The 144,179-nt window shown below is 38.7% G+C and overlaps 1 protein-coding gene and 1 pseudogene across 1 annotated transcript; both read left to right on the forward strand.

Annotated features, from left to right (window-relative positions):
- Nucleotides 1-29,185: 29,185 nt before the first annotated feature.
- LOC149138359 (peroxidase P7-like) lies at nt 29,186-31,755 on the forward strand. The gene is made up of 4 exons (XM_089448487.1): nt 29,186-29,486; nt 29,601-29,792; nt 29,883-30,048; nt 30,938-31,755. The coding sequence occupies exons 1-4, from the start codon at nt 29,280-29,282 to the stop codon at nt 31,321-31,323; spliced, it is 951 nt and encodes a 316-aa protein (XP_089304613.1). The 5' UTR covers nt 29,186-29,279; the 3' UTR covers nt 31,324-31,755.
- Nucleotides 31,756-56,651: 24,896 nt separating this feature from the next.
- LOC149138360 (uncharacterized) lies at nt 56,652-111,806 on the forward strand (annotated as a pseudogene).
- The last annotated feature ends 32,373 nt before the right edge of the window (nt 111,807-144,179 follow it).

Raw genomic sequence — 144,179 nt, forward strand, 5'->3', positions numbered from 1 at the left:
AAATACTTGGTCAACAAGCCTATGTTGGGGGGAATATTTACAGATGGTTTTTTCTCTTCTAGGAATAAGATTTTGAGGTAATTGTGAAGCCAAGATGTCTAAAAGTTGGTCCTGATCACCTCTCGTGGATTGAGATTGGTGATGAGCCTACAAGTTTGGAGGAAGGATTGCTTGATGCTTAGATCTTCGTTGTTCGCATCGGAGATGATCACTTCACAAATATAATTTAATTTTTGTCTACAGGAATGGACCCAGAAGGATATTTGACGCAACAAAATAAAGAATTGGTGGTCTGAGTGGCTAACTTCTCTGTGATCACTGGAAACTTGTACAAAATGGGCTCTAATGAAATATTGCATAGATATGTCCTAGAGTATGAATAACCAAGCGTTCTTGCAGAAGCATATGGAGGAGTAGCAGGAGGTCATTATGCAGGCAGAGCAACTACGTAGAAGATCTTGCGCGCAGGACTTTGGTGGCTGATGGTACATAAAGACTCGAAGACATATTGTAGGGTGTACTATGTTTTTCATTAGACGAGGAGACCATCACGAAGGGATGAGTTGCCATTAAATCTGCAAGTAATGTTGCAGGTGTTCGATAAGTGGGCGATAGACTTTGTGGGCCCAATTCAGCCACCAAGGAAAAAGATGGGGGCTAGATACATTATCACCGCAACTAAATACTTGACCAGGTGGATAGAGGCACAGCCTGTGAAAGACTATAGCGCAGCTACAACCATGAAGTTTATCTTTGAATACATCTTGTCTCGGTTCATCTACCCAAACATTTTAATGAGTGATAGGGGTACACACTTCTTAAATGAAAACATTGTTGCGATGCTTGAGGAATTCTAGTTATATCATCAGAAGAGTACACCCTATCACACTCAAGCTAATGGCATGTTGGAAGCCTTTAACAAAATTCTGGAGAACCCCTTGACAAAGTTTTGCAACGCGAAGTGGAATGACTAGGATGTGCGCATACTAGCGGTGCTTTGGGTGTACAGGATCACTTGTAAGAAGTTGACAGGCCAAACCTCATTCAGATTAGTATATGGGAAGCAGACTTTAATGCCCATGGAATACATTTGGTCAAGTTTGCGGATTATAGCATTGAAAGATATGGCTAATCGCGATACTATGGAGGAACATCTCACGTAGCTGTTAGAACTAGAGGAATATTATTTCCTGGCAGGATTTCATCAACATTTGCAGAAGGATCATGAAAAGGAATGGCATGATCGCCACATAGAACAAAAAACCTTCCAAAATGATGATTTTTTATTGTTATATGAAAGTAAATTTACAAAATCCCCCGGGAAATTTTCAAATGCATTTGCTGGGGCCCTATGTTGTGAAATAAATTATAGATGGTGGTGTAGTTCAGATCATGAAGCTGAATGGGGAATTATTCCAAGGAAAAGTCAATGGCAGTCGATTGAATTTGTACAGGGGTGATTCCACCCCTACGTAATGACTATATGATTGCGGGATACTCTTAGTACTCCAGGTAGTTGCAAGGAAGTGTAGGACTATAAACTACACTACCCGAAAGTTGTAAAACCAAAGTAAGTGGGCTACGCGACTGGTTAAAGTAAGGCACCGAGGAGAGTTGCACCGAAGAAGGTGGTGTTTGAAGGCATGTTGTTGGCTTGCATACCAACACTCAATATGGAGGATTGGGACTTAGGGGACCATGAGAAGTTTCCTCAGTTTGCGTCCCCCCAAATACCCGTCCAAGGTATATTATGAAGAACCCAAGGTTACAAGGTTGGAACTAACGAAGTGAGTAGATAGTTTTTGTGCCGTGGGGCTCTTGAACATGCTTTGGGTGCTGCATTTCAGTGGCACCAACATGAACACCATCTTTGTGTGCCAATTGATCACACTAGTGCACGATGGGTGTCTCTGGCTGGGAGAACCCATCCCAATTATGGAAATGTTGATCCACTAGATCACCTTACTACCATACCAAGGAATGGATCCTGTAGAACTGTTGGAGGAAAAAAGTAGGAAAATAAGCTCACAAACCAGATGAAGAGTGAGGTTGGCCTGATCAAGAAGCTACGCAAATACTCTATCCACTCTATCTTGGATCTTGCAGTGCAGTTTTCCGTGCAAATATTAGGAGGGAAAGTAATGCGTAAGTGTCGCACAGATGAAGTATTGGCACTGTTCATCTCTCTGGTTGCGCAGTGTGCCAAAGGAGTCAAGTATAACTAGGCTCAGCACTTATGCAAGGAGTTTCTGGAGGATTTCAGGAAGGCCCTGTAGGTTTTAACCCCGTACAAAAATTACCTGCATACGAATTCTAAAACACAAAAAATAAACAATGCGAGAGCATAACACATAAAACACATACACATAGAAATTTTCCCGTAGATCCCAAAACTAGGACTACCAGCTTGATTTTTCATTATGTTCCTTTCAATGTTATAATACACATTTATACATGCCGAAGCATCCAGTACCATGGACTGAAAACCATCACGTCCAATACCATGGAGCTAAGACCATTGCGTCCAAAAAAAATGTGTGAAAATAATGCACAAAACCGTAGGTGGGTCCGCCCAACCTAACATAGGGTCCAAAACCAAAAATTTTGGAGGCGCTGCCCTAGACCCCATAAAGTGGGGTTACGCGTTCACCTCAAACCCCCTGTGACCTCTCCCCCTCCCCGGTTAACCATGTGGGCTAGTCATGGAAAGAACATAACACAACCTAACAGGCCTACGATGAGGGCAAGACATTCCATTACGCCTGGTTGTTGCTATTGATAGCACTGTTGGCATGGAGGACTCCCGAGGACAGTCAATTTCCTCCCCATGATTCGGACCTTCCAGAGGCGGTGAAGTTCGCTTCGCTCTAGGTTACAAAGGACCCCACGCACATCACAGAGGCAAAGATATTCTAGGTCCTTTTTGAGATGGATCTGAGGATGGTGATTAGACAGAGACTGATGTTGTCACCCACACTGTACGAGCAGTATGAGACCATAGCCGATTTCAAGGCAGATTTCCACAATCTGCATATTCGTGCGAGGAGGGATCTGATGAAGACATGTCACAAATTACCTTACTTGGTGGCCAAGGAGGATATAGCAAGGGTTGTCAGCAAGAGACCAACTAACTGTCTCACGCCATCAGATGTCGACACAGGTACCAGTAAGGTCATGGAAGGTTCAATTGCACAAACAATGGAAATAGAGAAAAATAAGGAAGAACAAAAGGCTGTCACCTGGGAGAAAACTGGATAGAAAAAAGAAGTTGTTGCCAGAGAAAAAGAAGTAGCAGCCAAAGAAACAGCAGCATAGGAGAAAACGATGTCACAGGCCACAATTGACGTTGAGGAGTCGTAAAATGAGAAAAAACCAAAGGAGGAAGAAACAGATGATCATGATGCAGGGGGTGTGGAGTTAGAATCCCCCTTCTTAGTCTAGATAAGGAAGAGGAAAACCTCCACTAGGACGTACAAGAAACAAAAGTTCGACCGATCAACAGACATGACCCCTTTAGTCCTTACGTAAGGGGATTTATATGAGATACGTGACATGGTCCATGATACAACAACTGATCTTTGGGGCCACTTTGAGGAATAGTACCAGCGGGTGCTGGGAAAGTTTCAATAGGATCTGCGTGAGCTACATCTCCAAATAGGCAGGTTACATGTGAACGTGGGCTAGGCGAGTGATAGCAAGCGAGCCTGAATCAAGCGAGCGAGTCAGTTTCTAGAAGGACCCCTGTGCACCGAGATAGAAGAAGAAAGGGCCCAACTAATTCAGATGAGGAATCTGGGCTTAAACCTCACGACATTCCCTATACAAACCTTGAATGAGCTAGACCAAGGGGTATCCGGTGAAAGGTGGATTAGGGAGAAGTGCACACTACTAGTAATCAGTGAAGTTAAAACCAAAAACCAGAAAATTTTTGAGGAGAAGGCGTAGATGTTTAAGGGGAACGAGGAAATCACAACGTGGAGCCAATAGTTGGAAGCAATCATTGCATAGGTTTTCAGTGACCTGCTAGAGATAAATATTCCAGCCGAAGCAAACTTCGTGGAGAAGATCCAAAAGCGGCCACTGCAGTGAAGCAGTTTAAATATGAAATAAGTGGAGTCTTGTTCGAGCTGCAGTTGTAGATATCATAGCTACAATTGAATTTGTAGCCCATGACTCCTTTAGAAGTTAGAGAGTAGCATGGAGCTGTTATAAAAGAAGGCATGGAAACTTTAGAAGAAGCAGTAAAGGGTTGCACCGATATATTTGAGTAAGCCATGGAATTGTGGACCTCACTATAGGAGGATCCAACTCTACAGAAGATTGGAGTGGATATCCAAGAAAAGAAGAGGCAACTCAATGAAATATGATCGACTGCATGAACAATGGCACCAGTACAACTGTTCATGTGGTTGCAGGAAAGGAAGCTTATACAAAATGAAATTGATGAGCTATGCCGCAAGGAAGCAATTTTTTCTACACAGACACAACCATGGGTAGATGAGGCCTGCAAGCTGACTTTGTTAGTACAGAGTAAGCTCAAGGGGATGAAACAGACTCAAAGGACCATGGGCCTTGCAATTGAAGGCGCCACTACTGAAAAGTTGGTCAAAGAGGTGCAACAGGTTGCTAGACAAGGAACCGTCAACCTACAAGTTTTGAAGCTAGAGTTTCGGAAATTGCAAGCAAAGATCGAAGCATCAACAGAGTGACTCAAGGACAAGTCACGAAATTGGGTTTGAGGCCTGTTGAGACAGGGTCCTCTAGGGTAAAGTTTTGCAATAAATTTTGGTATACTTGTAAAGTATCCGTGTTTTAAGGGACCAGAGTGCGAAGGTCATAAGAGTCAAAAGGGGCTTTAGTCCCTTAATTTTCTAGAAGATAGGGAGTTTTGTGACCTGCCCATGGTCCACAGACCCTGGTATCGTAAATCAAAGGCTCTATATAGAAGATTCATAGCGAGTCTAGGAAGTAAGTCAAAAATAGAAGATCATTGTATGAGCAAGTAAGCTAAGGAAGGAAAGTATGTTTCCTGTACTTAGGTGAAGGGGAAGGCTCTTGTTGTTGAGCACATAGAGACCTTGGTAAGTTTGCATGTTGAGTGCGTGGGCCCCTCCAACTGAGTCCGAAGGGGAGAAGACTCTATAACCAAACGATTATATCAATAAAAGATTGTTTTGAAGTTGTACTTATGTATCTATGCAACTGAATTTACTTATGCAAAGTTTCAATATTTTCACTATGTATCTAAATTTATCTGAATGAATTGATGCGTGAAAGTAGTAGATATTCTTATTTACTTACTGTTATGAATGTTTAAAGCATTTCGTGAAGGTTTAGATTATGTTTCTGCAAATTATTGAAATTGTTTATATGTAAGGGGTTAGGGTTCGCGAAGACTAAAAGAAGCCCTAGAAACCACAGGAACCCATCACACTAACCTTTGGATGCAGAAACCTGGTTCTGTCATCCCCCAATACTGCTTCAGGTGAGATTGTAGTCTGCGCTACACGCGTTATTTCCAAAAGGGCTAGTAGTTAGGGTTTTTCTAGTTGGCACAACTAACTTTTAACCTGGGCTAGGACCCCTCAAGCCAAAAAAATCCAAGGCCTATATACTCCTCTACGTACTCCTAGTCGAACTTGGGAATCCATCTCCATGGATTACATGTCGGGCCTTCCTTCTATTAAGAATGGAAATGACTAAGTCTTTGTGGTCATCAATAGATTCTCTAAGGTGACCATTATGGTGGCCTGCAAGAAGAGTATCACAGCAAAGGCCATTGCTAATCTCTTCTTTGAGCGAGTGTGGGTACACTTTGGAATCCCACAGTCCATTGTCTTTGATCAGGATAGTAGAATCCTAAGTGAATTTTGGTCAAGTACCCGGTAGATTCTTGATACCAAACTCACTAAGTCCACAACTTTACATCTCCAAACTGATGGTCAAATAGAAGTTGTCAACATGATGATCATACACATTCTATGCATGAACAACTCGAAGCATCCATGCACATGGGATGAAAGCCTCCCCTATGTCTAGTATAGCTACAACAGAGCTCTGAACATCTCAACATGCCACAACCCCTTTCAGGTAGGGTTGGCATTTCAGCCATTATGTCCCATTGATGTGGTCATACCATTGGTAGATACTTAGTTGGAAGATTCAACTCATGTCCAGTCCCAAGTCGATAGGGCTAACAACTTCATTGAGAGCATTCAACACGTATGCCAATAGGTCCATGATATATTGGATAGACCCAACGCTAAGTACAAGTAACGACATGATTAGCATAGGGTGCCACACAAGTTCTAGGTGGGCAACAAAGTTTGGCTACATTTGCAGAAGGAGCGTCTTGTTGCACTGAACCGCAAGATTCACCTGCTCCGATATGGGCCATACACCATCACCAAGGCTGTAGAGGAAAATTCCTTCGCACTTAAAACTCCACCATTCCTAGGTCTGCACCAAGTGTTCAATATAGATCATCGTCGGTCATACTTTCCACCATTACTGGACACATTCGACGTTGCGGAACAACACACATAAACAGAGCTAAATCGAGACTGCATGGAACAAGCCACAACTAATCAGAACATGGACACATAGATAAAGAACACTTGCTAGCAAAAGATCCAACTATATCAGGTTGTTAAAGCTGGCCAACTCCTTCACCAAGACAAGTGGCTGACTAGGGACCAAGTTCAGTAAAAGTTTCATCATCTCATGGAGGCACTCAACGTAATGGGGACCATTGCTTTCTAAGGGGGGAGGAATGATCCAGGTGGATATTGGTGGCCACCCGCCTATTCCACTTGGACCCCCAACATTGCCTCTTTTAGTTTTTTGATTTCCTTAATTATAGCACAATTTAATATTTTTGGCAGTTTTTCAGGTCCTGAACTTCCAGAGGCGTTTTGAGGCTCTAAACAACGTTTTTAGGGAAAACGAAGAGACTAAAATCTACCCAAACAAGCTTGCCAATTTGTTTTTGGCCTCCTCTTTTAGATACTTGTAACGAGGTATTATGATAGCCAAATGAAGATCATATGAAAAAGTTATGACCCGAGGAAGTGGATGTACCAATTTACCCAAACGAGGCCCATAGTTTTGGCGATTCATCTCTTGGGGTTAGGTTTTTGGATATCTAGGGTTTTCTATTGTTTCTCAATAATAAATAGGCCTTTTAGACTCATTGTAACACAGTTCAGAGGCATGTAGCTACCACATCTCTTCTCAGAGATAAGCTACCATCGCATGAGCTAGCTTATTTCCATTTTGTTTGTAAGCATATTTTAGTATTATGATATTAATGAAATGAAGTATTATTTCTGTTGCTTTTTTGTATTTATGGTTATATGTGTAATTTGTTGCATTCCTATTTAAGTTAAGATCACTGGTATCAGAGTAGTGTTATGTTTCTCTTTTTTTCTTTGCATGTCTCCATCGAGGTCAAGGTATAAGGAGTTAGGGCTCGATCTGGTTGAACCTTTGCAAGACCAACCTCGCAAACCCCGATGACCTCCCATGGAAAAAGAAAGGAAAGAGGAGGGGGCAGGAGATCATTTCAAAATATTGCTCGAGGAATCCCTTGAGCAATAGAGGAATGTGATTATGGATAACTTTTCCCAGATCCTTCGACAACTACCCATAGGCGACGCATCTTCATCTAGGAGCAACTCTGGAGGTGCCACTCCTTTTAAGGTACAAGTTAACTTCGATATTCCCATATTTGAGGGCTAGATAGATGTAGATGTTATAGATAAATGGTTGAATCTGTTGGAAGGATATTTTTCAGTTCATGACTTTTTTGATCGGGAAAAGATTACTTTTCCACTTCTCAAAGCTGCCCCACATGTCAAGGACTGGTGGGAAACCTATTGTGAACAAAAGGACGAGAGGGAATCCTCACTGTTTGCAACTACACTCACTTGGGATTCTTTTTCGATATGCCATCAAGGAACAATATTACCCTGTCGAGAGCTATGAATATAAATACATAAAGTGGACTAGGCTATGACAGGGAAGGGACCAAGATGTGTCGAAGTTCACAAATGTTTTCCATACCCTCCGCACGAAATTGGGTATCAAGGATTTTAAGCGACATTTGGTACTTAAGTACCGTGGTTGTCTACCAAGTACATCCAAGATGAGATGGAGTTCCTAGACATATTCTCACTCGGCACGACATACTGATACACTGTCAAGATTGATCAGACGTTTAACTAGAAGAAGTAATACTTTGGATCTGTGAATGTGAAGAAAATAAAAGGTGCCCCCAAACCATAGAGAAAAGGCCAAAGTCAAGGCAAGGCGACCTAGGACAACCCACCGAAGCCATAAGAAATAAAAACATCACGAAGAAAAAGAAAGACATGGAAAATTGTGTGAGTTCCATAAGAGCTCCACTCACAACACAAGTGAGTGTCAAGCCAAGTAGTCACTAGTGGCTGAGTTGAAGGCTTCCGAATTAGACACATGTTCCAACTCTAAGTCAAAACCCGACAAGGGGAATGACAAAGGGAAGTAGATCATTGATGTTGAGCCTAGTACCACTGTGGCCACCACCAAGATCTAAAAGAATGAGCCTAAACATCCATAGGAGGGGGGAACTCTTCTTCCGCTCACAAATGTGGGTGAAAGGTTCTCTGCTACAGTTCATTGTTGACAGTGGGAGCTAGAAGAACCTCATTTCAGTAGAGATTGGTCCTATCGATGACAACACATCCTCAGTCGTACACCATCTGGTAGCTTCACCAAGGACGAGATCTCCACGTCAGTTAGTAGTGTCACCTTCCATACAACATCAATCCCTTCACAGATGAGGTATCATGTGATGTTTCTCCTCTTGAAGTTTGTCATGTATTATTAGGAAAGCCATACTTGTGGAAGCAAAGTGTTGTATATGAGTCCATACCTCACTTTGTGATTATTACTTTGGGCAATAAGTTATACAGGATACTAGAGGTAGACCCACCTATTGTCATCTCTTTGATCACTCAAAGAAATGCAGTAAGATCATTTCCTAAACTAGGAAAATTTATTTCCTTATGATTCTCCCTCAGGGAAAGAAGAAGGTTGTGGCTATGACTTTTAGATAGGGCTCCTCCTCACATCAGAAGTAGGTGGACAAGGTCGTGGAGGTGTACAGGGACATTTTTGCCTCACCTACAAGGGTATTTCATCATTGACAGGTCAAGCACTCTATCAATCTAACCCCGGGTGTGTCGCTTCCCAATGGACCTATCTATTGACTCTTTGTTCTGGAGAACGATGATATCAAGAGGCAGATTCAGGATTTGCTGCAGAAAGGGCACATCAGGTCAATCTCATCACCCTATGGGAGCCCAATTGTATTGGTACACTAGAAGGACGGGACCTAGAAAATTTGTATTGACTATCGGGCGCTGAATAATATCATTGTCTGAATAGGTACCTAATCCCACAGATTGATGACCTTCTCGACCAGCTCAGGGGGCCCAAATATTTCAAAAATATTGACTTGAAGTCCGAATATCACCAAGTTCCTATCGAAGCCTCCGATGTGTGCAAGACTTCCTTCAAATCCAAGGAGGGCCTTTTCAAATGGTTGGTCATGCCTTTCGGGTTGACGAATGCCCCCAAAACCTTCATGAGATTAATGGTAGACATCTTGTGACCCTTCACCAATGCATTCGTGGTGGTGTATTTAGATCACATCTTGATCTTTAGCCAGAGTTTGGAAGAGAACCTCCACCATATTCAACGGGTCCTTCAAACCTTGCGACAACACAAGTTGTGTGCCAATTTGGAGAAATGCACTTTTGGCGTGACCTAGGTTCAATATCTGGGGTACATCATTGATGAGGAGGGTGTGCATGTGGACCTAGCCAAGATACAATTCATTCGAGATTAGCCAGCCCCAATCACTCTAACAGAGCTCTGCAGCTTTATGGGTCTTTCCAATTTATATTGCATGTTTGTGTTGGGGTTCTCTCTTATCACTTGGCCTTTAAGTCCAGTCACAAAGGGCGGAGTGAAAGTAAAAATTTTTTTGGTCCAAAACCCAAAAGAAGGCATTTTTCAAGATGAAGCATCGCCTCTTCTCTGCACCAGTGCTCACATTACCAGACCTGTAGCAACCATTTGAGATTGAGACAGACACCTCTGACTATGCTATTGGTGCAGTTCTTACTCAGCAGGGGCATCAAATGGCTTACCACAATGAGACACTTTCAGACACAGTATGAAAGTAGCCACTTTTGACAAAGAAATATATTTCATTGTGCAGGCCTGTTGTTAATGGAAGAATTACATTATGGGGAAGGAAACAATCATCCAAACATACCACCGACCCATGCAATTCATACAAACATAGAGGAAGTTCCAAAATGATTGCCATCTGAAATGGTCCATATCCCTGCAAAAATTCCATTTGAACATTAAGTACAAGAAGGGCAGCACTGATAATTTTGTAGCCTGCCTCAGCTGACCAATAGTCATGGCATTGATCATTGTGCTCGACTCCTATGGGCACGAGACTTCAGGGTGGCAACATCTTTACGAGAGCGATCTAGAATCTGGCAGCACATACCGGACACTCCTGGAAGGTAAGAAAGTTAACAAATTTCACCTCTAAGATGCACTGTTATGCCACTTGGGACACATATGTGTTCCTTCAAGCGAGAGTGCAAATATGATTTGGGAGGCGCACTACAGTCAGGTCGCTGGACATTTTGGAGTAGAGAAAATAGTGGCAGTACTGCAGAAGTATTTTTATTAGCTGAACCTTCAAGAGGATGTTGGGAGGTACCTTATATCCTACACTGCCCGTGACATTGCCAAACAAACCATCAAGAAGAAAAGCCTATATACTCCTCTACCTACTTCTATTCGACCTTGGAAATCCATCTTCGTGGATTACATGTTGGGCCTTCCTTCTACTAAGAAAAACAATGACTACGTTTTCGTGGTCGTCGACAGATTCTCTGAGATGGCCATTATGGCGACCTACAAGAAGAGTAACACAATAGAGGCCGTTGCTAAGATATTCTTTGAGCGAGTGTGGGTACACTTTGGGATCCCACTGTCCATTGTCTCTGATCGGGACAGTAGATTATTAAGTGCATTTTTTTTAAGTCTCTAGTCGATGCTGGATACGAAACTCACTAAGTGCACGAATTTCCATCCCCAAACTGACGACCAAACATAAGTCATCAACAGGATGATCGTATACATTCTGCTCATCTACAAATTGAAGAATTCACACACATTGGATGAAAGCCTCCCCTATGTCCATCACAGCTACAACATAGCTTTCCACAACTCAACAGGGCACAACCCCTTTCAGGTAGGGCTGGGATTTCACCCATTATGTCCCATTAGTGTGGCCAAACCATTTGTAGCTACTCAAGCAGATTCGGTTCATGTCCAGTTCAAAGATGATAGGGCTAATAGCTTCATTAAGCGAATTCAACACATCTGCCAACAGGTCCATGATATATTGAACAAAGCCAATGCTAAGTACAAGCAATGCCATGATCAACATCGGGTGTCACACAAGTTCCTGTTGGGTGACAAAGTTTGGCTACATTTGGAGGAGCACCTTGTTGCACCCCACCGCGAGCTTCACCCGCTCCGATACAGGCTATACACCATCACCAAGGATGTAGGGGATAATTTCTTTGAGCTTAGCATTCCACCGTTCCTTGGTTTGCACCCAATGTTCAATGTAGACCACCTTCGACCATACTTTCCACTGTTGTTGGACACATTCGACGTTGCAGAACAACTCACACCAACAGAGCTAAATAAAGACTACATGGAACATGCCACAACTGATCAGATCATGGAAACACAGATCAAGAACACTAGCAAGTAGAATATCCAAATATTTCAGGTTGTCAAATCTGGCCAACTCTTTCACCAAGGGAAGTGTCTCACTAAGGACCAAGTTCAACAGAAGTTTCCCCATCTCATGGAGGAACTCAATGCAATGCGGACCATTGCTTCCTAATGGGGGAGGAATGATCAAGGTGGATATTGGAGGCCACCTGCCTATTCCACTTGGACCCCCAACACTATCTCTTTCAATTTTTTGGTTTCCTTAATTGTAGCACAATTTACTATTTTTGGCGGTTTTTTGGGTCTTGAACTTCTGAGCTATTTTGAGGCCCTAAACGACATTTTTAGGGAATACAAAGAGACCAAATAAATCCAAAATTGGGATGTCAAATTTCTTTCAATGTCCTCTTTGATATCTTTGAAATGAGGTATTATGATAGTCAAATGGAGATCGCATGCCAAAGTTACGACCACGGGAAGTTGATGCACCAATTTACCCAAACGGGGCCCACAGTTTTAGCGCTTCATCTCTTAAGGTTAGGTTTTTGGATATTTAGGGATTTTCATTGTTTCTCAATAATAAATAGGCCTTTTATACTCATTGTAACACAGTTCAGAGGAATGTAGCTGCCACATCTCTTCTCAAAGATAAGCTATCATCACCCGAGCTAGTTTATTTCCATGCTAATTGTAAGCATATTTCAGTATTCTGATATTAATGAAATGAAGTATTATTTCTACTGCATTTTTGTATTTATGGTTATATGTGTAATTTGTTGCGTTCATGTTTAAGTTCGGATCACTGTTGGGACTGCACAGTGTGCAGTTCCCACAGTCAGCCAGTGACCCCTGTTAGTCAAAATTGTGCATTTCCTCTCTTCAAATGCCCTAGTTGCTACTTGATCATGCTGGTAAGTTATATTTGTAAGAACTAATGTTTTCTTGCCATGAGTGTCACTTATGTCCCACAGGTACCACACTCATGAGGCACTTCTCTCCAGTAGTCATTCTACCATGGCACGAAAGAGCAATGCTTCAATAGAGACAACTAAAAGTAGTACCAGGGAAGCAATTGAGAAATTTTTAGTGAACTTGCCCATATATGAAGATGCAAAACTGTTTACAGAAAATGAATCAACACTAACATGGCAACAATACTAGTAGTAGTGGAAGAAGGCATCAATCTAGTACAAGATCAGGGAAAGAGGAAATTGTTGACATAATATAGGGAGAATAAAGCTGCAGAGAGAAAGCACGTTCAATCTTCATGTAAGTAGCTTTGACAACAGAAGCAAAAGGAAGTAGAGGACATAGATAATAGAGTGAAGGAAGAAAGAAAAGCAGATCTTGCAGGTAGCAAAACTGAGACTGCAGCAAGTAGAACAAGAGTCGAAAGAAGAACAAGATCTGAGAAGAAGAAACATGCGGAAGAACAAAGGCAAGGTGCAATGACAGAGAAAACATCACTAATACGGGTTAATGTGCTGGAACAACCAGCAACTGAGGAAGAGAGTGAATAGATGCAGGTTCCCTCACCAAAGCTAAGCTCAAGAACCAAGTCTAGCTAGAGTTCGATAGGTACACGGAGCAGTTGATGCGTGAGGCCACCAATGATGACTTGCAGTTGAGCGCAGAAAACACGCAGAAGTACATTGGTGGTCTAGCCACACTCAGGACAATGTTGCACATGCTTCAGGATGAGATGGACATAGGTTCCAACACCACATGTTGGGAAGCCATGGAGGCAAGAGTCTGCTTTCAACAAGACAACATCAAACAATTTGGGGACATCACATCACAGTACCAAGCTTGGCATTAGTACATGACCGAGAAGCATCAAGTGGATGTTTCCGAGTTGGTATTTACCCAAACCTTAGAGTCATAGTGTTTTGTCTTGTTAGGCTGTCTCTAGCATATTTTGTCTCACATGGGTACATGTGAAAAATGTGTATTATTTGTAAATATGTTGTAAGTTAAATTCCAAGTGTCACTAGTGCAATGTGAATAGTCACTATGTAATGTAATGAGTTTTGTAAAGAAGTGGAAGAGTCATGAGGGTAGGTGAAGAGTCTCAAAGGGGAATGTCAAGGGTCACCCCACCCTTTTTTATAAATAAAACCTCATAACTCATAGAATAAACTTTTGGGAGCTATGATTTTGGTGAGGCATTACTTAGAGAAGGCTTGGAGAGTATTGTGATGAGCCTTGGCTTCTCCACAACATAGAGCGAGTACATCTCTTTGGAGGAGTAGGTGGCGTTGACTGCAATATTCCACTATTAGGGCTAGTGGCTGCCAATGGTGTTTGTATGGATGGAACTTTCACTTAATAATATAATTGAGCCAGCATGTTTTCATGCATATGTTGTTCTTGTAGTTCGACTATTCTATTTACTTTAGCAATGTATGTTATTTAACTTATGCATTTGTGTATAAACTATTTTGTATGCTATTGTATGAATCTTGTTGAAGACGTGTTGTTATATTAACCCATCACTTTGGATTGTGGACTATTACACTTCCAGATTGTGATGTCATTCTTCTCGTGTGTTCCTTTCAGACTACGTACTATTACATGATTCTAAGGGACACACTTTACTTTCCCCTCTATGTGTTAGAACCCCCATGCATCTCACTTGACTCACTACAAGGTCACACACTTGTTTCTGACAAAATTATCATACTTACCTCTGCGCGCTACCATAGTTAAGGCACTACTGTACTACCCACTGGTGGGACTCCTACTCCAAATAGTCTCAGGTCTAGTAGGAAATTACTACTAGGGAGATCCTCTAACATGTTTGTGGATCCAACACTATTAACAGTTTGGGTGATTAGTTTGATATTATGTCTATTTTTCAATAAAACAACAGAAATTTCCAGCCATTTGAAGTAGATTTTAAAGTGGATATTCAGTACAATGGATTAGGCACATGGTCGGTGAGTTCTTTACTACTTTTTGGGGAGACAATATCCCCATTAGATCCATCTTTTAGCACTAAGTTTGTACCTTCACAAAGGGTCCAGATGTTTTAAGAATAGTTGACAATTTCATTTAAAAGAGTGAAGGGTTAAGTATTGGGCTATGTAAAAATATTTGTATGAAAGGGTAACATAAAGCTTAGATAAATTTCAAAAGGGTTTATTTATGTTATACCTCAATTTATCCTACGTTTTAAAACAAAATAGAGCCAATAAAATGAATATAGGTGGCGATATGAAATATTTTTGCAGCGCCTACTAATGGCAATACGAAATTATTTCACAATGCCTACAAGCCGCGCTATGAAATATTTTCATAGCGCCTAAAAGAATTTGAAAAAATAAAAGTTTTCTAACTATGAAGTTGTTGATTTCAAGTTATTAAACATTCTTTGAAGTAATTTAAATCATGTTACGACTTGATGTGACATCTAGAGTAGCTTTCAAGCATTAGAGGATGGTTTGGAAGCTAAAACCTAAAAACTATAGTTATTTGTAAAAGGGTCATTTCCAAAAAACCCAGGAAACCTGTTTGCAGTAGATAAAGGGGTTTTTAATAGTTTTCACAACATGTTGGCAAGGTATTGAGATTTTTTTCAGTTGACGAATGGGAAATTCTGGGCATATTAAGTGATATGAACTTGATATCATTGAGTGGTTTCAAGCCTATGAGGAGCTAATCCCTATTTTCACAAATGCAAGATGGGAACCTATTTTTCACTGTTTGAATGGTTATAATCTAAGTAAGTGCCATGATTTCATCATCTATTTTCATGGAAGCACAACCAGAGTCACATACATGCAAATTTCAAGTGACAAAAGTTGCAGAGGCAACAAGTTTACCAAATAAAGGAGAGAAGTGGTTAAATAATGAATGGAAGCACTTTTCTTTTTCCTGTTTTAGCCACTGTGTTCAAACAAAGATTCCAAGAAGGTGGTGATGAATTTAAAAAAAATAAAGAGGTTTATTTTGGGAATAGGCTGATAAAAAAAAAAACTATTTTAGTTTTTACCCATGTATCATGGTTTGGAAAATAAAAAGGAATCTTTGATGCCTATTTTTCTATATTTTGCAATTTTGTTTTTTCCTGTTTTAGTCATTGTTTTCAAACAATGTTTCTGAACAACTAGAAATGAGTTGTTAAAAATAAAAGGAGGTTTTTATTGGTAACATAATAATTTACAAAAACCTCTCTCATTTTTCTGTAATCTATCATTTTTTGAGACATTAGAATGGAGCTTTGAGGCTTATTTTTCCATATTTTTCAAAATTATGTTTCGTATAAAAATTCCAAGTCAACAGCTGAAGGCCACCTCATCAATTCAACTTGGGGATTAGATATTATCTCCTCCTTGATTATTTCAAACGAAGAACTAAATATGGGTAAAGATGCTTTAAGATCCATTTCTTTCAGATCTTGATGATTATTGTAATTAGGGCTTTCCATAGATTGTGGATCTGAAACCTATGTAGCGTTTCTATAAATTAAATGTAAAAGGAGGACCAAGGGTTGGATTCTAAAACAAAGGAGTTATTTTTGTTGTATGCTTATCAAATAACCTAATTTTTACAAGTGCCAATATGACTAGAATATTATGATCAATGAAATATAGATTCTTATGATGGTGTACTCAGTCTGTGTTTCTTTAGTGACAATTTTCCTTTCTCTGTGATGCCCATTTATGGTTTGTATTTTGATGTTTAAATAAGGTGATGTGATAGAATTAATTATGTCAATGCTCTAATTCATATATTTTAAACATATGTACTCTTTCTTCTAAAGCTTGCAGGATTCATGTTTCATGCTCTATTGTAGTGGATTGTTATCTCTTTATTCTACTGCCATCTCAAATGATATTCTGATAGGTATACAATCTGTTATCTACCCTGCCTCTGTCCATGTTGATCATACAATCAATGTATTGGTAATTTCATCTAAAAACCTAGTTTGTTGACCGCATTTCCCAATGGACTAATTGCTTCATACCCAACCAAATCCTATTTTTAACACAACTCAGCTGAAGATCTAGCCATTGTTTAAAGATACAACCCGTTGGTAGGCTTAGTGATTAGATTGTCATAGAGATCCGTCTGTAGATTGAAGGGCCTAGCCTTAAATCTACAAGCTTGGCTTGAAAAGGTCACCTTAAGAGTTTCTCTTTCACAACCAATAAGAACTTTTTAGTGATAACATTTAATGACCATACTGGGGAAACAAAAGGTTTATCCTCCCCGTAACTATTTTTACTGATGAGATCTAATTTCTGAGGGAAAACAAAAAGTTAGATAACAATATTGGTTTTTCAATTTGTCCTGGCGACTCCATTGTCAAAAAATCCAGAGCTTGGAGCATGAATGGTGACTCCACTGTCTGATGAATCTAAAGCATAATTGAAAATTAGGTTTCCTGATTAATCAAGATGACAAGGTATGCTATTATGAACTGAGTACATTTGACAGGTTTTCCAAATCACATTCAATGCATAGATTGACAAATCATATTTTCCAAAATTTAGAGATCAAAATGGGGATGATGTTTCTCTTCATTTGATTACATTTCACATGCATGTACTTAGAATTGGGGTTAAATTGCATGAGGATTCTTTGATGAAAATGTTCATGGTCACTTTGGAAGAAAATGCAAAGTCATGGTATGAAAAGTTGGCAGATGGTAGCTTATATTCCCTTAGAGATTTTCACACAGTTTTCTATGACGATTATAAAAAATCGTATTCATCCATATTGCTAGTAAAAAATGGTTGTGCATATTTTGAAAACTTCATTGAACATTTGGAAAGTGTCTATGATGACGAGTAGTTTATGGATGATGAAATTTTAGAGGTATTGTATGAGAATCCTTTTCAACATCTGGGAGAAAAAATAGAGGCGAGTTGTCAAGATATTCAAGTGGATTTCCAGCACACAATAGTTACTTCCTAGGCTAAAAATGAATAGATCAGGATCTTACATTTGAAATCCATGTTCCTTCCCTTGAAAATGATGAATATGTTCAGATTTTAAGTGACCAAGAGAGGGATTATGATAGTCAATCAATAGTTTCTGTACTTTATTTATCTTTTGTTTTAGTCATGGAAGAAAAGCAAATTCTTTAGACTCCTTGGAAAATGGAGAAACCATTCAAGATTTTACATCTCTTGAAAGCAGAAAGTGAGAAACTTCAGAAAGTCAAGATGATGTTTTTGTTGAATCACATGAAGGATCATATTTAGTCACTCTTGTTTTATGAGACATGGTTGTTCCATTTGTAATTTTTCAGAAATGTACAAAATATTTCTATGATGTAAATGAAGATGACAAAGAATTTGTGTTATAGTGATCATTGTTTTCTTGTCCATAAATTTTTTGTTTGCAACATTATGACAGCCATTAGATGGAGATGTATAAAAAGGATAATGTAGTTGGATGAGTTTCATATTAGAGAGACAAGATCGTGAAAAAAATGTAATACCAATTCTAATTATTTTGAGGATCCTTTTGCAACATTTATGGAAGTAATAAGCAGGCCTAAGTTTTTAAATTTTGTCAATATTGAATCTGTTTCTAAGTTTTTATTTGAGTTTCCATTAAATAAGTCTTTCATTTTTCCCCTGAAAAAATATATGCAAGGACTTCAACCAATGGAAAAGATGCTTGCATGGTTGCACTGGGTTTTTTATTTTACCTCATTAAGAAGCTCATAGTTTAGCTTAGTAGGTAGGAGTGCTTGCAAATAAGCTTACAGTGAGAGCTTCCTTTCAATAGTTTGGTTTTTAGTTTTAGGGTGTTTTCAATTGAAGATTGGACTCAGTCACAGAGTAGGTCAATTAAATCACAGGTCAGAGATCTAGAAATGAGGTGGTTGTCAAAGTTTGAAAAGATTTCAATTTAGTTTTTCTTGAGTTTGGTTGATTAGTTTTAGAATATGTATATTTTTCAATAAAACAACAAAAAAAATTCATCCCTTTGAAGCAGATTTTAAAGAAGATATTCAGTCTAATAGATCAGGCACATGGTTAGCGAGTTTTTTATTGCCTCCTTGGGAGACAGTATCCCCATTGGAGCTAGTTGTTAGCACTAGGTTTGTAACTTCACAAATGGTCCAGATGTTTTGAGAATGAGTTGACAACTTCATTTAGAAAGAGTGAAGGGTTAAGGATTTGCCTATGTAAAAAATTTTATATGAAAGGGTATCATAAAGCTTAGAAACATTTCAAAAGGGTTTATTTATGCTATACCTCAGTTTATCCTATGTTTTGCAGCAAAATGGAGCCAATCAAATTAAGACAGGTGGTGCTACAAAATATTTTTGTAGCACCTACAGCGAGTGCTACGAAATTATTTCGCATTGCCTACAGGTTGTGCTACAAAATATTTTCATAACGCTTACAGGAATTTCAAAAATTAAAAGTTTTTCAACTGCCACGTTGCTAATTTCATCTTCTTAAACGTTATTTGAAGTGATTTAACTCATGTTACCACTTGAAGTGACATATGGAGCGATTTCCAAGCATTAGAGGAGGGTTTGAAAGCTAAAACCTAAAAACTACAGTTATTTGTAAAAAGGCCATTTCCAGCAAACCCAGGAAACCTATTTGCAGCAGACAAAGAGGTTTTTAGTAGTTTTCACAGCGTGTTGGCAAGGCGTTGAGCTTGCTTTTAGTTGAGGAATGGGAAAGTCCAGGCATATTAAGTGATATTAACTTGATCACATCGAGTGGTCTCCAACTTATGAGGAGCTAATCCATGTTTTTAGAAATGCAAGATGGGAACCTATTTTTCACCATTTCAATGGTCATAATCTAACTTAGTGCCATGATTTAATCAATCCTTTTGATGGCAACACAACTAGGTTCAGGGACATACAAATTACAAGTGAAAAAAAATGCAAAGGCAACAAGTTTACCAACTAAAGGAGAGAAGTGGTTTAAAAAGGAATGACAACACTTTTCGTGTTCAAACAAATATTCTAAGCAAGTGGTGATGAATTTAAAAAAGAAAAAAAGAAGAAGAGGTTTTTGTTGGGAAACAAAAAAACAACTTCTTTCAATTTTTACCCAACTATCATGGTTTGAAAAATACAAAGGAATCCTTGAGGTCTATTTTTCTAGATTTTGCAATTTTGTTTTTTTCATGTTTTAGTCATTGTTCTCAAACGAAGTTTCTGAACAACTGGAGATGATTTTTTAAAAACCAAAAGAGTTTTTTGTTGGCAACATAATCATTTACAAAAACCTTTCTCATTTTTCTAGAAAATATCATTTTTTGAGACATTCGAATGGATATTTGAGGCCTATTTTTCCATATTTTTCAAAATTCTGTTTCCTATAAAAATGTCAAGTCAACAACTAAAGGCCACCTCATCAATTTGTCTTGGGGATAAGATATTGTCTCCTATGTGATTATTTCAAATACAAAACTAAATATGGGTGAAGAGGTTTTAAGATCCATTTCTTTTGGATCTGGATGATTATTATAATTAAGACTTTCCACATATTATGGATCTAAAACCTATATAGTGTTTTTATGTATTAAATGTAAAAGGAGGACAAAGAGTTGGATTATGAAATAAAGGAGTTCTTTTTTACAAGGGCCAAGATGACTAGAATATTATAATCAATGAAATAGAGATTCTTGTGATGGTGTACTTAGTCTATTCTTTACTAACAATTTTCCTTTCTATGTGATGCCTATTTATGGTTTGTCTTTTGATTTTTAAATAAGGTAATGTAACAAATTTCATTATTTCAATACTCTGGTTGATATATTTTAAACATTTGCATTGTTTCTTCTAAAGCTTGCAAGATTCATGTTTCATGCCTTGTTGTAGTGGATTATTATCTCTTTATTCTACTGCCATCTCAAATGATATTTTGATGGGTCTATAATCTGCTATCTACCGTGACTCTGTCCATGTTGATCATATAGTCAATGTCTTCGTAATTGCATCTAAAAACTTAATTTGTTAACGCCATTGCCTAATGGAATAATTGTTTCATACACAACCAAACGCTATTTCCAACACAACTCAACTAAAGATCTAGCCATTGCTTAAGAATACAACCATTTGCTAAACTTAATGATTAGATTATTAGAGAAAGTCCTCTATGGATTGAAAAAACTAGCCTTTAATTTACATGCTAGGTTGAAATGAGTTAAAAAGGAAAAGATTTTGTCGTGATCTCAAACCTAATCTTTGGAAGGGCCTCGTATCCCGAAATTGAATATCAAACTATGATTATGGGGCCTTAGTCTCGTCTCTACGATGGGCTCCTTAAGTTCGGAAATTTCATTTTTGGGCGTGGTCGTTGGACGTTAATCCTAGTTAAAGGTCTAGAAACATATTTGGGTTATGTTTAGGTAGATCGTTGGATCAATGAAAGTTACTTATTGTTTTTATTTGTTTTGCTACATATGTTTAATAGCATTTGCTGTTATTATAATATTAAGTGTATATCTAATAATGTGTAATAAAAGTTATTGTTGTTATTTGTTTTGCTATATATGTTTAATAGTTTCTGCTGTTATTATACTACCAAGAGTACATTAGACAACTTCCAAATCAAATATATTAATTTCTTATGATTTTAGCAAGAGCAAGTCTACTCTTTAAAGATTACACTATAACAAAACAATATACTCCATATTTTTGAATCTTAACCTCGTAAGTTTCACCAACAAACTTATCACTCTATATGGTGATGCATAATTTTATTAACACTTATAAATTTGATATAACGACCATCATGATTCCAACCTATTGAAAGGTGACTATGATACCAAAAGTATCGGTGACTATGATACCAAAAGTATCGGGTTCAAATGGTATGAGGAAGCGAGTTTGCATGGCGTAGACTCATCGGTAAACTGCATGCCCCCAAATACATAAGTACGTATGCAACTACCTATGTTAAACCAACTTCCTGCGTATATATGTATGTATGGCCCCAATAGAGACCCATGTTATTATCCGATTCGGCAACATACGTGCTTTGGACTCAATGAGAGCTGGTTGTGGTTTCCGTTTGATGCGTGCAGATATATATAACCGCACATACAACCGTACTCACGTCCAATTCCTCAGTTGACGACTTGTTTGTGCGAGTGCAGAGACCAAACCAGTCCCTCAATCTAGTTGGTTGCGGAATCTGTAAAGGGGGTCGACATTTACGGAGGTCAATAGTTTTCTTACCTCATTTCAGAATACTTTTGGGATGTGTAACGTATTTATTACACAGAATATTAAGAAATATGAATCAAATTTCAAATATTTTGAAAATTTATTATTAAAAGAAATAAAAATTGATAACACTGGGTATCTCAAATTTTCAAAGAAACCGGCCATCTGGCTTGGAGTTTGATGGGACGCGGCAATGGTACGCACCCGTCCACGTGAATGCCACATGGGCCGCTGTGTAGGTTTGGTATGGAGACTTTGGCCGGCGCATAGCTCGTTTCGATGCGTTAGATCACGTCACGACCACGTGAATGCACATGGGCGCCACATAGGAATGGTACGGGGACTTTCACCGGTCCATATCTCGTTTCGATGTGTTAGATTGCGTCACGTGCCAAGGTCATTTAATATGCATCGGCTTTGTGTGGAGGGCATGTTACTAAGTGTAAGTATACGTAATTTTACACGTCATATAAGATTTAAATGATTAATATGATATGTGTTTTCTTTTTTTTGGAAATTTAAATGTTTTGTTGGGAGGTTGAACTGTAATTAACAATTTTCTCATCAAATTCTATTCATAATTGGTTATATTAAAATTTGATTGGGTTAAAATAAACATAAAGCAATGCCAATGGATCACATTACATTTTAGGTGACTTGGCATAAAGCAATGCCAATGGATCACATTACACTTGGTGACTTGGCATAAAGCAATGTCAATGGATCACATTACACTTTAGGTGACTTGGCATAACCTCTAGAGGGGTGGTTATATGTGAGAGATATGGTATCAAAAGTTTGGAAGGGCTATTATTTTGTGTTCAAGTTTATATTAGATTTAAATTTATATAGTCAAATTTAAATGATGAGTTTGAAATAATTAACAATTCAAATTCTATTCATAATTGGTTATATTAAAATTTTATTTTGTTAAAATAAACCTAAAGCAATGCCAATGGATCACATTGCATTCTAGGTGACTTGGCACAACCTCTAAAGTGGTGGCTATATGTGAGAAATATGATATCGAAAGTTTTGAAGGGTTATCATTTTGTGTTCAAGTTCGTATTAGATTTAAATTTATAGTGTCTCAAATTTAAATGATGAGTTTGAAATTGTGTAAAGAAAGCAAAAATTTTATAATCTACTTTGATAAGGGTGTATTACAATTTTCAAAACTTAAAATTTGTATAAGGAAAACTTTTTGGGCTTCTTAAGTTGTACACAATGAAAGTAAAAAACTATAGTGATAAATTGATGTAAAAATTTAATTTAATATAGTTAACATTTTTTATATTATCAAAGATAATTATCATTATTGGTTTTCGTTTTTAAGACGAACATAACAATGAGAACTAAGAACTAATTGACGTTAAATTTATGGGAATAATATATATCTATGTTTTCAATTTACTTTCATAATAACATCCAAATTTTTCTATAATTATTTTTATGTGGACATTTAAAACCAATTTTGATATAACAATGAAAATAATCCTAGTTGAGAATGAACCATTTTATTTCTTAACATAGCCAAAAGACTTCCAAGTAAAAATGGTTTTTTTAAAGATTAGAAATCATTATAACTAAAATGTAAAATATATACTTCTAAAAATTAAACAAAAATAATACCCAAAAAATTAAAATTTAAAATTTAAAATATATTATAAACTTAACACCACACATATCAATAATGCATATTATTATCCAATATATTCTAGCAACCCAAATAAAAATATTATATTTTTTTATTTCTCATAACTTTTTAATATACAAATCAACTTATCTCTCTTTATGCAATTGCAAGGCATGTTTCACAATTATTTACCATAATGTTTATGTACTCTTCTTCTCCCACAATTATCTTCATCTCTTATCCTTCCCATTCTTATTTGAGCTGAGAGGCTCATTCTACAACCCAGTGTGATGTGTAACAAAACAAAAAAAAATAACTATACAAAATATTTAAATAATGTTGGTTCATAAAAAAAATTGCACTAGAAGAAATTAAATCCCTCATAAATAAAATTGCACTTGAAGAAATTGGATCCCTCTCCGCTCATACTATGATGTTTATTAAAAAAAATTAATATTCTAGCAGAAAATGGCCTAGTGTAAAAGTGATGTAATACCTAAAACATCATAAAAATAATAAAATAATCTTGATAACTCATACATTAATACATCCATTCTCTACCACGAATATATTTAACTAAATTTAATCCAAAAGCCTACATCTTTCACTTGTTAAATAAATCATTAACCAAGTAAAATTCACACTTAATAATCTATTAAATTTCTTAAAGAGAAATCTACCTAGGACAATCTATTGAATTTTGCTTAAGAAAGAAAGATTTAAAACCTCAACTTCATCATATCGTTCATTAAGATCAGCCATGTATTCCACAAATTAGATTTAAAACAAGCTTATCACATCGTTGTTAAAGCCAACCATGTCTTCCACACATTTGATCTACAACCACTACTTCTCTAGACTATGACAATGGTCAAGTGCCTATCTTCTAACAGAATGGCTCAACCGATAAGAACTTGCTAAGAAGCTCTTCCTTTTTCGAACTCTGATAATTTAAAGAAATGCAAGAATTCAAATTGTTTTGAGAGTTGAATCCTTGCAACTACACCATGCAACTCCTAAGCTTAAATGTTCTATTTCCTCATAAATGAATTGGGTTGCGCAATAGATAGCTTCGCATCTTCTCTTGTGTATAGATGACTCGAACAATCATATGGCTTATAGAAATGCACTGAGATGGACTTCAAATATCTATAACTTTTCATTTACGGGAGGTTTCGTTGCAATGTTTCAATTTAAAGTTAATTTGAGTTGAGTTTATAGCAATGTTGTTAAAAGCGCGAGCGGGATTAAATCGGTGCTGGAAATGAAGCGGAAAAAATCGGAAAAAAAGTGGAAAAAAAGCGGGAAAAAAGCGTTTGGTACAAAAATATTCATTTTTTTCATTTTTTTTTTTCAATTTTTTTAATATCTAAACCATCTACAACATAAAATAAATCCATTGACACATAAATATGATAAGAAAACTAATATATAAGATGTTTAATATCATTTCTAGCGCTAAAATCACACATAACATTGAATCATGTCCTGAATAGTAAGTCCTGACTCCTGAGTCCCAACTCAGCCTCAAAATATCAACAAAAAATATGATAATGTATCTCATCATGTCATAATGTCATAGACTCATATACAATAAAATGAAAGTCTAATCCTATTGATTTCCTCTGCCCCTCTTGCGAGAAAATGTCACAGCTTTCTCTTTCCCTCTAGATGTAGATGCTGGTGCCTGTGCTGGTGGAAATGGCAATGGAGTCTGATGTGCTCTAGAAGCTGAAGAACTAGAAGTATGAGCTACAGGAGGTAGACCACGTCCTCTACTGGTCCTAGTGGTAGCCCGGGTAGGCGGTGTCACCTCCTCCTCCTGCTCCTCCTCCTCCTCCACCTGCTCCTCCTCCTCCTCCTCCTCCTCCCCCTCATCCTGCACTAACCAATCATCAGTAGAATCCATGAGAGGCCTCTCGGCCTCAACCCTCCATGCAGCAGTGGTGTCAATCCCATCCAATGAGATGGCATCCACATCAGGTGTCCTCTCAAGTTGCCTCACCCACAATCGAAGATTGTAGTAGACGTAGACCATGTCATTAAGTCGCTGGGACTCCAACCTGTACAAAGATCATGAAATAATAATTAATAAATCCAAATTTTCATTATAAATCGTGCTGCCACGGACCCCCGAGCTTTTTTACGAAAAAAGCATGCTTTTTTCGAAAAAAGCTGCAAAAAAAATTTTAGGCGCTTTTTTCCCATAAAAAGCGTGATTAAATCGGCTTAGGAAAAAAAGCGCGATTTAATCGCACTTTTAACAACACTGGTTTATAGTGATTATAGATTTGATATATCTAATAAATATTTGTTTAATGGTTTGGGACATGTTTTAGGCAAATATTATATCTAAATTTAAATTTATTTGTCTATGAGTTTGGAACCCGTAAATGTGGTTGATTTTGAAACTAATTAATATGATTCATAATCAAAACAAAAATGGAAAAATGGTTTAATGGTTTATAATTTAATATTTTAATTCAATTCACTTAAGTTTGTACTGATTATACATTTCAATATTAATTTTTTTTTTACTTTGTAACTAGTAATCCATAATAATTAACCCATGATACTTGAATTCCTACATTTGCTCTATAACTCCTGATCGCTGAATTCTTAAAATCATCCATCCATATCTTTGAATTCTTAATTGATTTAAGGATGTTTGTCAATTTTGAAATGAAACCAAAAACGTTTGTCAATTTTGGAATGAAACCATAATGCACTAGGCATGGTATTTCGTTCAAGTCCTCGACTGCAACACTACAGCCTGTACTTCGAGCTACAATCACTGTCTGGGAAACTAAAACGCTCTCGGCAACTAAACATTTAAATAAGACCATCGAAATTCTAACAGAAAATGGTTTTGATTGATGCCGCTAACTTTGACTCCACAGATGGTAATATTTGCTTTGCAACTTGCAGCAATTAACCACAGAAAAATCATGTGAAATTACAATATTGTAATGTAATAATTTAAACCATTTTAAGATTTGGATTTACCATACAACTTCCATCGAATGCAGTCCCGAAATATTTGGTCCATTATGGTTGAAAGTTTAAACTACGCAAATGTCTCCTCTTTTTCCAAAATATCAAGTCGCACCGATGGAAATCTCTTTAGGGTTGTGAACAGGCACCAACAGAAATAAGACTTCTTACCTATCTAATACGTACAATTTCCTCCTCAACTATGCCAGTGGTGTAAAGCATACCCTCGGACCTCGGTACTTGAAAAAAACGGCAATCCAGCAATTATTTAACTGATAAGACTGGTTACCTGATTTATGTACGGTTTCCCTCAATATTTGCTTTCAAGTGTTAGTATTACTGTGCTAATAGTACAAGCATCTTTAGTACTCATTTAGAAACGGCGATCCAAAAATCACGCTCTTTAGAAATGTCAGCAGCGATCGTTACGACTGCAAAAGTTCTGCATCTCCTCAGATTTCGCCCGAAATGATAGGGTTTTATTATTAGAGTTTTGGAAGCGTACAATTTTTTTTTATAATTTTAAGGGATTGTTTTTGTTGTTTTTGGTTTGAATTTAGTTATGTATATGTGTGGGGGTAAAATAGTGTTTGTTGTTTTCTGTTTGAATTTAGTTTTTAATGGTTTAAAACAAGTTTTTGAATGTAACCTCTTTACAAATATTTTGAAATACCAAAATATTTGAAATTGGAAGTTTTATTTAGATTTTGATAAAATTAATTGAAAAAGTGATTAGAAAAATATTTTTAGCTGTATTATCTTAGTGTCGAGATGAATCTTTTAAAATGAAAATAAAATATTTTCTAAATAAAAACAATATTACTATAATAAAAAATAAAAATGAATATGCATATCTAAATAGTTTTATTTAAAAATGCTATAAAATATCAATAATATCAAGCTCACTTTATTTAAAAATTATAAACTATCAATAATCTCAATTTTTCTGAATTTGTTATTAATATTACAACATATTATAAACTATCAATAATCTCAACTTTTCTAAATTTGTAATTAATATTACAACATAATGTGGTGAAAATGTGACAAGTTTTTATAGTTAAAATATTTAAATTAATCTAACAATTTTTCATTTTAATTTTATATTTATATATATATATGTATATATATATTTTGATATTGTCAATTTTCTTCATAATGTGATGAAATTGTGGTAAGTTTTTATAGTTAAAATATTTAAATTAATCTAACCATTTTACATTTAAATTTTTTTGTGTATATATATATATAGTCAATATTCTTTGAAATCTTATAGATATTTTTTTGATTTTACAAATTTATATTATATATTCTATATGTTATATATTTTATATATTATTAAAAAATACAATTTAAATAATAAAAAATTATACATATAAATTATATATTATATATTATTAAAAAATACAATTTAAATAATAAAAAATTACACATATATAATTTATATAGGTCTATAATCTGCACATCCTAAATCCATGATTAAGATGTATACTATTCATGTCTTTTTCTTTCAAAAGGTTTGAGCATATCCCACATTAACAAAAAAATTCGAGTTTTATATGATTAATCCTCACAATCACTAAATATGATAAAAAGACATCTCTCCGCTAACGATGATGAGTTGCACAATGAACGAATAAATAAAGTATAGCGAAGAATCAAATAACTTTACAGCGATTAGTTCATACTTTACATCATTTTCAACGTACCAAAGTGCGGGAAATGCAAATGCAGAAATGTTGTGCATACATGTGAGGCGAAAGCGATGAAAGTAAAGTGAATTTCATAATGGAAATGGTCAATCGATTGAGACTCACATCAAATTTAGTGTTTTTTTGTCAAAGGTTCGCATGTGAATGTTGTCAGCTAATAAAAAATTTCCCTGCTTAGCAAGTACACCGCACTAGACATTGCCCTATATACCAAATCAGCAACGTAAGTCACGGTCACTCAAATCATGTCGGAGGGCGGGAATTTCTTCTCAGCTGTATGGATGGTCGAGAAATCGCCATTAAACAATCACAGTTCGATTTACTAACGAAATCGGTAGAGAGAACATCAAATTGTTGTTAGAGGATCGCATTCGGATGTATAGTGACTGAGAGGAATGACAAGAAACTGAACCCAGTACCGTCACTAGAATTTAAAAATACAGAGACAGTCACCTCTTGTCCTCTCAAGACATTTCATAATATTTATGATGGAAGATTCTACAGATTTATGGAAGTAAATATGAAACGCCATGCAATAAGCCAATGATCATAAATTCCAGAAGATTCTACAGATTTATGGAAGTAAATATGAAACGCCATGCAATAAGCCAATGATCATAAATTCCAATCCATCCATTATAGGCGTAAAAACTGTGTTACCGCAAACCCTAGAACTCAACAATCCATTGTAGGCGCAAAGCTGTGTTACCCCCAATATATTGAACCCTAGAACCCTAGAAGTCAGCCGCGTCCCATGTTAGTGGGGTATAATACTTGCAATAAGATATAGTTTATGTCGCCATCTGCATTGTTAATTGCTTGTTAACCACGAATTCATCTCTAGCCTTCCCTATAAAACTGGCCAATCAACCTCTGGAAGGTGAAACCGAGAACAAGAGTACTGACATTTTTCTGGAAGGCTTGTATGTTGTGAACAGTCATTGCATTCTTTTCCACAATGGGTATCAGAATCGTCGTATGTATTGTTTTCTTTGTGAATGTTTGTTCGACCGATGTTTATGGACAACTTTGCCCGGAATTTTATGTCAGATCATGCCCTAGTGTGTTGTCCATTGTGAATTCCGTAGTAAGGCAGGCTGTGGCAAAGGAGCAACGAATGGGGGCGTCGTTGCTCCGCCTTCACTTTCACGACTGTTTCGTTAATGTAATGTTGTATTTATGTTATGTTAGGGTTTGAGATGATTTCTGCAATTTTTTAGGGTTCGATTTCTGTTCAATAAATGTAGCACTTCAGCTGACTGTGAACTTAATTGGTCAGGGTTGCGATGGCTCCATACTGTTGGACGACACCTCAACATTTACAGGAGAAAAGACTGCAAACCCAAATAACAATTCCGTGAGAGGATTCGACGTAATAGACACCATCAAATCTCAAGTGGAGGCAGCCTGCAGTGGCGTCGTGTCGTGTGCCGACATTGTTGCCATCGCTGCTCGTGATTCAGTCGTCCAAGTATTAACTTCTTTCTTCTCTTGTTGATTTATGTAACCAAACATATCTTATAGGAATTGGGATCAAATAATGTTATTTGCAATTTGTCAGCTGGGAGGCCCAACATGGACAGTAATGTTAGGAAGGCGAGACTCGACCACGGCAAGTAAAAGTGCTGCCAACAACAACATTCCGCCTCCAACGTCCAACCTCGGTACCCTGATCTCATTTTTTCAAGCACAAGGACTCACTGCTGAAGATATGGTAGCACTTTCAGGTAAGTTCTTCGTTGATTTTAGAGCTGGCAGGGAAGAATAAGAATTTATAATAGTAAGCTAGTGTGGTAGGAAATGTACTCTTTTTTCCCACATAAATTTAATACGTATTTCTCAGGATTTCATTTACAGTTTTATTAAGAATAATTTAAAGAAGCGACATTTTTGTTGAAAAAGAACTAGATCTGTTTCTTCAACTTGTCTTGACGATGAATCACATTGGTTGGTTCCAAACTTGTCGAAAAAGGTTTTTCTATATGTGATTTACGCCCAAATTCTACTTATAACTCTTATGGATCATAGAAGCCTCAATTCTACAAAAAAAAAAATATTCAAACAATTTCGTTTTATAATTTTTTTAAAAATATTTGTCATTTCCACGAAAAAAATCTCTAATCCGTCTATAAATTGGTGATCCTAGAGAAATCAAAGTCTCATTAGACAACACCCATTTTATTACAGCTTAAAATACTTCAAATACTTGTATGATTGAAAAAGTCTCATTAGACAACACCCATTTTATTACAGCTTAAAATACTTCAAATACTTGTATGATTGAAAAAAATATGTTATTATTAGTGTTATTCTATACTAATTTTCTCCAAATCAATAAATTTATTAAAAATAAATAATAACCCACACAACCACACTAATAAAGTAATTAAATTGACATAACCACACCAATAAATTTGTTAGACCGACATAAATTAGTGTAAATAAATAGAAAATAATACCAATCCATCAACTTAGGTCAAACACTTTATTAATATGATTTTGCTAAGTAACATAGAGTTTAACATTCTAAATTAGCGAAAAGGAAATTTGTTAGCTCCAATATTATCCATTACATCACCTATCATACCACTTATATTTCAATCCGTGCTGTTGCAGGTTCTCATACGATTGGTCAAGCGCGCTGCACCAGCTTCAGGAATCGCATATATAACGAATCCAACGTAGCCTTATTATTCTCCAGCTTACGCAAGGCAAACTGCCCAATAACGGGAGGGGACAACAACCTCGCACCCTTGGACCTTCTCACTCCCACGGCCTTCGACAACAGCTACTACAACATTCTGCGATTCCAGAATGGACTGCTCCACTCGGATCAGCAATTATTCAATGGCGGCTCTACTGATAATCGGGTTTCTTTCTACTCCCTCGATCCAGTTGCCTTCTTCAATGATTTTGCCGCTGCCATGGTGAAGATGGGGAACATCAAACCTCTCACCGGGAACAACGGGGAGATCCGAAAAAACTGCAGGAAAATCAACTAATACTTCAAGGCTCTTTAATAGAATCATATGCACAGTTTGTAATACGTATGCATATCGCTCTTTAATAGAATCATATGCAAAGTTTGTAATACGTATGCGTATCACGATAAAGTGGTTTTCTTTTGCGGGCAGGTGCTTAGATCGTCGCAGTAGTTCATTGTTAAAGTGTGGCCGTTTAGTTTCCAATTGTTGTATGTTCTACTCATGCCGGTTTTACAGATGCAATGTCAACCCTCATTAAATTTCAGGAACCCTGTGTACGTTGCTATGATAGAAAAATGATATCAATCTTTTAATAAATTAGGATAGAGAAATGAATATCAATCTTTTCAAAAGTTATTAAGAGAAATATCTTTCAGATGATATTTGTAACGCCTGTCCCAACGAGAGGAATTGCCATTCTTAAATATAGCTTCAAGCCATTCTTATTTCGATGATTATCATCCCAAATTTTGGTGCAAGGATTATGTTTGGTAATGACTTCATTTTGAGGTTTGGTAATGACTTCATTTCTTGAGGTTAGATTTTAAAATGTTTGGAAATCTACGATTCAATTACACTTAGTACAAAGTTCCGATGAAATGAATCTCGATTACATTTATTGTTTTATTATTACATATTTATGAAAATGGCTTAACCTAGATTTACATCTTGTTTCATTGATAAATATCATCGTAGTAGTAATTAACCGGAAAGGATGAACCTAGGTTGAATATTCATGAAAATTGATCCTAAGGGTTTAGCAAATTTCAATGTTTGATGATTTATTTTTTGAAATTGTGGATTATTTACACATGAAAAATGGCTATTTCGGCCTTTTTGCAACAAGCTAGACTCGTAACTCCCTAGTTTCCTAGCCTAGTGGCACCAAGTTCTCTCTCTCCTTGGTGGTCCCAATTCACCAAATGTATGGACTGTAAATCTAGTGAGCTTCCTTAGTGTTATGACTGCTGCCACCCTCCAGATTCTCAATGCTCCTTTGAGGTCATGGTAAACAATAAATAAGATAGAGTTTATACATCATCTACAAATAGCTTAAAAAATGTAGGATACTTTGTTAGGTCCCTATAATACTAGTGATTCCCACATTACTATTGTCATTGTAGCCCTTATTGTTATTGTTGTGCCCCTATTGTATCCATATTGTTATTATTGTGCTCCATAGAAGCCCACTATTGTTATTGTTGTGCTCTTATATTATTATTGTTATGTTGGCTTTGATTATATTGTGACCCTTTAGACTTCTATATATAGAAAGGAGTTTTTGTCATTTATATCATCCAAGAATTGTTCATTTGTGTAATGTAAAAGAGGTTTTCCCCTCGAAGAGGCTGAATTCTAAGGCATTGATCTTTCTTTTCTATCTTTTCGTGAGGTGGTTTCATAACATTTGGTATCAGAGCTTTAGATTTTAGGGTTTCATTGCTCCAAGCAGGTCATTGTGACATTTTCGCTATAACTTTTTTTTGTGATATTTTAGAAGCTAAAAAAAAGATTTGAGTCGAAATCGTTTTGAATCTCAAGTCCAAATTTCAGATCTTGTCTCGCTATATTTTCAGAGATATGACCTGAGGAAGTTAGGGTTTTTGCAGACTCCTGAATTACACTCCAAATAGGTGACTTTGGAAAAATCGTCATAACTTTCTCTCTAAGCATCAGATTGACATTTCGTAAGAAGTTACAGAAAAAGGACGGACTATAGTTTTCTGTGTATCTTTTTCAGATTCGAAAGCTGAAACAGTGACATGTGAAACATGGTACAAGTTCGCTCTACTGAAAAATTATATAATCAGGTCATCTTGGGATATTGGGCATAACTCTTTCTTGGAGAATCCACTTTTGATCAAACTGGGGGCATTGGAAAGAAGACTTAGAAATTTTAGACCTTGTTGATCAGCAATTACAAAGATACAATAGATTCAATACCAAGCTTCTACAAAGCAAAAAAAGGTGTGTAGTCTTTTTAAAATTTTGCATAAGTTTGGGTTGAGAAATTAGTTTGAAGTTCAAAGGGCATAGTGAAGCATAATTATCATTAATTGATGCTTCGAAGAAAGGAAATAGAAACACCTAGTAAGCAACTTGAAAGCTCTAGCATGACTCATGAAGAAGAGGAAGAAATGCAACATGATATATCAAAATCATGAGACCAAGTGCAACAAATTTCACTTTCACAAAAGGTAACAGAAGCTAAGATTGATGGTTTAAAGAAAGGCGTGGAAGCTAAGATGAATGTCGTGGAAGCTAATATGAATGGCGTGCAAGTTAAGATGGATGGCATAGAAGCTAAGATGGATGGCATGGAAGCTATGATGAATGGCATGGACGCTAAGATGAATGGTATAGAAGAAAAAATAAAAGGCGACATGGAAGATTTGAAGATAGATTTGACTAAGTTGCTACAAGAAATGCTTACCAATGGTGAAAGGGTAGTAAAGGAAACTCATGATGAGAACAAAAGAAATGTTAATCATGATTTCATAGACTTTGACATTGGATTGAAGACTCACCATGTTCCAAAGATCGATATGAGGAAGTTTGATGACAAGGATCCCATAACATGAATACTACAGATGGAGCAATATTTCGATCTCCATAATGTGCAAAACACACAAAAGGTACGCATTGTAACTTTATATTTGGAACCAAATCAGTTTGTACGGTATCGATGGCTTTGCTCTCATAAACAAATTGTCACTTGGGCAATTTTTACAGAAGAAATGATAGCACATTATGAGGATACAAAAAGAAACATTTTTTTTAGCCAATTGATAAACCTCAAACAAAGGGGTTTAATGTTGGAGCACATTAAGGACTTACAAAAATTGAATATAAGGGTAAGAGATATTCCAGAGGAGCATAGGATTGATGTGTTCATAGGGACTTTAAAGGATAACATCCAACATGAGGTTCGCCTTTGGGAACCTGACTCATTGGAGAAGGCATTTAGGTTGGCAAGAAAAATGGAAAGAAAAATTATGGAAACAAGGAAGCCTACCACTCACAACTATAAGGATCGAAGTGTTGTTTCCCTTAGCCTTCCAAAACCTACAAGGTTGAAATCCCAACAATTGGAGGAAAAAAGAGGAAAAGGCCTTTGTTATAGTTGTGATAGAAAATACACTGAAGGTCATAAGTGTGCTGAGAATAAATTATTTTACATAGATTGTGAAGAGGAGGAAGAAAAGGAACAAGAAACATCAAAAGAAGAAGATATACACCAGGAACAAACCCTAGAGAAAGAAGAAATGAATCCAACCATATCTTGTAGTGCATTGGCCAGAATTGTCACTCCTCAAACTATCAAGATATAAGGACATATCAAGAAGAAAAAGGTAATAGTGTTGATTGATTCAGGAAGTACCCATAATTTTATTCATTGTAAGATAACCAAGGAATTGAATTGCTTCCTATATTCAGCACCAAAGTGTCAAGTGATGGTTGCAAGTGGAGGAACCATAAATTGCTATGGAAAGTGTCATAATATCAAGCTATCCATGGGAAAATATGTATTGAATAGCCCAATGCTTTCCATTCCAATGGGTGGTGCTGATGTTGTACTAGGAATACAATGGCTACAATTCTTGGGTACAATAGCTTTTAATTTTCAAGAACTTTTTATGAAATTTTTTTTAGAAGGACGTTAAATTAAGAGGTATCGTAGGGAAACCAGGAAAGATAATCAACTCTAATGGAATGACAAAGCTTCTAATGAAAGAACAATGAGGCGTAAGTGCACAATTATGTTTGCTAGAGGTTCCCACATCGAAATAATATATTTCTCCATATATCCAAAAAGTATTGGACAATCATTCCAAGGTATTTGAGACTCCCAAAGGTCTCCCACCTATTTGTGATCATGATCATGCTATTCATTTGATTCCAGGAAGTGTTCCTCCAAACATCAGGCGTTACAAATATGCTTATTGCCCAAAAGAGTGAAATTGAACATATGGTTGCAGAAATGCTAGAGGCTGGTATAATTCAACCTAGTCAAAGTTATTTCTCTGCTCCAGTAGTATTGGTGCACAAGAAGGATGGATCATGGTGCATGTGTTCAGATTATAGGGAGCTCAACAAGCTCATTATTAAAGATAAATTTCCCATTCCTATCATTAATGAACTATTGGATGAATTGCATGGATTAATTTACTTCACCAAGTTGGATCTTCGTTCACGATATCATCAAATTCGAGTGAAGAATGAAGACATTCTAAAAACAAAATTTAGAACTCATGAGGGTCATTATGAATTTTGGTCATGCCTTTTGGCCTTACCAATGCACCTTCTACATTTCAAGGTTTGATGAATTTCATTTTCAAAACTTTCCTTAGAAAATTTTTGTTAGTATTTTTTGATGATATACTAATCTATAGAAAGTCTTGGAAGGATCATGTTCAACATGTTGATAGGGTGCTCAAACTATTAGAGGAGAAACAATTATATGAAAAAAGCTCCAAATGTTTCTTTGGACACAAGAGGTGGAATATCTGGGTCATATTGTATCTCATGAAGGTGTTAAGGTAGACCCTAGAAAAATTAAAGCCATTAAGGAATGTAAAATCCCCACATCCATAAAGCATTTGTAAGGATTTCTCAGGTTGACAGGGTATTATCACAAGTTTTTTAAGAATTATGGGAGAATAGCAGCACCTCTAACAACATTATTGAAGAAAGTTGCATTTTTATGGACTCCAGAAGCAATGAAGTTCTTCGAACATCTTAAAGAGGCAATGTGCCAAGCACCAGTTTTATCTACGTCAGACTTCACAAAAACCTTTATTATGGAATGTGATGCTTCAGGAAATGTAATTGGTGTTGTTTTAATGTAAGAAGAAAGGCCCATTTCTTTTGAAAGTTGTCCAATCAAAGGAAAGTATTTACACAAAGTTATTTATGAGAAGGAAATGTTAGCAATACTACATGCACTTAAGAAATGGAGACCCTACCTAATGGGAAGACAATTCAAGGTAAAAAGGGATCGTGATAGTCGTAAATACCTTTTAGAACAAAGTTTATCTTCAGAAGAGCAGCAAAAATGGGTCACAAAGATGTTGGGTTATGACTTTGAGATCACATACAAAAAAGGGAAGCAAAATGTTGTGGAAGATGCACTTTCAAGAAAGGATGAGGATGTGGAAGCATTGCTTTGTGCCATTTCTATTATCAAACCAGATTGGATAAACGAAGAAAGGGATGAATGGAAGAATGATGAAGAAGTGTGGGCACTCATTCAAAAGATACAACAAGATCCCAGTACATCTGATACATTTAGCTGGAAAAATGATTCGTTATGGTACAAAAATCGCTTATACCTATGACAGAATTCCCAACTCAAACAAAATATTCTTATGGAATTGCATTCCTCTCCCTTAGGAGGGCACTCGGGATTTTTAAAAACTTACCACAGGGTTAAGAAGGAATTTTTTTGGGATGGCCTTAAATCTGATATTCAAAATTTTGTGGCGGAATGTTTGGTTTGTCAACAAAATAAAGTAGAAACAATTAAGACCCCAGGTCTATTACAACCTTTATCCATTCCAAGTCAACGTTAGGAGGAGGTTTCAATGGATTTTATCACAAGTTTATCCAAGTCCGAAGGAAAGAGTGTCATTACGGTGGTAGTTGATCGACTTACCAAGTATGCACACTTTTGTGCATTATCTCATCCATTTAAAGCCAGTACAGTTTCTACAACATTTATGGAAACAATTCAATAGCTACATGGAAACCCAAAGATTAGTGTAAGCGACAAAGATCCCATTTTCACTAGAAATTTTTGGACAAAATTATTTTCTTGTCTTGGTACTCAGTTAGCTCATAGCTCATCTTATCATCCTCAATCTGATGGGAAAGTGAGATAGTAAACAAATGTTTGGAAGGATATCTTCGTTTCTTTGTATATAATAAACAGACAAAATGGGTCAAATGGTTGCCTTTGGCTGAATGGTGGTATAACTCTTCCTTCCATACTATAGCAAAAATGGCCCATTTATGGAACTTTATGGATATCACCCACCATCCATCACATCATATTTAAGAGAAAATTCTAAGGTTCAAGTAGTGGAATATCACATCAAGCATCAACAACAAGTTCTCCAACACTTAAAGGATAACCTAAATGAAACAACAGGTATATCAACATCGCAGTGAAAGAAGTTTTGATTTAGGTGACTGGGTGTTGGGCACGAGATCTCCCAAGGGAATTTTTGGGGCTTAGAGCCCATATTTTGGTCCAATTTTGTAATTCCAATGTAAAGACTCCACATTTTGTGGACATGGAGGGCATAATTGTTAAAGAGTCATAGGGTTGTCTACCCTTTTTTTGATAATGTAATGTCGGCCGTAGAAGGTCTACCCATGGTCCGCGGACCATAGGATTGTATAAATAGAGCTAAGCTCTAAGTAGTTATAGGCATCAATAATGGATTAAGATCGAACATGTATGCGAGATAGCTCTAAAGTAGAAATCTATGTTTTGAGTTGTATTGTAGGTAGAGGCTTTGCAGCTGAGTGTGCAGAGGCCTAAAAGTCCACATTTGAGCGCGCGGACCCCTGTAGCTGAGTGCGCAGGGCGAGTCGAGTCTGTAATTATATGGAAGTATTAATAAAGAGAGGTATTATATCATTTTTACATCTTTATTTCCTATTTATGCATGTGTTATATTGGGTATGAATTTCACTTCTAATGCTTATATGAGGCACGAATGTGTATAATTATATTGGTTAAGTGAATGCAAGTAAGAACATCTGTTTACGTGAAGCAAACTAAGATCTGATAATAAGATAAGTAAGATACTTAGCCTAGTTTGGGAAATAACGTAGTTCGCTGCCCTAGCAACGCAAAAGGACTTTAGCCCCTCGTTAGAGCTGCACGAAAGCCGATTGTTGTTGGGCCGTTAATATGTCATTATTATTATCACTTGTGAACGCTTATTCCACCCATTTCTACTATTCTTCATCATGTCATTTATTATAATTTAATATATAAATCCATTTTATGATGATTTATGCTCTTATGAACAAATGTTATTTATTCTCCTTTATTTCTAATAAATTGATGATTATGAATGATTTTATCAATGATAGTTTCAATAAATTGGTTGTAACATCATTCACCATTTTTAAACCTCCAAGATAATTTCTAGATTGAAGATTTGATCATTAAATGTGCCAACTCGGCAATTCGATGGAGTAAGAAGTGACAGTTTTGCGGTTGAGATTCTAAGCAAATGAAGAAGAATTTGGAAAATCTGGAACATGGGTTTTGTCCAGAACGGACCAAATTAACTTTATTTGAGAACAGTTTGCCCAAATTCGGCTTGTACTAAGAGAAACGTAGGGTTCTTTGAGCACAATTTTCTCAGATTTATTGTTGCGGTCGTCCTCCAAATCTCACCTGCAAAGCCAAATTTGCCTTGCTCTTGTTGATCAATTGGTTAGAGGCAAACCAATTTTGTAATAGGAATCATGTTGTACTTATCCTTATTGTAACTTCTCTCTGATCTCTCTCTATTTAAATTAAAATAGATATCAGAGATGGGGACGGGAAAATAATGGAAAAATGATTTCAGAGGGAAAAATGGTGCAGAATTGAGGATGAATTAGGGATTCAGAATTGAGGATGGCAGAGAGAATGGTTAATGGCTAAGAGAATGGAGAATTGAGGATTTAGAATTAGAGATTTAGAATTAAGAATTCATTATAGGATAGGAGGAAGAAAGGATTGTTTCATGCTGTAAGTATCAAAGCTTCAGCTGTTGTAATGATTTCACCATTTAATGATTAATACCTAATTTGGGAGTTGCTGTTCATTCTTTTCATCTGAAGTAACCCAGCAGCGTCCGCTGGCGGCTAAGGGCCCAGCCTCTGGTGGAGTACGCTGCTGCTGCTAATGTATATTATATTTTTGGTTTATGCATGGTTTTGCTTATCAACTTTATTTGGTAATCTGGTATGTTCTATTATTTTACATCACAACTCTGTTACGTAATCTCATTTTCTGAGATAGAAATATCATATCAATTTTGCAACGCATTGCTATTTCTTTAAGTGCTAATATAAATGGTTTTTACAGGATACTGTTGTTGATCAACTATAGAATATCTGTGTTGTAATATTTGACCATTGGTATTACTGAATTCATCTTGGAAATTATATTTCCTTAAGATTGTTGAACTTATAAACGTTGTTGTTCCATTCTAAAAAGACAATCGTATTATTTATAAGACTGATAATTGGATTACCAGATCAGATTACCATTAAGGTGTGTTGTGTGTATTTTGGTTAACTGTACATTTATATTTGATCTTAATTGTTGTTTTATATTTCATCTCTAGTTAGTTTCCATTCTATTTCCGTTTGTTGTCTGATTTATTTTTAGAGTAAAGATTGCTATCTAATTTCTGTATAACACGATTGTTGCAATTATTCTTGTAGACTAAGGTGTTGCTGCCTATTGAATTCAGTTGCTGTTACATTTCCTAGCTGTTGTTCCATTTCCTGTTATTCGCATTATCTTTGATTTGATGTGAAGAACGATCCAAAACTGTAGTGGGCATTGGCATTTGTTGTCTAGTCCCTAGATTGATGATCTGTTCCTTGATTACTTTTGGTTACATCAGTTTCCAAAGGGATGAGTTATTGTCACTAGACCCTTGACTGATACATTGCTTATTTTTCCGAATGAATGATTTAGGCTTCAAGGTATTTTTTCGTAAGTAGATTTTCTTTCAAGCATTCATTTACTTTTGGATTTTAAGCACTATCCTACAAAACATTACTCTTGAGTAAATAGCTGCCTTAGATTGAGTACACTCTTGAAATAAAAATTCATCCCTGGGTTGACAATCAATGTGAAGGTAATTAGGAGTTAAAAAGACACCTTTTTATCGCTCGACATTTTTGCGTCATTGCCGGGGAGAGTGTAGCCATTTTTAAATAGTAGTGTGCATCTGATGAGTGCCTGTTAGAAAAGAATTGGGTATTAAAAACGGAAGGTAAGAACTTGCGTACAGGAGCATGTAAAAGCCATGCTCCCCCACCCGCTTTCCAATAGAATTGTTAACGAACATAGGGTAAAAGTTTGAATTTTTGTGTGAATGACTAAAAAAGAAAATAAAAAAATAGAAATTTTGAAAAACAAATCTCATGATTTTTCTCAAGTGGTGATGTAAGCACCACCCATTTCACTAACCAATTGACAGGAACATTTGAAGAAGGAGCCTCAAAGAAACACATGAAGAACATCTTCTATTATGGTAAGAAATGACTCACATTTCTACTTTTGAATTTCCTATCAAAGATCTAGGAGGAGTGACACAAATGCACATAATTCCCCCATCTTCTCTACCAAATTTTCATGGTTTAGCAAATGAAGATCTAGATACATTCTTATTTGAGTTCGAAATACTTTGTAGAGGATATGATTATTACACTAACGATCAAAGGTTGAAAGTGTTTCCTCTTACTCTAAAAGGGGCAGCTCTCCGATGGTTCATGAACCTAGGTGGGAACTGTATCCAAACATGGGAGGACATGAAGAACATATTCTTGGAGAAGTACCAAGACTATTGCAAGGCCAATGAAGATATTTTCGATATGATACAAGGGGAAGATGAAAGCTTGGAGGACTATGTAGTTTGATTTCAATATAACCTTCAAAAATCAAAACATAAGCATTTCGAAAAAGAGATCTTAAAAACACTCTTTCTTAAAGGAATCAAAGATGAATTTATAGAACTCTTAAATCTGATAGGAAAAGGTGATGTTTTTCAGTTATCATATGATGATGTTTGTGAGTTGTGCATAAGGTATTCAAGAGGAATCTCCAAGGCTGGTAAGAATTCTAGAGATGTTCTGTTTTTCAAATCTGCTACAAGAATAGGAGACATAAGAGCTGAAATCAATGCTTTATTTGAAAATTTTAAAGTTGATTTTATTAGCTCTCTAAATGCAAAATTGGATGCTTTGCAGGTTCATAAAAATCAAGAATTTGATGAAGTTTTTTTCCCTCATGACCGAAAGGAGCATCCCATAGATAGTTGTTCTCCCTTACCTAGGATGGAAGTAGCATATCAAAGAGATGAGGAAGCTACAACAAGGTCAAAAGCATGGAAATCATGGCCTACATGTATGGTTCAAAACACTTCCTCTCCATTTTCTTATTGCATAATTCATTATGGAATACTAATGTGTTAGGGTAGCCATGGCAATCTCAATATAACCACCATCAATCTTGTTTACAAGCTTGGCATGGTTCACCTTATGATTGCATGACTACTCTCCCTCATCTTGTAGCACAAACATATTCTCCATATTCTTCACTAGCTCTTCCACAACATCTTGCTTGCCCATCAAAACTATTTACACAACCCAATCAACCACATCATCAAAATGCTCCATTCCATACACAATTTCCTACTCAACTAATTCCACACCCTCACCACAATAAACCAGTACAACATGCTTACAATGTTGAACTGCAAAATTTACCCACCCTTCCCACCCATTCTATCTCATATGCACCAATGGAGAAAACATACAGTGAGATTCAGAATGTTTCAAATTCAAAAGTTGTAGAAGCTATGGAAGAAAATGAGGTTTCTTTTAGTATGCATCAACATGTCATTTTAAAAGCTCAAGAACTTCATGGTATGATGGCTATGGGAAATCAAGAAAGTAATGGATACATTGAAGATTGGTTTCACTCCATCATTTGTTTGCAACATCACTCTATGCTTCAACAATTTTTGATACCATCTTTTCAAGGGAAGTTGGCTTCATACCCTAATATCCATTAATATGCATCTTTCAAATTTGGGTATGTGAATACATGAAGCCCTATTTCTAAAATGGTTCCACTGGAAGTACTCATATACGTAGTCATATTCATTTTTAAAATCAAAATAGGTTAGTGTAGAAAATAAAATAAATAAGGGAATAAATAAATGCATTTTGTTTTTTTATGTAAAACTAGTTTTTTTGTTGCAACACGCTATCGAAATCAACATCGGTGATAAATTTTTCAATTCATTTGTGTATGTATATGATTTATAATAGAAATAATAGTTTTACAAACACTCATATTCACTTTTATCACCAATTTGAAAAAATGCTTGAATGTCATATTTTTTTGGCTTGCGGGTTTGATGAAGTTTTTGGAAAAACAGTCAGGACATTCATGTTTTGAGGGACCAAAAGTGAATGTTTTTAAAACCTGTTTCTACCCTAATTAGCCCTTGATATCTACTTTCCAACCCAATTTGAATCACTCAATTTGGATTTGAAACGAAAACGTTAGAAACAAAATATTGATAGGGTGTCTAATGGGTAGCTCAAGAACATAGTTGGGACAGTCAGTTTTTGGACGCTTAAATGTTTGAATTTTTAAAACATGATACTATGGTAGATTCCCCTATGAATATAGTTTACAATGCAATTTGAATCGCTCATTTTTGATATCGTATGGGGAAGTTATGATCAAAATATGGACTATCTATCGTAAATCAGCGCTCTTAAAATTCTTTCCGGTTGTTCCTTACAGTATTTCACCTATCAATTCTTCTTGTATTCAAAACCTATTTCTATTGGAAATAAATAAATGAATCTACTTTCATTTCCAATTTTAATCATTTGAATCCGACATCAAAAGAAAAATTTATGCTTGAAATATCAACTGTTGGTCTAAGCTGGGTAATCGAAAATGATTATGTTATGCAGGTTGTTTTCACTAAAATTGACATATCATATCATTGAATCTTTAAAAACCTATTTCTATTGGAGATAAACCTTTGAATTAGCTCTCATTTGGCTTTGGAATCACTCAATTTGGACGAAAAACAAAGAACTTGTGATTAAAACACTGCTGGTTAGTATGGTCGACCACTGCTCTCCCGCAGATGACAAATAACTTTTACTTTGTTATTTTCTCAATAGATTTGTTATACAAAGTAACTACTTGTTGTTTTTTGCATAATTCTTGGATGAAGGGAGCCCGATCACCTCTCTTTCTCCATGATTTAATGTTTTCTTGCAGGTAGACACTCGTTTTTTGCAGGTCTTGGGAAAATAAAGAAGGTCAATTTATGGACGAGTGATTTTTGAAAGAAATTTTATGAAACAAGGGAATCTCATATAACTTATTACCCAACGGATTCATAATAGAAGAAATGAAGAATTGATTTCAATTTGAAGATTCATGTCTTATCACTATTGCCAAAACACTTTTCAAAGAGATCATTTTTTACATAATATCATAGCTGTTGTAATTTAATTTATTTATTTACATACTATTTTTAAATAAAATGTTGTTTCTTTTCTGATCTCTCTTATATTTTGTGTTTCAGGTGTTGCTTCATTCAAACCGTAACCCATTCTCAGTATCAATACAGTGAACAACTAATTCATTCTTTGTGTGCTTGCTTTTTATGCTTGTGCATTTTGCTGTTCCTTTTATGAAGGGACAATGTTTGTGTGCACTTTTGTCATTTCTGCTGTTCCTTTTTCAAAGGAACAACATTTTCGTTTTTTTGTTCCTTTTCCAAAGGAACAACACCTTTTGGGTCAGCAGTTCATTTTGTTGTTTCACGGTTCATTTTGTCGTTCCTTTTCCAATGTTCATTTTGCTGTTCCTTTTTCACGGTTCATTTTGTCGTTCCTTTTCCACAGTTCATTTTGCTGTTCCTTTTTTCACGGTTCATTTTGCTATTCCTTTTCCAAAGGAATGGCACTTGCGTTTTTGCTGTTTCTTTTCCAAAAGAACGACACTTTTCATTTTTGCTGTTCTTTTTCCAAAGGAATGACACTTTTCATTTTTGTTGTTCCTTTTCCAAAGGAACGAAACTTACGTTTTTGCTGTTCCTTTTCGACACTTTTCATTTTTTCTGTTCCTTTTCCAAAGGAACGACACTTGCGTTTTTGCTGTTCATTTTCCAAAGAAACGACACTTTTCATTTTTGCTGTTCCTTTTCCAAAGGAACGACACTTTTCATTTTTGTTGTTCCTTTTTCAAAAGAATGACACTTTTCATTTTTACTGTTCCTTTTCCAAAGGAACGACACTTTTCATTTTTGCTGTTCCTTTTTCAAAGGAACGACACTTGCGTTTTTGCTGTTCCTTTTCCAAAGGAACGACACTTTTCGTTTTCGCTGTTCCTTTTCTAAAGGAATGACACTTTTAGTTTTTGCTGTTCTTTTTTCCAAAGGAACGACATTTGCGTTTTCACACTTTTTTATGTGTATTTTTTATTTTTGGTGTGCATTTCCTTTACCGTTCCCTACACAAAACACCACTTTTTGAGTTTTTTTGTTATTCCTTCAAAGAAACAACACTCTAGGAGTGTTTTTTAGAGCAACCCTTTCTTCCTCTTGTGGGATTATTCCTAGTTTTCTCAATCACATTTTACTGATTCCCTTTCATGGAATGAAGTGCACTACTTTTATGAGGACAAGAATTATGGATTCTATTGAAGCGAATTAATATCATTCACGTTATGATCTTTAACAAGACAACTCCTTAATGATATATTCTTTTCACAAGGGACACAATTATTTATATATTACTTTACTGCATTGTTTTCTGTTGTACATGATACTGATTGATCATCTTAATACCATGCTAGTTCCACCCTCCCTGGTTATAGTCTTCTCTATCTGTAATAAATGAGATTATGGGTATATTTTTTTCTATTGACATGTTCAACTTCTTCCACCATCCCTACTCTTAAGGAGTACTGATCCTCCCTCCTTTTATCATAAAAATGTGTAATAACTACAAAATTTTGTTCGCAGATGGAGGATAGGGGGTCTCATTACGAGCCGGCCTACCATGTTCATAAGGTTGTAACAAAGTGGCATTCCCATTATGGCCACCACACCAGGGTTATGATCCATTGGATAGCCAAATTATCCTTGGAACAGGAGGATTCATCACGAGTCGGCTTGATCACTTTTGCTACATCCCAGTGAATGGTAGTGTGGTTATCTGGTTACCACGCCAGCACATTGATCTCTTCTGTAGAACAACAGTGTAACTCTCCATTTATAAATTGAGGATCTTGGCCCATATGGGTTAAAAAGCAACCCTGTCGAGGTTATGGACGCCTGCTGGTAGTAGAGGCTTTGCTTATGGTATTGAAGTTATATTTTATCGTCAATTATTACTATAATACCCTTTTCTTATTTTCTTCTTTTTATCGGAGAAGTTATTTCCTTAATTTTTTCCCCTGTTTTGAACCTTTATGCATGAGAAATTGTTGTATGATCAATCGCATCATTTTCAGCTAGAACGCTGTCAGTGAAGCATCTTTTTGGAATATTGTTGTCCTTTTTCTTTTTCATAACTTATCATCAATCCAAAGTGTCCTATCTTTTATTCATAACTATCTTTATACACTCTGCTCTCATTATAACCATAACTCTCGTCGTCCTATCATTGATATGTGTACTCTACTGCTGTATTGTTCATTCCCTTGCCTTGCTGTTAGTATAACCCTTCTCATATGCTTTATGGTCATGAAATTCCTTCTCCAATTGGAGGGGGGAATGTATGTATTATGGGATTGCATGCGATATAATTACTGCACTCTGCCATAACTTGTTGATTTGACAACATATTAGTATTGCATGTATACATAAGTTTTTCTAATTGAAATTTTTGCATGTATCTTATCTGTTGCTATTCAAAGCTAACACTATGGATTCAAGAACATTGTATGCAAAATAGTGATTTGTTTACAGGAGAACAACAAGTATGGGCAGAATTCTATTCATAGCATGACCACACTATTGCAACTAACAGAAGAGGCTCGAGCAACTCGCAACGTGAACAATTCTTCAGACATGATGTGCTTACCTGGATTCCACCTTTTGCATCACTTTCAGTGCCAACTCTGCCTACATCAGTTTCAACAAATTCCAGTACATATATGTCATTCCACATTTTTCTTTTTGGAGGTAAAACTTGAGGTAAAATAGCATAATTTTCTGATTTGTTACAAATTTAGGAGAATTTCATAAAAATCCATTTTGAGCATCATTTATCATCCTTCATTTCACATTTTTTCCCATTTTTTAGCAGCATATCATCTTTAAGTTTGGGGGAGTGTTTCTTTCATTCATTTCTTTCTATTCTTATTCCTTCTCAACACCTACCTTATTCCATGTTGTTTTACACCAATCATAGAATTCAACAGTTGGTAGCAACCACCTCTATTTGTTCTCTAGCATCGCATGAGGGCATGCTAATTCTTCAGAGAGGGAGAGGAATTGCTACGCATGATGGATGTTTTCCACTTTCTTCCTCATTTAAGGCATACAATTTCATTTTTACACAGTTTCAGAAATTGATTTCCATAATATTTTTAAAACTATGAACTCAATTCTTGTGATTTTTGGAAAACACAGACGTATCATTAATACAAACCCAGACAATTTCAAATAATATTGGTTCATAAAATTTTGGAAATCATGCACTCTCACCTACAACCATTTTGTTTATATCTCAGGATCCATCCATCAAAACGATCTGATTTTTGGATCATAGAAACATTCATATATTGTAAATTTACTTGCAACATTTCAACAAAAGCTGGTTTGTAGTTTTGAGAAAATCGTTAGTGAAGGTTGTTGTCACTTATATCATATTTTGCTGCAACTTCATTGTTATGCCTTCATCAAGATTGCTAAAATTGAATATTCATTAATTAAGGAAGAATTCATTTGTTCTATCCATTTCATGAGCTAGGATGAACAAATTTTTATTGCTTGGTTAACACATGGGTTTTGTCTTTGGGTTGCATGAGGACATGCAACATATTGAGTGTGGGGGTATGTTGGGCCGTTAATCTGTCATTATTATTATCACTTGTGAACACTTATTCCACCCATTTCTACTATTCTTCATCATGTCATTTATTATAATTTATTATATAAATCCATTTTATGATGATTTATGCTCTTATGAACAAATGTTATTTATTCTCCTTTATTTCTAATAAATTTATGATTATGAATGATTTTATCAATGATAGTTTTAATAAATTGGTTGTAACATCATTCCCCATTTTTAAACCTCCAAGATAATTTCTAGATTGAAGATTTGATTATTAAATGTGCCAACTCGGCAATTCGATGGAGTAAGAAGTGATAGTTTTGCGGTTGAGATTCTGAGTAAATGAAGAAAGATTTGGAAAATATGGAACATGGGTTTTGTCCAGAACGGAGCAAATTAACTTTAACAAATAATGGTTTGCCCAAATTCAGCTTGTACTGACAGAAACACAAGGTCCTTTGAGCACGATTTTCTCAGATTTATTGTTGCGGCCATCCTCCAAATCTCAGCTGCAAAGCCAAATTCGCCTTGCTCTTATTGATCAATTGGTTAGAGGCAAACCAATTTTGTAATAGGAATCATGTTGTACTTATCCTTATTGTAACTTCTCTCTAATCTCTCTCTATTTAAATTAAAACAGAGATCAGAGATGGGGATGGGAAAATAATGGAAAAATGATTTAAGATGGAAAAATGGTGCAGAATTGAGGATGAATTAGGGATTCAGAATTGAGGATGGCAGAGAGAATGGATAATGGCTAAGAGAATGGATAATGGCTAAGAGAATGGAGAATTGAGGATTTAGAATTAGAGATTTAGAATTAAGAATTCATGATAGGATAGGAGGAAGAAAACATTGTTTCATGTTGTAAGTATCAAAGCTTCAGCTGTTGTAATGATTTCACCATTTAATGATTAATACCTGATTTGGGAGTTGCTATTCATTCTTTTCATCTGAAGTAACCCAGCAGCGTCCGCTAGTGGCTAAGGGCCCAGCCTCTGGTGGAGTACGCTGTTGCTGCTACTGTATATTATATTTTTGGTTTATGCGTGGTTTTGATTATCATCTTTAATTGGTAATCTGGTATGTTCTATTATTTTACATCACAACTCTATTACGTAATCTCATTTTCTGAGACAGAAATATCATATCGATTTTGCAACGCATTGCTGTTTCTTTAAGTGCTGATATAAATGGTTTTTACAGGATACCGTTGCTGATCAACTATAGAATATCTGTGTTGTAATATTTGACCATTGGTATTACTGAATTCATCTTGGAAATTATATTTCCTTACAATTATTGAACTTATAAACGTTTTTGTTCCATTCTAAAAAGACAATCATATTATTTATAAGACTGATAATTGGATTACCAGATCAGATTACCATTAAGGTGTGCCGTGTGTATTTTGGTTAACTGTATATTTATATTTGATCTTAATTGATGTTCTATATTTCATCTCTAGTGAGTTGCCATTCTATTTCCGTTTGCTGTCTGATTTATTCATAGAATAAATATTGCTATCTAATTTCTGTAGAACACGATTGTTGCAATTATTCTTGTAGACTAAGGTGTTGTTGCTTATTGAATTCAGTTGTTGTTACATTTCCTAGCAGCTGTTACATTTCCTGTTATTCGCATTATCTTTTCTTTGATGTGAAGAACGATCCGAAACTGTAGTGGGCATTGGCATTTGTTGTCTAGTCCCCAGATTGATGATCTATTCCTTGATTACTTTTGGTTACATCAGTTTCCAAAGGGATGAGTTATTGTCACTGGACCCTTGACTGATACATTGCTTATTTTTCCGAATGAATGATTTAGGCTTCAAGGTATTTTGTTGTAAGTCGATTTTCTTTCAAGCATTCATTTACTTTTGGATTTTAAGCACTATACTGCAAAACATTACTCTTGAGTAAATAGCCACCTTAGACTGAGTACACTCTTGAAATAAAAATTCATCCCTGGGTTGACAATTAATGTGAAGGTAATTAGGAGTTAAAAAGACACCTTTTTATCGCTCCACAATTGTGACACTTCGCGAAGGTACTGAAGGGTAGAGTAGAGGGATAAGTACCCTGCACGAAGGCAGAAATAGTTGGAATAAACCGACATCACAACCATCTCAAGGGTGCGGAAACTTGGTTCCAGCATCCCCCCATACTACTTCGGGTGTGACTTCAGTCTTCGCGGGATGATGCTGAAAGGGCCAGTAGTGTAGGGATTTGCTTAGCTAACTAACACTGAACCTGAGTCAGGCCCCCTCAAGCCAACAAATGGTTCTATTGTTGGGACTATAATCTGCATAAGAGATGTGTGATGTCGTATCATTGGAATCCAACTAAGAAAGAAATCGAAGGCTGGTTGGATAGAAGGATTCACGATTTCGCAGCACAGGAAAACAAAAACCCGCGATTGTCAAAAGAATAATGGTTAGATAGCTACCTGTATACAGAGATCGATGAAATATTTTTCACCTCCTTTCCTACTGAACTATACAAGTGGATCATGAAGCTCGAAGATAGCCAAGGAAGGTGGAAACTTGACGGTCCTATTATGTGGACCCCGGAGCTAGTGCGAAGATTGGAAGAATCATAGGATAAGATCATGTGCGCCGTCGATCATTGGCTCGATCGCATTATAGGAGGATTTGTTACTGTGTTCGCAGTCAACACCTCAGTTAGCTATAGTGAGGCAAAGAAATGCTTCTTCAAAGGACCGCGAGGTCAGGACGTAAAATATTTGAATACTTGGATTAAAATGCTGTTGTGAGAAAAGTAGGTTTTGCAGTTACCTTGATGTTTGAGGCTACGTGAAGTGGAAAGGTTTACAGGAACGAAGGAAATAAGGGTCCAAAGAATAGCCCCTTGATTTCACCTCTACGAGGGGATGAAGAAGTGCTCGCTAAGGTATCTCCGCGAAGTGCTATTCATCTAATAAGACAAAGAATTCCGCGAATACCACCTCTGCCCACACCACCACCGTCCTCACCACCATCACTTCCATCTTCACCCATTCCACCTCCACCACCACTGTGATTTAGTATGATGAACATAGTGAAGTTTCCTTTGTTCAAAGGCTTAGGAAATGAGGACCCAGACCAACTTTGGTTCATAGTGAAGGCTATATGGGAAGCTCAAGGTGTGACAGATGACCATATAAAAAAAGCAACATAGGATAACACCCTACAGGATCACGTGCTGATCTAGTATATTAAGTACTCTAACAATAACTCGAATGCGAGAGTAGCAGACATCGAAGCAGCATTGAATAGGGAATTTAGCAGGCCTAAATCTAAAGTGCAGTCGATTATTGGATTCAAAGAAATCACAATGCTACTAGGCGAGACACCTTGGGAGTTGGATCAAAGGCTGAAATGTATGATTCGCTAATTCAATATGAATTTGACGGATGGACAACATCACGAGTTGTTTGTAGCTTCGCTACTACCACACTTAAGGAGTGTGATGTCGCAACAAAAGATAACAACTCAGGCAGAGGCCTTGGAGATTTTTGTGAGACTACATGAGACCTCGATGTAAGATCCTAATATGGGAGTTCAGCAAATCCATGTGTAGTTGAAGAATCTGTGCCTTGAGATGCAGAGTCTAAAACAGGACAGGATGGTCTGACCAGAAGTGCGTGAGGAAGTATGGTGCTTGAAATGCAAGAGTCAGGGTCATGACAAAGACCACTGCCCAATATTTACAAATTAAATTGTAGGAGGAGGACCGATGACTTTAAGGCCAGAATTTCAAGCAGGACCTAGCGCGACGCTTGCTTTGTGGTGCGCTATCTGTAAAGTAGCCAGAAAACATGCCACGGATAACTACTACTTGTTATAGAAGTATACAAAAACTCCGCAATAGTTATTCTTCAACTTTTGTAGTTGAGTGGGACATGACGAGCGTACTTTCAGGATGTATGAATTGATGATGGTTAGAAATCCTGCCTACAGGGTTTAGGCCGAAACACGGCCCCTTAACTAGAATGCAGGGATGGTGTGGATAAGATTTCAGGGGCACGGACGAGGCCGAGCAGTAGGAGGACCTGGTAGAGGTCAAGGATAGTTGATTTGCTACAATTGCGGAGGACCAAGACATTATGCCCGCGATTGCACTAATCCAATGCATTCATCATGCAAGTATTGCACACTTTTTGACCATGAAATAGAAGATTGTCCTGTGCTGATAGCTAGGATACATGAAAAAGGGGTGCTACCACCTCCCCCATCTCAGAACTTGTAGATGATGAGGTCTGAGCCGCACGAGGAAGATCCGAACGTAAATATAGTGCTCTGAAGTGGAATTGTGACGAGAGATGACAAGGAAAAACAACCGGAAGACAGTACCTGGGTTCGCAAAGCCCCGACGAAAGAAGCTGAGTTTGATTTGGAGCATGCTTGGGAAACCTTCATGGAAGCTAAGAAAAGTTTTGCTGAGGCCTCCACTTGAGGAAGCAAAGATCAACCTGAACCAGAGATGGATCCCTCCATGCTCACAACTTTCCTAGAAACCTATATGAAGTTATTATGCGATAGTAAGGCTGTGAAAGGGTTACAGGAACTCATCAACAGATGTGCAGGGACCATGCTAGGAGAATCGCACATAGTCTGAAAGATCAGAAAGCATAAAACAAGGACGAGGCGTGAAATGAGACTCACCGCGTAGATCAGAGAATACGAGATGGATCAAGTCATTCTGGATTTGGGCTCAGATGTGAATGTTTTACTAAAACAGACATGGGAGCGAATGGGAAGACCTGCACTACAATGGTCTCTGATTCAGCTGAGAATGGCAAATCAGCAGAAAATCATACCCATGGGGCGATTGCAGGGAGTAACTATGGATATTGAAGGAGTGAGCACACTAGTAGATTTTGAAATGATAGAGATTGTTGATGACAGAAATCCCTACCCCGTGCTCTTGGGAATTGACTGGGCTACTGATATGAACAGGGAAATCAATTTGAAGAAGTGGAAGATGATCTTTGAGAAGAAGTCACTGCGCGCAATCATACCCCTGGATCCCATTGAAAAATCGTGCTATACAGAACCAGTCCATGACTATGAGAGTGATGATGATCTGGATTACATCTATAAGATAATAGCGTGGGACCAAGACTGGGTGAATCCCACCGCAGATGGGAAGATTACATGGGAGCGTGAGAGGTCGTGAATTTCAGACTCTCATGAAGAAGTAGAACGCTAACAAAATTGGTTACACGAGGTAACTATGCTGAATTGCAACATGATAACCTAGTCACTGCATTGCGTGTTGACATAAGCAAGAAATCTGCCTACTTATGATGGTCTAAATGAGGTAGATACTTTCTTGGATGCATTTGAAAGGGAGGTGTCGGAAAAGCAACACTTCCAGGCCTTGGACTAGGTATTATGCACTACGCCCGCAAGATGGTGGGTAACGCACAAAGGAAGCTTTGATGATTGGCGCAAATGTAGGAGAATGATGCGAGTACGATTTGGGAAGCCTAAGATGTGATTGATAGACAAGTATGATGGACAGGATGATCCGTACACACATCTGGAAAAATGGACATTGGTGTATGGAGAAAAGTCACAACCTAAGTAGGTGCACTTATTCTATCATACCCTAGATGTTATACCAATGAACTGGTATATAGAAACAGAGCTTCAACATGGGATAGGTGAATGGGATATCCTGCAAGAAGGATTCATGATGACCTTTAGTTTTGAGGATGGGTGGGACAGTATTGATGAAGTGCTACAAGAGGTAAAAGCAACCATCTTTAGGATACCATAGGAGCCTTTAGACCTGATTAAGCCTGAATGGGCTACTCAGTTGAGTCATGCGCTAAAATGTTATAATGTAATTGCTGAAGAGGAGGATGAGGATTCGTGGAATATTAACATTCCAGATACAGAAGGCCACCGCGAGGTTCAAGGACCATATATTGAGAACCCTAATATAACTGCGCCAGTGAAAACTAAACAGATGAACATTGGTATGGAGGCAGAACCCAAATTTGAAAAGATCAAAGACTACTGGGATGACGCAATGGTGGATAAAGTTGCTAAATTACTCCGTGACTATCAGGACTTATTCCTGACCAAGTTCACAAATTTGAAAGGAATCATCAGAGATCTAGGAGTGATGAAGATCACGTTAAAGCTCGACACAAAGCCAGTTAAGCAGAGGCCTTACCGCTTAAATCCAAAATACAAAGAAAAGGTTCGCGTAGAACTAGACAAAATTCTCATAGTAGGCATCATTGAGCATGTCGAAGAATCCGATTGGGTAAGCCCGATGGTGGTGCAAGAGAAGAAGCAGAAGGACGAGATAAGGATATGCGTGGATCTCAGAAAATTGAATGACGCTTGTGTGCATGATCCATTCCTAACTTCGTTCATGGATGAAGTGTTGGACAATGTAGGTGGTCAGGAAGCATATTCTTTCACTGATGGGTTCTCGGGGTACCACCAGATCAAAATCACGTCAAAGGATAGGAGCAAGACAACCTTCATGACTGAGTGGGGTTTCTTTCAATATACTGTCATTCCATTTGGATTGAAGGATGTGCCGGCCATCTTTTCGGGCGTGGTTGTTGCGGCATTTAAGGAATATATTCATATGTTCTTGGAGGTCTATTTTGATGAAAAGAATGTATCTGGGCTGGTTAAGTGCCATGCAGCGAGCTTGCGCTTGATGCTGGATACCTGTTGAAGATACCAAATCGCGCTCAACCTCAAAAAGTGTCTGTTTCTCATTCCTTTTGGGAACCTATTGGGGCATGTGGTTTGTAGACAACGGTTGATTGTAGACCCTGCGAAGATTGCAGTGATTTTGAACTTGGAAGCACTGAGAAGTGTGAAATAGCTGCATGCTACTCTTGGACATACGGGATATTACAAAATTTTTATCAAAGGCTATTCCCAGATCACTGCAACGATGGAAAAATTGTTGAAGAAGGATGTCACGTTCTGCTGGAACAATGTCTGTAAGAAAAACCTGGATATATTGAAAGAAAAGATGGTTACTGCGCTGATTCTTGTCTTCCTGAACTGGAAGAAAGAGTTTCATGTCCATGTTGATGCGTAGTGTGTAGCGCTGGGGGTAGTACTAACACAGGATGGTGGAGAAGGCTTGGATCACCATATCACATTCGCAAGTCACATATTATCCAAAGCAAAGAAGAACTATTCCACCACTGAGCTTGAGGGGCTAGCTATGGTATATGTGCTCTAGAAGTATCGACACTACTTGCTAGGAGGCCACTTTAAGATGTATAGAAATCACTCTGCACTAAAGTAATTAGTCAATAAGCCTGTATTGGGGGGGTGAACTTGCAGATGGATCTTATTGTTCAAGGAGTATGATTTCGAAGTTGTTTTGAAGCCTGGACGATTGAATGCAGGACCAAATCACCTACTAATTTGGAGGAAGGATTATCTAACACGCAACTCTTTGCTGTGTGTGTCGCGAATGAACATTTTGAAGATATAATTCACTTTCTAACAATTGGAACTATGTCGTAAGGATACTCTGTCCAACAAAAGAAGGAATTAGTGGTGTGCATGGTAGATTTCTCTGTCATTGCTGGGCATCTATACAAGATGGGGAATGATGAAATATTGCAAAGGTATGTACCTAAATTTCAATGAAGCAACATCCTCGCAATCTCTCATGGGGGCATCGCAGGAGGACATTATGCAGGAAGAGAAATTGTACAGAAGATTCTACATGCATGATTGTGGTGGCCAACCCTTCATTAGGATTCAAAAGCATATTGTAAGGCATGTGATGTATGTCAAAGAATAGGCAGGCCATCACAAAGGGATGAAATGCCTTTGAATCCACAAATGACATTGCAACCTTTCGAAAAGTGGGCAATAGATTTTGTAGGACCCATTAAACCTCAAGGAAAGACATGCGCGAGGTATATTATCACTATGATGGAGTATTTGACTCGTTGGGAAGAAGCGCAACTGGTGAAGGATTGCACGGGTGCAACTGCCGTGAAGTTTATATTTGAATAGGTACTGATGCGATTTGGATGCCTGAAGATCTTGATGGGCAATCCCAGTACACACTTCCTAAACGAGACGATCACCGCACTCACGGAGGAATTTAAGGTATATCATTGAAAGAGCACACCTTATCACCCATAGGATAACGGGACAGTGGAGGGGTTCAACAAAGTGCTTGAAAATACACTGACCAAGGAATGCAATGCTCAGTGAAGTGATTGGGACCTACGCATACCTGCACTGTTATGGGCTTATCAAACGACATGCAAGAAACTGACGAGACAGACACCTTTTAGGCTTGTCTATGGAGTGGAAGCCATAATGCCTATGGAATACATCTTGCCTAGTATGCGCATAGCAGCGCTCACAAGTATGATAGATCGTGGAGCCCTAGAGGAGAGGCTTGTGTAGTTGGATGAGCTTGAAGAAGAACTATTTTTGGTTGGATTTCATCAGCAGGTCCAAAAGCAGCGGGAAAAGGAATGGCATGACCACCATATGAAGCTGTGCACATTCAAGGTAAACGATTTGGTGTTGTTGTATGATAGTAAGTTTGATAAATTCCCAAGGAAGTTCAGGATGCACTGGTTAGGGCCGTATATTATTAAGGAGATTACCGACGGAGGTGCGGTAGAACTAGTCAAGTTAAATGGAGAACCCTTCCCAAGAAAAGGTGAATGGAAGCCATTTGAAGCCATACACCGATGATTTGATGATGTGACTATATGGAAGTAGCATAGTGTTTGTGCTCTAGGCAGTTGAAAGGAGGCACGGGACTATAAACTACACTGTTTGGGAGATGCACGATGTTAGGACTGCGCGAAGTAGAGAAGTGTCACAGGGTCCGCGACAACGCGAAGACAGCTGCGTTGGCGTGCAAGTTTGCTGGAAGGTGACCGTTAAAGTCACTATTCACCATTTGATGGTTGGTTTTAGGCCAAATGGAGTGGGAGACAAACATTTAAGGTGAACTTTATGGGTTAGATTCTTAAAAATCTACCTCCAATCTAGCATTAATGAGCCAAATGTGGGGGGAATAGTCAAATTCTAATTCAAAAGGCCCTATAAATTACAAGTGGTTGTCCAGTGGTAAACACTTGGAAATTTGAGAACTGAGTTGTTGCGCTGTCAAGTGTTTATGAACCTATCGAACTTTGAGGCTTTGAGAGAAAGTTCAGTGTTTGAAACATTTCCAAAGGAGACGTAGGACCTTCTAACTAGATTGATGTCGACACCCACAGAAGCTGCGCAGGAGATTGCGGAAGTAGAAGCCCCAGAGAGCACCAGAGCGATAGTAGAGGTCCCTAAATCACTCCGCACACAACGACCTAAGAAGGATAAACAGGCTATGATCCCGGTGTGCATCTCGCCCAGAAACCCGCGAAGGACTAAACTCACCTTGCAGGAAAAGGGAAAGGCCATTAATCTGGAGGCCAAAGAGGAGGAAGAATTTGAAGAAATCCTGGTGGATGAGGAGGATGTAGAGATGGAAGTTGAAACCCAGGGTGCAGAACCTATGGCCCGGTTACCTGAATATGTGCATACGCGCAAGGGTAAAGCCAAGGTGCTAAAGGATATAGATAAGAGCAAGAGCTCTCTACAAACTCCACTACTCCCTGAAGATATTATTTTTGAGGGACTGCACTTGGGGCGGGTTCCTGTGTTGAAAGTTGAAGATTGGGACCTCGTAGACCATGAGAAGTTCCCACATTTAGTGACTGATCAGCTAATGCGCCAGAGGATCGACACAACTGTTGGAACAATTGAATTGGAGCCACAGAAATGGATCAAGGGTGTAGAGAAAGTAGGTTTTCTAAACTTGCTCTGGGTGCCGCATTACCACTGCGCCCTAGTGACCATCTTCATCATCAGGCAGCTGCTTTGCTTGGTACCTGATGGGTGCTTATGGTTAGAGGAGCCCATCCCCATCACAGACCATCTGATTCACCAAATTACATGCCTACCTTACTAAGAAGAGGATCCAACTAACATTTCATAGGGAAAAGGTGGTGAGTTGGTCCTCGCGGAGGCAATGAAAAATAACTTTAAGCTGGAGAAGAAGAAGCGAGGGTGTGCCATATCCAGCATCAATAACCCTGCAGTTAAGGTCACGACACAGATATTGGTAGGGAAGGTGATGCGGAAGTGCTATGCAGATGAGGTGCCCATGCCAGTGGTTGCACTAGCCGCTCAATGGGTAGAAGGAGTTGAGTTCAAGTGGGAAAACTACCTATTAGGTGAGTTCCTTGTGAACTGTCGCGAGGCTCAGGAGTAGGGCAAAACGTTTCATTACACGTGGCTCTTGTTGCCGATTGTACTGATGGCATGGGAGCTGCCCGAGGATAGCCAATTCCCCTCAATCACGCTAGACTTTCCAGAGGTAGTGAAGTATGCTTCACTATGGGAGATCAAGGATGCACAACGGATTAGAGAAAGCAAGATATTTTGGGTGCTAACAGAGATGAATATTCGAATGGGGATCACTCACAAGCCGTGGTTTTCACCGATAGTATAAAACAGTTTACAGAGCTTTGCAGAGTTCAAAGTGGATTTTCACCATGTCTTTATCAGCGCGTGGAAGGACCCTATGAAGACGTGGCATGACCTACCATTCTTGGCAACTAATGATGTCATTTTTGCAATCCTTGAGTCTTGGTCGCCGGAGTGGTGTGCTCCAGCTGGCTTTGCAGTGGAAACAGACAAGTTCACCATGCAACGCAAGAAGGAAGAGATAAAAATTCAGATGGCACAGTTGGCGGAAAAGCATAGGAAGGAAGAAGTAGCGGCTGAGGGCCAGGCAGCGCGCGATGCTGTGAAGCTAGTGGAATAGTAAAAAACAGGAGAAGAATAGTGCGAAGGATAGAAGTCACCTTCGCCTGAAACAGAGACAGACACAAAACAAGGTGGCATGGACCCACAGATGACATACACCCAACTCAAGCATTCGCGACCATGAGAGAAGACAGTGCCGTGAAAGAAGACAAAAGCATCAAAGACTTCTTTCAACCCAATCACCCTCACTAAGGGGGTTTTACATGATATCGGTGAAACATGAGGGATGTCACCGTGGGGGCCCTCCAACAATTTCAAGAACAACAATAGATGGTATTGGGGGCTCTTCGAACAGAGTTGCAGGAGTTGCAGGTTGGCACTCCACAGGCTGGCGCAATGTCCACCAACCTCGCAGTCAGCACTTCAGGTGCCGAAGAAATGTTGTGCACAAGGGTGACCAACACGATAGTGCTACCAGATGGAGCACTCATTATAGAGAATGAGGTCGAAAGGTATATGCTCAACAGTTTGAAAGGGGTCGGATTAAATATGGCCGCGCTCCCTCGGGAGATGCTCTATCTCTTGCAAGATGGAGTCACCATAGAACTTCGGGCCAGGGAGAGTCACACTCTATAGGTCATGAGCGAGTAGCTGTTTTAGGGAAAAATAGTGTCGATTCGAATTATTAGTCCCACTAAGATGGGTATCTATCTTAGAAACAAACAATGAAAGCCTTTCGAGAGTTCCTTTAAGTGTAATAGGTAAGAGAGAAGAAAATAGGACCAACCTGGATCTTCCGCTTTGATCCTAGCTTGATTTCTCCTTCCCTTGATAGAATTTTCCAGTCCTCTCCTACTTGTCCCGCTTCAAAGAGTACCTATACAATCAAAGTAACAGAAAACCATCAAAGCATATCCATCTAAAACATCATAAACAATGCGGAATCAGAAACACATTGACCATACAATTGCATTCATAAACAATAAGATTCATAAACACACGATTATATGGAGGAAAACTCAAAGAACTTTATTAATAGTGAAAGAGAGGATTACAACCCAGCTGTCTGATCCAGCATCATCCTTCCAGTGTAGAAGCCCTCTTCACCTCATGAATAAGCAAATCACCCAACAATGCAATGTCTCTTCTCACCAACAATCCAACAACACTTTCTTACAAATTACAAAATTCCAGCCTCTAGATCTCTTAGATGAGGGATCCATTTATAGATGTCTTGTAAGGGTGTGAGTCAGCTCTGGGTTTTTGATTAGTTTCATTCCATTGATAGTTCTTGGTTCCACTTGGAGATTTCATTGATCTCTTACTCATCCCTGGGTGAATTCAGAGAGGCAAGTGTCACAGGAGAAGTTTCTGGAAGATTCCATGATCATCCACGTAGCAAATTGTCTTTGCCATTTGTCTATTCTTGCTCATCGCACCCTACAGAAGGCCATTTCAGTATGCATCACACCTAGCTAGTGTGGCTGCTAGTATGCATCGCACTTTGACCATGGAGCAGTCAGTATGGTCCAGTTTTGGCTAGTTCTGAGTAGTTTTTCAGGTGGAACTTCTAGGAAATGATGTAATTAGTTGACCATGATCCTTTAGGGTATGAAACAACACTTTTAGGGACTAAAGAGCCCTTAGTTTATGGAAATATGATTTTGGGGTTGCAGTGCCCAAATATGTCTATAATAGCTGCCCCTAAAGCATGAGGTTGTAAATCTTCTGATGTCGGGTGAAATGCTTTATCATGAGGATCCGAGGTATTCGAACTGGAAGGTGACCTGTATAAGATACAATACAATACATCATCATCGTATTATTTTCATGATCTAGCTGAGGCAAGCATTCCCAGGCTCAGCTTTATAAATTCATTTTCATGTACATAGGACAGACAATCGTCTTCTATTGCAGACTAGTGATTCTTCGCATGAAGAGTCATCTTCTTTTGCTTAGATGACTATTTGTGCAGCTTCTGTGTACATTTGATGTCTTTATGTTCCTGAATATATCGCAACTTGGATGGATGAAACTAGATTCGGGGTCTTCAAACTCGTTCAATCTTCGCCCGATTGCACAAGTCGATCCATGTGAAAAGATGTTCTGAAGTCGAACATGGAAGGACATCGCTTGATTACCAGCCAATAATGTAAGCTGTTAACAGATGCGAGAGGAATCACCGATAATAATGATGACTGTCAAGGTACTACAGTACAATTCACGTGGTATGAATATATGAGCTGATGTTGAACACCACGCAAAATATTTCGGTCGAAGGTCATTGATGTAAACCTGTCGCCGGAAGTGAGAAACTTGCCATTAAGGCATGCAAGCTTCAAAGTACTGAAAGGGTTGTTTCTGAGTCAACTTCTTGGATAATGAGTTGATGTTGACAAGAAGTGACCTATTGTAGGAGGGCCTTGATGTATCCCACATCTACGACACGAAACGAAGCAAATGATTTTTCTAGAGGTGAAAATGATCTGATGATATAAGGTTCAGGAATGGTGGTCATGAAAAATGAAGGGTGGAGGTATTGCAGTGGATGAGACGTTTTCTGGATGGTGAATTCTCTGAATGACTTCTCTTGAACATGTCAGCGACATTGATATGGACTGGTAGCGTTAACCCCATGGATGGTACGGAGGACCAATGGTGATAGTGAACGGAAAATCCTAACCCAACTCAATCATGGTGATGGAGTGAAAGTGTCATGTTCAAGAGGGACCCGCTACCAATAAAATTCTTCAAGTTTTCTTCCCTTTTTCCCCAGTCACTGCTGACCAGTACCTCTTTGTTTTTGTCAAGCTTAAGGAGGATAACATATGCTTGGTCTATAATTTTCCCTTCAGGCAAACCTGTCGCTCTGTTTTTAGCAAGCCTAACGTCAGTGAGACTCGTTCTTGTCTAGGTGGACAAGTTTGTTGCTATTGTTTTAATGAGTTTAACGACAAAGATAACTCGATACTTTTCATGTTTAGAGAATTTGAAAAGGGATGAAAAGGAAACTCCAACAGTCCTTTTTCCTGGCATAATCCCTTAAGTCTGAAAAAAGTATAAAATAATACGAAAGGGATGACTTTTCGATCGTTTTAACGAGCCGAAAAAGACAAGCACTCGATCTTTTTGTTTAATAATCCCTCAAGTCCAAAAAGATTAAAATATAATGGGAGGGATGGCGTTCCCTTTACTTTAATGAGCTAGAAAGGCCAATGGCTCGACAATGTTTTTATATTTAATGAGTCTAAAAAGAGTTTAAAAGGGACTTATTTTTTGAGGAACGAGTGATGTTTTCAGGTAGCAATTGGTTCTAGGTAAGTTTGGAACTTCTCAAAACATGGCATTGTGAAGAGGGTGGCAATCAGAATCACTCGTCGCAGCTGTTCCTCAAACGGGTAAACAATCAAGTGGAAGCGTATGGTCAGCCAAATGAATGGAGGCGATGGTAAGAACACAACCAAGGTTGAAAAGGGCTAATAGTAAGGCGATCACAAAGGTTATTTACCAAAGATGGTTTCATTTTTTTAATGAGCTTGAACTAGGGGAAACTATGCTCAGTAGCAGTTTTATTTTTTAACGAGCTTGAACCTTACGGGAACATTGCTCTTACCAGTTGTTTGAAAATGTCTCTTGGTAGATTTATTTTTTAATGAGCTTGAACACTACTATAACATGTGCTCATTGCCTTTTTATGCAGGCTAGAAACGACCGAGCTACGAGGTTAAAGGGTTGAGAACCTACAAACTAAATAAAATCAAAGGTTGTTTTTCACTTGCATACAAAGGTTTGCATGCCCCCAGGTGTTTCAGAAAAGGAGAGTTTCTAGGTTACCAAATGGAAGTCCCTGCGGTTAGGCAGGATTGTTTCTATCGGCAGACAAAAACTCTTCCTTGGCTCCGTCCATCAAAATAGATGAAGGTGAATGGTGTGAGCTTCCAATCACATAACATATAAGGAAATAAGTGTTTTAGACTGATCACATAACCTAGACGGGAATGTTTTTCAGTCCAATCACTATGACCTTTCAAGAAAGTCTCTCTTTTACTCTGGGTTCGCCTACCGAAGCAGACCAGGGTGCATGCCCCCTAAACTTCATCACACTCACCGAACTACCCACGGTAATTAGGTGGATGGTGTTATAGCTCTGATACCACTTGTTATAGATCTAACCCAAAAATATATGATAATAGAAATAGACCCAAGAGATGATAAGATCTGAATATAGATAGAAATGATTCACTTTATTGATCAAACCCTTAACGTAGGGCAACACCATACATTCACTCCTTAAGGAAGGAGAACACTCCACAAGCCATATGCCTATTCATACAATCTTTCTTGACAATATTCCTTGGCATCTCTCCATGTGGAGTCTCTAGCCTCTATATAGGCCTCATACATACAATACCATGGGTCATTACCATGGTTCCCTCATACCATCGAAGTAATGCCATGGGCCCATTACATTATTACAAACTACTTGTGGTCCCTTACATGATATGGGTTAACCACCTCATTTATTACTATGGCCCATTCCATTATTATATTATTACCTTGGGTACCTCCCTTTGTACCCCATATTATCCCCCCTAAGTATATAACATTCCACCCCCCTATAATGTTTTGTCCCCGAAACATGGGAAGAACACAAATAATAAGATCTACTCAAAAGAGTAGTCCACTGGTACCATGCACGTGCATCTAGCCATCCAAGAGAAAGGTGAACCCTCGATCTCGCTGGTGCCTCGCTCGCTTGAGACGGAAGTTGACCATGGCAGCTCTTCTGTGTTGATGTGTAGTAGGTGGATCTTTGCTCTGCTCTATCTGTCATGTGGGGGTTGTTGTCCTTGTGGCTAAGTGGTTGCCATCTTGTTGGTTGTTGTCTTGCGGAGTGATGTGGGTGATGATATGTTGAAGTCTTAACCCACAGTGTCTTTTTCTTTAATTCACCCCTTACTGGAGCCTAATTGTTATGTTGTGGTGCCTGTTGTGGTGTCTTATCTTCCAATATAATTAATTCAACCACTGAGCCCTCATTGATGTATCAACACCTGTAACCTTTTCTGCTTTAGCCTCTTTTTGTGTTTGATTTTCAATCATCATTGGCTCATCATCTGATATGTCAGTCCCTGGAACATCTTCTGCTTCAGCCTCTATGTACTCTACCTGTTTATTGATGGAAATATCCTGTAATGTAATTTTCTTCTTTTCATACTAGAGCTTCAGGAATTTCTTCTGCACATTAATATTGATAGTACCCACAGATTCCATCCAAGGATATCCCAAAACAACATCCATAATATCCATCTCTGAAGTATAAAATTCACCATGCAACACATACTTATCGATAGAAATCTTCAAATCTTTATACACTTGAACATCTTCATCATCCACCTGTGTGTTTTCAATGTGCTTTTCTGGAACTGGCAATTTTTTTGCCAAATTAACATTGATAAAATTATGCTTGCAACTAGGATTTATAGAAACAATGATCTTCTCTTTTGAATCAATCCATGAACCTGCAATAAGGAGATACCAGCAGAAAATAACTTTTTAGGTTCCTTGGTTTCCTTCTTTCCTGTAAAAATAAAATCTTTGCTAAGCTGTGTGTCTGTTTCTACGAGCTTATCCACAAGATTAGTTTTACAGTCAAAGCGGTCCATAAGAGCTTTTGTGAACATGTCCCAAGTCAAGGGCCTTCGATAGCAACGTTGATGCCATTGCCACCATTGTTGTCTTTCATTGTCCAGGTACATTTTTCCCACACTCAGCTGAGTCTCATCATCCGTGATGTAATTCAATCTAAAACATTTCTCCATTTTTGCTAGCCATTTTGCTGGATGAGAGCCATCAAATTTATACAAGTCCCTCAAACTCTGATCTAGGCCCGCCATCACAAAAAAATTGGCGAAAATTTGAAATGGCCACAATTATGTCAATATTGCTCAAAATCCCTATTATGACCTGTTTTTGGAAATAAAACAACCATTCTGCATCTGCCCATGTGATATAAATCTTGATCCAGGCACTCAAATTTCAGATCTGCACTGCAACACTCCCGCCGTCACCAAAATTGCTGCAAAAAAGAGCTGATTTTAAATTAGCGATATCTCTCTCATCCGGACTCCAATTTGACTGATGTTTTTTTTGAAATTGGGTATTTTTTCACAAAGAATCCAGATCTGTAATTATATTTTATAGATATTGCATCAGGACATCCAGATCTGCGCCGCAAACTCGATCCCCTGAAAAATTGTCTACAACCCCACTATTTTTAGATCAATGATATCTCGTTCATCCGGACTCCGATTCAACTGATTTTTTTTTTGAAATCGGCTATTTTTCACAAAGAATCCAGATCTGCAATTATATTTTGCATATCTTGTGCCAAAATGTATAGATCTGATTTGCAACTCGACGCCCCAGAAATCCTGCAAAAAAAAAAAAAAAATCTTCACTTTTTCCCAAGAAAGTGCTTTGATACCACTTGTTATAGATCTAACCCAAGAAATATATGAGAATAGAAATAAACCCAAGAATAATAATATCCAAATATAGAAATGATTCACTTAATTGATATCAAAACCCTTAGGATGAGAAAATGTAAGAACACAGAAGTAAAACTGGATGTAACTGTATAAAAGAGAATGGTATTTTTATCATTTGCAATCCTTAATGCATTAGGCCTTCTCAAGGATGGTGATAAATATTGAAGGATTTAAAAACATCAAAGGTTTCTAGAAATTTTCAAGCAAAATGTCAGTTATTTTCATTGTAACAAGTATATAAATGAATCCACCAAACCATTCATAATCACCAAATTTGGCAATGCAAATAGAAATTAAGGGCTCTAAATCTAACTCATTAGGTATTGTTGATTTTAGTTTTTTGGTGTGTCTTCTATGCTTAAGAACAACATCTATGTCATATAAATTGGTCTTTAACAGTCTAGGTTCTACTATGACACCAATCCAAAAGGTGTGCTCTATGGAAATGAAAGGCAAAAGGTCCAATTCCTTCCTTGAATGCAACAATAATCTGTTGGATAACCTAATATAGAAAGTTTATTCAAAATTATTTACCTGATCCATGAACCATGAAATATTACATTAACCATACAACATATTAAAAATGAAATAGACCACGAACCATGAACTATTATATTAACCATGCAACATATTGCATCCATACAAAATCCACATTGTGATGTGGTTACAAAAATTAAGCCATTCTACCCCTATGCTTGATGGCCTTCATTTCCTACATTGCCCAAAATTGTTGAGTTTCCTGCCTGACCCAAGGATGGTGGACTACCCAAGATTGGTTGATTAGGATGCGTCTGATTGTTGTCATATGCTTGACTCCAATTTTCTCCTTGTGGCCATGATGGGACTAAGTATCCCAAGTGTCCACTTGTGTTACTAACCCCAACACTGAGTGCAGGTGTCCTATAAACACAGTTAGGATTTAAACTTGCACTGTTAAGGGTATAAGAGGTGGGAAAACCCCCTAACTGATAGCGAGGGAATTGGATGTTAATCAGGTCTTGGTATGATGGTGTATGCTTTGCAATGTGGTTTAGAGTGTTGGACATCATCCTATTTGCCTCAAACTAGCTTGGACCATAGTATTACATGCTTGTCACTCCTCCTCCTTTTTCCAACACTTTTTGAACCTTTCTTGCCTCCCTCTCTTTCATTGCTAATTGCTTTTTATGTTTCTTATCTTCCCTTTCTTTTTTCCTTTCCAACTTTTCCTTTGCTCGAGCTTCTACTGCTGTAATCGTTGTAGCTCTCTTTTCCTTGACCAACTCCTTATTTCTCTTTTCAGATTCCTAAATTTCACTTTTTTGACATTTATACTCAAAAAATACATTCATATAATCTTTGGAGGTGATCAACTATGAACTCCTCCCCAAACAAAGATAATCTGATGTTGAGTTCATTGATGATGCCTTCACTCTCTCTACTCGTAGCTTTAGGAATGCTTCAAGTATTCCTTGCTTTTTTGTCCCATGCTCCTCAGTACCTAAAAATTACCTTTAAACCTCTAGGACAACTAATTGGCTCCCATTGTTGTCTTCCTCTGGTACTTCATGCTAAATAGGTGATCTAGTGGACAAAAAGTATGCTAAAAAATGAAAGTTGTCAGAATGGATCGAAACTAGAACAAACGCATATATCTCGTTGTTCTGAATCCGACCCAATTTGTTTTATGAAAAATGGACACTGTATGCTCCCCAAAACACGTTTTGATCTTTTTGGGAAATAACTAAAATTTCAAAAAGGAAGTTGCAGGGTTTCTCAGTCAGCAGTACGTACAATTGGCTGGCCCTGCTGACATGGCGGGTTGATTGGGCTCCGTTGGCTAATGACAACTTGACACTTGGAGATTTCGATTGGCTACAAAATGGGTTAATTTTATTGGTCTTGAGGTTGGTGAGGTGGACCAACCAAAGGCTGCCACGTGGCACCCTGGTGTCCACTAAAATTTGTTAAAGGTGGAACTACATCTCTATAAGGTTAGAACTTGTGACCTCATTCAAATTAACCAAATCTAACACCAATATGACATGAATGTTCCTTATTTAATGTTGTGAACAAAACAAATTTTAATTTTATGTTGGCGGATTTATTTGGGAGGGAGTCAATGTTAAGCTCCAGCCCCAAGTCGCATGGGTAATTTGTCCAGGTGCGCAGATGTAAGGGGATAACCAAATAGGGGCTAGCCCTAAGTTCTATGCAGCAACCACATGACCGAGGGCTTGCGCAAGTAGACAAAGCCCCCAAAACACGGCCCCCAACATGGTTGCATGTGCGCCACGTGACTGAGATTTTCAGAATAATGGGCTAATGGTGAATTTAATGAGGCCACAAATTGTGCCATTGGATTAGCCAAATTTTCGCTCCATTAGCGATTTTTGTGGAAAATTTGTAGGATGTTTTGTACACAGGTGCATTTTGTAGAACGAATAACAGAAAAAACTTGGGGAGATCATAACTTTCTTAGTTTTTGGCTTTTTTGGGAGCAAAAAGAGGCTATACAGGGGTTTTTGAGAGTTTTGAAGCCATTGAAGCTATTATTGAGTCCATTTGATCATTTTAACTTGATTTAAACACCATTTTATGAGCATAATGAAAGAGGCCCAACCATTGGAAGCTAAACCAGGAGATGTAGCCTAGGAGGGGTGAACTCCTTCATCATTTTGCTGTTATGTTGATGTTGTCTATTATTTTATGCAAAAATTGAACTTTTTAATTCATGTTTATGTGTTTATGAATTTGACATAAGAGACTTAAAACTCTAATTTAATCACTTGCAATTTATCATAATCCTCAAGTAGTTTCATATACAGATCAATTTGGTATTAGAGCTTAGTTTCTTTGTTGCATTGAGGGTTTAATTTGTTTGCAAGTGTTTCTTATGCTTACAATATTCAAGCTCAAGAGAGGAGAAGGAAATCTTGAGGTTGCAGGTCCTCAAGTTGGGACAAGGATAAGAGAGAAAATTTGTTACAATCTCCACCAAAACTTTCCCCTCAAATTGTACCTGAAGCTTCAACAAGCATGTCACATGAAGGAGGGAATGTTAATATTTCAGAGTATTAGAAGGCTTTTAGAAAAGCATTCTTTGACATGACCCAAATGGTGAAAGTTCTCTATGAAGAGAGAAACACAAGATTGCGAGGTGAGAGCCCCAAACCTCCAAAGGGAGAGGGTTCTTCAGGAGGAAAAGGAGGAGGACAAGCATCCAAAATGGAATGGTGACAAACCACATTTGACATCATCATTCTCTTCACCTCCATCCTCACCACCATCTTCACCACCTTCATCTTCCACAACAAATCCTTCACAAACACCTCCACATTCTCCAAAAGGACATGGTAAAAATCTATTTTTGAAACTTGACATAAAGTTTGATTTGCCTATGTATGATGGAGAGGTAAATTCTAAAAGAATAGATAATTGGGTTCGTTAGCTTGAAGTGTATTGCAAGATACAAAGGATCAAGGATGATGACACCAAGATTCAACTTGCCTCATTAATGTTGGAAAGTGCAAGTCTTATTTGGTGGGAAATCAAAACACAAGAGGACATGAAAAAACATGGTAAGTTCTTAACCTCTTGGAATAATTTTGTTGTTGCATTGAGAAGACAATTTTATCCTTTAGCATACATGTAGAAATCTATAATGGATTGGAAAAATTTTAGGCCAGGAAATGGACAAAGTGTTCAAAACTATACTCAAGAGTTTACGAGAAGAGCACTAGTATTGGGTGTAGATTTGACAACTCAAGAAACTTTGTTAAAGTATATTGGAGTTTTACATAGTTATCTAAGACACACCGTTCTTATGTTTAATCCCACAAATTTAGATGAAGTTTGTGTACAATCCACACATCTAGACACAAGAGGGAAACATGTTTCAGATGAGAAAAGTGAGAGTTCCCTTGAAATTGGAGAAAAAGGAAAGGGTAAGTTTAAGGGAAAAGGGAAGAAGAATGCTTCTATCAAAATGGAAAAATAAAAACTCACATGCAAACACTATTTGAAATATGGCCATGATGAAGACCATTGTTGGAAACTTCATCCAGAGATGAGACCCAACAAACTTAAAAACAAGGAGAAGGAGAAAACAACTGCAATTATAGAACATGACTTAGGTTCTGATTCAAGAGATGAAACAAAGATTACAACGATGGGTTTGAAAGGTAAGAACATAGCAAGCACTAGTTCTTCAAGTTGTTCCAATGATACTCAAAATGATGAAACAAGAATTGAACTTTTCCACATTAGAGTTGTTTCAAAGCATACCAAAATTGACACACTATTTTATAGTGGGTCACAAGAAAACCTTATTTCTCAAGACTTAGTCAAGAAGTTAAATCTAGAAACCATTCTACATCCAAGACCTTATCCTTTAGGTTGGATATATAAGAATGCAAATTTGCAGGTGACAAGGAAGTGAAAACTTAGATTTGCAATAACTGCAAACTTTCTTGATGAAGTTGAACTTGATGTAGTTTTTCTTAAGATTTACGGTATTATTTTTGAAGCCCATACCTTTATGAGCACATCGTAAGAAGATGAGTTTGTCTCTTATGCATGCTAGAAAAATGAAGAGAATTGTGAATGCAAGTCAATTTTTTTCTTTCTTAATGTTCAAGCATCAAGATATTGTGAATGAGGCTTTTCAAGGAAATGCATCAAATGAAAAATATGATTTCATTGAGGTTGCTAATGGTTGTGATAAGTTGTTTCAGGGATCTAATATGTTGCCTCCTAAAAGATGTAAACAAGATGAGGAAAAATCGCAGCATCATACATCATTGTTGAACAGTGATGGGAATAAGATGTCACTGCTAAAGAGTGCAAAGGTTAAAGAGAAAGTATCAAAGAAATTTGAAAAAGAGGGAATTGGTTCCACAAGCTCTTCTTCGGGGTTTCAAAATGGTGCATGATGATGACGAACACACTTGGTCAAGAGTCAAGCCAAGCACAAGGCAGGACAAGCTAAACATAGTCATGTTGATAATGTTCGAGGTGAGAAGAATTTCAAGTTGTTTAAGTTTCCTTTGATTGAAGACCGAGGAAGGAATGTGTTTTTTCCTTCAAGGATAGTTTGTTGTTATGAAGGTTATGGGAAATTGCAGGAAGATGGTATCTATAATAGCAAGATCGGGTCTCCAGAATCAAGGAAAAAGGTTAGTTTTTATGAAAAGATAAAATTATTAAATTCAAGAAAATTCCAATGGGTTGAGACTAGAAGGGTGAGGGGGTTGTACCCTCATCTAATTGTTAAGTAATAAAGAGATTTTGGGGTCCAAAAGCTTCCAGTGGGGAGTGATTTGGTGGATAAAAAATATGCTCAAAAATTAAATTTGTCAGAATAGATTGAAACTAGAATGAATGCATATATCTCGTCATTCTGAATCTGTCACAATTTGTTTCATGAAAAACAGACGTCGTATGCTTCCCAAAACGCGTTCTAATCGTTTTAGGAAACAACTAAGATTTCAAAAAGGTAGCTATAGGATTGCCCAGTCAGTAGTTCGTACAGCTGACTGGGCATGCTGACATGATAGGTTGACTAGGCTCCATTGGTTAGTGACAGATTGACACTTGGTAGATTTCGATTAGTTTCGAAATGGGTTAATTTTATTGGTTCTGAGGTTGGTGAAGTGGACCAACCAGAGGTTGTCACATGGCATCCTAGTCACTAGTAAAACTTGTTAAAGGCGGAACTACATCTCCACAAGTTTTAAACTTGTGACCTTGTTCAAATCAACCAGATCCCACATCAACGTGCCATGAATGTTCCTTATTTAATGTTGTGAACAAAACAAATTTTAACTTTATGTTGGCAGATTTATTTGGGAGAGAGCCAACATTAAGCACAAGCCCCGAGTCGCATGGGATTAATGTGTCCAGGCATGTAGAGGTAAGGGGCTACCTGGAAAGGGGCCATCCTTAGGTTCGATGCAGCAACCACATGACTGAGGGTGTGCGCAAACAGACAGACCCACCAAAACTTGGCCCTCAATGTGGTCTCATGTGCGCCACGTGACTGAGATTTTCAGAATAAGGGGCTAATGGTGAATTTAATGAGGCCACAAATTGCACCAAAATATTAGCCAAATTGTCTTCCCATTAGCAAATTTTTGGGGTGAACTTTTAGGACGATTTGCAGATAGGTGTGTTTTGTAGAATGAATAGCAGAAAAAACTTGGGGAGATCATAATTTTCTCTGTTTTGGCCTTTTTGGGAGTAGAAAGAGGCTAAACAGGGGATTTTGACAGTTCTAAAGCCATTGGAGCTATTTTTGAATCTATTTGAGCATTGTAACTTAATGTACACACCATTTTATGAGCATAATGAAAGAGGCCCAACCATTGGAAGCTGGACCAGGAGTGTAGCCCAGGAGGGGTGAACTCTGTCATCATTTTTCTATGTTGTGTTTTCTGTTATGGTGATGTTTCCTGCTATTTTCTGCAAAAACTAAACTTTTAATTCATGTTTATGTGTTTATGAATTTGACATAATAGGCTTAAAACTTTAATTTAATCATTTGCAATTTATCATAATCCTCAAGTAGTTTCATATACAAATCAAAAGGCTCCTCTTCCAGTGATCCATTGTCAAAAAACCAATGAACAAGTTTAGTGTTCAACTTTGATAGTTGTGAAGGCATGTCCATGCTTTCCTCATTAGTGGTAGACATATTATGTGTGTTGATATTCATCATGGCCTATGCCAACCATGATGGTGGGATTACTTGGGTTGGCATGCTCAATTGCTCATTGTTTAATCTTGTTGCATTATCCTTTGAAATAAATTTTGCATTTTCATTCGCGTGATCAACTGTCTCATATGGATTATCACATGTAGAATTGGTAGGTGGTCCAGTGGGTGTGACAACCTCCATGCTATTAACAGTTGGTTCATGACTGAATTGTGTCTCACTCACATGTTCACCATCATTACCATAGAAGTGCCCTTCAGAAAGGGACATTATACCTTTAGTAGTAGAAACATCTTCTTGGGCATCAACATGGTCTTGTAAGTTATCTTCTTCTTTACCTTCCACATCAAATGATTGGCCTCAACCAATATAATGAATAAGAGCATCAGCATTAAGTTGCATATTCCACACCTCCTAAATCTAGCCTTCATATTAGAAGGTGTGAGAGCCATTCTAAATGCTTTACTCGCAAGCTCAGCTAGCTCAAACCTTTTTACTTCCAACCCTAGATTCTTTGCCATCCACGTAACTCGCTCGCCCTTGAAATAGTTCTTGAAAGGCTTAAACATGCTAACATCAATGGGTTGCAATCTGTGAGTGATATGAGTCGATAATGTTAATAGGTCAATGCCAAAATTGTTGTCCTCCGCAATTGTCTACACAACCATGTGGCTTCGATGACCAAATAAAATCAGTGGGTGTCTATTTTCAAGTGAGACACCACTTGGTATAGATGCAACAAAGTGACAAAGCCAATTCAAGAATAGTCCCTTTGCCATTAATGCATGGAGATGTGCAGCCATGCATGCATCTGGTTAACAATTATGTATATAGTTTTTTAGTTGAGTTTTACCTTCTAATAGATAAAATCTTGGGATTGAAGAACCAATTGCATTGACACAACAAAGAATAGTGATCCACTCCCTGCTCTTATGCAAAATCTTAGGCACATTTATACTCCCTCTCTTGGAAATTACCCGCATAACACAATTCCTTGTTTCATGTAAGCCTATTTAATCATAGTTCCATATATGGTTTGGGGCATATGAGTGTTGCTCATATGCAACAGAAAGAGTTCTATAGAACTTTTAATCAATTGTAGGGCGTAGATTTAAAGGCTTGGCTCTGTCAAGGCCCTCGAATGTACATAGCACAAGGTTTGGATGACTTTTTTTAAACCCACTCCACCATGATTTTCTAGGAAACCCATCTTTGAAGGGGTTTGGCATCCCTTGATAGATTTGAGCTACTCTAGATTTAAGTTTTATAAGATCCTACCCATGTCCCAATTGGGTCATCTCCTTACACCACTCAACCACCTCATCCTCCACCTCTTCAGTCATAACTGTAACAAGCCCTCTACTCTTTATATTAGTCAATCCATTTATCCAATAATGTATGTTAGAGGCACCAATACCATGTTTTTTTGTAGATGCATGAATTGAATATCCCCTAAAATCTATGTCATCAATTGCATCTAGCATGTATTGCTTTGTTGAGCCTCTTATGGCACTGATTTTCTTTGTTGAACTTGCACCTTGCACTGTGGTTGAAGGTGGCTTTGTCATTGCATTAAGAGCAATCACATCACCCCCTCATCCTCATCTGATGAACTTGATCGTAGTTGGGCCCCTGTGGTCCCTCGCTTCCTCCTATTCCTTGTACGATCTGTAATAGAAACTCTTGGCATGGCTACAACAACCTTTAGATTTACCACGAAATTCTAATTTAAAAAAATGTTGATTTTTCTTAGTAGATCACCAATCTTTCATGCAATGGAATTTTCTTTGTGAAAATAATGCTTATTGCATGGAATTTGATGTATATTTTCAAGGTATACAAGCATGAAATGCCTGATCCAAAAACAAAATTGTCGATCTCAAAATTTACCCAATTAGACATGCTAATCTAACCAAACAACAATCCCATTTCACTACTGTTGAAAATGCAACAAGATGATGGATCTTAGTGAAAAGAAGTCGCCTTCATTAAGTGGGGCCGCAGGCTATTTTTGGCGCAAAGTTTATTTTTAGACTATGTCTATTTTTAGACATATGGATCATGGTCTATGAGTTGCAGGATGCTATTTACAGATGATTGGTCATGTTGGGAAAAATATATGGACTTCCATTTTTGGTTCACAGCGGAGTGATCAGAGTCTATTTTTAGGCTGCCAGGCTAAAAATAGAAACAGTCAAATATTATTAGCCCTTAATAATATTTGGACTCTAAACATTATCTTATTCTCTTGGAGCACTTCAGTTCGAGCTACAGATGTGGCACATGCAGTTGACAGAAGGAATCACGTGGTTTCTTATGTGTTAGTCGAGCTATTGCATGGAGGAATTCAGTTAGAACTCATACATGTGAGTTTGGTGGAGTTGGATGTGGAGTTGATGGAGTTGTGTTCAGTTTGACTTGGTTGAACTAGTTGTATTTAGTCTAACTAAAGAATACACTAATGATGAGTTGTATGAATTAAATATTAATTAATTCACTAATTATTAACTCATAAAGCAACTGAAGAATACATCAGTTAACTAAGTGCATGTACAGTTCAATGGAGATAGGTGTTAGAGGATGAGTTGTGACTATCAGTTTTGCATGAGATTTGCACATGCATGGATTGAGTTATGCCAATGAGGTTTGCACAGTATGGGCCAATACCAAGGGAAATATAGCCTATGCTCACGTGATTTTCAGTGTGGGTGATTTTCACCAAGCATTGTGCAGTGGAGGTAGGCAAAGCAGCGAAGGAGATTTGAACCTGTGACTTGTTCTGATCTGAGCTAGTTTTGTGTGTAACAGGTGGAGATAGTACTGAGTACTTGTGAGGAGTATTGTACTATGTATTGTTACATGTTCTCAATCATTATAATATACAGATAGTGTGGGGTTTTCAGTTGTATGCTTTCTCTGGGTTACATACCGTGTTAATGTGCGCATGCGATTGATGTTTCATTGTTTTTAATGCTGCTAAATTGATGATCAATGTAGAGGAGGTTATGTATTATGCATGTATTCTGAAATAGTGTATAAGCGGGATAATATCTGTGAATAAGTGTCATATTATTCAAAATTTCTACATGGTATCGGAGCTGGTTGATTTGTAGAAAAAGTTCTACAGGATATCAAAGCGGGATTGATCATCAGATCTATTATTCAAAAAGTGTTTACATTTTATTTCTTCAGGCAGAGTCTGTAATCGGGCCAAGTAGCTTCTAGATTCATCCTTCTTTTGTAAGGTGAGATATCCGGTGAATGCCCATACAGTCGATCTCTGTACAAGAAATGCTTTGTTCTCATGAATTTTAGATCAGAAGCGGTTGAGTTTTGAGCTGGTGGAATGGCGTTCAAGGATAAACTCAGAAACATCAAAGCTGAGAATGGAGATGCCACATATTGTCCGCAGAAGAAGAAAAATAAGCAAGCTGTTGGATCTGCAGCGAGAGAGGCCTTAGCCTCGCAGTTTGAGCTTGATTTTTCATTGATCGCATGCTTGGTTTCAAGTGTGATCGGATCGGTGTGGTTCTTGGACAGTGGTGCGTCTTCTCACATGACAGGAGATCAAGATTTGTTTTTTGATCTGGATGAGAAAGATCTTGGAGTGCACATCTAGATGAGCGATGATGGTAGATATAGTGCGACCGGTATCAGTACCATTTCCTTTGAGAGGGAGTCTGGTAAACCCTTCATATTGAAGGAAGTGATGCATGTTCCAGGATTGAAGAATAATTTTATCTCTGTGGCGATGTTTGAATACAAGGGATATGATGTTGTCTTCAGCGAGGGAAAGGCTTTCCTGCACAACAAGACAATTGGAGAAACCCAGAAGATAGGGGTTCGAGTCAGGAACCTTTATCAGTTGCATGAAGATGCATGCAAATCCTTGAGCAGCAAGGAAACTGATGGAGACTTGGTGGTTGAGAGGGAGCATATATTACCTCTCACCATGCAGAGCCAGAAGAAGTCTTAGATGATTATGGAGGAGCCACGATTGGTGCAACAACTTCAGGAGGTTGTGGAGCAACCACAACAAGGGAAGTTGGGAGGAGATCGAGTAGAGACATCTACTCATGCAGAGACCTCCAGTAGGGGGAAACTTCGAGCCAGATGGGCTAAGGGATCTCATGCAGCCATACCTCCAGGAAGGAGGTGGGGTGATGTGGATTGATATTCCCAAGGAGGAGAGGCAGGATCCTTGAGGTACCCAACCTCTTAGATGAGACCTTGCTACGGGAGCCCCGATGTGGAGTAGTAGGAAATGACTGATTGGGTAGAGACAGAAGCGGATGGAGTAACAGAGAGAGTGACAGTGCAAGGAATCCCAAGACAACGCATAGCTAGCAGGCTGCAACAATGCGAGTGGCACAAGTGTTTTGCACAATGCTAGGTGGCACATAGAGGTGTGCAATGGTGCGAGATGCATGGAGATGTTGCAGTAGTGCAGATTTCAGAGAGGGAGCACTTGTCAACAGCAGGTAGAGCTTCAACATCAGAGTATGTTCCTAGCCCAACAAAGTGGTTAGTTGGGAGTGTTTTTGTTCCAAGTGTTGTTGGAGCAAGTGGACCAGGCAAATGTGTTGCATGCAAAAAATTACAGATGCAGGATAGGGGTTGCAGATAATCCATATCTTTTTGAAAGGGAGTGTTGAAAATGCAACAAGATGATGGATCTTAGTGAAAAGAAGTCGCCTTCACTAAGTGGGCCCGCAACCTATTTTTGGCGCAAAGTCTATTTTTAGACATATGGATCATGGTCTATGAGTTGTAGGATGCTATTTATGGATGAGTGGTCATGTTGGGAAAAATAGATGGACTTCTATTTTTGGTTCACAGTGGAGTGATCAGAGTCTATTTTTAGACTGCCAAGCTAAAAATAGAAACAGTCAAATATTATTAGCCCTTAGTAATATTTGGACTCTAAACATTTTCTTATTCTCTTGGAGCACTTTAGTTAAAGCTATGGATGTGGCACATGTAGCTGACAGAAGGAATCACATGGTTTCTTATGTGTTAGTTGAGCTATTGCATGGAGGACTTCAGTTAGAACTCATGCATGTGAGTTCTGTGGAGTTGGATGTGGAGTTGATGGAGTTGTGTTCAGTTTGACTTGGTTGAACTAGTTGTATTTAGTCTAACTAAAGAATACACTAGTGATGAGTTGTGTGAATTAAATATTAATTAATTCACTAATTATTAACTCATAAAGCAACTGAATAATACATCAGTTAACTCAATGCATGTACAGTTCAGTGGAGACAGGTGTTAGAGGATGAGTTGTGACTATCAGTTGTGCATGAGATTTGCACATGCATGGATTCAGTTATGCCAATGAGGTTTGTGCAGTGTGGGCCAATACCAAGGGAAATATAGCCTATGCTCACGTGATTTTCAGTGTGGGTGATTTTCACCAAGCATTGTGCAGTGGAGGCAGGCAAAGCAACGGAGGAGATTTGAACCAGTGACTTGTTCATATCTGAGCTAGTTTTGTGTGTAATTGTTGGGTCCCTATAATACTAGTGATTACCCGATTACTATTGTAGTTATACCCCTTATTTATATTTTTGTGCCCCCATTACCCCATATTGTTATTAATGTGCCCATAGAATCCCTCTATTGTTATTTTTGTGGCTTTATATTATTATTGTTAGGTCGGCTGGATTATATTGTGACTCCATAGACTCCTATATATAGAAAGGAGGTTTTGTCATTTGAATGATCCAAGAATTGTTCATTTATGTAATGTAAAGGAGGTTGCCCCTATTACCTAAAAGCTTCTGTTGGTTTGGGCTCCGGGACTAATAACTTTGCCGAGCTGTCTGCTCTTCATCTTCTGCTTTGCTGGCTTCACCAGAGGAACATTTTCACTATACAGATCTTTGGCGACTCTCAAAATGTCATCAACTGGGTCATTGGGAATGCATCATGTCATAATCAGACTTTAAGGCCCTTGTTAGAAGAAATTGTGTTATTAAAATCCTCATTTAACAGTTTTCAAATTTGTCATATCTACAGGGAGAATAATGAAGAAGCCGATCAGCTTTCTAAAGCTGGCTTACAACAGGTTTTGGGCGGATGGTCGATAGAGGAAGTCTTCCAGGGGAAACAATCTACATACAATCAGCCCCCTTTTGCACCTCCATTTTGAATGGGGATTCCTCTCCTCTCTTCTTTCATTTACAGTACTATGTTTTTTTTACAGTTTTACAAAAAAGACTCTGTCACCATATAAATTTTTTTTTTTTTTTTTTTTTTTTTCTGTTTCGGCCTCCTAAAAACTGTTTGAAAAACGTATGTCTCATCACACAGTCGACACTTTATATATGCCAGATAGATATATGGGGCTGTTTTCCTTCTTAGAAGGAGGCCTCAAGTCGTGTTTTGTCGAAAAATGTTTTTCTGTTTCAAAAGCTCTGGACGAGTGATAGTGACGGACAGTCACACTTGTCTGAGTCAGAATGTTATGGTTGTTTTGATTACAAAATGTCTACAGCCAGCCGGTGATAGCTCTAGTCGAACCAAATTTTTTGACAGTGATCCAGCAGAATGTAAAACTTTTTATTATGCTAATGAAAAGTTTTTGATTTTTTCTTCGGAAAAAAAAAAGGAGGTTGCCCCCTCGAAGAGGCTGAATTCTAAGGCGTTGATCTATCTTTTCTTGAGCTGGTTTCATAACATTTGGTATCAGAGCTTTGGATTCTAGGGTTTCGCTGCTCCAAACAGGTCATCGTGGCGTTTTTGCTATAACTTTTTTTTCTGTGACATTTCAGAAGTCGCAAAAAAAACCCATTTGAGAAGAAATTGCGCTGAACCGTGGGTCCGAATTTCAGAGCTTTTCGCGTGATATTTTTGGAGATATGATCTCAGGAAGTTGGTCTTTTTGCAGACTCCTGAATTACACTCAAAACAGGTGACCTGGGGAAAATCGTCATAACTTTCTTTCTGAGCATCGGATTGGAATTTCGTAAGAAGGTACAGAAAGAGGACGGACTGTAGTTTTCTTTCATATATTTTTTAGAGTCAAAGGTTGAAACAGTGACACGTGGAACTTCATACAAGTTCGCTCTACTGAACTAGTCTATAATCAGGTCACTGAGGGAGATTGTGCATAACTATTTCTTGGAGAATCCAATTTCGTTCAGACTAGTGGCATTGGAAAGATGACATAGAAGGCTACTACAGATCACAATTTCAGAACTGGATGATTCGAAATTATAGAGATACATCAGATTCAATATCAGGATTCTACAAAGTAAAAAAAGGTGTGTAGTTTTTATTTTTTATTTTTGCATAAGCTTGGTTTGAAGGAATTCAAAGGGCATAGTAAAGCATTATTATCGGTAATTGATGCCCCGAGGAAAGAAAATGCAAACACCTAGTAAGGAACCTAAAAGCTCTAGCATGACTCATGAAGAAGAGGAAGAAATGCTACATGATATATCAAAATTACAAGAACAAGTGCAACAAATGTCACGCTCACAAAAGCTAACAGATGCTAAGATAAATGGCGTGGAATCTAAGATAAAGGGCATGGAAGCTAAGATGGATGATCTGAAGATAGATTTGAGGACAGATTTGAAGATAGACATGGCAGATTTGAAGACAGATTTGACAAATTTTCTACAAGAAATACTTACTAATGGTGAAAAGGTTGTAAAGGAAACTCATGATGTGAACAAAAGAAATGTTAATCATGATTCCATAGACTCTAATGTTGGATCGAAGACCCACCATATTCCAAAAATCGATATGAGGAAGTTTGATGGCAAGGATCCCGCCACATGGATATTACAGATGGAGCAGTTCTTCGATCTCAATAATGTGCAAAACACACAAAAGGTACGTATGGCAACTTTATATTTGGAACCAAATCAATTTGTATGGTATCAATAGCTTTGCTCTCAGTAACAATTTATCACTTGGGAAATTTTTACGGAAGAATTGATAGCACATTATGAGGATACAAAAAGCAACACTTTTTTTAGCCAATTGATAAGTCTCAAACAAAAGGGTTCAATAATGGAGCACATTGAGGAGTTCCAAAAATTGAACATAAGGGTAAAAGATATTCCAGAGCAGCATAGGATTGATGTGTTCATAGGGTCTTTAAAGGATAATATCCAACATGATGTTCGACATTGGGAACCTGATTCATTAGAGAAGGCATTCAGGTTAGCAAGAAAAATGGAAAGCAAAATTATGGCAACCAGGAAGCATACCACTCACAACTATAAAGACGGAAGTGTAGTTGCCCCTAGTCTTCCACAACCTATAAGGTTGACACCACAACAATTGGAAGAAAAAAGAGCAAAAGGGCTTTGTTATAGTTGTGATAGCAAATACACTAAAGGTCATAAGTGTGCTGAGAAGAAATTATTCTACATAGATTGTGAAGAGGAAGAAGAAAAGGAGCAAGAAAGGTCAAAAGAACAGGATATGCTCCAGGAACAAAACCTAGATGAATAACAAATAAATCCGGCCATATCTTGTAATGCATTGGCGAGAATTACCACTCCTCAAACCATCAAGATAGAAGGACAAATCAAGAAGAAAAAGGTGATAATGTCGATTGATTCAGGAAGCACCCACAATTTTATTCATTGTAGGGTAGAAAAAGAATTGAATTGCTTCCTATATCCAGCACCAGAGTGTCAAGTGATGACTGCAAATGGAGGAACAATAAATTGCTCTGGAAAGTGCCATAATATCAAGCTATCCATGGGAGAATATGTATTGACTAGCCCAATGCTTTCCATTCCAATGGGAGGTGCTGATGTTGTACTAGGAATCCAATGGCTACAATCCTTGGGTACAATAGCTTTTAATTTTCAAGAACTTTTCATCAAATTTTCTGTGGAAGGAAAGGAAGTTGAATTAAGGGGTATTGCAGGGAAACTAGGAAAGATAATCAGCTCTAATGGTATGACAAAGCTTCTAAAAAAGGAGCAAAGGGGTGTAATTGCACAATTATGTTCGCTAGATGTTTCCACATTAGAATCATCTATTTCTCTAGATCTCCAAAAAGTCCTGGACAATCATTCCAAGGTATTTGAGACTCCCAAAGGTCTCCCACCTATGCGTGATCATGATCATGCTATTCATATTATTCCAGGAAGTGTTCCTCCAAACATCAGGCCGTACAGATATCCCTATGTCCAAAAAAGTGAAATTGAACGTATGGTTGCAGAAATGCTAGAGGCTGGTATAATTCAACCGAGTCAAAGTTCTTTCTCTGCTCCAGTAGTATTGGTGCACAAGAAGGATGGATCATGGCGCATGTGTCCGGATTATAGGGAGCTCAACAAGCTCACTATTAAAGATAAGTTCCCCATTCCTGTCATTGATGAATTACTGGATGAATTGCATGGATCAATTTACTTCACCAAGTTGGATCTTCGTTCAGGATATCATCAAATCAGAATGAAGATTGAAGACATTTCGAAAACGGCATTTAGAACTCATGAGGGTCATTATGAATTTTTGGTCATGCCTTTTGGCCTTACCAATGCACCTTCAACATTTCAAGGTTTGATGAATTCAATTTTCAAACCATTCCTTAGAAAATTTGTGTTAGTATTTTTTGATGATATACTTATCTACAGCAAGTCTTGGAAGGATCATGTTGAACATGTTGACAGGGTGCTACAACTATTGGAAGAGAAACAATTATATGTCAAAAGATCCAAATGTTTCTTTGGAGTCCAGGAGGTGGAATATTTGGGTCATATTGTATCTCATGAAGGAGTTAAGGTAGACTACCAAAATTAAAGCCATTAAGGAATGGAAAATCCCCACATCCATAAAGCATTTGCGTGGATTTCTTGGGTTGACAGGGTATTATCGCAAGTTTGTTAAGAATTATGGGAGAATAGCAGCACCTCTAACGACATTATTGAAGAAAGATGCATTTTCATGGACTCCAGAAGCAACAAAGGCCTTTGAACATCTTAAAGAGGCAATGTGCCAAGCACCGGTCTTAGCTACACCGGACTTCACAAAAACCTTTATTGTGGAATGTGATGCTTCAGGAAATGGAATTGGTGCTGTTCTAATGCAAGATGAAAGACCCATTGCTTTTGAAAGTCGTCCAATCAAGGGAAAGTTTCTAAGCAAAGCTATTTATGAGAAGGAAATGTTGGCAATACTCCATGCACTTAATAAATGGTGACCCTACCTAATGGGAAGACACTTCAAGGTAAAAACGGATCATGATAGCCTTAAATACCTTTTAGAACAAAGATTATCCTCTGAAGAGCAACAAAAGTGGGTCACAAAGATGTTGGGTTATGACTTTGAAATCATCTACAAAAAAGGGAAGCAAAATTTGGTGGTAGATGCACTCTCAAGGAAGGATGAGGATGTGGAAGCATTGTTGTGCGCTATTTCTATCATCCAACCAGATTGGATAAATGAAGCAAGGGAGGAATGGAAGAATGACGAAGAAGTGTGGGCACTTATTCGAAAGCTACAACAAGATTCCAGTACGTCTGATACATTTAGCTGGAAAAATGATTCGTTATGGTACAAAGATCGCTTATACCTCTGTAAGAATTCCCAGCTAAAACAAAAGATTCTTATGGAATTGCACACTTCTCCCTTAGGAGGGCACTCAGGATTTTTAAAAACTTACCACAGGGTTAAGAAGGAATTTTTTTGGGATGGCCTTAAATCAGATATTCAAAAGTTTGTGGCAGAATGTTTGGTTTGCCAACAAAATAAAGTTGAAACAATTAAGACACCGGGTCTATTACAACCTTTATCCATTCCAAGCCAACGTTGGGAGGAGGTATCAATGGATTTTATCACAGGTTTACCCAAGTATGAGGGAAAGAGTGTCATCATGGTGGTAGTTGACAGACTTACCAAGTATGCACACTTTTGTGCATTATCACATCCATTTAAAGCCAGTACAGTTTCTACTGCATTTATGGAAACAATTCAAAAGCTACATGGAAACCCAAAGATTATTGTAAGTGACAGAGATCCCATTTTCACTGGAAATTTTTGGACACAATTATTTTCTTGTCTTGGTACTCAGTTAGCTCATAGCTCATCTTATCATCCTCAATCTGATGGGAAAACTGAGATAGTAAACAAATGTTTGGAAGGATATCTTCATTGCTTTGTATCTGATAAACAGACACAATGGGTCAAATGGTTGCCTCTGGCTGAATGGTGGTATAACACTTCCTTTCATACAGCAACAAATATGACCCCATTTATGGAACTTTATGGGTATCAACCACCATCCATCACATCATATTTAAGAGAAAATTCTAAGGTTCAGGCAGTGGAACATCACATCGAACATCAACAACAAGTCCTCCAACTCTTAAAGGATAACCTCGTGTTGGCACAGAATAGAATGAAACAACAGGCAGATCAACATCGCAGTGAAAGAAGTTTTGATGTAGGTGATTGGGTATTCCTACGGCTACAACCATATAAGCAAATGTCCCTCAAGCAAGCTAAGAAGGATAATAAATTATCACCAAAGTATTATGGTCCGTACAAGGTGTTGCAAAAGATTGGTACTATGGCATACAAATTGGAGCTTCCTGCAGCTTCTCGATTGCACCCAGTTTTCCATGTTTCATGCTTAAAGAAGGTTATAGGCGACAAGCTCCCAGTTCAAACAATATTGCCAGAACTTGACGAGGAAGGAAAAATTATATTGGAACCGGAAGCAGTTATAGAAACAAGAACTCGACAGCTACGAAATCGATCAATTTCAGAGTACCTTATCAAGTGGAAGAACTTATCCGCTGAAGATTCCACATGGGAGGATGAGAATTTTATGCAGAAGTATCCTGAACTACTCAAGCGTTGAGGACAACACTTTTTTGAAGGAGAGGGGCATGTTGGGTCCCTATAATACTAGTGATTACCCCATTACTATTGTAGTTCTACCCCTTATTTATATTGTTGTGCCCCCATTACCCCCATATTGTTATTAATGTGCCCATAGAATCCCTCTATTGTTTTTTTCACTTTCTGGTTCACGGATACCCGGGTCAATGGGTAGCCACTAAATCCAGGGTTGTTCAACACTGAGTGGACGCACCCGAAGGCATCAACACCCCTCGGCCTATTTACTGACCTAACCCCAAGAGCTTTCGGGATTCGACCCTGTGACCTCCCATTGGCAAGGCACTTGATTTGACCGATTGAGCTAACTCTTGGGGCTTATATCCCTCTATTGTTATTTTTGTGGCTTTATATTATTATTGTTAGGTTGGCTGGATTATATTGTGACTCCATAGACTCTTATATATAGAAAGGAGGTTTTGTCATTTGAATGATCCAAGAATTGTTCATTTATGTAATGTAAAGGAGGTTGCCCCCTCGAAGAGGCTGAATTCTAAGGCGTTGATCTATCTTTTCTTGAGCTGGTTTCATAACAGTAATAGGTGGAGATAGTACTAAGTACTTGTGAGGAGTATTGTACTATGTATTGTTACATGTTCTCAATCATTATAATATATGGATAGTGTGGGGTTTTCAGCTGTATCCTTTCCCCCGGTTACATACTGTGTTAATGTGTGCATGCGATTGATGTTTCATTATTTTTAATGCTGCTAAATTGATGATCAATGTAGAGGAGGTTATGTATTATGCATGTATTCCACAATAGTGTATAATCAAGATAATCTCTATGAATAAGTGTCATATTATTCAAAATTTCTACAACTACTCATTATAACCTAATTGCTACATAACAGAAGAACCAAAACCCACTAAGCCTCTAATCAATTATACGTAGACAACTCTTGCAAATAAGTATACAATGAATAATACCATGTCAAGGTAGTATTAGTAAACAAGGTTATTCATTGGACTTTGTAATCAATGAGCAACAACAATCGGTTCTTTATCTATGTACTGTAACTTAAATCTAACATTTCCTTTTACTAAATTATGGTACTATGTGTGTGGTAAGCCATGTGTCCCTAAACAATTATGGGTTGCAAATAATTTAAATTTTTTTATGAAATCTTTATTTTTGGCTTGATCGCGGTTACTTATTTGATAGGTTAAATTATGTGAGGTTTATAAAAAATAACATAGCTTGTACAAAAGAGAATACATCACTAGAAAATAAACATGTTGATTTTGCTTAGTCCTGTTTTTGTAACACTGCATACAATTTGCAATGCTAATTAGTGAATAGTCTATGTAGACTTGGGCATGTAATTACACAATTCTTATATTCCTCATATACTTAGGGTGCAGTCTTGATCGTAATCCTTCTTCTACATCAAATTAGGGAGCCCTCAATATTATAATAAGGATAAGAAGCATGGCAGAGTAATAAGTGTTCCTAGGTTTCTTGTTTTCTTGGTTATGTATTTTAGCAATTTGTTTTCTGGGTGCTTTTGCATATAAATAATAACAACACATAAATGTTCATTTTCTAGGGTATTTTGCACATAAACAATAACAACATTTGTGTTGGCCTTAATATTTATTGACTGATGTTATTCTTTTTACTATACGATAAAAACGTTGTTCTTTACTATATATTTGAGTTTTGGGATTGGGACTAAAGCTTGATAATAAGTAGTAGCATTTGAGCTTTGATGTAAGTGTAATTGAAACATAGAGAGAGCTAACATAATCTTGTCACTAGTGTATCTAGTGGAGTCAAAGATTAGCACAAAGAACAACTTAGATATGTAATTACACATATTCAATGGCTTTATTTTACCCTTGTTTCTCAAAAAGAATATTGGTAAAAAAATCAATATGATAACATTATTCAACAAAATTAAACCTGATAACCTTGTGTAGACACTCTGATTGTATGTCTCCAACAACTGATGAATAGAATGAATGTAACACTATGCACACACTCTAATTGTATGTTTTGTTGGGCATGGAATCCCCCCACAACATGTTTTGGGGCTCGAAGCCCAAGTTTTGAGTAATATTGTTGTAAAGACTTCGTGAATTGCGGGTGTAGAGTGTGAATTGTATGTTAAAGTCATAGGGTTGTCCACCCTAAGTTTTGAATGTAGTGTCAGCCTACCCACGGTGCGCAGACCATGGGATTGTATAAATATAGCGAGGCTCTAAGTTGTAAAGAGGACAACGAATGGATCGAAGCAATAAATGGATGGATAGAATAAGATAGCAAGCATAGAGAAAGAGTCTAAGTATCTCGGGCCGTAGTAGTAGGAAGAGGCTCTGTAGCTAAGTGCGCAGAGGCCTAGTAGAGTCCGCAACTGAGTGTACGGATCCATGCAGCTGAGTGTGCAGGGTAGAGTTGAGTCTGTAAGAGAAGGAAGAAAATAATAAAGAGAAGTTTTATCTGAATCTTGTGTATTTGTTCTGAGTTATTACATGTTTGATATTACTTGCAATTATACTATTTATTTACTACGCGCACTTATACGAATTGTGAATATTGTTAAGTATAACTAAAAGTGTATAAATAAGTTTAGTTAATCACCTAATATCAGGCTGCAGGTAAAGACTTGGGTAATAACACTATTCAATCCCTGAGTAGGGCTGCGCGAAGGAAACATCTTAGGCTATGAGGTACGGGTAAGCGTGCGTAGTGATGTGCACACAGGATCGAACCACGGACCACTTGAAACCATCAGACATCTCCAGGGTGTGGAAACCTGGTTCTAGCACCCTCCCATACTACTTTGGGTGAGACCTCAGTCTGTGCTCCACAGACTGTTGCTGAAAGGGCTAGTAGTACCGGGATTTGTTTGGCTAAATCACCTCTGAACCTAGGTCAGGCCCCAACAAGCCAAAAAATGGTTCCTTTTCCAGGACCGGGATCTACATAAGGGATGTTTGATGTTGTGTCACTGGGATCCAACAAAGACAGAAATTGAAGGGTGGTTGGACATGAAGATTCACGAGTTCGCAGCGCAGGTAAATATGAGTTTGCAAGTATCAAAGGAACAATGGTTAGAGCACTATCTATATACATAAATCCACAAAATTTTCTTTGCATCCTTCCCCTCTGAGCTATACGAGTGGATTGCAAAGCTAGTAGACAGTCAGGGAAGGTGTAGGCTCAACAGACCGATTGTGTGGACTTTGGAATTGGTGTGTAGACTAGAAGCATCGGAAGATAAGATTGTGTGTTTTGTGGACCATTGGCTCGATCGAATTTTAAGGGGCTTTATCACCGAGTTCGTGGTAGATATGACTGTCAGCTACAGTGAGGCGGAATGCCATGTCCTCAAGGGACCGCATGGTAAGTACATTAAATCATTGAACACTTGGATCAAAATGCTATTTTGTGGAAAGCGGGTTATGTGAATAAATTTATGTTTGGGACTACGAGAAGTGGGAGGATATATAGAAACAAAGGTAGCGCAGAGATAGAAAATAACCCCTTGATTTCGCCGTGATGGGAAAGTGAGGAAGAGCTCATGAAAGTTTCTTCGAGAAGCGCAATCAGTCTGATAAGGCAGGGAATCCTGCACATACCACCCCCACCTACACCACCACCAGCTTCACCATCATCACCCCCATCTCCACCCACACTGCCTCTACCACCACCACAGTTCAATATGGTGAGCACGATCAAACTACCAGTATTAAGAGGAGTAGGGAACGAAGATCCGGACCAATTCTGGTTCATAGTAAAGGCTCTATGGGAAGCACAAGGATTCATGGATGAAAATATAAAGAAGGCAATGCTGGTAAGCGCATTGCAGGATCGCGCACTAACATGGTACATTAAGCACTCTAATGACCATCCAAACGTAGGGATCACAGAAATCCAAGCCTCGTTGAACAAGGAATTTAGCAGGCCAAAATCAAAGACACAATCGATTATTAGGTTTAAGGAAATCACGATGCTTCTAGGTGAGACCCCATGGGATCTGGATCATTGACTGAAGAGTATGATTCGCGAAGCCAACATGACCTTGAAGGATGGGTAGCACCACGCATGGTTTGTAGCATCACTAACACTGCATTTAAGGACGGCGCTGTCACAACAAGATTATCCACCAATTCTGAAGCTTTGTAGATTGCAATGAGATTACATGAGACCCCAATACAAGATCCTGGTCTGGGGGTCCAACAAATATGCACACAACTGCAAAATTTGTGTCTGGAAATGTAGAGTTTGAAACATGACAAGAGAACTTGGCCAGAGGCGCACGAAGAGGTATGGTGCATAAAATGCAAAGGCCAGGGGCATGACAAGGACCACTGTATAGTTTTCACGAATTACTTGGCGGGAGGAGGGTCAATGCTGTTAAGACCAAAGGCACAAGCAGGACTAAGCGTGACACCTGCATTATGGTTCGCGATTTTCAGATAGGAGGAAAACACACTACAGATAATTTCACCTATTACAGAAGTATACGCAGACATCCCAACAATTGTTCTGTAATTTCTGCAGGTCGGTAGGCCATGATGAGCACACCTACAAAAGTTACGAGCTAATGATGGACCAGACTCGTGCCTATAGAGTGTAGACTGAAACGCGAGCCCTCGATCCAAATGCAGGGATGGGCATGTTGGATTTTAGGGGCATGGACGAGGTCGAGGTGGAATGGGACTAGGAAGGGGTCGCGGACAACTAATTTGTTACAGTTACGGAGTGCCAGGACATTATGCCCATGATTGCATGAATCCGACAAGAGAATCATGTTTATACTATGCCCAATTTGATCATGAGATAGAGGACTGCCCTACACTAATAGTGAGGTTGCACGATAAAGGAGTACTCCAGCCTCCCTCGACTCAGAACCTACAAATGATGAGGTTTGAGCCGTACGAAGAGGGCCCAAATGTAAACATAGTGTTTCGAAGCAGTATCACAACCGGAGATGAAAAAGGTAAGCAGCTAGAAGAAAGTGCATGGGTTCACAAGGCTCCTACAAAGGAACCTGAATTTGATTTGGAGCGCATGAAGGAGACATTCTTGGAAGCTTAAAAGAGCTTCATAGAGGCCTCCACTTCAGGTAGTAAGGATCAACTAGAACCAGGGATGGATCCTTCAATGCTCACTACCTTTCTAGAGACATGCATGGAATTGCTGCATGATAGCAAGGCTGTAAAAGGACTACAAGAACTTATCACTAGATGCGTTGGGTCAGGACAACCACGCATAGTATGAAAACTTGGGAAGCATGCATTGCGAATAGGAAGGGAAATGAGATTGACTGCGCAAATTGGAGAGTATGAAATGGATCAAGTAATTATGGATCTCGGATAGGACGCGAATGTACTACCAAAAAAGCATAGGAATGCATGAGCAGACTCACGTTACAATGGTCTCCTATTCAATTGCGAATGGTGAACTAGTAGAAGATCCTACCGATGGGAAGATTGCAGGGGATAATATTAGATATCGAAGGTGCTAGTGCGCTAGCAGATTTCAAAGTGATAGAGATTGTCGATGACAACAATCCCTATCTCACGCTACTAGGAATAGATTGGGCCACTGATATGAATAGAGTAATAAATCTAAAGAAGCGCAAAATGATTTTTGAGAAAAAGTCACTATGCGTAGTGGTACCTTTAGACCCTACGGAAGGATCACGCTAGATAGAACCGGTGCACAACAATGATAGTGATGATGATCTCAACTATATCTACAAGATAACCACTCGAGAGTAGGATTGGGTGAATCCAACAGTAGATGGTAGGATTTCGTGGGAGTGCGAAAGCTCCTGCACTTCGAATTCGGATGAAGAAAGAGAACAATGGTAGAATCGGTTACACAAAGTAACCACGCACAATTGCAACATGATGGTAAGATCATTGTGCTGTGTGACAACAGAGATAAGGGATATGCCTAGGTACGATGGGTTGACAGCGGTGGATGACTTCCTGAACAAATTTGAGAGCTAAGTGCCAGAATAACAACGTTTTGATGCTTTGAAATGGGCACTACACGCTACACCCGCAAGGTTGTGGGGTATGCATTAGAAAATCTTTGAGGATTGGCATGGATGTAGAAGGATGATGCGCCTATGCTTTGGGAAACCGCAGATGTGGCTAGCAGAAAAGTATGACGAATGCGATTATCCACGTACACACCTCGCAAAATGGACTAAGGCCTACGGGAAGAGCCACAACCGGAATGAGTGAATTTATTCTATCATACCCTGGATGTCATATCCATGAATTGGCATACTGAGACGGAGCTCCACTAGGGTATGAGTGAATGGAATATTTTGTGCAAGGGATTTTTGTTAACTTTCACGTTTGAAGATCATTGGTGGGATATTGTTGATGATCCGCTACAAGCAGTAAAAGAATCTATCTTCAAAATACCCCAGGAGCCAATAGAAGTACTTCAGCTAGAATGGGTGAAACAACTGAGTTGCGTGCTAGAGTGTTACAGTGTAAACATTGAGGAGGAGGATGAGGACCCACAAAATATTAACATCCCAGAAACTAGAAACTATCGTGAGGTTCGAGGACCATTGATTGAGGACCTCGACATCACTACATCACTAAAAAAAAATCAAGTAAACATTGGAATGGAGGTGGAACCAAAGTATGCAATGCTTGGAGACTATTGGGATGATGCCACGGTAGGTATGGTCGTGGAGTTACTTCGCGAATATCAAGACTTATTCCCGACCAAAATTACGGACTTAAAAGGGATCGTTGGCAACTTAGGAATGATGAAGATCACCATAAAACCCGACGCGAAGCCGATCAAGCAAAGGCCTTATCGCTTGCATCCTAAGTACAAGGAAAAGGTTTGTGTAGAGTTAGACAAAATGCTCGCCATAGGAATTATTGAGCTAGTGGAAGAATCCGACTGGGTGAGTCCTATGGTAGTACAGGAGAAAAAGAAGAATGGCGAAATAAGAATATGTGTAGACCTCAAGAAGCTGAATGATGCCTGTGTACATGATCCATTCCCGACATCATTCACAAATGAGGTGTTGGAAAATGTTGGCGGACAAGAAGCATACTCATTCATGGATGGGTTCTCGGGGTATCACCAGATCAAGATCACACCAGAAGATAGGAACAAAACAACCTTCACAACAAAATGGGGATGATTTCAATACACCGTCATGTCGTTTGGGTTTAAGAATGCGCCAACTATATTTTCGCGCATCATTGTTGCCGCGTTCAAAGAATACATCCACAAGTTCCTGGAGGTCTATCTGGATGACTGGACAGTCTTTGGATTGGTTAAGCACCACGTAGCAAGCTTACGCTTAATGCTGGATACTTGCCAACGACACCAGATTATGCTGAACCTTAAGAAGTGCACATTTCTGGTTCCCTTTGGGATCTTGTTGGGACATGTGGTCTGCAAACAAGGGCTAATGGTCGACCCTGTGAAGATTGCCGTTATTCTAAATTTGGAAGCACAACGAAGTGTTAAATAGCTACGCACTACCTTAGGACATACAAGATACTATATGAAGTTCATCAAAAGCTATGCCCAAATAATAGCGCTGATGGAAAAGCTACTGAAAAAGGATGTTACATTTTGTTGGAATGACAATTGCATGAAGAGTTTGGATTGCTAAAAGGGAAATTGGCCTCCGCTCCAATCCTGGTCTTCCCAAAATGGGATGTGGAGTTTCATGTACATGTTGATGTGTCATGTATTGCGCTGGGATCAGTACTCACACAGGAGGGCGTGAAGGGCGTGGATCACCCTATCGTGTTTGCAAGTTGAAGATTGTCCAAAGTCGAGAAGAATTATTCCATCACCGAATGTGAGGGGTTGGCAATGGTGTATGCGCTCCAAAAATACAGACATTATTTGTTGGGAGGACATTTCAAGATGTCTATCAACCATTCCATGCTGAAATACTCGGTCAATAAGCCTGTGTTGGGGGGGCAAATATGCAGGTGGTTGTTATTGTTCCAGGAATATGACTTTGAGGTCATAGTCAAGCTGGGACGCCTGAACGGTGGGCCAGATCATTTATCATGCATTGAGACGAGCGAGGAACCCACTAATATGGAGGAAGGATTACCTGATGCACAGCTCTTTTCGGTGCGCATCGCGGACGGGCACTTCAAAGATATAATTTATTTTCTGAAAACAGGGACTATGCCGAAGGAATATTCCGTCCAACAAAAGAAGGAATTGGTGGTGCATGCAGCGGATTTTTTTGTCATCATGGGTCACCTATACAAAATAGGAAATGATGAGGTATTGTGAAGGTACGTACCTAAATTTGAAATAAGACAGATCCTTGCGGAAGCACATGGGGGCGTTGCAGGAGGACACTATGCAGGATGAGCAATGACACAAAAGATTCTCTGCGCAGGGTTATGGTGGCCAACCCTGCACCAAGATTCGAAAGCACACTGTAAGGCCTGCAATATATGTCAAAGAACTGGAAAACCATCATGGAGGGACGAGATTCCATTAAATCCATAGATGAAACTACATCCGTTTGAGAAATGGGAAATCAACTTTGTGGGATAGATCAAACCTCGAGGAAAGACAGGCGCATGCTACATCATCACTGCAACAGAGTATTTGACACGATGGGCAGAAGCACAACTGGTCAAAGACTGCACGGCTGTGAAGTTTTTGTTCAAAAACATATTAAACTACTTTGGCTGTCCGAAAATCTTAAAGAGTGATCACGGAACACATTTCCTGAACGAAACCATCAGCGTGCTCACGAATGAATTCTAGGTATATCATCAGAAGAGTACATCGTATCACCCACAAGCGAATGGGACAATAGAGGAATTTAACAAAAACCTAGAAACCACGCTGACCAAAGTGTGCAATGTGCAACAAAGTGATTAGGACCTGTGTGTACCTGTAGTACTATGGGCTTACTGAACAACGTGCAAGAAATTGACAAGACAAACCCCTTTCTAGTTAGTCTATGGTGTGGAAGCTGTCATGTCAATGGAATATATCATACCTAGTCTGCGAATAACAGCACTCATAGGGATGACAGACTGCAAGCTCTAGAAGAAAGATTCATGCAATTGGAAGAACTTGAGGAGGAATGGTTCTTGGCAAGTTTTCATTAGTAGGTTTAGAAATAGCATGAAAAATCTTAGCATAATTGCCATATTAAGTTGCACACATTCAAAGTAAATGACATAGTACTGCTATACAACAATAAGTTTGAAAAATTTCTGGGCAAATTCAAAATGCATTGGTTAGGACCATACGTGGTTAAGGAAGTCACAAACATAGGCACAGACCAGCTCGTCAAATTAAATGGAGAACCCTTCCCTAGCAATGTGAACGACAGCTGCTTGAAGCCTTACACAGGTGGGTCGGCTATCTAACTAACTAGCAGAAATATAGTCTTCATGCTCGAGAGATTCGAACAAGGGCGCAGGACTATAAATATAGATCAGTACCACTGTATGGGAACAGTTCAGTTACAGAGGTCTTCAAAGAGAGGATGCAAGAGGTTCAACAAACATCAAGACCATTTAGGACCAGCTGGAGAGACTCCACACCAAAATCACCGCGTCGACAGAGTGACCTGAGGGCGAGTCACGATGTTTGTGTTGGGGGCCTGTTGAGCATGGAATCGGCCCGCAACATGTTTTGGGGCTTGAAGCCTAAGTTTTAAGTAATATTGTTGTAAATACTCTGTGAATTGTGGGCACAGAGCACGAATTGTATGTTAGAGTCATAGGGTTTTCCGCCCTAACTTTTGAATGTAGTGTCAGCCTACCAATGGTCCACGGACCATGGGATTGTATAAATAGAGCAAGGCTCTAAGTTGTAAAGAGGACAACAAATGGATCGAATCAAAACAATGGATGGATAGAATACAATAGCAAGCATAGAGAAAGATTCTAAGTATCTTGGGTCGTAGTAGTAGGAAGAGGCTCTGCAGCTGAGTGCGCAGAGGCCTAGTAGAGTCTGCAACTGAGTGTGCGGACCCCTGTAGCTAAGTGCGCAGGGTAGAGTTGAGTCTATAACAGAAGGAAGAAAATAATAAAGAGAAGTTTTATCTAAATCCTGTGTATCTATTCTGAGTTATTACATGTTTGATTTTACTTGCAATTATACTGTTTATTTACTACGCGCACTTATACAAATTGTGAATATTGTTAAGTATAACTAAAATTGTATAAATAAGTTTAGTTAATCACCTAATATCGGGCTGTGGGTAAGGACTTGGGTAATAACACTGTTCGGTCCTCGATTAGGGTTGCGCGAAGGCAACATCTCATGCTGCGAGGTATGGGTAAGTGCGCGTAGTGACGTGCACACAGGGTCGAACTGCATACCACTTGAAACCATCAGACATCTCCAGGGTGCAGAAACCTTGTTCTAGCACCCTCCCATAATACTTCAGCTGAGATCTCAGTCCACGCTCCACGGACTGTTGCCGAAAGGGCTAGTAGTGCAAGGATTTGTTTGGCTAAATCACCTCTGAACTTGGGTCAGGCCCCAACAAACCAACATGTCTCCTACAACTAATGATTAGAATGAATGTTTCAAGTGCAAATCAGTAAGGGTTGAGGTTGTTTTATAGTTTTTTATATAGAATTTGATTGGTAGGGAATATTTTCATGGATTTCCATCTCCCAAATTCAAATGTGTGTTCTGGATTGATTTGTCCATGATCTAATGGCTGATAAACTTTCATGGTTGATCCTTTTGCTTTCCTATGTTTAATTCCTAAATTGAAAGGGTTGGTGTGTTTAATAACTGAATTTAAAGGGTTAGTGTCATTTATTGCATCCTTTAAACCAATTACTGAATTGAATGGTTTCATTTACTGCTTTCATTAGGTTGAATAGTTAAACACACATGTAGATATGGTTGACACACATTTCACCTGTACCTGTGCAGGTATTAAGCAACAATGAGATGTGTTGGTCCAGTGGAAATCAATGGGTGACTGTTTGATGGGATAGGTGTACTCTTGGATAGAATTCAATGTAATTTTTTATAGTGTATTTTGACTTAATTGGTAATTCAGAGTTGGACGTATTTGGGACAATATGTCTTATCAACTTGTTATGTTAAGGCTTGGTTTTTGGCAGTTGTTGGTCCAATCAATATATGGGCTCATTTTGGACATAATTTAATAACTTATATAACTTAATATAAATTATTTATGTGCATTTTTTTGATGGGTTATGATGATTTATTGATGGATGTGTGGGTCCAGTACTATAAAACTAGTGGTCCCTGCACAACAATAGAAGCCTATTCCCTACATCACTTGCTCAACAACATTTCTTCGAACAAGAGGAGGGTTATCTTGCATAACCTAGTTATTTATGCACAATTTCTTCACACCATTCTACCTTACAATGTTTTTCCCACAAACATTGCAACTGAGACCCACAAATTATAAATATCAATGGTCACGTGTACCCAACCTAGGACCCATAAATTATCCAACTTTCATATCTTAGTAGCAACACATAGCTCAACACCAAGGTTGCTTTCTTTTCACAATGTTGAATCAGTTACAAAAATCGCCATCTAATCTCTCATGCAATTGCTCCTCCACTATTTGCATTTAGCACTCCATAAAACAACACACTTGCTCCAAATCCACCTTTCTCAGAACACTTGCAAGGTTCTCCATGAATTTTACTTCCACGCGTTGTACATACGACATGAAGGCTACAAGAAAAACAAAAAAATAGGCTTGCATGACGTTAAAGAAGTTTTACTTCTGAAAAATATCTAAGTTATTAGCCATTTTGAAATGGGGCTACTACATGTGGAAAACACCACTATGGTGCCAATTGAAAGACATAGAGCCAATACAACGTCAACACAATAATGACTTTAGGTTTTACAAAATCTCAAGCCCAATTTGCAATATTTGAGTTCTCCAGTGATTCTTCAACTCTCACATTGTGCCTCACTAGTGTATCCAATCCTTGCCAATTGTTGACACCACATCGTCAATCAATCTTGTTCCTTTTCACACCTCCATAAGTGACCAAGATTAATACTCACACAACTTGACTTCAATATTCACTAATCTACAAACAATTTTGAGCCCATAATGGGTCAAATCCAAGCTTCGATACCAAACCTTGTTGGCACTCCTAGATGTTCCACACCATAATTGAAAACCCTATCCAAAATGTTCGAAACCAATACTTGTTCAGGTAATAAGAAATAATACACAAGAAATCATCTATTGTGGTTTTCTTCTAGGCCACTATCCTCACCCAACTCACACACAATCTAAAATAGGTCCACCACATAATCAACACAGAAAGGAGGAGGTTGCTTACAAATCTACGACTCAACACTCACTACCACAAGCACATGAGGTTATTACCAAACACCAATCACCACAACTAGAAATAAAAACACTCACTTCTCACATCCTCGGCTCTGATACAAGATCTAAGCATATAAGATGGGTCACACATTTTTTAATGCACACAAGCCACTCCTTAGTTTTTACTTCGCACTAACTGACATTGGCATATATTCATGACTTGAATACAACTACACACTCTAATGCTGCACTTCACACTACATGACTCTATTCTCCAACTTTAGTGTATTCAACATTTAATCGTACAAGAATTTTCCCACAGAGGAACATTAATGTCAGTTACTTGATTCTCTACATTGATTCACAAGGCCATCCACACACCAACCGCTCAAATTTTGTTGATCTACCTGTCCATAGGTCCTGCCATAAAGGAATAGTTCCAATGCTAACTCTAATACCACTTTTAGAATCAGAGGAAAAAAATGCAACTATGGATACTAAATTAAATAAACAAATCTCAATAAAAAGATCAAATTTCAATACAAATATTGGGTTACCATACTATGTCTGAGTATCAATATTTATACAAAATTTTACGTCAGTTACATAAATTTAAAGAATCAATTTTGCCTCTTTGATTTTCGATGAGTCTAAGCAGGTTTTGACCTTCAAACTTTGGTGAGTTGAGGTGATGAAGACTAAGGCAGGACACAATGGAAGTGGTGTGGAAGTGCTGAGGCGGTGAGATAATTACATGTCTAACGAAAAAGAGCAAGATTACATGTCGCAACATCTCATGGCCCAACCACCCTTTTGGCCTGCTTTTAGATCATATTGGCTTCCCTACCTCACACACTCATAGACAACTTATATGAAAAAAATAAAACAAACCCTAGCTAACAAGGGGAATCATGCCTTTTTCCATGACATGTCTTCTAGAGGCTTCCATTTTGTTTTTAACTTTTTACAAACAAATAATGAAATCATGTATTCTCGCCGTGATTGCCATGATGCTTCCTTCTAGAGGTTTCCAAAAATCAAATTTACGTCGAGGATGGACTTATGCTCCTCAATCAAATATATTGCTCCATAGCCATATATTTATCATCTAATAATTATCAAATATGGCTTAAGCTTGATTCATTGCACCCCTTCCTTCATTGCTACATCTTTATACCAATAATAATGAATATGGATCTAAATTTTTCACTTGGTTAGCATTGTTAGAATGTGTATTGATTGGTTTAGAATTTATTGTCTTTTGTTTTATGTTATACTTTGCGACATGAGCTCATATTTTAGTCATTTTTACCATACATTATGCTCATCTAAGCCAAGCTCAAGAAATTTTCACATTTTTCGCACCAAAATAAAGAATTGTATACAAATTTGACACCAAAATGAAGAATTGAAAAACAAAGATGTACCACAATATCGTTATAAAGATAAGATAATTATATGAAGTAGCCAAATATATGTGAATCACAAGGCCAAAAAACTGTGATATTATCATCACCCTCCTTAATAGTAATAATAATACATTCCATGCTACTATGCTTAAGTTGTACTATAACATTGTAATTAAATTGTTCAGTTTATGGCTAATCATGGTTGCACTATGATTATGGTTGATTACAGGTGACTATAACGAACTAGAACAACCATATAAATTAAATGGGTGGTAAATGCGGATAGCATCAAAACATGTTAGATGCATCTCACTTTTCCAATTTTTTTAAGCGCATATTATTATTATAATTATTATTATTATTGTTACTATGAAAATAAATTTTTAAAAAAATAACAAGATTCCTAACCACAAAGATTCATGGTCACTTTACCATGGAGATTCTTAACCTATAAGTAGGTTTTGTTACAATGTCATAGATCAATATCATGGCTTACTTATACCACATGCTCAAAAAACCATAATTCATGTTCATATAACATTTTTTTAAAGAATTAAGCTGATTAAAAGGGTGGAAAGGACATAGCTACTTTTAAAATAAATATCCACCTGACTACTAGTAAGAATATATATATATATATATATATATATATATATATATATATATATATATATATATATATATATATATATATATATATATATATATATATATATATATATATATATATATATATATATATTATAGTAATTCTATTCCAAAATATACATGCCTATCGACAGAATTATGGTTAACCATGGTTGATTATGAAATACTATAACTGGCCATAGTTGCGTTTTGTTGACTATGATTAAATATGTTGAAGTAAAGGTGAATGAGAGTTTTAAGTTATGGTTAATGAGAGTTTGATTTCATCAACATATAGTTGACTAATGGTCACCATGGTTGTCCACATTTAACTATAATTGATTATGAAAGATTATGATTAAACATGGTTGAACATGTTTGGATGTGTTGCATAAGGTAGAGCATGATTGACCAGAGTTTCCTATGATTTGACCATGGTCAACCATTTTTAACCATGGTTTAACTGTAATTGACCATGATTTGATTGTAGTTTTCCATGGTTATCCATGTCGAATATGGTCAATCATGGCTAACCATGGATGCTCATGTTTGACCATAGTGGACCATGGTTGACCATATTGGACCATGGTTGAACATAGTGGTCTACCTTTAAATATAATTTATTATTGAAAATTATGATTTAACATAGTTGACCACGTTACCTATGGTAGATCATGTTGGTAATAGATGACCATGGTTGACCATGATTTCCCATGGTTGGGCATAGTTCTAATAGTTTGATGATGTTGACCATGTTTGATAATGGACAATGATTTTGACCATGGATGACCATGCCAAATATGATAGATCATGGTTGACCATGAATGTCTATGTTTGAGCATGTTTACCATGGTTGACTATTTTTTCCATGGTTGTCCATGATCAAACATGGTGACTATGGTTGACTACGATTGAATATAGTTTACTATTATAGGTTACGGTTGATTATGGGTGACCATGGATGATTATATTCAACCATTTTGACCATGGTTGGTGATGTTGAGAATCGTTGTAACGGGTTGACCATGTTAACTATAATTGACCATGATTCAATGTCCATGCTTGATAATAGTTGTCCATGTTCTCTATAGGTCACTATGGTTGATTATAGTTGACCATTGTTGGATGATGTTCATCATGTTGTGACATTGAGCTATGTTAAATTCATTGTGTTCTTGGACACTAGGTTGAACACAATTTGTTGAGTAAGACCATGGTTCGAACATTCTAACCATAGTTGACAAGAAGTGACCATGGTTAGCCATGTTCTCTACAACTTACTATGTTTTACTATAATTGATAATGGATGACCATGTTTGACCATGGTTGGACTTTGTTCATTACATTTTGATGTCAGGCTATGTTTGACACATCTATTGATTGGGTTGTGTTCATGACATTGCTCCATTGGATTGTGTTCTTTAGATTGCGATGTTGGCCTATATTGTTCACACTGAGACATTTGATCATATTTGACCCATTGTGATGTTGAGTTATATTTGGCACATTGCGACATTAGGCTATGTTTATCACATTGTGATGTTAGGATATGTTTGTCATAATGTGATTTTGAGAAAAGTTTGTCATATTGTGATGTCATGACAGGTTTGTTGGATTGTAATGTTGATTGATATTTGACACATTTTTATAGTAGTTATATCAACCACTTTTACTAACGTGGTTGATAATGTTCGTCAAATTCCAATGTAGCATAATATTTTTCACAGTCATTAGGTAATGTTCGTCACATTGTTGTGTTCGAAAATGCCTGTCACACTATTACATTAGGTAATATGTGACACATTTCAATGTGAGGTTATGTTTTTTACATTGTGATGTTGTGTAATGTTTGTCACATTGTGATATAGAGATATGTTGGATCATAATTTTGATGCATGTTTATGTTTGAATATAATGTTAAGTTATGTTTGTCACATTTCAAGGTTGGTTTTTGTTCAAAACATTATGAAAATGGAAGTTATTGCCAAGTTTCTTGAAAACAATTTCTAATGAAGTTTTCCTTTTGTTGCAGAAAAAAGGATTTCTGAACAAACATGACATATTGTATAGAAGGTAACTTTCATAAGATGTGATGTGACATAACTAAGAAATTTCTTTCGTGAACCAATAATTTTTTCATGTAACACAATTGTTTTCTCATACAAAATCTCACACTTAAATACAACTTGCATGAATTTTGCAAATGATGTTATATATATATATTTGCAAGACATTTAAATACACCACACATGAACCATGAAATGTATGCATTGCAGCTTAGTACATATTATAAATATATTTATAATTAATACTAATCAAAGAGATTGTAAATTTCCCACAAGATATAGAACTATCAGTGAATGGGTGCACTGTTAAGGCACTCCTTATGTTTTGGTTTTCAGTTTGAAACCTTGTGGTGTTCGGCCTTCCTAACTTCTAACTAGACATTATAATAGTCGTAGTGAGATTGGCCCCATATCACATGAATATGAGATTTGATATATATATATATATATATATATATATAATATGTAAAATTATATTTGCAATTAAATAAATGTATTGAACTAATTAATTAAACCTAACACATATATTCAATGATAATTAATACCCATACTTAATAATACCAATATTTAATTTTAATGAATATATATAATTTTAATAATATATAAAATTAATAAAATCTTTTATGCAATGTGAGTACAAGGTTTCAACTCCAATTCTCAGTTGCTTATCTATGTATGTGACAATAAGGATTGAGAAGTCAAAAATATAAACCAGAATAAACTTGAAAATAAAAATAGAGCAAACTACCCTTCAAAATATTTAATAAAAGCTAAATATAGAGAAAAGAATACATAACAATAAATAGCTGAACTAAAACTAATTAACCAACTAAACTGAAAGAAAACTGAAGACAAAGAGATAATACTCTCAACATTCGTTATAATCTATTTTGTCATATAAATAAACCAACAAAATTACTAATTCTTTTATATACCTAACCAACGAAGTAAAGCAATGCAGAACCAACCCGTAAAACGAACACATTAATTTCTAAAAGAAAGGTGTAAAACCTTTTCACTAAAAAGAAGAATTGATGTCCAACGGATAAAAGAAAAGAATTGATATACCGTAAATTAGCAGTCCTTGTGAGAAAAGTTGCTGCATGTTCCATTCAACACATCGTACTCATGCAATAAAAATTAATATCTTATATTTTAATAATTATAAATATAATAAAAATTAATTAACTTATATTTTATTTTTAATTATTATTATTTAAATTTTCATATATATATAAAATAAAAATTTTAACGATGAAAATTTATCTTATTTTATTATGCATATTTTTAATTTATAAATAGATTTTTTTATACTATTATATAATAAGATTTTTAATCATAAAGATTCGTTTAAATATTTTAATTTGTAAATAATTTTTATTGCATTATATTAATATCACATACTCAAAAAACTATAATTAAATATATAATTTAATTTATTTTTAATATTTTTATAACTAAATTGGAAAGTAGAAAAGCATAACTAATTTTTAGATAAAATTGAATTTTTTATCTTGATCACTTGTAAAGATATTTGGTAGATATTTTGTAAAAGGTAAATCATTGTTATCTACCTATGGGTTAGGCCATTGACTAAGGTGTCTATTTTGGAATAGGGCTCCTAGAATTTTAATTTAATTACCAATATGTATAAGAATTTTTCGGAAGAAATCACATTGATAACAATTTAACCTCCAGAAAATATTCTAGAATATTCTTAATAGCAACCACAAATCAAATGTTGAGATTTATCTTAAAAGAAGTTATGTTATTTTTATCATTTTAATTAAGTTAATTAATTAAAAAAACATGAATAAGTGTAATATAAAATGAGCAATTGATATAAAGATTTGTATGTGAAAATGCCAAAGATATAATTCCAGAGAAGTCCTCAATTCACGTATGTTAAAAAATTACTGATATTGGATTTTGTCGCTGGGCAAAAGAGGCTTTACAAGAAATGACATTGTAAACTCAAAGAAGGTTGATTCCAGGTGACCTTGCAATAACTTCATTTAATGAAATAAGCAAATGTTACAATAACCATCTATATATTAGAAATCAATTTAAGATACCGTGTCGACAATATTTCGTGGAACCATGTGTTCCAATCTATGTTATCATAGATTAGCCACTAGCTAATGGTGTTCCATTCAATAAGAAAAAGCAAGTCGGGATGAATGATAACATGGTCGTATGGGTAAATGTTTCAATTTGTGAGTCTTGGTCTGATGGTAACGGTCTAGGTTGGCATGCATAAATTTTGGCTCTGTAGTCGTCCCTAGAAGCCCTGAATGCACCACATGATTATATTTATATGTATAAATATAGGCTCCAAAATTGTGTGGAGATCTCTTGTGGAATATAACCAATTGTTGTAGCAACTACAACCACCCTCCAAAATTTTGGCTCGCATGCAAATTTCAGAACCTACCTTGGATCCTATGATCAATCGTTCCTTGGTCACTTTTTGGTAAGGTGATGATCTCAAGCCTCCTCCTTGATCTTAAGGGTTGTTCACATTCTCATATTTATGCAATATGTGTCATCTTTAGGCATAGGGATTGTTGTTTGTCATCCAAAGGGAATGTTTTTTTTCTTCAAGGTAAATCTTGTGCGTATGAGTTGTTTTCATTACATAGACATGTTTCACACTCACTTCATGCACTCTTGTCATGAAGGTTTATGCATCAAGCAGAGTATGTTTTATACATTTTGGATGGTCTACGTTGTATCACTACGTGTTCGTGTGTGATAATAGTCGAGTCCTATCACTGTTTACATCTGTTTCACTGATCTCACAAATAGCCAATTTCCTAAGAAACTTAGTCTCATCCAGCTTCCCAGAACTGTGCACTTTGCTTCTGTAACCCTTAAGCTTTTTCCCTTGCCTGCTGGAACTGCACAGTGCAGAAAGACCCTAGCCTCCCTTGGCATCCAAAACTGTGCATTGGTTTCCTCTAGTGTCCTTCCCCAACCGAAACCCACTGTCTTTAGAAACTGCGTAGTGTTGTCCCTCAGCTGCCCAACCAGCATTGCTCTCCAAAAATGCATAGAGTAGTCAGGCAACCAACATTGCTCTCTAGAAATGCACAGAGTAGTCACACAGCTAGCACTGCTTTCCAGAAATGCACAGAGCAGTCCGACTGCCTCGCATTAAGAAACTGCAAAGAGGTGTCCTCCTAGGACCACACCCCACAGCAGTGTCTTGTCATTCGAAAATGCACAGTATTGTCCCTCAGCTATTCAGGCTACATTGCACTCAGAAACTGCGTAGAGTAGGCAGTCCAACCTTGATCTTGAAAACTGCGTAGATCATCCAGACATCAGTCACTGTCCACTAAAACTACACTGATCTATCTCCTAGTGGCTATAGGAAAAGGTGACATGATGCATCACTCTCAAGGAGTTGAGGAGAGGGAACAAGAAACTAGGTTATCATTGAGACCTCATGCAAACTCCTTTGGATGCATGATCATCTCAAGGGTAAGCATGATAAGTAAAGAATATGTTTTGAAGTACATCTCTCAGTGAAGCTTGAAGGACTGCTTATCATTGTCATATCATTCTGTCTTTGATAACATTCATGTTTGCATGCACAAAATCATTTATTGTGTTTCCTTTACGTGTCTTGCTTCCATTTCACTTGTTTGACTAGCTGTCTTCTTTGGCATGTTGATCACTATGTCATGCTTGCGAGTTTGTTTTGGTAATTTTGAAGGCTTGTCTTTGTGTGTATGATTTGTTTTCACTCTGTCGACATCCGTCACACTTACACACAAAGTTGTAAACATTGTCGCACAAGTGTCGTCACAATCATTCGAAGACATATTTCAATTGTCGCACTTATCGCTCTCAACCTTCGAGTGAGTCTCACTGAACAAATGTTGTCTTATTGGTTTGAGGTGTCTTGTCATCGATCCATTCTAAGTGTGTGATCACATTGTCGTGTCTGCATGAGTACAATCGCTTCCACACTTAGTCAATTTTACTTGAAAAGCTATCAACGGGACAACCCTCCATTAACTAGACCCGATTTCAGTGACCTTGCACTGTTGCCCAGAACTGTGAAGAGATTGAGTCTATCCTCTGGGAAGCCTTCTTTGCGGAATTCTGGAGATGAGACAACTAATTGACTCCTATAACTATGCAAAAGTTGTCCCAGAAGTCAATCTAGCCGGTGCTTCCCACAAGACCTCTCATCAAGCCTCCCACTAGTCAATCGGAAGAAATGACTTGAGCTGTGACCTAGGGCTGTACTGATCTCCAAAATTATGCAGATATGTCATGTCGAACCCTTCTTCCCCGATCTGGAACCAACTCAGGAATTGCGCAGAGCTATCCTGCAAGGCCTTCTTCCCCACTCTTCAACTAGCTTAGGAATTGTGCAGAGTTGTCCTGCCATGCCTTCTTCCCCACTCTACAACCAACTCAGGAATTGCGTAGAGCTGTCCTCTCCAGCCCATCTTCCCTGTTCTGCAACCAGATCAGAAATTACACAGAGCTTTCCTGTCGAGCCCTTCTCCCGCACTCTCCAACCAACTCAGAAACTACGTAGAACTATCCGGGCTCATACTATCTCTTAGGATTGCATAGTTTTGACCAGCAGCTCCCACAGGCTGACCTTGTTCTCCTTCGGAAAACTACGCAAATTTTTTCTGTCAGTGCTTCTTACTGCCCGCATTGTCTTCCCCGAAGAAATTGCACAAATCCAAGCTAGATGACCTACTCAGTGCTCACCTTGAAAATTGCACAGATTGGCCCAGTAGCTCCTTGACACCCCGCCTAGCCTTCCTCCTAGAAACCACACAATTCTGCCTTCAAGTTAGGTTTTTCCCCACAGCTGTCATTCCTATATTGGATCGCCAAAATATATCTCCCAGTGACATCTACGCAGTTTTTCCCCACAGTGCATTAGAGCCTTGCATCCCAGCCCATGTTGTGCTCTCCATAGTCTCTTTGCCTTGTGCCTTTCCCGACCACCTGCACCGAAATGGAAAACAATGCATCATGGAAGACTAGGAGATTTTTGGATTTGATGTCATCTCGTTATGAGTGATTGTAGGAACATGTACATCGATGAAACATGGCACGACTACAAATGGAGCAGAGAAGATCCGCATGCTATAAGAATCGCTCGCAGTCAAATGAACACATGAAGCACATTGAACAAGCGAGTGAAGGGGACATATTCACATGCACCGTCAAGCAAAGACCAAGACCATCGAAGACCCTGCATGCTTTACCATGCGGAGGTGAAGACATGTTACATTGAGCGCACACCATCACTCAGCAGCACAATAGCTTAACACGGACACCACAGTCAGCCAATACATGTCTGCAGTGTCATGTCGAGTTGTGTCAGCCACATCCCTACTATGGGCCATACTTGTTGTAATCAATGTAATGTAAAGTGGAAGTCCAAGAGACCCACATATGAAGTTGAAGATTCATGTAAAGTGGAAAAGTCATAGGAAGTCAAACAATCATGAGGGAAGTTGAAGAGTTACAAGGGTCACTTATTCCCCCTTGGCTATATATACCCCCTCATTCTATGAGAAAAGTCCTTTTCACCTTACCTCCTCCCACATAGCCTTGACAGTCTATAGTCTATTCTTTAAGGGGCGAGAAGTGACTCAAATGTCCTAGTACTGGGACTAGTTATGTATGGTGTACATATGTGTCTTGGATCTTTTTATTAATTCAAAAGCCTATCCTAGGACATCACATTTTCACGCATGTTTTGTATCTTTGTAAGACTATTCTTTAAACATTTGTAATGCATGTTTGCTTAACCTATACTAAGATAGTTAAACTACATCAATTATTTTAGTACTCATATTGTTGAAGATGTGTTGTATTATATATCACTGTTGTCATGTATGTGTGGACTACTCTATTGGACATTAGACATACCATATTTTCGTATTTCTTGGTGTTAACAACCGTCACCCTGTGTGTACTATTCCACTGGATGGTGTATGTGTTTTCCCTTGAGCTTTTGTTTTCACAACTTCCGCATCCACTGTGGACTATTACGTTGGATGTTGGACATACCCTTGTTGTTGTTAGTGTGTGTTTCTTCTTGGGTTGGGAATATTCCCTCTCATCAAGAGGTTCACTTTACCTCCCCCTTTTGACAGTAAGAGAACCTAGACATAGAGTTACATTACGCACTCACCAGGCACACTCACCTTGCTTTCTTGAAGTCATAAGCATAACACTCTCATGTGCTAAACAACAAAAGCTAAGGCAAATCTCTAAGATAATGGCAACCGAGCCATGATATTGGATGGGACTCCTACACCAAATGGTGTGAGGTCTAATTGGGACTTCATACTAGGGAGAACCCCTTTGTTGGCGGGTCCAACACCATCAACAAAATGGCGCCAGAAGGAGGGCCAAATGACATGTTGTGCTCGTAGAGTCTGGTTTGAATCTCTTATTTAAAAGGGGTCTTCCTAAAATCATAATCTCGGGATGTTTTTCTATAAAGCCTAAATGTACCATCCCTATGGAATTTATTCATGACTTTTCCAAGTTGAAGTTCAATGGTGAGGGTGAACCGTCTTTTCATGTGCATGTGCTTCAATTTATGACTCTTTTCCATCGTCACCAAATAAAGTCTGAAGATGTCTGGGTTGTACTACTCACCCTCACATTCGAAGGTTGTGCTCAACAATGGTGTCATACATTACCCTTTGCCTCTATCGAATCATTCGGTCAACTTTCTACGATGATGATTCAAACATTTGATGAATATAGCCACCGATTCTCCGTGAAAAAAGTTGTAGCTTAAGAATGTAGCCTGACGAATCAGATTAGGACTTTTCTTATCATTTCCTTCCCCTTTGTTGTGAAATTCTTCAACAAATTTTGAACTTTGATTTCTTGAGAGAAAAGTTTAAATGCTTGGTTCATTTTTCTCAATGCGATGAACCCCTTGATTTCCCTTCCTCCCCAACTCTTGTGGCTCATGAGGCACCCTAGATTATAAAGGAGGATCCCATCACCCCATTGGTTCATTTTCCTCCTCCTTTTCTGGTCCTGATGTGGGTGGCCCCTTATGCTGATTGCGAGGCTAAGGAACCCACACAGCATGTCCCCAACCCATCTTCTCATCTATCTCCTACTTCCATTGATGATATTCCAGAATGGCTAAGAGAGCCTAAAGCCAAGACTCAATCCTCCATTCCGCAAGATGACATCACCATTCACAACTCAATTCTAGAAGTTGATCTACCTCTCTCCCATCCTCCATCATTCACAAGCCATGACTCCTTGTACCATGACTCGCTTGATCAATATGTTTCTCGAGCCAACTGTGCACATTATCTCAATTCTCAAGTTACTGGCTAAAATTGCGATTGGGCATAAGGCAATCACATTACAGTGGGAGAGGAGAAGAAAGGTGAGTAGACTATCAATTCCCCATCTCTGATTCAAAATTGTATGCATCAAAACAATGGGCTTCCATTCTCTAACAATTATCAATCTGTTAATCTCAGTGAAACATCGTGTATAGTTAATTCTTTCGATCAACCACCGGTCTTGGGCAGTCATCACTCCCATGCTTCCATATGCCGTGACGAACGCCCAAGTACATCATATGATCTTCTGTTTTATCATGAACATTCTAACTCAGATCTGGAATGTGCTCTGGTTAAAGCAAACATCCATATTGAAACTTCCTTTGCACCTCACTTGCCTATGTGTCCTACCATTCACAAGGCATCTACATGTGGCAAAGATACTCCATATTCTCTTGCTTCTTCATCTGATGAGTTATCTCCTCGATTGACACAAGGACGTGAGGCTGATCATGATGAATATAGTCTCAACACACAAGACTCTTCCCACTCATCATCATCTTGTATGTTGCATGAAGACAACTGTTGACTTGATGTGGCCTGACCCAGGTTCAACATTATCTGCACCTACCAAAAGAACCCTAACTGTTGGCCCTTTTGGTAACAACCTACGTAGCGCAGGTTGTAGTCTCACCCGAAGTAGTATTGGGGGATGAAAGAACTAGGTTTTGGCATCTAGAGACCTATGTGATAGATTTATGTAGTCCTTATTGCTTAGATCTATCTCCATGCACCCTTAACCCTTCCGAGTAGACAATTACCATAAATGCACTTAACAAACTCCAGATCTTCGCGAAGGTTCTTAATTGGTATTAACATGCATAGATATTAAAGATCTACTATTTTCGCGCAACAAATAAGCATTAATTCATATAGATCATAACATAGAGAGAATTTATATATACTTGCATAAATAAGAAATAATACACAGGTGCATTCAAATTGGCTCAAAATTGTCTTTATTAAGAATAATCCTTCAAGTATAGACTCATTTTTCCCTGCGCACTCAGTTGCAGGGGCCCACACATTCAGCCTGAAGACTTACCAAGGTCTATGCGCACTCAGCTATAGGAGCCTTCCCCTTTCATCTAAGTATAGGAAACAGACTTTTCCTGTCTTGGCTTACTTTCCCTTCCAAATATTCTTATCAAAAAGTTCGATACCTAGACTCACTATGACTCATCTATATATAGCATTTCAATTACAATACCATGGTCCGCGGACCATGGGCGGGTCTCAAAAACTCTCTATCACTTACACACCTAAGGGACTAATGCCCCTCTGACTCATACTAGCTTCACGCTCCGCTTCCATATTACACAGAGACTTTACATGCTTACAAAAGAATATTATAAAATTTAACCAAAATTTTACTCATCTTAGCCCCAGGGACCCTATCCCAACAGGCCCCCAACACAAATTGGGTGACTTTCCCTCGAGTCACTCGAGTGGCATAGCAATATTGTCTTGGAGTTCGTGGAACTCCATCTTTAGCACTTGCAAATCAGCAGTACCCTGCACCGCGGCCTACTCTACTTCTTCGACCAACTTATCTGTAGTAGGGCCTTCCACCGTGAGGCCCATCATCCTTTGCATTTGCTGGATAGTTTTCAAATTTTCTAGAACTAACAGAGTGAGACAACATGCTTCCTCTGTCCATGGTTGTGTCTTGGCCCTTAATATGGCCTCTTTATGTTGCAATTCTTCAATCGCTGTCTGCAGCTAGTGTCCTTCCTGTAGTCGAGCGAAGCGCTAGACTAGCGCCAAAGTCGGCACAATTGACTCAATTTCGTCGAACTGTTGCTGCTTCTCCCTGATATCTGTACCAATATTCTTCATAGTAGGTTCCTCCTGTAGAGATGTCCAAAGTTCCATGTCCTGTTCAAAGATATCTATCCAATCCTTGATTGTTGTGTCGAGAGTGGTGATTCCCTCTTTAATTGTGACTTCGCATTGTTCCAGTATTTTGGTGGAGTGGTCGGCTACAAATTCAACTGCAACTCAGAGATCTACATCTGTACCTCAAATCAAACTCGGTCGATTTCCTTCTTTGATTCCCTGACTGCTGTAGCCAACTTTTGAATATTTGTTGGTGATGTTACATCTTTGGGAATGTTGAGTTTTGGCAGTGTATTATGTTAGACTCTGTCTCATATCAGAGATTGATTCTTCTTCAAAACAGTGTTTTGAAGAAGAAATCATTTATGTGTTGTTTAAATTTGTGTAATTTATCTTCAGCTCTTCCTAAGACAGCAGCAAACTTCAAAACTTCTACCTGCACAAACACAATTTCAAAGCATCATTTATATATATTTTGTGGAGAGCAGGTATTGCAAAATGCAGGTATATATTTTGGTTGTCTTTATGGTGTTACAGCTCCATTGCAGTTGGATGACAGTGAAGAGATTCATGTGTTTGACTACTTTGAAACCATACTGCACATTTATTTGACACCAGTAGCCCATGAAGCTCTCAAATCTCTGCGTGAGCTATTATTGGAAAAGGCTACAGATACTGTAAAAGATTCTTCAGAAAGTGTTGGGCATAACCGGCGACAAACACGTGGAAGTGAGGATGGGCTTATAGCAGATGAAAGACTGCAAGGAACTGCAGTATCACCAGATGATCTAATTGCACTGGCACATCAAGTTAGTGCCGATTTCCTCCAGTTGGAACTGAGGAGAACTCAAATCAATACTGTTTGTTTCAGAGAACCAATGTCAGAGACAGGGCGGCATGTCTTACAAACCTCCCATACTATGGCAGCTCCAGCTAGCACACATATGAAAGGTACATAGACGTAGGTTATCAGGATCTAGCTTGTCTGACTCAGATCCCCATTCAAGTAAGCCGTTTCCAATGGTACATCCTCATTCTCCGATTACACAACCTGGATATGCCAGTTCAGATGTTGGGAGTGATAGTGCTGATATAAGAGGACGGGTTCCCTCAAATGATAGGTATTCTAAACCTCAGTCAGAGGCAAGATGGAATTCAGAGTCAAGATGGAGTTCAAGGAGAACTTCAAGAGTAACAGATGACGATCTGAGATGAAATTTGTACATTGGAAAAGGGGGATGCAACATGTTATAACCAACTCCTTCAAGACCTTAATGATATCGAAGCTGGATATTCTGCTCAGGAAACAGCATTGGTGATGGCATTGAAGGCACTTTCTCAGGCAGTTTCCTCTATTAATGAGTATCACCATAGTTCTCTTCTAAGCTGTGTTCTTGGTATGAGCTTTTGGAATTATAGTTTGGATGTAGCAGATGGTTTGACAGAATTTATTATCAAATTGGCGACATCAAATGGAGGGTTTGTAGATAGGTGCTTAGACATGCTTGTCAGGAATTTCCTGCCGCCTTCATGTGGATTGCCACTATTTATGGATTCCCTAACTAGACGGTTGATTTTAGGTGGGCTAACTGCAGATCAACTCTTCCAGAAAAAGTCAGAGCACCTAGCAAGGAAAAATAAAATTCTAGATCGTGTGCATTTGGCAATACAACAAATGGCAGAACTTGTGCCCACTGCTGCATTAAGACTGCAAACAATAATTCTTCGAAGAATGGCACACAGAGTTATTCATAAAGATTGGAATGCTTTGTATATTGAGAACATGCTCAGGGTGGAGAGTAGTGCTGTTGGAGAGATAATTGGTAGGAGAATACTTATGGCAGTGGTGGACAGGCTTATTGAGATTGATGTTGAAATAAGGTGGGAATATATTTTACATGAAGACTCAAGCAAGGTCTACACATTTGACATGGAAATGGAAGATGATGAAGAAAATGAAGAACCTGGGAAACCTGGTAGTGAGGCAAAGGTTCAATTGCCAAAATCTACTGCTATGCAGAGTCTAGGTGAGGTTGCAGATAAAATGGATGTGTTAATGGAATTGACTTTAGAGCATCTGAAAGCTTGTGTTGATGAGGGACGCTTGCCACAGGTCTATGATACTCTCATGCATTCATTTCAATCAACTATTTTGAATACTCACAAGTCCAAGTTTACCCAGTTCCTTGTCTTCTATCTTTGCTCGTTGGCTCCAACAACATGTGGTGCAGCCTTTGCATCTATTCTTTGTGACATTTTTGTCAACAAATCTCGCCCACCAAATACAAGGATGACTGCAGCTGCTTATCTAGCTAGTTATTTATCTCGTGCTAAATACCTGCCTTTATCTATAGTTTCTGCGTCATTAAAAAGGTTGGTAGACTGGTGCTTGCAATACTTGCCTCATCATAATGAGGATTGGAAGGCTATGAATCCAGGAGTGCATGGGGTCTTCTATTCAGCATTTCAAGCTGTTATGTATATTCTTTGTTTCCGAATGAAGTTGCTCATGGATGATCCTCAACAGAGATTACTATTAGAACAGTTGTCACTGAAAAATATAATTGAGCACACACTGAATCCATTAAAGATATGTTTGCCGTCAGTGGTAGAAGAATTTCTAAGGCAGGTTAAAGCATTTTATCTATTTGATGTTTTAGAATTTACGAGTTCAAAGAACGCATTGGAGATGGAGGAATCCAAGGCCTTTGGGGGTGTGAGAGGCTTGATATGTTCTTTCCATTTGACCCATACTTGCTAAAACGATCAGACAGATTTGTCAGACCAGCTTTTACTTTCTGGTCAGTGGGTCAGACTCCAGCCGAGGAGGATGAATTTGAGGACACCATGATGGATGAAAGAGATTCCGAGACTTGGGATGATGATGCAGAGAGGAATACTTATTCTGAAGATTTTATGGCTGACAATAAGGGAACATTTTCTTATACTACAGAGGCAGGTCCGATTGTTTGATAGTGTACACTATCTAAAGGCTTTTGGATCTGGAGATGTTTGGGTTGCAGTAGGATGGACAAATGATGTGATTCCAGCAGCTAAACGCATGTCTAATGTTGCCGTAGCTGTCCCAAAGTCTGGTACCAGCTTATGGGCAGATCTTTGGTCAATTCCAGCTATTTCCAGTATTCCAAGTGATAAAGTTGGAGGTCGTGTGCGGGATCCATCTCCACTCATCTATCAGTGGTTCGATTTCTGCTTGCAACCTGTAAGGGCTACACCCTTTGAGCAAGATGTCTTTCCTGGGGCTTCCCCATTGTTCCTACCAGATAAAATGTTTGATAAGAATGACTCTATACAGGGAAGATCCACAAATAAAATTGAAACTACACCAGTGAAGAAAAGGTGCCCACAGTTCGATACAAATCTTGTTGCAGGGATGCCGCCTGCCAACATCCTACAAAAGAGTGCCAAGGGTAAACGTGTAATGTCACCGCTATTCAAACGGTGCCAGAACAACAAAGAGGATTCGGTTCCTATTTCCCAGATTTTAATTAATATTGCAAACTAGATATGCGCTCCAGTTTTAGCCAAACCATCAACAGAATTCAGTGGAGCCCCCTCACGAAAGCGCTGATTATTTTTTTTAGTTTATTTTGTTAATAAGGATAATAAAACAAATCCCTCATCTTGGGGTCGACTTGTTTTTCCCAGCTGTAGTTTGTTTGATATTTTTGTGAGGTTCGTTAAAACAGCGCCCTTTTTTTTGGGCAGTAGTTTGACTTATTGTATTAAAAAATTCATTTGTAAGTAGAGAGAGAGGGAGGAGAGTTTTTTCTGAGCGCTGGGAGCTGCTGGAGAAGCAGAGAGCTTTTTATTGTACAGTTTTATAACAGAGAATTTAATGGAATTTCACAGCTCTGTTTGCCGAGATTCATGTGGTATGTTGATTTAGCATAAGTTTTTCCCTTTGTCTCATATGTAATCAGTTATATTCCATTTCATTTCATGACCCTTTCAAGCTGAACAAATGAAGTGATTAGGTAGGAATTCATAGTATTATATGCTCCTCCTATAAGTTTGTTCGCATTCGATGTTTTCTACTGTTTAAGGAGGATTCAGAGTTATTGTCTGCCCTCCTTAACTCCTCACCAGTCTTGCCATCCCGTTTGAAACCAGATTTGGTGTTAAATTGCATGCCTACCTTGCCTCAGTTGACAACCTGTGTAGTCATTATATTTTTCTGTTTGAAGCTGTGATTTTGCCCATGTAGCCCAGAAAAGCCCCGTCATTCCATTAAAAAACCCCAAAAATCATCAAATCAAACCCCCTATCAATTTACTAGCCTAAAATCCTTATTCTTAATTGGTCAGCCTAATTATATTATAAGATCTATCAAATCTGACCCGAGAGAGCCTTCTCATACCTCGTAGGGCTAGCTACGAGGTGAAATGGTTTGATGTAGCCTTGAGAGTTTGTCTATTTCAGCCTAGGTGAATTCCAAGCGCTAACATATTACATGCATGTGTAATGGCTGCCTCCAAGTTTTGGCTACGCGTGGCCCTTTCTTCCTTCTCTTTCAGTGCCTACACCTTTTCTGCGAATATGTATGCGTTTTTGGTCTTCACTTCATTGATTACTAGTAGCGTGCACTGCCCCCTGCCCTTAATTCATTGGATACTTCTTGATGTAATTCATGGAGAGTTTGAATAGGAAGTGCCACGAGATTGACACCTAAGTCCTCAAGCTATGCCAACTGAGTGTTTCCTTCCTCTGACTACATAGGTAGCGACCCCTCTAGTAGTGGAATGACTCTGAGGTCTAGATTTCGATCAATATCCAACACATTCGCGCTCTCTTGTTATAGGCTTGCTTGAATCTTGCTCACCTAACCAATGATTGCTTGCAGCTGTCCCATCTAAATTTGCAGGTCGCGTAGATCCTTCTGCACATTCCCCAGCTCTTGCTGGTACTGCTATTCAAACTGTGCCCACAATTCCATCGTGGTGTCGCACACCTTATCTTCGATTTCATCCAAGTGCCCCTAAGTGAGGACCATTGGATTAACTTGTGTGTGCTTGTCAGATTTCTTCTTCTTTCTAGGTACAAAATTTGTCTCCTTTTTTCGCTTTTGTAGCTTAAATGGAGTGCTCTGTCCCTTGCCCCCACCTCCTTCGAAATCAAATTCCCCTTTGTCCTCAGTGTGTTGAGAAACAAACTCCTCAACATCGACAGTGGTATCCTTAGCAATGCGCTCTTTCTTAGTAGTTGTCTTAGCAGCAGCCGCCTTGGCATCCACTTCCTTCTTCTGTTGTGCAACTTTCTCTTGAAATGCATCCGACTCAACCTATTTTTGCTTTTGCGTTACTCTATTCTACATGGAGGAACTCTCCCCTACCTTGCTTGTACCTGCACAGATATCTGAGGGGTGTAGCCACTTTCCCACAATTTCTTGTACATCAGCGTTACCCACCAGGTACGACAACTTGTACCATGTCTTCTTTGAATCCTTTCTTACACGGATAGACACATTGTGAAAATCCACCTTGAACTCTGCATAAGCCTCAAATTGCTCAAACAGAGTTGGTGATAGCCTCGACCTTTGGCTTATCGCTATGTGTAGAACCATTTCTACCAACACCCAAAACATCATCATCTCCATGACTCTTACAGGGTCCTCTGTCGCCCATAGCGAAGCGAACTTCGCGGCTTTTGGTAAGGCAACATCCTGTAGAGGGAATTGACTATTTTATGGTAGCCTCCACTTGACAAGGGCAATAAATAACAATAGCCAGGCATAATGGAATGCCTTGTCATCATCCTATGCTTCACGACAGCTGGTCAAATATTCTTTACAGAGGTACTGCACTCCCTTAGCACATTGGGCAGCAAGTGAAATTGCTTGTGCCGGAACCTCGTCCACATGACACTTCCTCATGATCTTGCAGGCCAAGATCTGCACAGAAAACTGCAACACCTTTTCTGTAATAGAGTGGATGGAATATCTATGTGACTTATTTACTAAGCCAAACTTGCTTTTCATTTGGTTCACGAGTTTCCTTTCTTTGGTTTTACCTCCAAATGCCTCGCCTAGATCGAGCCCTTGATATGGCATCATCGTAATGCGGTGGATCAGCATGTCTATAATGGGGATGGGTTCTCCCAACTAGAGACACCCATCATGTAATAGGGTAAGAAATTGTCTCACATAGACCATGTTGATGATTGTTCTACTGAAATGCGACACGTACAACATATTCAACAATCCTGCCTTTTCAACCCCCGCGACCCAATTTATTGGCTCCAGTCGCGTTACTCCGATCTCCTCATAGTAGATCTTCACCAAATACTTATTTGGCACCAACTGGGGGAATTTCTCATGATCTTTCAGATCCCAATCTTCCATTTTGAGTGTAGGAATGCACCCTAAGAGTGCACCTTCAAATACCACCTTCTCCGGTAGTAGTGGTGGAGAAACCATAAACTTGCCGGTATCTGGATCTTTCAGTACTTTCGTTTTGCCTTTCCGTAGTGAGATATACTTTAGGAGCCAAGTTATAGGCTCACCCTCTTTGGCATCCAAATCTTGAATGCCTTCGCAGCGCTCTTCTTCATCAATATCAAGGGGTTCATGTGGCTATTTTGACTTGTCTAATTTACCCTTTTGACAAATCTCAGCGGGGTTTTTCCTTGGTGACTATCTCACCGGAACTGGTTGCGGTTTTGTTTGTTTCTTATCAACAACAGACAACTTAGGCCTAGGTGATGTAGCTACAGAGGGTGTTGCTTCCATTGTCAGCATAACTTCAAGGGTTGTAGCTTAAGAACTTGCGGCTTCTACAAGGTTAGTGGCCATCATTCTGTCCAAGATGGCCTTACAGAAAGTTTCAGACACGTTAGCTAGCCTTAGGTACTTACAAAATTCTTCCCAATCAGACAAGTTCATTAACTTAAGGCAAGAAAGGTCACAAGCGATTTTCAGAGAGCAAATTGTTCTAATGTAGGGCAACATGCCAGATTTATAGGTGATTTCGAATTTGAATCTGACCATTCCCTCCAAATTTCTATCACAAATGCATCTTTGGCAGTATATTTCCGAAGATTTGTGCCATAAATTCAAACTACCCACTCCTTCTGTTAGTGTCAGTCTTTGCAACCTTCCACTAGTGATCAAACATGCTCTTACAAAGTGGTCTTAGGGTGTCAAAGTCAAATTTCATCATTTCAGCGAGTCTTCAAGTAAAATTTGGTCACTAGGTATTAGGTCTAGGATTGTTTTCACTCCTTCCAAAGTTTTTCAAGTATTGATTCATGTCACCATTCGGTTGAGTGTACCATCATTCAAAGAGTTTTCATCATTATTTCAGGTTCCAATGGGTCATTTTACACCTTGTTTGTGCTTCAGTTGTAACTAGGTAAGGCTCATTTCCCTCTCCTAGGGTTTTGAAGGTAATTTTTCTTGGATGGTCAAATCATCAACAAAACTTGTATCCTGATGCTCATACACCTTCCCCTATCATTAATACACATTCTTAAACACTTGCCATCACTGATATCCCTCAAATTCATCATTTTCCCACAAACCCTATCCTATTGCTACAATTTGACACTTTTCTAGGTTAGGCCTGTGTTTTGTCCTTTTGGACCCCTTCCCCTCACTCAATCCTTTAAATTCCACTTTCCTCTACTTCCTAACATCCCTCCCTAATTCCCAAAATTTTCTCAAGAAATTAGAAGCCCCTTATCGCCTTCATTTCCCTTCATTTCTACAAATCCCCTGTTCCACACATCGGGATAGGTTTTATTCAAATGATGTTTCTGAGCAAGAAAAGATGAATTTGACAAAAGTGAGAGTGGGTTTTGTCCACCATAGAGCCAATAATAAAAACCTCATTCAGTTTTTACACAGGTCTCATTGTTTGGGAGAAATATCCAAAACATCATTTGCCTCAGGAGAGTTGATGCACTTCTAGAGTGACCTTGGGAAAATCACTCTTTATCCTAGCTGGAGTGACCAAATGACTTTCGTGATGAGTCAAATGATAACTAGACAAAGAGAGATTTCCAATGAGTTATCATGACCTCAATTTGGAGTTGAGAAAGGCCTCCAAAAGCTGACTGAAACAACACTCTACATTTTGGGAGCCTCATTCTTCACATTTTGACCAGTCTTGGGAGATTGAGCTTTTGACAGGGCAAATGAGCTAAAAATTAAAAATTCAAGATGTTCTGGAAAGTAGAATCGACAAGATTTCCAACGAGATATCCCACACCTAATTTGGACACCAGGACGACCTCCAAATGTGGCCTGTAAAAAGCACTACGCATTGAGGGAGGGCGTTGCGCGTTCAGGAGTGGCGCTACACATTGGAGAAATTTTGCAGTGTATTTTTACACTGCGCTATGTGTTTAGGAGTGGCACTGTGCTCCTGTAGGGTGCACTATGCGTAGGGATAGCAAGCATCAAAACTCACAATCCATCATCCAAAAACCATTTTTATTGTTTTGGACCCTCAAAAAAGTAAGTACCTTCCTTCTTCTATCCTCCTGCATTCAATTTATGATTCTAAAGTGGTTGGTTGTTTGTAAAAAATTTGCAAAGCCTAGGTTCCAAATACACTCCTCCACTCATTCGCCACATCCTAATTACCTCAAATTCCACTTATTCCATATACTCTAATCCCCTCAAATAAACACTTCCATTTATCCCTTGCCCCCTCAAACCCTAAAACAAATTCCTAAAACCCTCATAACCTCTTTAGCACTATCACAAGCTCACTCATAAGCTCAAACCCTAATGAGCTCACCTCCCCTTCCCCTACCCGTATTCACCATAAATCATTCCTCAATTAACTTCTCTAGGGTTTCAAGGCTTCAAAACTCAACCAACATGGACACAAAGGACAGAGATTATGAGGAGGAGCAAAACAGTGGCGGTGAAAGCATGGCAGATGAACCTCACATCAGAGGAAGCCACATAAGGGAGGAAGACATATTATAGGGGCACAAGGAGATTGTTTGCAGCTGATAGGAAAGTGTTTTCTCCAGAGGATGTGGAAGGGACCTTGCCCTCTTCATCAACTCATAGGCAAATGCTAACTCCACAGGATGTGGAAGGGGCTTTGCTTTATTCATCAACACAACAGGTACAGGTGCAGCAACTGCACAAAGGGAAAGAAAAGATGCCAAAGGAAAGTTTTGATGATGAGGAGGAAGAGAGATATTTTGATTTGATAGAGCATGATGAGCCTGAGTAGTATTATACTCGAACAATTGGCTTGGAGGCTCAGGATGAAGAAACAATAAAGGACATCATCATACAGGAAAAGGAGGCTCAATTCCAAGCATTGATGGAAAATTTGGAGAGAGCCAAGTATGTCATCACATATTTGGAACAAGAGAACAAGCAGTTGAGTGACAAGTAGGTCCTCATGGACCTGGAACTTCTCAAGGTAAAACGACAAGGTGACAAGGAGGCACCGATCACTTTGTCTCCTATTGAAAGAGAAATTGAGGATGATAGAGAGACTTGGATTGAGAGAGTCAATTTGCACCTAGAGAAGCTGTTGCAGAAGACCAATAGGGACAATCAGATGATCAGTCACATGGCCTACCATTACAGGATCCGAAACAAAATTTGCAACATGAGGTTCAAAACGATGAAAGCTAAGCTGAGGTGGGCTCTAAAGGGAAAAAAAAAGGAGGATAGGCTTAGGTTGCTTGCTGAAGATTCCTTGGCTCATCAAGATGCTTGATGGTGGTGCTACTCACCAATTTTGGTTAGGTTTGGAGAAGATTTTTCCTTTTGCAAATTTTGGAAATTGCACACATAGAAAATCTAGTTCAACGTGTAGTGCCACTGGCGCTACGCTTTTCCTAGGGGGACCCAATGCAAAAATGGCTTGCATTTTTGGATTTAGAGCGATGATTACATGCACCCTATGGATTTTCTAAGTTTTTTGGGCAGAACTGGTCCACCAAAAGGTCAAAAAACACCCTAAAAATGACCTTTCTGCCACTTTTTTGACACACAGAAGCAGTCTTGGGAAAATCAACTTTTAAGGGGTCAAATAAGATTCAAATGAAGAAATTATAGGTGTTTTGGAAAGTAGACTTGAAGAAATTTCCAATGAGCTATCATGAGCTCAATTATGATCTCAGGAAGGCCTCCAAAAGGGACCTGAAAGTGGTGCTACACATTGGGTCAGTGGCGCTGCGCGTAGGGCAAATTTAAACAGGATGGCTATTTTTCCATTTTTTTTACTGTGTTCATGGATTTTCTCTCATGGAGGTTGTTTTACTATGGTAAATGATGACTTGGCTTGTAAATATGATGGATAATTAGTAGTATAGGGTAGATTCATTAGATTAAAAGTCATTTTAAGCACAAATGAATCAGTTTCCTCACTTTTAGAGGCAAGTTGTTAGGATGCCTAGATTCAAGTTTCTTGTTTAGTGTTGGTTAGATTAGCTCCTCATCTTAGGGATTCAACCCTGAGGATTGGAGGAGGTTGAAACAAAGCCTATATCTTCTTCTTCTTTCTCATTGTAAAAGGTTGGACTCAATTGGTTTCTCGGACCTTGATTGTACATCATTTTGTAGCAGTTTAGTAGGAGATTAATAAGAATTGTAGCTATTTTTATGGGATCCATGTGGTATGGAGTTTTAGTAAAGGTTTTCCTCTTGTGATCATATTTTAGTATGTTTTGTGTATTTCGTTAATCATTTATTGCTTCTAAGTGAATGCTTTCAAGTTGATAGGCATAATTCATTACATCAGTGCTCTACTTTGGGAAAATATTCACCATTATATGTTTTCTACAGTTTGGGAAGGATCCATGGTAATCACATACTCTTCCTAGCCTCTCACTAGTCTTAAACATCTCACCCATCAAGCCCTAGAGTTCTAAACCTTATTCCTACCTTGCCCCATTGAACACCCTGCAATTTTGACCTAATTCCTTAGCCCTAAATTGTCCAGCTCCTCCTGATCCAGCAAAACCCCTTCAAAATCCAATCAAAACTTCGTGCTACTATTGCTAGCCTAATATACTTTTCCTGATCTATTCATCTTGGTTGAGATCCTTACGGAGAGAGTCCTCTCCCGGCCTAGTAGGGCTAGCTACTTGGCTAAGCGTGTTTTGTGGTTACCTTGGCATTTCCTCCCTTCAGCCTGAGGTTCAATCCAGGTGATAACACCTTCTAACAGAAATTTTACCATCCAATAGCTTACAGTGCACCCAATGAATTTTTTTCGACCCTATTGTGCGGCACCAACCTCCATGGCGCATCCTTCTTAGCGCAACTCCTTCTGGCGCACTGGTTGCTTCCATCCCGCATCCCTCTTACCTTGTTTTCCCACATCTCGAGCAGTGTAGTTTATAGTCTCGTACTTCCTTGTAGCTACCTGGAGTACTAAGACTACACTGCCATCATGTAGTCATTGTGCAGGGGCAGGATCCCCTTTATACAACTTCAATAGTCTTCCATTGACTCTACCTAGGAAAAATTCCCCATTCAGCTTCACGAGCTGAACTACGCTACCATCTGTAATTTCCTTGACTACATAGGGTCCCAACCAATGCATTTGAAACTTCCCAATAAATTTCATGAATTTACTGTCATAAAGTAACACTAAATCATTCAACTGGAAGGTGTTCAACTTAACATGTCGATCATGTCAGGCCTTCTCGTGCCCCTTTTGCACCTGTTGGTGAAATCCTGTTAAATACCAGTCTTCTTCTAATTCTAGCAACTACGTGAGGCATTCCTCCATAGTCTCGCAATTAGCCATATCAGTCAGCGCCGCGATCCGTAGGCTCAACACATTATACTCCATGGGCATCGCAACCTCTATCTGGTAGACCCACCTGAACAGAGTTTGGCCAGTTAATGTTTTACACGTTGTCCTATACGTCCATCGGACTGCTGGTATGCGTACATCCCAATCATTTCTTTTTGCATTGCTGATCTTTGTTAGCACATTCTCCAATATCTTATTGAACGCTTCAACTATACCGTTAGCTTGAGGATGATAGGGCATACTCTTCTGATGATAAACCTACAATTCTTCAAGCATTGCGACAATTGTTTCATTTAAGAAATGATTACCCATATTGCTCATCAATATCTTAGGACACCCAAACCAAGTCAATACAAACTCGAAAAGGAACTTTGTAGCTGTAGCAGTGGTACAGTCTTTGACCAGATGTGCCTCCGCCCATCTCGTCAAATACTTAGTAACAGTAATAATGTATTGTGCGCCCGTATTTTTCCATGGTGGCTGTAATGTACCCATAAAATCAATCACCCATTTGTCAAACACCTGCAATGAAATTTGTGGCTTTAAGGTAGTTCGTCACTTTGTGAAGGCTTCCTCGTTCTTTGACAAGCATCGCATGCCTTGCAATATGCCTTAGAATCCTTTTGCACCATTGGCCACCACAATCTTGTATGTAGAATATTATACGTGGTTGCTCTACCTGCATAGTTTTCTCCCGCCACTCCTCCATGTGCTTCGGCGAGGACGCTAGATCGTTCAAACTCCAGAATACATCAGTGCAATATTTCATTAGATCCCATCTTATACAAGTGTCCCGCAATTACAAATAAATCAACAGCACTGACCACCAATTCTTTTTTCTTCTTTGTAGAATATCCTTCTGGGGCTGTACCAGTGGTTAAAAAATGGATTATGTCAGCAAAGTGATCATCTGCGACACATACATCAAAGAGCTACACATTCGACAATACTTCTTCCAAACTAGTGGGTTCATTGCCTATCTTAATTATGGATACATGATCCAGTCCTGCATTCAATCGATCGGGCTTCACAATCACCTCAAAATCATATTCTCGAAAGAGAAATAGCCACCTACAGGTCTTCCCCCCAAACACAGGCTTGTTGACCAGGTACTTGAGAGAGAAGTGATCTGTATACATTTTGAAGTGCGCACCCAATAAGTAATGTCAAAATTTTTGTAGCGCGTACACCATCATCAACCCTTCGCTCTCTATAGTTGAGTAGTTCTTCTTTGCCTTTAATAGTTTCCTTCTTGCAAACGTTATAGGGTGATCAATATCACCTTTTCTTGGCTCGGTCAATGCCACACCTAATGCAATATAGGAGGCATCCACATGAACATGAAATTCTTTCTTCCAATTTGGGAACACCAAAATGGGCACAATCACCATCTTTTCCTTTAAAACATCCAAACTATGTTGACACTCCTCATCCCAATAGAAATTCATGTCCTTCTTCACTAATTTCTCCATTTGTGTAGTTATCAGTGCATAAGCTTTGATAAACTTCCTATAGTATCCGGTGTGGCCTAGGGTTGCACGCAGCTTCTTTACATTCTTTGGAGCCTCTAAACTGACAATAAAAACTATCTTCGTAGGGTCAAACATTAAGCCTTGTTTTCATACCACATGGCCTAGAAGGATCCCATAAGGCACATTAAAGATACATTTCTTCAAATTCAAGGCAATCTGATATCTGCGACAATCATCCAACATAAGGCACAGACTTGCAACATGGCGCTTTACCAACCCAAAAACAGTCCATTCATCAAAATAAACCTCTAAGAATTTATGGATGAACTCCTTAAAGGTTGAAATTACAACCCTTGAGAAGATCGCGAGCACATTCTTCAATCTAAATGGCATTACTATGTACTGGAAGCATGCCCACTATGTCACGAAGGTGGTCTTGCTATGATCCTCCGATGCGATCATAATTTGATGGTACCCCGAGAACCCATCAATGAAAGAATAGGCTTCCTACCCTCCAACATTATTTAAAACTTCATCTATAAATGTCGTTGGAAATGGGTCATGAACGCATGCATCATTGAGCTTTCTCAGAACTACGCATATCCTAATTTCATCTTGTTGCTTCTTCTCCTGAACAACCATAGGGCTCACCTAATCAGATTCTTGCACCAGCTCAATGATCCCAGCCTCCAATATTTTTTCTAGCTCTTTGCACACCTTCTCATTATACTTGTGATTTAGATGGTAGGGTATTTGTTTCATAGGCTTCACATCAGGCTTTAAAGTGATCTTCATTATACCTAGATCCCCTATGATTCCTTTCAGGTCTGGTAACTTGGTAGGAAACAAGTCCTGGTATTCACATAGTAGTTCCACAATTTTATCGACTATATCTTCATCCCAATAATCACTGTCATGCGGAAAGAGTCGTTAGTGCGGACACAACCGACCTCCCTAGAAGCAAAAGCTTTCTAGTGACAAACAAGATAAATAAAGCTACCTTTCTCTAAACATGCATTGCAAATACAAGTAATCAGGGGATCTTTAACATACCTTCAGTCCAACGCTTTGTAATAGTCCAGCCTCGCCGATCCGGATGAGCTCCTCCTTCTCTTCGAAACTTGCATTCACTGACAAGCCAAAAGATTAAATAGCACCTGATAAACTCATAAAACAATACATATCCATCATACAGACAAAGGAGTATATGAAACAAACCATGAATAACAATCTGTTGAGAAAAATAAGTTCATTTGCATTAAAAGGTAACAAAAGGAACCATTACAACCTGAGCCTTGGTGTTGTGCAAGTCCCTCCTAGGGTCCAGCAAGATTTTTCCTTTACTTTGATCAGCTCACCCACTCTCAAATAAGGCTAGGAAAGGATGGGAATCTCTCCTCTCAAGCTTTACAAGGGAGTCCTAATTCCAGCAGCATTTACCCTTAGGAATGTTCAACTTTCAACCTCCCTCCCTTTGGCCCAATGCCTGTATTTATAGTGCTCTAGAGGAAGTTATTCAGGTCCACCATCAATGGGATAAGCCCATCTTTGGATGGGATAGCTCCCCTCTTGATGGGATAAGTTCCTCTTTGGTAGGGATACATGAACCATCTGGAGGCGCTTCATACACATCAAACAAGCTTCTAGAAGGCTCTAGAAATGACCACAAGTAACTTTTTTGGAGTGAAACTTGTGCCTTTTGACGTTTACAGGAGTACGCACCCATTGCTTTACATACAAAGTGTACAAGTACGCAGGTATTGTGAACTTGGAGTGCGTACACGCAGGTAAGGCTAAGAGAAACTGCGTACCCAGAGATATATAGATTTTTAATGACTTTCTCTCTTTCTTGAAGTTTGACATGGAGAGCAGAGGTATGAGGCTTGCCAAGGAGGATAGTATGACAGTTGATGGAGCCATACTAACTGCAAATAGTCATGGTGACAAACTTTAGTGTCACAGATTGCCCCCTAAAGTGCGAAGCCTGTAGTAGATAAGGGTTTCATATTTTCTAGGAAGGGTGAAGTACTTTATCATTTCAAGGATTATCTTGTGGAGAGCCCAGTCGGAACCTGCAAGTATTCAACACAAAATACATATATATGATCATATCATCGTTGAGGTAGGCATTCCCATACTCAGATTGAAAACTTTAACTAATTGACTATCTACTACTCTGATACAGGAATGATTCTGCAGTACATCATAATCATAGACTTTTGTAGACACAGTATGGATGCAGCCATCTGTTTATGATTAGTCTACTGTATAATGAATACAAAACTCCTCGCAGCCTGGATGGTGGAAACTAGATCCAGGGTCTTCATTTCTACTTCCCGAACATGTACGATTCTATCCATGCAAATAAATGAGTTGATGTCGAACATGGTAGAAACCACTTGATTACCAGTCAATGATGTAAACTGTTAACAAGTGTGAGAGAAACCACCAGTGATGTCAATGGTTCTCAAAGTACCCAGTACAATCCATGAGATGTGAATGAATGAGTTGATGTCGAACATTTCACGAAATCCTTCGATCGAAAGTCAATGATGTAAACTGTCGTCGAAGGCGAGAATCCTGCCATTGATGCATGCAAACTTCAAGGTACTGACGATTCCTAGGTCATCTTTCTAGATAATGTGCTGATGTCGATAGAAAGCGACCCGTTGCAGGCAAGCCCACAACACGAAATCATAGATCAAGTTGAAGAAATGTAGATGTAAGGACTGACTCAGGGATGGTCAAAATGGATGACGAGTATTTTGCAGATGAATGTTTATTGCAGAGACCTCTTGAACACATAACGACACGACAGATGGCTTGGCGATATTTGACCCAAAGTTAATACGCGGCTAAAGACTTTCAATGTGTTTGATCAACTGTGAGGGAAAGGATTTCCCAACCCAGGTGAATGAAAAGTGTCGTGTTCAAGAGTGGTAATAAGGCTTCTTCTGAGACAAAGGATAACAAATGGGCTCATTTTTCTCTCTTTTCCCCCACCATTTCTGGCAAGTACCTCTTTATTTTTTTTACAAGCTTGAGGAGGATAACATATGCTTGATTATAAGCTCATCCTTCGGATGAGTCCAACTTAGTTTTGATTCGAACCCTAAGAAGGAGTGGTCTGTTCCTGTTTGTAATCGAACAGGTCCTTTACTGTGAAATTTTAACGAGTCCAGTATAGGAGAAACTCGGCATTTTTCATTTTTAGAGAGTCTGAAAAAACTTAAGAAGACTCCAGGTTGAACTTTTTCGTAAAGTTGTGTCTCCCAAGCCCGAAAAAGTATAAAATAATACTTGAGAGAACCGCTTAGTCTTGCGACCAAGGAGTACTTTCATGATTAATGCCTCTGACCTGAAAAGTAAAAAGCGATCAAGGACACGTCGTTTTATTTCCATATCGAGTTTGAAACGACAAAAACTCGGCAATCTTTTCCTATTTTTACGGTCAGAAAAGAGCTATAAGGGGACCGTCTTTTAATTCCGTTTTAATGAGTGTAAAAGAAACGCTCGGCGATCTTTTCATGTTTTAGGAGTCAGAAAAGGGCTTAAAAGATGACTCTGATGTTTTGGTTCGTGAAAAATGATACTTTTCCTTGAAAGTCCTATTGTCCTGCACAAAAACGACACATTACTCATACCTGTTTAAGATAAGAAAAAATGCATTGAGAAATATCCTTCCATGGTGAAAAATAAACAAATTTAGCATTCATTTATCCAAAAAACCTATAAAAAGACCTTTTACCATGTCATTTTTACCATTTTACTGTTGAGGGAGAGAAAAGGGCTTTTGGCAAGAAACTTCCCGTGGACTTTGCGGAGAATCCGACCGTCGGAATCGAGTGCCGTCTCTTTCAGGTATTTCACAACATCCTCCTCTTTGTTTTCATCCGTTTAGAATTTCATTTTAAGCCCTAGTTTTATTTTTTGAGGGCTTTGGGGTTTTAGGATCCGCTTTTCGGGGTACGCAGGTGCCCCAAGGGCGACCTGCGTACCCCGACATTTTCGTTCATGGGAAAATGGCAGGAGTACGTAGCCTACCTTCAGAACAGATGCGTCCATACGCTCTGTTTCTGAACGTGGGGTGCGTACTCCGCCCAAAGCAATTTCAAAACCCCAAATCTCAAAACCTAACCATTAATTTTTGATTTAATGAATTCTAATGAATGTTTTCTGGTGTGTAGATTTCCCACCATGCTTGATTGGCGCGAAAGAGAACACGAAGATGTCGATTTGGCCGCAATAGATCATCAACCCTCCATTGATGCTTTGAAGGCATGCGGTCTCTACAAATACTGGGCCATACCTGGCATGAGGGCCCAGGTGCGATTCTTAGAATGGCTGGTTGAAAGGTGGAACGTCCAGGATCAATGCTTCTACATCAGAGGGCACCAGCTCGAGATAGAGCCCTCTGACATATATTTTCTCATAGGTTTGCCTAATAGGGGCGAGCAATTGACTCTGTCCGGGACTAGGCCGGGTGGCCAATCCCTTGCTAGCCTCCGGCTAGAGTGGTGCAACAATCAAAACCAAGAGAAAGGGATAGAAATCAAATACATATCCCTGCCTGAACTTATGGTAATTGCCTTTACAGTTACCAGACTCTGCGGCGCAGCCTCCTTGCACATTGCCACCGGGTCCCAAATGCGGATGGCGATAGATTGCTACCGAGGCACCATTTTCAATTGGTGTGACGCTGTGTTGGCCAATATGAAGGGCCAACTGACTAGGGCAAAGAACGGGCAATTAAAGACCTTTGGGTATGGGCCTCTAGTTGTGAGCTTTTCCCTAGAGAGGGTTTCGATGCTGATCCCACAGCATCTCACTGTTCCAGCTGGGCCTCCTCGGGAGCCAAAGTTGATGCGATGGGTTACGGTGATGGCCCGGCATCCTGATGAGGGAGCGGGAGTTGTTCGATTTCCTGCGGGTTACTTTCACTGGTTGGAGGACCAGGTCTTTGCGATCCAGGATTTTCCTTATGCCGGAGTAGATTTTCGCGATGATCCGGACATGGTTCTTCCACAGGGAGAACAATGGGACGACAGAGGTACTTCATTTTCACAATTTTTTAAATTATTTACCTTTTTGTTTTTTATATCGTCTCAAAACTGACAGTGACAAATTTCAAAATGCAGATGTAGGTCCACAGCGTCCGGCCAACCTACGGCCAACCTCCGGCCATTCGAGAGAAGAGTACCAGTTGCACCAGCACCGGCCCCACAGGATGCGGCCGCAGAGACCTTAGCCGAGCTGGAACAGGACCTAGAGCGTCTCACGACGGACATACCAGAGACGACTATAGACGATATTCCTATCCGACTTCAGCGCTATGTGGTCGCAGTCCCAGGACCTTTCAGGAGGTTCCTGTGTAGGGTAGCACGGGTAGTGGTCTCCTATAGAGAGCACCACCAGTGATTGGCTAGTCACTTTTTGTAGACACATGTGACATTTTTGGTTTTTTGTACTTATCATTTTTGCCGATCATAAGGTGTTTTTCAACCTATGATCGAAGACGATGTATATTTTTGACACACTCCTATCTATATATATATCATTATTACCGGCTTATCTTGTTAAACATGTATGATGAAATGTTTTTTAAATTTACATTTATGATTATCGCAAATTTCTGTCTAACATTCGAGAAGAAATTGCATCTGCTAATGTATTTAATGACCTTGGAATATGCTGATATTCAATGTAATTAAATTCACGTTCCAAGAGGTGCACTCTCAAAAATAACCTTAATAACACTGGATTTCTAATGGCATATACTCTATTAAGCTGTAATACAACGAGTTCAGAATCTAACCTCACTATCAAGCTCCGAATCCCAAACGAAATAGATTCAGATAATAACTCAATCACTGCACTGTATTCTGCAATGTTGTTTGTTGTTTGACCGAGGCTCACCCCATGCATAGAAACTAACTCGTCAGAGGGTGAATAGATAACCCAAGCTGCGGAAGAGATATTCCGTGTACTACGACAAGCACCATCAGCAAATCCAATGTACGTTTGGAGAGGCGTCGACATCTGCAATATCAAGAGTAAAACCAAGATAAGCCAGAATAACGACGAAAACACACTTTCTAAGCTAAGCACACTGTCTAAACTAACAAACACACCAGCTAGAAAGAAAAATTAACCTAACTAACCTAACTGAATCTCCATACCCACCATTTAAGCATAATACCTCTTTAGGTAAAGTCCATTTCTGGGCTTACCCAAAGAGTCCCCATCAAAATCTACCAGCTCATAGGCCCCTTTTGCTAGCTTTCGCTTGACAATGTAGGGCCCATGCCACATAGGAACGAATTTTCCAGCACCTAATTTATCGTTAGCTTGATCATATAATAGCACTAGGTCTCCTTCCGAAAAATTACGAGGGGTCACGTTGCGATCATACTGAGCTTTCATCCTTTTTGCGTGAGTCTCGATTGCCAATGCAGCGTCACGTCGAGTCTCATCTAATTTAGCTAAGTATAATAGACGCTTCTCCTCTTCGGAAGTAGCTGGAAGTAATTCGATAGCCATTTGAAGTGATGGGATTTCGCATTCAATGGGAAACACTGCTTCCAAACCATAAACTAGTTGGAAAGGAGTGAACCCTGTTGATGTTTTCACTGAGGTTCGGTACGCCCAAAGCGCTGAAAATAACATGTTGTGCCAATTCGACCGATGAATACCAATGATTCGTCGGATCATGATAACTAGAACTTTGTTGATGGATTCAACCAAACCGTTTTCTTGGGGATAATAAGGAGTAGAACTATCATGACGCAAACCAAGCTGGCTTGTAAGTTCTGTCATCATAATGTTTCGAAAATGGCGCCCATGGTCAGTGATTATCGCTTGTGGGACACCAAACCTAGCAATAATATGATTGAATACGAAAATCGCAGCTGTCTTGCCGTCAGCCTCGAATGTAGGCATCGCCTCGGCCCACTTAGTAAAATAATCAACCGCAAGGATGATATACGCATGCCCCCCGGCCGAGTGAGGGTTACATGTAATAAAATCGATACCCCATTTAGCAAAAGGACCAACGGCAATTATAGGGTGGAGAGGAGCAGGTGGTGCGCACATCTTGCGATCAAACACTTGACAGTTGTGGCATTTTCGGACCGCAATGATACAATCTTTAAACATGGACGGCCAGAAGTAGCCAGCACGCAACACCTTCTGAGCTGTGGCATACCCAGACATATGACCGCCACACGCTCCAGAATGACAGTCATTCATAACCCTTTCTGCCTCTTCATGAGTTAAGCAACGATGAAAAACCAAGTCCGCCCCACGACGATAAAGAGTATCTCCAATAATTTTTCATTGTTGGGACTGGAATCGAATTTTCCGACGTTCCGGATTTGAAGCTTCGGGCCGAAAGGATTGGGTTTGGAGATAGATGATTATATCCCTATACCACGGATCTAAAGTGCTGATGAGAAACAGAGATTCGTCCGCAATGGGTTCCTCTGCCACAGTTTCCGTGTCAGCACGCGGGAAGTCACACATCAATTCCGCAAAAACTAAAGATTTCTTAGACTTAGATTTTTCAAACTCCAAGTCGAACTCTTGCAAGATAACAATCCATTTAGAGTACTTGCCCCCTAGCAATTGTTTAGTCAAAATATAAATCATAGGGTTGCAATCCGAAATGACTGTAGTTTTACGGAGAAGAATGTAATGACGAAAACGTTGGACAACCTGAACAGCTGCCAGGGCCAATTTCTCCACATGCGAATATTTAAGCTCAGTGGGATTTAATGTCCTACTAAGATAATAGATCACATGTTCCGTTTCGAATTCATCTTCCTGCACTAAGACCATCCCAATGGTGGAATGAGTGGCGGCGAGGTACAAAAAGTAATCCTGGTTGTAGTTGGGAGGATGCACCAACGGTGCATGGGTCAACGCGTGCTTTAGCGCATCAAAATATTTCTGAGCTATCTCATCCCAAGAAAATTGAGCATTTTGTTTCAACAACCGGGTAAAACCCTTGGTAATCTCGGCGTAGTTAGGAATGAATCGGCGTAAAAAGTTTGCTTTCCCTTGCAAACTTTGGAGTTGGCGCAAACTCGAAGGAGGAGGCAATTTGATGATAGCTTCGACCTTCGAGGGATCAAAGCGAATGCCGGCTTTTGAAACTACAAATCCCAGCAATCGTCCCACTTCAATGCAGAAGACACATTTGTGTGGGTTCAACCGTATACGATAATGCCTACACCTCATAAAAATTGCTCGTAAATGGACAAGGTGATCAGCTCGACGTAAGGAGTGAGCGGGCAAATCATCGAGATACGATTGCACAATGTGCTTGATGTCATGAAATGCATAAGACATCGCCCTTTGGAAAGTGGCTACGGAATTCTTAAGCCCAAAAGGTAATTTGCAATAAGCAAATGTTCCCCATGGACAAATGAAAGCCGTTTTTGGTTGATCGGCAGGTAGAATATTGATTTGGTTGTAACCGGAAAAACCGTCCATAAAGGAAAATATTTCACTGCTGGCACAATCATCAATTATTTGATCGATATAGGGCGTTGGATAGTTGTCCTTGGGACAAGCACGATTGATATCCCTATAGTCGATACATATTCTTATTGTTCCTTGCTTTTTGTTAACCAGAACAATATTCGATACCCAATCCGTTAACGGGATCGGATAAATGAAACCTGCTTTCAACAGCTTCTCAACTTCTGCTTTAATTGCAGCCGCTTTTCGAGGGTGGATCTGACGCAGACGTTGCTGAACGGGTTTAGCGTCCGGGTAAGTCTTGATCTCATGAACAACAATGGAGGGATCAATTCCTGGCATTTCCTCATAGGACTAGGCAAACACGTTGCAAATTCTTGAAATAGGGCCTTGTATGTTTGAATTTCGTCATCTGAACACGAGGCACCTATATGAATGTGTTCAACAATTCTGGGCTTCACTGAAATGTCAATGGGAATAGTGCGAGAAACGTTTCCCAAATTCAGCTCTGAATCAGGATTTTTCATTGGACTCTGAGCGTCTTTGACATATTCAGCTGTAAAGATTGATGATAAATCGTTTTCAAAACGATCATCCTCAGGTAAAAACGACGATCTATGATGGAGATCGTCCCATGGTAAATCGTCTACCCACAGGATTTCACAAAGTTCTTCGTCAAATGACACAACTTCGAGAAACGTTATTAACTCCGAGGTTGATGCGAAAAGGGATTCCTCACGGACCACATTCATTTGGTCAATTTGGGTTGAACTTGGGTCGGAAAATGACTGCACGGCTTCATAGGCAATTTCATATGGACTCAAAGGCATTGCATCACCGAATGAGTCTATCTCAGATTCAGATGGGATAATCCAAGGATCATCGTAAATAATAGTGTCTGAAGTAATCATATGAATGGATGCGAATGAAGGGTTTGCGTTGATCGGAGGAAAAGGAAAAGTTCCCAGTAAACCGGAATCTTTAACTAATCCTACGCCAACATCCTTATAAGGGATAGTCGTTTTACCGACATGCTGGATACTCTCTGAAGAGGCTGGGTCGGATGAAAAATAATCCAGCTGGTCTATTGTTACGATCTTGCCATTATGTGGAAACTTTATGACTCTGAAGACCGATGAAACGACCGCTGTCATAGAGTAAGACCAACTTCGACCCAAAAGAAGGTTGTAGTCTAGAGGGGCATCAACCACCTCCACATCTAGACTAACGGTTTTTCCTTCAACCCCTATAGGCAAATCCTGTAAAATGCCAAACGGATGGAACCCACGGCCATCAAAGGCCTTAAGAATTGTCGGGGATTGGTTCAGCGAAGGAGAACCAAGCGATCTCCAACACTGAATCGACATAATACACGTGGAAGCTCCCTCATCAATTACAGTCCGATGAATAGGCATGTTTTTTACTATCATTGGAATCTGGAAAGCCATCTGATGAGGGAGATGCGGTGTACTATTTTCTAGATCAAAGATTATCAGGTTCGGGTCCTGAACATCAACAGCTTCTATATCCGACAAAATTAATTTTCGCTGTGCTGGGCATGATTGCAGCACTTCTAAAGCCGACATTGTTGAGGGTGAAACAACCAAATCCTCAACAATGTTGTAATTCTGGGCCGCTCTCGCATGTGAATTGAAAGCGGACCTTCGAAGTACACCCTTGGCGGGTGGTTTTATTACTAAGTCAGGGTTAGGTTTCTCGATCTGTAGTGGATCGGAACCGGGAGCTGAGGTTGATGGATTTGAACGAGAAGATTCTGCTTCTTTCGATCCATCAACAAGACTTTTACTACCATAATCGTGAGATCGAGTCGCAATCCTTACATGAGACATCATCAATATGGGTTCTTCAGTGGCAATCGAGGAAGAACCTATCATCTTACTCTCCTGCTTTGGAAATGGATCTTTCAAAACAGCAGGAGTTGAGGAACCTTTGACGATTTTCACAACCTCGGCCCGATGGGGGCAATCTCTCGTAAAATGATCCTCTTCACAAATTAGACAAGGATATCGAGGTTTGCGCTTTTCGTCATTGGTTTCCGACTTTTCTGTTTTCTCCTTTGGAGTCTTGTCTGCTTTACCCTTCTTCTTACCCTTCTTTTTCCCACCGTTTTTTGATTTAGCCGTAGATGACTCTACAGCGTGAATATCGGCGGAAATTTCAGGAGAAGACTCTCCTGGCGGGGAATCTGGTAAGGTTATAATGGGCGAAGAATTCTTTGAAGATTGCTTCTTGCTTTTAGTATTTACCGTACCAATCATGCCATCAGCAGCATGAGATCCCGAAGGAGCAGCAGCGATTTGATTTGACTTTGGAAGATCTGGGATCTTTTCATGTAACGTACCTGACTGAGTGTAAACTAAGTCAAGGTACTGCGCTTGAGAAATTACTTGCTCTTCAGTAACTACTCCGGCCTTAGCTACATCTTCAGTAATCTTCGGTAATAATGATTTAACAAACCATTCAGCTAAGATTTGGTCCGGAATAAAAGCTTTCACTAATCGTCGTCGACGTCTCCATTCATGTATATGATCGGAAATATAAGTGGAGGTCGACTGTTTTAATGAAGTTAATAGCTCCGTGCTGTTATCGTATCTGACCGGAAACTGAAAATGAGTTAGGAACGAGGTAGCTAACTGACTAAAATTGTAAAAAGAGGCCCGTGGTAACTCAATGTACCACTTGGCCGCGAGACCAATGAGCGTACGCTGGAAAAGACGTAAGCGGATCGAATCATCCGAGATGGAATTTGAAGCACACCAGAGGTGGTAAGTCATCACATGATTAGACGGATCCTCTCCAGACTTACCTTCGAACTTGGGTATATCACTGGGCAACTTATTTGGCATTGGCGGCCAGAACGGAAGATATTGTATTGGATCGTTCATTAGGCACGTCAAGTCTGGTAAATCCAAAGTTGCGATAAACGGTAACTGCCGATTAGGATCCCTAAAACTCTGGGTCACAAGACCAGTCCCAGGAGGAGGATATCCAGGATAACTTGGAATAGGAATCGCATTCGGGATATTATATCCTCCTAGAAAACTAGGATTAACCGGACTGTACTGGGGTTGCTGAGGTTGTTGATAAGTGTATCCAGGATACGATTGATACTGGTAAACCGGCTGTTGGACAGCAGGCCCGTATTGGTACTGTCCCTGGTACGGTTGATAAGCGAATTGTGGTTGACTAGTAACAACCGTACTTAAACCAGGTTGTCCTGCAGGCATCTGAACCGTAGTTTGAATCGTAGATCCAGACAATGGTAAAGATGTCTGAGGAGTAGTTGCAGAGATAGTAGAAACTGGAGCTGTCGATACTCCAGAAGCAAGTGTGGTGGAAGGAGCAGATGTTGCGGTAGTTGCAGCAGCCGTTTGAGATGGAGTACTAGGTGCGATTGGCAGCTGAGTAACTACCGAAGTTACAGAAGTTTGAACATTAGACTGGACTGATTGCTGGGATGGACCAGCAACTAAGGGTTGTCCAGCTTGAGATGACAACTATATACTTGGCTGCAATACCTATTGAACTTGCGATGGATCCCACACTATGTTCATTCCGGGGTATTGACCCATGACAGGTTGAGGATATTGAGATCCATAACCGGATTGAGGATAGGATTGATAACTGAAAGGCACAGTTCCCGTACCTTGAACATATGATTGACCTTGAGGTGGTTGATAACCTTGACTCAAGTATTGACCTTGAGGTTGATAACCTTGAGGTAAATACTGATACTGGGGTTGACCTTGACCTTGAGGTTGATACCCTTGAGGTAAATATTGATACTGAGGTTGACCCTCGGGTACATATTGAGGCTGGGGTTGACCTTGAGGAATGTATTGTACTATGGGTACATATTGTCCTTGAGGTTGCCCCCCAGACGCATTTTGTGTACCTTGAGGTTGCCCCCCCAGGCATTAATTGAGGCTGCCCCCCAGGCGGTAATTGACCATCTTGAGGTTGAGAACCGGGAACTGAACCTGACATCATGTAAATGTCTCCTACACCCAATGGTTTATTACCATTGTTTTCAGCTAATAACCCATGTTCAATGGGTTGAGGAGATGCTCCCGCAAAAGTACCAGAAAGTGACTGATACCCGGAGGGAACAGAAGGACCGCCGTACAAGAAAGATTCAGGAGATTGAGTGAACACGGACGACTGACCAGACATATTTACAGGAGTATAAATACCTACAGGTGGAAAAGGAGTACGAGGTGGAGAAAAACTTATCCCTGAGTTGTCTAAATAATTGGTTAACGAAAGGTACCAAGTAGTACTTCTAGGAGGACTGTAAAAGATAGATTCACGCTCTCTTAGATCAATAGTAGGTTGATCTTCAAGGATAGATACGCCTAATTCTTCCTCTGGAGCAAGTTCTTCAATAGCTATCAAACCAACAGGAAGATTTTTGGCGATGACTCTTTCTATCCTAGGTGAATCAGGTGCACTAGAAGTTGGAGTAACAGGTTCAGATATTTCAGGTTCTTCGCCTATATCACTAGTAGATGAAAAACTACCAGCAACCTCAGAAACTGCAACAGCTTCGGGATTATAACCTATTTCCAGACCTTGGTAATCTGGATGGACTACCAACGACGATTCTTCTTCTTCAGGTGAACCTACTTTACTGCCACTAGGAGTTACAAGGACCTTTAAACCTTCGTAATGACTCGGGACCTCTTCAGGAGGTTCGCCCCGCAATCTACGGGACTTCCTCAACAAATCGGCCACGGTAACAATCTCAGGAGACTTGCCCCGAAGTCTACAGGGCTGTCTCGGTAATTCAGCCACAGTTAAAAACTTTTAACTACTGCACACGCAGACAAAGTAAAATCTCAAAGCAAACCACCTAAAGTCTCTAAAGAACCAAACAAATTTGAATCACACGCCTAAAGAATATAGGGCGTCAAACCATGCACAAATAGTAGCCTTCCAGACCGAAAACACTAGTTGGAGACGAAACCCAACATCGCTGAATTCAGTACAGAAGTGGTGGGCGGAACAGTTACCCCGGTAACCTGCTTAATGAATAGACCGGTACAAGTTCCTCCACTTTAACCGTCTCGAGTGAAGTGAACCCCCCGGAAAATCCAAGTGAGTCTAGCCGACGTCTGCTCCAGGTACAGTGGGATCTTCCCTCCACCGTCACCTCGGTAGAATCCTAAAGATAATGGTCACTAAGGTTACCAACAGCAACAAATGCACCTGGAGGAACAGTCTACACTCCGACAGCACGCAAGGGCAGAGTATCAAGCTCAATCCCCTTGCCGGCTCCTTGACAATAATCCAAGGTTTACCGACAAGTGACCCCTGGCTCCTCGACAATGGTTAATCCGAGGTTTACTGTTTGTAATACGTGTGTGTCTCGTGTCGTTCCCAACGAGGGAGGATTGATCCCCTCACTGGTTCGGACACGAGCTCGTGCTTCTCCTTTAAGAGGAGCTTTCCCAGAGTACAAATGAAACAGTTGGATTTATCCTACCACAAGATGAGCTACTTGTTTGGTTTTGCTGTCTTGGAGAGTTAATTACTCTCCTACTCCAAGACACTAACCTGATCTATATTGGTGTTTCAGAGCCCTAGTAAATAAAAGTTATTAAGTTGATTTTACTTTAAGCGTTAATTTTTTATGGCTTTTTTTTAAGACAAAAGGTAGTGGAGATGAAACTGGTGGTGTGTAGACTCGACCGAAATCCACTAAAAAGATGCACTTAGGATGATTTACTCTAATTTTTCCTTTTTCAATGAATTTCCTAGCTAAGAGAGTTGGAGAATGCAAAATTGATATAAAACAACTTTCTTGGCAATGAAAAACAAAGAAACAAACTCTTTATCTTTTCAAAACATACGACACATGACCACTAATCACTTCACGAAAATTCCTTTTTCTTTCAAAGACACAAATGCTACCAAAGCAAACTTTCCTTCAAAAGATATTTTTGTATTTTTTCCTAATTAATAAAGCATGTAAAACTTACTTTAACAAAAATCAAAGTTAAAAAAGCTATGGCAATCAAATCAACTCAATTCCACTCAAAATCAAATCTAAGAGAAAAGCACCTAAAAGTAAATCTAACGAGTCAAAAGCTTACTAAAGATGATTCCTGGATGTTTTACTCAGTCAAAATGTAACTAAGGACTAGTTAATGCAGAACCACAAACTAGTCAAAAACAAAAATCGAAATCTTTTTGTTCTTTTCTCAAGAATAAAATTCAAAGTTCGAACCACAAAATTTTTCGAGATTCGCAAAGAGAAGACACAAAGGTAGGTCTCTCACAAGGGTGAATTCTATGACAGGCCCGACTCCTAAGAGGACTGAACAAAACCAAGGAGATCCAAAGTTTGACAACCTCTAACGCCAAAGTCACTACAGGACCAGTTAAAAATCAAACCCTAAGGCAAAATCCCTATGAATTTCACTAAAACCCTCGACACTGACGAAACAAGCTTAGGTGAAGATTTATGGCAGAAAACTAGTGGATCTGGGCAGAAAAAAAAATTAAAAACAAAATGTAAAAGGCAAAAAAGAAGGAAAATGAAATTTTCTTAGTTTTGACAGGGGTACGCAGGCGACCTGTTTGCACAGGTGCGGGTACGCTCTGTGCACAAAGCGACAGTGCGTATAGGTATGCACTGTGCTCCACTCAGAGGCTGTGTACTTCTAGCAAAACAAAGAAAAACTAAAATCTAATTTAACCCTAAGCTAGCCCACCCAAATACACAGTCAGACAGCCAAAAAACAGAAAACAAATAACTTTTCTCAGATCAAAAGTTCATACAAAGGAAAAAACATTCACATCAATGGATTCCCCAGTGGAGTCACCATTTTGTCATGCGGAAAGAGTCGTTAGTGCGGACACAACCGACCTCCCTAGAAGCAAAAGCTTTCTAGTGAAAAACAAGACAAATAAAGCTACCTTTCTCTAAACATGCATTGCAAATACAAGTAATCAGGGGATCTTTAACATACCTTCAGTCCAACGCTTTGTAGTAGTCCAGCCTCGCCGATCCGGATGAGCTCCTCCTTCTCTTCGAAACCTGCATTCACTAACAAGCCAAAAGATTAAATAGCACCTGATAAACTCATAAAACAATACATATCCATCATACAGACCAAGGAGTATATGAAACAAACCATGAATAACAATCTGTTGAGAAAAATAAGTTCATTTGCATTAAAAGGTAACAAAAGGAACCATTACAACCTGAGCCTTGGTGTTGTGCAAGTCCCTCCTAGGGTCCAGCAAGAGTTTTCTTTACTTTGATCAGCTCACCCACTCTCAAATAAGGCTAGGAAAGGATGGGAATCTCTCCTCTCAAGCTTTACAAGGGAGTCCTAATTCCAGCAACATCTACCCTTAGGAATGTTCAGCTTTCAACCTCCCTCCCTTTGGCCCAATGCCTGTATTTATAGTGCTCTAGAGGAAGTTATTCAGGTCCACCATCAATGGGATAAGCCCCTCTTTGGATGGGATAGCTCCCCTCTTGATGGGATAAGTTCCTCTTTGGTAGGGATACATGAACCATCTGGAGGCGCTTCATACACGTCAAACAAGCTTCTAGAAGGCTCTAGAAGTGACCACAAGTAACTTTTTTGGAGTGAAACTTGCGCCTTTTGACCTTTAAAGGAGTACGCACCCATTGCTTTACATACAGAGCGTACAAGTATGCAGGTATTGTGAACTTGGAGTGCGTACACGCAGGTAAGGCTAAGAGAAACTGCGTACCCAGAGATATATAGATTTTTAATGACTTTCTCTCTTTCTTGAAGTTTGACATGGAGAGCAGAGGTATGAGGCTTGCCAAGGAGGATAGAATGACAGTTGATGGAGCCATACTAACTGCAAATAGTCATGGTGACAAATTTTAGTGTAACAATCACCTATCTTTGAAAACTTAGGCCACGATCTGATCCAATGTTTACTTGCTTGGTCTTCAGAGGTTTTGTTATATCAGGGTTCGCTACTTTGGGGCCTTCAACCTCACACTGCCCCTCGGTCTCTGGAATGTTGATATTTCATTGATCCTCTTCTTCTTCTGGAGTCACAATGTAGCATTCCAGTGTATGGCCCAGTTGTGTATTCCAGTCCAGTTGAACCCATTATATTGTATCCTTAGGCGTCTTGAAGATGGTGGCCTTGATTTCCTGGAACGCTTCATCAATACACGTAAATCCATATTTAAAACTAAAATTTAACAATAAACCTTCCCATAAGATATCCCACTCGGTCGTCTCATGGCATAGCTCCATTTCCAAATACCAATTCATCAGAATAGTATCTAGGGTGTGACAAAAGATATGTACCCATTCCGGTTGAGGCTCTTCTCTCCAAGCTTTAGTCCATCGCGCCAAGTGTTCACATGGATCATCCTTTCTAGTGTATTTTTCATCCATACGGGTATTAGCGTACCCAAACCTTAGCTTCATCATTCTCTTGTACTCTTTCCAATCAATGAAGCTATCCTTATGTGTACCCCACTAACACATAGGTGTAGCGTGCAGTGCCAGATCAAGTGCCTAGAATCAGTGTTCTTTTGGCACCTCCATTTCAAACTTATCCATAAACAAAATAACATCATCTAAGTCATCATAATGAGGAAGATTTCCTACCTCCATTGATACGCATTGAAGTGACTTTGTCATCATATTGCAGCGTGGCGTTGAAAATTTGTGCAACCTATTTTGCCAGTGCTCAAGTTCTTCATTTGAATCTTAGGTATAGGAGCTATCCATATCCCATGTAATTCGTCCATCTACAGTGGTATTGATCCAGTCTTCATCGCACACAGTAATCTTGTATATTTGATCCAAGTCGTCGTCCTCTTCATAGTCATGGGCTGGTTCAGTGTAGCGCGCTCCCTTAGTGGGATCTAGTGGTACAATAACTCTGACTAACTTCTTTTCAAATGTCCTCCTTCGCTTCTTCAGATTACTTACCGCATCCATATCAAAGGCCCAATCAATACCTAAGAGTGCAGGGTAAGGATTGCTGTCATCCACTATCTTAATTACTTTAAAGTCAGCTAGAGCGCTTGCTCCCTCAATGTCTACTGTTACCCCATAGGAATGACCTTATGTTGATTGGCCATGCATAGTTGTATAGGAGACTATTGTAGCACAAGTCTCCCCATCCTTTGCCATGTATGCTTAGGCAGGACATTTGCATTAGATCTCAGATCCAGGATGACTTGGTTCATTTTGTATTCTCTAATATACACAGTCAGCCTCATTTCACGCCCTTTCCACTTCTTATGCTTACCCAATTTCCTTACAACACGTTGTTTGGAAGGAGTCCTAATTTTACCTGTATATTTTTCAATGATCTCCTGGAGTCCTTCCACCACCTTCCTATCTTGCAATAGCTTCATACAGGTTTTTAGAAAAGTAGTCAATAACAAGGTATCCATTTCATGTGCTTCATTGTTTCCAGCTGATTTTCCCTAAATTCTTGATGTAGAAGCCTCAAAAAGTTCTTCTTGGTTTCCATGAAAGTTTCTTTAGCCCTATTGAGATGAAATACAACTTCAGTTTTTCGGTAGCCTTGCACAGCCAACCTTTGGTTTCTGGCTACTTTCCTTTATCTTCTCTCATGTAAATACCACTTTGTGTCACGATATTAATGCTAGGGTCCTCTTCGTGAGGCTCCACCCTCATCATCTATATATTTTGCATGGGTATCTGCGTCTTTTTCTCCTGCATCTTGGTTATTTGCACCAGGAAATCTTCTATCACATGGTCAAACTATCTGCAATACTAACAGGATGGATGTGTCAAGTTCTGATAGTCATGCACAAAATGACTAGCCTCTCGATAGTTTTATGAAATAACTTGTTCGTGACCTCTTCCAGCCCGTCCTCCTCTTCCTTTTCCATGGCTCTGGAATCCTCCGTGCACTACACCTGTGCCCTGATCCTGAGGCTGATTTTCTGCCTGCATCCAATACGTAGGGGTCCTCTCCCTCATTAATTCATAGCTTTGACAGTTCCACTCATCATGCCCAACCAATTTACAGAAGGTACAAAACAACTATTATGGATTCTGTACAAAATTTTGGAAGAGGTGGCAATGGTCAGCCGCGTGCTTCCAAGCGATCTGGTAGATAGTGCACCGTAAGGGTACTCTTGCACTTGGTCATGCAATTTCCTCAAGCTTCAAAGGATCAGGACCTCCTTCAATCAGGTAATTCTCATAAACCAAACAGTGATCCTTATCACATCCCTTATCTTTATATTTTATGCACCAAACTTTTGCACACACCTCAAGCTGAGCTTCCTTTCCTATCTTCAAACTCTGCAACTCCATGTGCAAGCTTTCCAGCTACGACTAAATCTGTTGTACTATAATTTTCATATCCTGCACCGGTGAGGCTGCCAACCTCATCATGATCTCCACAGCCTCTGCTTGCATCCATATTTTCTATTGTGATAATGACAATCTCAGATGAGGCAATAGCGAAGCAATGTGCTAGACTCTAGTCTCTATGTTTATCATCTGTGATATTTATATTAGCTTGACAAATCATGAATTTTAGCCTCTGATTAAAGTCCCACAAGGACTCATTTACCCTCTGTTTTATTTCGTTAAACTCTGTTACACACTGCACCTGAGATTTAGGCTTCTTAAACTCAATGTTCAGGGCCTACTGATTCTCTGCCATCGCCATGCTGTTGGGTCGTTAATATACCATTATTATTGTCACTTTTTAACGCTTATTCCACCCATTTCTACCATTCTTCGTCACGTCATTTATCATAATTTATCATATAATTCTATTTTACAATGATTTATGCTCTTATGTAAAAGTATTATTTATTCTCCTTTATTTCTAATAAATTGATGATTATGCATGATTTTATCAATGAAAGTTTAATAAATTGGTTATAACATTATTCACCATTTTTAGCTTCCAAGATAATTTCCAGATTGAAGATTTGATCATTAAAAGTGCCAACTCAGAAATGCGCTCGAATAAGAAGTGACAGTTTTACGGTTGAGATTCTGAGCAAATGAGGATGAATCTGGAAAATCTTGAAAATGGGTTTTGTCCCGAACGGACCAAATTAACTTTAATGAAGAACGATTTGCCAAAAATCAGCTTGTATTGAGAGAAACGTAGGGTTCTTTGAGCACGATTTTCTCAGATTCGCTGTGTGGCCGTTTTCCAAATCTAAACTGCAAAGCCAAATTCGCCTTGCTCTTGTTGAAAGATGGATGGAAATATATCTTCTTGTTGATCAATTGGTTGGAAACAATCTAATTTTGTAATAGAAATCATGTTGTAATTATCTCTGTTGTAACTTCTCTCTGATCTCTCTCTATTTAAATGAAAACAAAGATCAGAGAGGGGGATGGAAAAATGATGGAGAATTGAGGATTTAGAATTAGATATTCAAGAATGATGATGGGATAGGATAGAATAGAATAGGAGGAAAAGGATATTGTTGCATTGCCATTGTAATTCTCAAAGCTTTATCTATTGTAATAATTTCACAGTTTGATGATGAATAAATAAAAGGGATGTTGTTCACTCTTCTCATCTGAAGTAGCCCAACAGCACCTGCTGGCGGCTAAGGGCCCAGCCACAGGTGGATTATGCTGCTGCTGTGTATTATATCTTTCCAATTTCCACCGTGTGATAGTTTGATTTAATTCTTATTTCTTTGAATCGTATTGCCTTACAGTTTCATGATTTTGCAGCGAGCTGTTATAATATTTTATGAAATTGTTTTATTGCACAAGCTGAGATTGAATCGCGTGGCTGTTCTTTTCCATCATGACAGAGGTTATCATCCTTCTCAATGTATATTGTTATGTTGTTCATTTCAAATGTAAAGCTTCGTTGTTCATTCCAGACCTTGATATTCATTATAGATTGTTGGTTATTCGATTCCTTTAATTACAGTTTGCTGTCCATTTACTTTGCTGTTCATTTCTGTTAGTTAATTGGATGAGTTTGCTTTTAAAGAGTTTTCCTAATTTACTTTCAATAGCAGCTTTAGTTCAATTTCTATTTCCTTTTAATTGCTTTAAAGCAGGACTATCAACTATAGAGAACATTTGTTATTGCTTCCTCGTTCCCAGATTGATTGTCTTGTTCTAGTTTGATTTCAATTGCATCAATCTCTAGAAGAATGAGTTATTGCTACTGTATCCTCAATTGATGTTTGCTGAGTGAATAGTTGGATTTCAGAGCATTTGAGTTTATGTTATTGTTAGATTTCATTTTCAAGAATTCATTTACTTTTTGATTTTAAGCACTATACTGCAAAACATTACTCTTGAGTAAATAGCCGCCTCAGATTGAGTACACTCTTGAAATAAAAAGTCATCCCTGGGTTGATAATTAATGTGAAGGTAATTAGGAGTTAAAAAGACATCTTTTTATCGCTCGACAGTTTGGCGTCGTTGCCGAGGAGAGTGTAGCCATTTTTAAAAGAGTAGTGTGCATCCGATGAGTGTCTGTTAGGAAAGAATGGGGTATTAAAAATGGAAGGTAAGAACCTACGCACGGAGCATGTAAAAGCCCTGCTCCCCCGCCCGCTTTTCAACAGAACTGTTAAAGAACTTAGAGTAGAAATAGACGTTTGAATTTTTGTGTGAATGACTAGGGAAAAATAGAAATTTTGAAAAACAAATCACATGATTTCACTCAAGTGGTGATGTAAGCACCACCCATTTCACTAAATAATTGACAGGAACATTGGAAGAAGGAGCTTCGAAGAAACACATGAAGAACATCTTTTGTTATGGTAAGAAACTGCCCAACATTTCTACTTTTGAATTTCTTGCTCAACTAATTCTACATCCTCACCACAATAAACTAGTACAACATGCTTACAATGTTGAACTGCAAAATTTACCCAACCTTCCCACCCATTCTATCTCACATGTGCCATTAGAGAAAACTTACAATGAGATTCAAAATGTTTCAAATTCAAAAATTGTAGAAGCTATGGAAGAAAATGAGGTTTCTTTTAGTTTGCATCAACAAGCCAATTTAAAAGCTCAAGAAATTCATGGTATGATGGCTATGGGAAATCAAGAAAGTAACGGATACATTGAATATTGGTTTCACTCTATCACGTATTTGCATCATCACTCCATACTTCAACAATTTTTGATACCATCTTTTCAAGGGAAGTTGGCTTCTCATACCCTAATTTTTATCAACATGCATTTTTCAAATTTGGGTATGTGCATACGTAAAGCCTTATTTCTAAAATGGTTCCATTGGAAATACTCTTATACATAAACATATTCGATTCTCAAAGAAGAGTAGGATAGTGGAGAAAATAAAATAAATAAACAAATAAAATAAACACATCTTTTTTATTTTTATTTTTGTAAAGCTAGTTGTTTTTTTGTTGCAACATGCTATGGAAATCAACATCGGTGATAATTTTTTAATTCAGTTGTGTATGTAGATGAATTATAATGGAAATAATAGTTCTACAAACACTCATATTCACTTTTATCACCAATTTGAAAAAATGCTTGAATATCACATTTTTTTAGCTTGCAGGCTTGATGAAATTTTTCAAAAAACAGGCGGGACAATCATGTTTTGAGAGACCAAAATGGAATATTTTTAAAACCTATTTCTAAATTAAGTAGCCCTTGATGTCTAATTTCCAACTCAATTTGAATCACTTAATTTGGATTTGAAACGAAAAAGTTTGAACCAAAACATTGACAGGGTGTCTAGTGGTCAGCTTAGGAACAGAGTTGGGACAGTCAGTTTTTGGAGGCCTAAATGAATGAATTTTTAAAACCTGTTTCTATGGTAG

This window comes from Pinus tabuliformis, chromosome X (genome assembly GCF_031772625.1).
Source record: "Pinus tabuliformis cultivar Carrire ecotype Pingquan chromosome X, CPIR1, whole genome shotgun sequence".
Lineage (NCBI taxonomy): Eukaryota > Viridiplantae > Streptophyta > Pinopsida > Pinales > Pinaceae > Pinus > Pinus tabuliformis.

Excerpts from the sequence above, each read along its gene's own strand:
- LOC149138359 (XM_089448487.1), top strand. The coding sequence starts at position 29,280 with ATGGGTATCAGAATCGTCGTATGTATTGTTTTCTTTGTGAATGTTTGT. Across the intron at positions 29,793-29,882 it reads CTCGTGATTCAGTCGTCCAA|CTGGGAGGCCCAACATGGAC; the intron begins GTATTAACTTCT and ends GCAATTTGTCAG. Across the intron at positions 30,049-30,937 it reads AGATATGGTAGCACTTTCAG|GTTCTCATACGATTGGTCAA; the intron begins GTAAGTTCTTCG and ends GTGCTGTTGCAG.